At 39.0% G+C, this 144179-nt stretch overlaps 1 protein-coding gene and 2 pseudogenes across 1 annotated transcript; 2 read left to right on the top strand and 1 right to left on the bottom strand.

Moving 5' to 3' along the window:
- Positions 1-4587: 4587 nt before the first annotated feature.
- LOC100602739 lies at positions 4588-6059 on the bottom strand (annotated as a pseudogene).
- A 19762-nt stretch (positions 6060-25821) lies between these two features.
- On the top strand, positions 25822-90869 carry LOC100602409 (importin subunit alpha-8-like). Its single transcript, XM_012497079.2, is given in 3 exon segments — positions 25822-25978; positions 89328-90439; positions 90441-90869. Coding segments are annotated over 3 exon segments (1698 nt in total).
- Positions 90870-141046: 50177 nt separating this feature from the next.
- LOC100599581 lies at positions 141047-142030 on the top strand (annotated as a pseudogene).
- The last annotated feature ends 2149 nt before the right edge of the window (positions 142031-144179 follow it).

Genomic DNA, 144179 nt, shown 5'->3' with positions numbered 1-144179 from the left:
TGACTGGAGGTCTTTTCATTCTTATCAGAAGTCAAATAAGATCACATAATACCACAGACATTGATGTAAGTAATTCTCTATTGCCTGAAAGATATTTCCATTCCTTAGCCTGACAGTCCAGTTCTTCCATGAGCTAGCTCTATACTACCTGTCTCTCTCTACTCCTTGATAAGACCCCTTTTGCAAGCATGCAAGAGCCCCAGATGCATATTCCTACCCCAAGAATTATATTCATTCTTTTTCTCCTGCTCAGAATGCCCCCTGCCTTGACCAGTTGCTCCTCTTCAAGGCCCACATCAAGCCCTAAGCCTTTCATTAAGCATCTTGACCACATTCCTGGCCTTAAACTACCCATTCCTGGAGCTTCTTGTCTGCATCACTCACTGAGGACCTTGTACACCTTGCCCTCCATGGTTTATCATCAAGTGAGCAATCCTGTCTCTCCAAGTGGACCACAAATCCTATTCTCATGAGTAGGGAGACTGCATGTTCCTTCTGGAAATAGCCACGTCCTTTTTATTTTCACGCTTTCAATAGTCAAGTGCTTAACAAATGTTGAGTTGTTACAGTGACCTGTGTTGCTTCCTCATATCTAACTATATATTAGGCAGTCATACCTCTTTAAGTGCAATGAAGTCTCCCTGAAGTGTAATCCAGGTTTCTGAGAACCAGAAAGCTTAATTAATTCAACAATTACCTTGAACTTTAAAAGGAATTACTAAAAAGTGTTTTAAGGAATCCTACTTACTTCATTGTTTGGCAGCTTCTGCATATCAGGTCCCTTTGCATTTATTGGCATTTATTGCTGTAACATGAAGCAGCATGGTGTCATGATTAGGAGTATGAATTCAGGCACCAAATAGATGTGGGTTAAGAGCATGGGCACGCTGATAGTTGTGACCTCGAGCAAGGGAAATAGCCTCTCTACGCCTCAGTGTGTTCACTGGTGAAATGGTGATATGGTTTGACTGTGTCCCCTCGCAAATCTCATTTTGAATTGTAACTCCCACAATTACCATATGTTGTAAGAGGAACTTGGTGGGAGGTAATTGAATCATGGGGGGATCTTTCCCATGCTGTTTTTGTGATAGTGAATAAGTCTCAAGAAATCTGGCCGGGCGCGGTGGCTCACGCTTGTAATCCCAGCACTTTGGGAGGCCGAGGCGGGCGGATCACGAGGTCAGGAGATCGAGACCACGGTGAAACCCCGTCTCTACTAAAAATACAAAAAAAAATTAGCCGGGCGTGGTGGCGGGCGCCTGTAGTCCCAGCTACTCGGAGAGGCTGAGGCAGGAGAATGGCGTGAACCCGGGAGGCGGAGCTTGCAGTGAGCCGAGATTGCGCCACTGCACTCCAGCCTGGGCGACAGAGCGAGACTCCGTCTCAAAAAAAAAAAAAAAAAAAAAAAAAAAAAAAAAAAAAAAAAAAAGAAATCTGATGGTTTTAAAAAGGGGAGTTTCCCTGCACAAGCTTTTTTCTCTTGTCTGCCACCACATGAGATGTGCCTTTCACCTTCTGCCATGATTGTGAGGTCTCCCCAGCTATGTGGAACTGTAAGTCCATTAAATCTCTTTCTTTTGTAAATTGCCCAGTTTCAGGTATGTCATTATCAGCAGCATGAGAACAGACTAATAAAAATGGGGATCGCATTATCACATCCATAAGTTTGCATGTAAAGCATTTAGCTCAGGCTGTAATAATAGAAACCACTTATTACATGTTGACTATCATTATAAGATAGATTTATATTATAATATGTACCCAAAATTAAATTTAGATTTGGGTATACATTAGCAAAAATTTCAGTTAATTGTACTTTCTTCTATTAAGGAGTACAGCTGGAACTCTCTTAATACACCTCCACTGAACCAATTCACAAAATTAACAACCACTCTCCATTCCCTCTGTAACAAATGCTGACTGACACCTGTGGGAGGCTGAATTTTCCACATCAGGAGGCCATGCTTCTGGACACAACCTAGTACTTCTGTTCCCACCTGTGGAGCTGTATTTTCACTAAAGATTCAGCTGGGTTTGCTCCCAAACCTGGTTATGCTAGTTCTTCATCATGATTATATAATTCGATTGAATACTACTCAACCTGACAAAATATGGGTGTGAAAAAGTAGTAACTATGTTAATAAAAATATAAGTTGAATATTTTGGAAGGAAAAATAAATTTGGTAAATGTTTAAATGAATGAGGTGTGGGGAAGGCAACTATAAAAGAACTCTAGAAGAGTTCTACACTCACATTTTGTTTTTGTTTTTGTTTTTGCAGCAGGCTTTAAATGCTCACTGTACTTTAAAGATGAAACTGGGAATCATAGAGAAAACAATATGGGGTTAGCTTACACATGAAAATGATGCAGAGCCATGATTAGCCAATTCATGCTCAGTGAAAAGACCTTAGACCCACATTGGCAGATGGGTGAATAAATGTACATGTATAGGTTTCAAGTTAAAATATAATGTTTAAGGTGTGTGGTTTTTTTTAACAATTCTCATTTATGACCTATTTGATTACTGACTAGCTATGATCTTTATCACAATAAAAATATTTCTTCCCTACTTTGCATTTCAGTACAAAGGCTGAAATATAGCTTAGCCTCACTTGTAGGCTAAAAGCCCTGTACAAGTAATCTAGCTTTTTGAGAAGAATCCAGGATCTTTTGCAAATGTTCACCTTAGGGGCTTCATTTTGACAGCTCCATTTCTGAAACAGGGCCAAGAGATGGTTCACCAGTCCTGGTCTCCCCAGTTACTTTTCAACAAAACCAACCTGTACTCTGGGAGCCAAGAAGCCTCCAGAACATTCAGTAGGAGCATCCCTATCCCAAGATGTGGTCTGGAATTAGTCTTGTCATCTTATACACAATATACATGTGGTGAATTTGGACCTCTACATACTTTCAGAAATACAGCCCCCCTCCATTCCAAAACTGTCGACGTCTACCTAATCCCTAACCCGTTCAAGGCTTTCTAATTATTTCCCCACTTTCCAGCACCTGGACTTAAACCCTCTATGAGCTCACCTGCCTGGGATCCTGAGGCTCAACTTGCTCTTATTTATACCATGCTGTGTGAGCTGGACCTTTCCCCTAGACGCAATGGCATATTCAGAAGCATGATACAGTTATCTTCCTGATTTCAAGTGTGGTCCACGTCTGGAGACTCCTAATTTATATCCTACTCGCTGGATCAGATCCTGGGGACCTCCGTACTGGCCAAACCCACTTTCACCCTGCTGGTTAGGATACTATCCCTTGGAAAGCCCTGCTGGTTAGGACACTATCATTTGGAAAGCACTATCATTTGGACTAGATTCCTAGGCTGGGTCCAAGCCTCTGACTCCTTATCCCTCACTGGCCTATTCCTGTGGCATGGTTTACCTCATGGGAAACCTAGTATGGATTGACTATGCCATGAATGAGGGCCCTTCTTGGATTCTTGCCTTCATGGCTTTCACCATATTTTAAATCAAATGCACTCTCCTGCCATTTGGGAAAACAAAGAGTTTAGCCTATTCTAGGTTTATTCCAACTCACTTGGCTTGATCATCTTCTTGGGCAATGTAATTTTAGGATATAGACCAAAATCTGTTAAGCAAAAATACCTTACTTTGGATTTATCCTGAAATAATTCTGCAGAAATTTTCTGTGGAAGACTTTAAAACAATCACCTGTTTTGGTTTGTTTCCTCTCCTCTACTTCATGAGCTGTTACCTAAGAATAAGAAGAAACATAATAGGGCTTTCCAGAGTTTTCATGTAAGGGCCCCCCACCCTAATACCAAGTAAAGTTTAGAGAAATGGTATGAGGTCAGAGCAAGAATAGGGTCATGTCTGATCCTATCCTACATACTAGTTATACTTGCTCCAATAGTTGCATATTTTTTGACATTTTTTACAGTCAAGAGTTGTGGGGGGTTTCTATTTCAATAAGGAGAAAAAACTGTTTTATTTTCTTTTGTTTTTTGAGACAGGGTCTTACGCTGTTGCGCAGGCTAGAGCACAACGCTCCACCCCACTGCAGCCTTGACGTCCCAGGCTCAAGTGATCCTCCCGCCTCAGTCCCCAAGTAGCTGGAACTACAGGTGCCTGCCACCACACCCACTGAATTTTTGTATTTTTTTTTGTCAGAGTCAGACTTTATTTAGCAATCTGAAAATGTGTTCTTCTGGCTTTAAGTCTTGCAAAACGGGTTGTAAGTCAAAGACAGATTTGTTCACTATCTCTGAGTATGTGTGATTATGTTTCTGTATAGACAAGTGTCTATCTATAGATGCTTTTGCTTTTTATAGTGATTATAGTTCCACTTTAATGTATAAAGTCTTATTCTAATAATGCTAAAACCTGAATTATATATTCCTTGAGTCTAATGTTCTCTTCTCTTCAGCCTGCCTCCCTCCATCTCTCCCATAAGGCTTCTACTCTGCCTCCATTAATGTCAGGTCTTTAGAGAGCACCAGCATTCCTACTGAGAACCCAGGGATGGTTGCTGGCTCTTATATCCCTCTGACCTATACCCTCTGGTTGAAAAGCTTCTTTAGGGAGGTGTGGGGTGAGAGGAGTCTTGGCAGTTTCTCTTCAGAGTTGTGCATTTTCATTTGTAGATACCTCTTCTTGAGGTTCAGGTGCTGTGAGGTTGCTCTTGTCTGGTACCGTGGAGACTTAAAGCTGGTCTTGGCCCTCCGAGGGGTCAGCTAAGACAAGCTTATTATCCTCTTCCTTGTCTTCCATCTTCTTTGCCTCTCCAGGCTCTGAAGCAATCTGAGATATCATTAAGGTGGGAAAAGTGCAAAGTTCTTCGGGGTTCTGATTGTGGATGTTTTCATTTTTTTTACCTCAGGAGTTCTTACTAGCTTCTCTGGTAGTTCTGGATTAGGAGAGACCTCTAGGGAGGTCCTAGGACTTGGCGTCTCAGTCCCCAAGGAGACCATAGGGCTGGTGGGTGAACCCCCTCCAGAGGCTGGAGGGCTGGAGGGTATGTTCCCTGAGGAGAGCCTGGGGCTTGGAGTGGCTCTGGGTGGAGGAGGCCTACTAGGAGGTGCTGAGGTCCTCTGGATAGAGGCTCTCTTCTTTGGTTGTTCAGATCCTTCACTTGCGGTGCAGGTTCGGAGGACTACTTCTGTGGCAGATGATGAAGGCCGCCCTGAAGGGCTCAGGGTTCTGCCTGGTGATGGAGCTGGGGAGCTAGGGAGAACTTCCTCCTGGGACTTGCCACTCCCAATGGTAGGAGAGGGCTGGGCCTGGGCAGGGCCATTGCAGGCTGGTAGAGGCTCTTCTTCCTCAGAGGAGCTTGCTTCAGATCCTTCCTTCTCTATTTCCTCATCTTCTAAGGGCTCCTTGATCTCAGAATTATCTTCCCCCTGGGCTGCATCAGGCGCCAGATCTTCAGTTGTTGCGACAGATTCACTCTCACTCTTCAAGGAAAGTGTAGGGGGACTAGTAGGTGAGGTAAGAGGACTGGAGGCCATAGATGTCTGAACTGGGGGATAAATGACTAAAGAGAGCCTGCTGCTGCTTGATAGTCCCTTCACCACAAAGACTTTATTGGAATGTTGCTTCTCCAGTTTGCTCATCACCTCATAGAGATTGTGGTTCAGCTTGCTCATTTCCCTGTAGAAGACATCCCTCAAGTTGGAAATGTTTTGGAAGATGGTCACATAGCAGCCAACATGACTATTATAAAGAATAGGCAGCTGGTCTAGTAGTTCTTGGTTCAGATCTTCAAACACAGTCTGGGCTTTGTTGAACTCTTCCTCTGCCTTGGCAGTCTTGGCCTCATCTTTCTTCTTGGCATTCTGCACTGCGTCCAGGTGATGTTGGGCACTGTCATAATCCACGAGTTTTCAACCCCGCTTGTCAATTCTCTCCTTAATCTCACTGAACTGGGCGAAGTACTAAACCAAAGGTGAACAATTTGAACAAAGTGCTGAAAACTTCTGCCAACAACAGGCAGAAGACCACAAGCTATACAAGGACCTCAAGAACTTCCTTAGTGCCACTAAAGTGATGCATGAAAATTCAAAAAGAGTATCAGAAACCCTGCAGGACATCTACAGCAGCGAGTGGGATAGTCATGAGGAGCTGAAGGCCATCATAGGGAATAATGATCTCCTTTGGGAAGACTACGAGGAGCAACTGGCTGACCAGGGTGTGAGGACCATGGAAAACTAATTTTTTTATTTTTTGTAGAGATGAGGTTTCGCCACATTACCCAGGCTGGCCTCGAACTCATGCAATCCACCTGCTTCAGCCATCCAAAGTGCTGGGATTACAGACTTGAACCACTGCGCCTGGTGACAAAACTATTTTAAACTGGAGAGAAGTGGATGGAATCAATCAAATGTTTGTTGAGCCTACTATGTGCACTGATTCACTCATCCCACAAGTATTTATGGAGTGTCTGCTCTGTGAAATCCCCATGCTGGGTGGGCCCTGCCTGAGGATGCAGAAACTAACAATAGGGCATAATCCTATTGACATGGAGTTTACTAGGCAGGACAAACTTATATCAAACACCGGCTATTATTGTGTCTGTGGATGGATCATCCTGACATCTTGGTATTTCAGTTGCTGAGTGGTGATTGTATAATTTTTGTGATTTTTATGTCTTTTGTGAGGAGGATGGGAAAATAGGTACAATTTTACCATGTATTATTTTGGAAGTTGGGAGGATAAATGAAAGAGATGAACGTTAGGTTAATTGGTTTGCATATTTAACGGTAGCTTACAGGAAAAAGGAGTTACAATGAAAGGTCAAAATGAGAATTAAAGAGAAATGTGTATTGATGCTATGCATGCTCTCCTGGTTTTCCAACAGCAGTTTAATGGAAAATCAGAAACAATTTTACCACTTTACAATAGTCAAACAAAGAAAACACTACCAAGAACAAAACCCTCCCTCTGCTACCCTGAGCCCACTTGTCTCCCCTCTTGCTGGTGTCTCTCTCTCCCACAGACAACACTTTCCAGTCCTGGCACTCCTACAGTACGTCAACAGAAATAAGAGCGTGTGCCCAGCAGCTACAATTAGCTAGTCACTGAGATTGTAAAAACCCATTCAACAACCTCGTTTAGACTAAGTGGCATTTTAAATATATCTGTGGTACTAGAGGAAAAGCAGGCAGGAACAAAGATGCCAGTACTGTCTCCAAATAAGAACAAGGCTTCAGTGTCCCTCCACTGGGATAGCAAAAGGATTCAGGACCCTGACACACATGCACAGGTGTTTTCTTTTGCAGACCAATTTGGCCACATTTTGCTGTGGTTTGCATGGCACCGTGGAAATCAGTGTGGTCCCTTAGGAAAGAGGAATGGAGGATCTGCCAGGAAACCTGGATTCTGGAGCCAATGCTGTGGCTTCCTCGACGCTTCTAAGTCTCAACTTTTCTGCCAAGTGAGGACAGTAGTGTTCAACTTATTACCTCTCAGCACAGAAATGAAAATTAAATGGGTTAATATGTCAAAGTGATTTTTCAAATCGTACGGAATGATGCCTATAGGAATCATTAACACTGAATGACATTGTTGAATATCAAAGGTTTTTCAATGCAAAATAAGGCAACTACATAGGAGTTTATTATACACGATTATGCTGCAAATCTCTACACTGCTACAGAGGTTATCTAGCACTTGAAGAGGTACTGTTTGAGGCTGGTGGAGCCAAAACCACTGACAATGATAAATCTACAGTGTCAGAGGAAAGGACAACACAGGAACTAATGATATTGCAAAAGGTGCTGAGTGGTCAGCATAACCAAATCCAGATGTCCATGGAAGAAGGGCAGGGGGCATTTCTGACAATTGAAATTTACAAACAAGCCCTGAGCCACCATCAAGTGAAAGACGTCTCTCCCCTGCCTACCATATGGCCAGAGTGGCTTACAGGTAGCTCAACCATGGGACAGATTTGGCCTTATTGCTTCCCTTGCTCACCTGGCTCATAAAACTAATAAAAATCATTGCTGGAAACAACCCAAATGTCCCTGACTGATGAATGGACGAGTAAAATGTGGTACATCTCTATAATGGAATATTATTCATCCATAAAAATGAATGACATACTGATATATACTACATTGTGGATGGATCTCGAAAATACATGCTAAGTGAAAGAAGTCAGATACTATGTGACTGGTAAGACACATAATATGTGACACAAAAGGCAACATATTATGTGACTCCATCTGTATGATATGTCCAGAACAGGCAAATCCTAGAGACAGAAAGCAGATTGGTGTCTCCTAATGCTGGGGAGTTGGGGGAAAACAAGAGTGACTGCCAATAGCGGGTGTTAAAAATTATCTAAAAATTGATTGTGATGATTGTTGCACATATCTGTGAATATACTAAAAACCATTGAATTGTGTACTTTAAATGGGAAACTTGCAATTTTTTTTTTAAGTCACGTTCCCTCTCTGACCTGTTCCTAACTAACATTGGCATTCTCTGGCCAAGGCCAACAGCATCACACAGTTAAATCCACTCTCTCCCATTAGTGCTCCTATGAAGAGATGGCTGTGTGTGCAGGGACAGGGCTCTGAAACCTTATCGCAGACCCATGCTGCAGTTCTTAGGTGAGGCTTCCTCAGGGCACTTTTAATAGTCTGTCTTCCTTCAAGCCTCTATTAAATTAGAACAATTTAGGTATTTTGCTTTCTCTGTTTTCTTTCATGGTCTTCTCAGAATCAGATTAGAGAGACAAAAATAAACAAACTCTCTGCTTTTCAAAACCAATGACTATTTAAAATGGATCTGTCTAGGTGAGGGACAGATAGCCTTGGTCCCAACCAGTAGCTACTAGCTGACATTTCTGCACAAACCCACAGTTATCACCTTTGCTCTTACCTATGCCTTATGATGTTTCCCATTTACCCAAAATAGGTCATTCTTATTACTCTCTCTCATGGGCTCTTCTCTTTCTTAGCAGTTTTGTGTGGGTGTTTGCTTATATCCCCATATCCCCCCTCCCCCTCCCCCCACCGCACTGCTCTGTAGCCTGCAAGGGTTACCACAGTGTAGCAGCTCTGACAGTGAAGTTCACATTCCTGGCCCCAGAACCTGGCACAGACAAGACCTCCAATAAACATTTACTGAAGACACAATAAAGCCCTCCGAGTGCTGCTTTGGGGCTGAGCCATGATCAAGATTGCCTCATTTCCTTTAAGTAATAAGTAATATTTAGTCAAAAGAGTCTGAGCTCCTCCATCTGTCCTTAAACCAATTTGTAGTGAGCACACATTTTCTCCCAAGTGTTCTTCCCTTTGGAGCCCACCCATCACCTATGGAGTCTTGAGGGGTTAGTCGTTTGGCCCCACACCTGGTCAGTGATATGGCCAGTGGTTGTTATTCTGGCCACTTTGATTGGCTAAAGGTTGGGCACATGACCAAAACTTGGCAGATTGGAGTCCTCTTGAAACATCTCCACCAGCACTTTCAGGAAAGATGTTCTAAGACAGAGTTTCTCAATATCGGCCCTCTTGACATTGTGTTCTGGATAATTGTCTGTTATGGGAGCTATCTTGTACATTCTAGGATATTCAGTAGCATTTCCAATAGATGCCAGTAACAAGCCCCAGTTGTGACAACCAAAAATATTTCTAGACATTGACAAATTTCCATGGGGGTGGGGTGCAAAATTAACCCTAGTTAGGAACCACTGCTGTAAGATGTGCCAGTGAGGACAAAATAAACTGGACTTGCCTGCATCTGTGCTCCTTGTGGCTCCCTGGAAGGAAGCTTCCATGGAGAAGCCATCAGCAACAAGAGAAGTTGAAGTCGGCAGAAAAAGAGAAAGAAAGCTGAGATGTGGAGAAACGAACCTAATGATATCTGTTAAATTTCACTTGAATTTGATTTTGGGGGGTTACTTGCAACTAAAGTAGACTCGACATATATAATCCATCCATCACCTTAATCCATAACAACCCAGTTTTTCTTCTAGAAACCTATTTGCCTATTCTAACCGAATAAGATGAGCTGGTCAAAAATGTCCATGATTAGGAAAAAAAAAAAAAAATAGCAGACATAAAAACCTCCTGCCCATCCTTGGATACATTTTGATCAACTTTTGTATTCTTCATACCTGTTTTAGGATAGTGTGGGACACAAAGTAACTATCATCCAAAAGAGGTAAGAAAATTTCCTGGCACTGCCGTAACAAATTATCACCAATCGAGGAGCAGGAATTCATTCTCTCACAGTTCTGGAGGCCAGAAATCTGAAATCAAGGTGTCAGCAGGATTGTTTTTCTCTGGAGACTCTGAGAGAAGCCTTTTCTGGTTGTCACAACTGAGGCTTGTTACTGTCATCTACTGGGAATGCCTCTGCTCCATGCCTTTCCTAGCTTCTGGTAGTTGCCAGCAGTCCTTGGTGTTCTTTAGCTTGTAGCTGTGCTGTTCCATCTCTGCTCTCATCATCACACGACGTTCTTTCCTGTGCACCTCTGTGTATGAGAGTCCTCTCCTCTTATGAGAACGTCAGACACTGGACTTAGGACCCACCCTATCTAGTATGACTTCATCTTAACTAATTATTAAATACACAGAGACCCTATTTCTGAATAAGGTCACATTCTGAAGTTCCAAGTGAATGTGAGTTTGGGAGGATGCTATTAAACCCTATGCAGATGGCAGAACAATACCTTATATTTGCAGAAAACTTTACAGTTTCTAAAGCATTTTTAAGAAAAGAAATAGAGCAGACAGTTATGCAACTCCCATTTTTTCAGGGAGGCCCTGATGATGAGTGAAGAACACTGAGCTCCATAGAGTGAGCTAGAGAACCACTTGACACCACCAGCTGGGAGACTGGAAATGAGCTGGACAGCCCAACTGCAGACCACTATCCCTCTCTTCTATGCTCTGCCTCAATTTTATCTGCAGCCTCAGCTCAGGGATCTAAATGCTCACTATCTTGTTTTAAGAGCCATCTGAATTTCCATTTGGAATTCTATCCAAAGCAATACACCACCAAAGCCAGCCAAAGAAGCTGCTATTTATTTTTCCAGTTTATTTTGCAACATGGGCATGCATCTTTTAATGCATATATTAATCAAACTGCTTTCTAGATGCTTTGACCCAGAAGCTAAGTTCAAAAACTCCAGCAAGGCACTGGCAATGGCAGCCAGAATCTTGGCATTTGACGGTTATTACATATCAAGGGTCTTTGTTCTCATATGATCACTAGCAGTAGTTCCTGGATGGAAGAAAATGAAAAAAATAGAGGTAACTTTGCCTTGCTTCATGGACAAATCCTGGAGTAACAAAATTCAACATCACTAGAGAATCTTGGAACATTCAAGAGTTCTTTAAAATAAAATAACTCATTACTTCATGATCATAATATAATACGGCAGGACTAAAATCTAAACTGAAGCTGAAAGTAGAACTCTGGGAACACATTTTGAAGCACGGTCATTTTTACCTCCAGTTATCAATGATAATCATTTGAAGTGTTGGATTATCTCCAATCATTCTTGCTTTCCAGTAAGAAACAGGACATGAATTTCATTTGTCAGAAGGGACTCTGTTTTCTCTCTACTTAACTGTCAGTATCTAGCCAACTGAAGAATTTGACAGTGTTAATTCTCCCTAAGATAGACTGTCCTTAGGTAGCAGTTATTAATCAAAGCAAGACTACAAACAGCACTTTAAGTGAGGATTTACTAAAATCAGTTTTTGCATTGTAGACATTAGTGCTGCCTATGTCTATGTTTACCTAGAGTTAGGATGACAGATGGGAACCATGTTTTCCCTAGGATCCAGTCCCAGAAGTTATGGTGTAAGCTTGGGGGGAAGACATGAAGGCAAGCTCATTGAATTGTGCAGACGGATGAATCATTTGTTGGGATTCAGGGATCCATTTTACATTTACTCCTCACATGGACAGATAACTTTGTTCTTGACACTCTGGACAGGGGCAGCCCGTCCTCACAGCTCTGATCAATTTTCACCAAGAAGGTGAGAAGTCACAAGACACTCAGAGTTGCTGGGCTATTTCACTGTCCACCGACAGCCTCTCTCTCTCTCTCTCTCTCTCTCTCCTCTCTCTCTCTCTGTCTCTCTCTCTCTCTCTCTCTGGGTTTTGTTTTGTTTTGTTTTTTTGAGGACTGTGGCTTCTGAGACCCCTGATTCCAAGTAATCCAGATCAGAAATATCTTAAGAGCTCCCAGTCAGTGAGCTGGTTCTTTTGCCTTCCAAAGACCTGTTGTCAGCAAACAAAATACCCTAGCCAAAATAAATGATATTTTTATAGGCAGGACTTTAATAACCTGAATCAGGAAAAAAAAGTTCACCTCTCCCTAACCTAAAAACCACCAAACTAAACCAAAACTACCAGACATCCATTACTGAGATGTGAAGATCACATATTTGGTCTTGAACTATAATGTGTAATTCAAGCTTTAAACACATGTGTGCTTATCTAAAACTCTATAACTGCCCCCCAGAAGATTTTATGCCATGAGTACACCTTTCACAACACTGTTAATTCATAACTTTTATTTTTTTCTTTGAATAAAAGAGGAATACAAGTAGAAAACTGAGTTGTAAACAAAATTTTAAATCTCAAAACAGAATTCTGAAGATAAAGTTGATAATTCTGCCATGACAATAATATGTAATTGTCAAGAATTTGGGTGATGAGGAAATGTAGAAACTTCCACATAAGAAGAGAATATGAGTCAACAATTTACAAAGTTGAAGTCTAAAAGAAATGCTGTGTCAAAATTTGTAACACCCTGAAGTAAATGGAGAAGGTTGACATGAGCTCATTTACCATAATCTGAGCTGTGATAACAAGGGTCTCATCATCTTCATCGTTGGTGGTTCTCAAACACATGGAATATTTTAACAAGAATGTGCAGGCTGAAATTCTAAACAGATTTAATACAGTTAGGCTTCAGGTTAATATGCAGGGTGCTGGTGGAGCCAAGATGGCCGAAGAGGAACAGCTCTGGTCTACGGCTCCCAGCGTGAGCGGCACAGAAGATGGGTGATTTCTGCATTTCCATTTGAGGTACCGGGTTCATCTTACTAGGGAGTGCCAAACAGTGGGTGCAGGACAGTTGGTGCAGTGCACTGTGCGTGAGCCAAAGCAGGGCGAGGCATTGCCTCACTCGGGAAGCACAAGGGGTCAGGGAATTCCCTTTCCTAGTCAAAGAAAGGGGTGACAGACGGCACCTGGAAAATCGGGTCAGTCCCACACTAATACTGCGCTTTTCCAACGAGCTTGGAAAATGGCACACCGGGAGATTGTGTCGCACACCAGGAGATTGTGTCCCACACCTGGCTCGGAGGGTCCTATGCCCATGGAATCTCGCTGATTGCTAGCACAGCAGCCTGAGATCAAACTGCAAGGTGGCAGCGAGGCTGGGGGAGGGGCACCCGCCATTGCCCAGGCTTGCTTAGGTAAACAAAGCAGCCAGGAAGTTCGAACTGGTTGGAGCCCACCACAGCTCAAGGAGGCCTGCCTGCCTCTGTAGGCTCCACCTCTGGGGGCAGGGCACAGACAAACAAAAATTCAGCAGGAACCTCTGCAGACTTAAATATCCCTGACAGCTTTGAAGAGAGTAGTGGTTCTCTCAGCACGCAGCTGGATATCTGAGAACGGACAGACTGCCTCCTAAAGTGGGTCCCTGACCCCCAAGCAGCCTAACTGGGAGGCACCCCCTAGTAGGGACAGACTGACACCTCACTCAGCCGGGTACTCCTCTGAGACAAAACTTCCAGAGGAACTATCAGACAGCTGAATTTGTGGTCTCATGAAAATCCACTGTTCTGCAGCCACCGCTGCTGACACTCAGCCAAACAGGGTCTGGAGTGGACCTCTAGAAAACTCCAACAGACCTGCAGCTGAGGGTCCTGTCTGGTAGAAGGAAAACTAACAAACAGAAAGGACATCCACACCAAAAACCCATCTGTACAACACCATCATCAAAGACCCAAAGTAGATAAAACCACAAAGATGGGGAAAAAACAGAGCAGAAAAACTGGAAATTCTAAAAAGCAGAGCACCTCTCCTCCTCCAAAGGAACGCAGTTCCTCACCAGCAACGGAACAAAGCTGGATGGAGAATGACTTCGACGAGTTGAGAGAAGAAGGCTTCAAACGATCGAACTACTCCGAGCTACGGGAGGAAATTCAAAACAATCGCAAAGAAGTTAAAAACTTTGAAAAAAAATTAGACGAATGGATAACTAGAATAACCAATGGAGAGAAGGGCTTAAAGGAGCTGATGGAACTGAAAGCCAAGTTTTGAGAACTACGCGAAGATTGCAGAAGCCTCGGGAGCCGATGCGATCAACTGGAAGAAAGGGTATCAGTGATGGAAGATGAAATGAATGAAATGAAGTAAGAAGGGAAGTTTAGAGAAAAAAGAATAAAAAGAAATGAACAAAGCCTCCAAGAAAATCGGGACTATGTGAAAAGACCAAATCTACGTCTGACTGGTGTACCTGAAAATGACGGGGAGAATGGAACCAACTTGGAAAACACTCTGCAAGATATTATCCAGGAGAAGTTCCCCAATCTAGCAAGGCAGGCCAACATTTAGATTCAGGAAATACAGAGAACGCCACAAAGATACTCCTCAAGAAGAGCAACTCCAAGACACATAATTGTTAGATTCACCAAAGCTGAAATGAAGGAAAAAATGTTAAGGGTGGCCAGAGAGAAAGGTCAGGCTATCACAAAGGGAAGCCCATCAGACTAACAGCTGATCTCTCAGCAGAAACTCTACAAGCCAGAAGAGAGTGGGGGCTGATATTCAACATTCTTAAAGAAAAGAATTTTCAACCCAGAATTTCATATCCAGCCAAACTAAGCTTCATAAGTGAAGGAGAAATAAAATACTTTATAGACAAGCAAATGCTGAGTGATTTTGTCACCACCAGGCCTGCCCTAAAAGAGCTCCTGAAGGAAGCACTAAACATGGAAAGGAACAACGGACACCAGCCACTGCAAAAACATGCCAAATTGTAAAGACCATCAAGGCTAGGAAGAAACTGCATCAACTAACGAGCAAAATAACCAACTAACATCATAATGACAGGATCAGATTCACACATAACAATATTAACTTTAAATGTAAATGGGCTAAATGCTCCAATTCAAAGACACAGACTGGCAAACTGGATAAGGAGTCAAGACCCATCAGTGTGCTGTATTCAGGAAACCCATCTCCCGTGCAGAGACACACATAGACTCAAAATAAAGGGATGGAGGATGATCTATCAAGCAAATGGAAAATAAAAAAAGGCAGGGGTTGCAATCCTAGTCTCTGATAAAATAGACTTTAAACCAACAAAGACCAAAAGAGACAAAGAAGGCCATTACATAATGGTAAAGGGATCAATTCAACAAGAAGAGATAACTATCCTAAATATATATGCACCCAATACAGGAGCACCCAGATTCATAAAGCAAGTCCTGAGTGACCTACAAAGGGACTTAAACTCCCACACAATAATAATGGGAGATTTTAACACCCCACTGTCAACATTAGACAGATCAACGAGACAGAAAGTTAACAAGGATATCCAGGAATTGAACTCAGCTCTGCACAAAGTGGACCTAATAGACATCTACAGAACTCTCCACCCCAAATCAACAGAATATACATTTTTTCAGGACCACACCACACCTATTCCAAAATTGACCACATAGTTGGAAGTAAAGCACTCCTCAGCAAATGTAAAAGAACAGAAATTATAACAAACTGTCTCTCAGACCACAGTGCAATCAAACTAGAACTCAGGATTAAGAAACTCACTCAAAACCGCTCAACAACATGGAAACTGAACAACCTGCTCCTGAATGACTATTGGGTACATAATGAAATGAAGGCAGAAACAAAGATGTTCTTTGAAACCAACGAGAACAAAGACACAACATACCAGAATCTCTGGGACACGTTCAAAGCAGTGTGTAGAGGGAAATTTATAGCACTAAATGCCCACAACAGAAAGCAGGAACGATCCAAAATTGACACCCTAACATCACAATGAAAAGAACTAGAAAAGCAAGAACAAACACATTCAAAAGCTAGCAGAAGGCTAGAAATAACTAAGATCAGAGCGGAACTGAAGGAAATCGAGACACAAAAAACCCTTCAAAAATTAATGAATCCAGGAGCTGGTTTTTTGAAAAGATCAACAAAATTGATAGACCACTAGCAAGACTAATACGGAAGAAAAGAGAGAAGAATCAAATAGATGCAATAAAAAACGAAAAGGGGGTTATCACCACCGATCCCACAGAAATACAATCTACCATCAGAGAATACTACAAACACCTCTACACAAATAAACTAGAAAATCTAGAAGAAATGGATAAATTCCTTGACAAATACACCCTCCCAAGACTAAATCAGGAAGAAGTTGAATCTCTGAATAGACCAATAACAGGCTCTGAAATTGTGGCAATAATCAATAGCTTACCAACTAAAAAGAGTCCAGGACCTGATGGATTCACAGCCAAATTCTACCAGAGGTACAAGGAGGAACTGGTACCATTCCTTCTGAAACTATTCCAATCGATAGAAAAAGAGGGAATCCTCCCTAACACATTTTATGAGGCCAGCATCGTGCTGATACCAAAGCCTGGCAGAGACATAACCAAAAAAGAGAATTTTAGACCAATATCCTTGATGAACATTGATGCAAAAATCCTCAATAAAACACTGGCAAACCGAATCCAGCAGCACATCAAAAAGCTTATACACTATGATCAAGTGGGCTTCATCCCTGGGATGCAAGGCTGGTTCAACATACGCAAATCAATAAATGTAATCCAGCATATAAACAGAACCAAAGACAAAAACCACATGAGTATCTCAATCGATGCAGAAAAGGCCTTTGACAAAATTCAACAACCTTCATGCTAAAAACTCTCAATAAATTAGGTATTGATGGGACGTATCTCGAAATAATAAGAGCTATCTATGACAAACCCACAGCCAATATCATACTGAATGGGCAAAAACTGGAAGCATTCCCTTTGAAAACTGGCACAAGACAGGGATGCCCTCTCTCACCACTCCTATTCAACATAGTGCTGGAAGTTCTGGCCAGGGAATCAGGCAGGAGAAGGAAATAAAGGGTATTCAGTTAGGAATAGAGGAAGTCAAATTGTTCCTGTTTGCAGATGACATGATTGTATATCTAGAAAACCTCATTGTCTCAGCCCGAAATCTCCTTAAGCTGATTAGCAACTTCAACAAAGTCTCAGGATACAAAATCAATGTACAAAAATCACAAGCATTCTTGTACACCAATCACAGACAAACAGAGAGCCAAATCATGAGTGAACTCCCATTCACAATTGCTTCAAAGAGAATAAAATACCTAGGAATCCAACTTACAAGGGATGTGAAGGACCTCTTCAAGGAGAACTACAAACCGCTGGTCAATGAATAAAAGAGGATACAAACAAATGGAAGAACATTCCATGCTCATGGGTTGGAAGAATCAATATCATGAAAATGGCCATATTGCCCAAGGTGATTGATAGATTCAATGCCATCCCCATCAAGCTACCAATGACTTTCTTCACAGAATTGGAAAAAACTACTTTAAAGTTCATATGGAACCAAAAAAGAGCCTGCATCACCAAGTCAATCCTAAGCCAAAAGAACAAAGCTGGAGGCATCACGCTACCTGACTTCAAACTATACTACAAGGCTACAGTAACCAAAACAGCATGGTACTGGTACCACAACAGAGACATAGATCAATGGAACAGAACAGAGCCCTCAGAAATAATGCCACATATCTACAACTATCTGATCTTTGACAAACCTGACAAAAACAAGGAATGGGGAAAGTATTCCCTATTTAATAAATGGTGCTGGGAAAACTGGCTAGCCATATGTAGAAAGCTGAAACTGGATCCCTTCCTTACACCTTATATAAAAATTAATTCAAGATGGATTAAAGACTTACATGTTAGACCTAAAACCATAAAAACCCTAGAAGAAAGCCTAGGCAATACCATTCAGGACATAGGCGTGGGCAAGGGCTTCATGTCTAAAACACCAAAAGCAATGGCAACAAAAGCCAAAATTGAGAAATGGGATCTAATTAAACTAAAGAGCTTCTGCACAGCAAAAGAAACTACCATCAGAGTGAACAGGCAACCTACAGAATGGGAGAACATTTTTGCAACCTACTCATCTGAAAAAGGGCTAATATCCAGAATCTACAATGAACTCAAACATATTTACAAGAAAAAAACAAACAACCCTATCAAAAAGTGGGTGAAGGACATGAACAGACACTTCTCAAAAGAAGACATTTATGCAGCCAAAAAACACATGCAAAAATGCTCATCATCACTGGCCATCAGAGAAATGCAAATCAAAACCACAATGAGATACCATCTCACACCAGTTAGAATGGTGATCATTAAAAAGTCAGGAAACAACAGGTGCTGGAGAGGATGTGGACAAATAGGAACACTTTTACACTGTTGGTGGGACTGTAAACTAGTTCAACCATCGTGGAAGTCAATGTGGCGATCCCTCAGGGATCTAGAACTAGAAATACCATTTGACCCAGACATCCCACTACTGGGTATATACGCAAAGGATTATAAATCATGCTGCTATAAAGACACATGCACACGTATGTTTGTTGCGGCACTATTCACAATAGCAAAGACTTGGAACCAATCCAAATGTCCAACAATGATAGACTGGATTAAGAAAATGTGGCACATGTACACCGTGGAATACTATGCAGCCATAAAAAATGATGAGCTCATGTCCTTTGTTGGGACATGGATGAAAGTGGAAAACATCATTCTCAGTAATCTATCGCAAGGACAAAACACCAAACACCGCATGTTCTCACTCATAGGTGGGAATTGAACAATGAGAACTCATGGACACAGGAAGGGGAACATCACAGTCCGGGGACTGTTGTGGGTTGGGGGGGGAGGGACAGCATTAGGAGATATACCTAATGCTAAATGACGAGTTAATGGGTGCAGCAAACCAACACGGCACATGGATACATATGTAACAAACCTGCACATTGTGCACATGTACCCTAAAACCTAAAGTATAATAATTTAAAAAAATATATATGCAGGATGCTGAGAGTTCTGCGGTGGAATGAAAGAAAAGTTCGGGATGGCTGGGAGAAAGTGTAGGTCACACTTGTTTTGAGAATTTGGTGTGAAAAGACTGTCATTAGCAAAGACAAAAACCTGTGAAGAATAAACCATAGGTTCAACAGAAAATGATATAACTTTCTTTAAAAAAAAAAAAAACAGCTTTTTGTGGTACTTCTGACTCCCACACACAACACTCAAGTGTCCTATCACCTTTCATAATCTTGGACAAATCAGGTCATCCAGATGGATTTCAGTTCTGCATGTGTACAAAATGAAGGGTTGAATCATCTCTAAGGGCACTTCAAGCCCTGACATTCTATGCTCTTATTCTTTAGCATCATTTTGGAATAGTGGAACAATGATAGACCCTGGAATAAGAGAGACAAGTATTTAAATCCTAGTTCTCTTCCTTAATAGCTGTTCACTTTTGAACAACTACTAAGTTGTTCAAAACTATATAAGTTTATTGAGCTCAAATTTCTTAACTGAAAAATAAAAATAAGAATCCATCTCACAGGATTTTATGAAGATTAGCTCTAACATATAAAACATACTTAGCCCAGTGCCTGGCACCCAATGCACAGTCAACATTAGCCTTTTAGATCATCCTGCTCACCAGTTCCCCTTCCCAGCTTTCTTCACATCTTACTGAATAGACTTGCTTCCAGATACAACAACACACATCCTATATAAATACCTCTTTTCATCATGTTAACTTTGTAATCATTTTGTTGGCCCTATTTTAGTTGACCAACTTTATGCAAATCCCAAAACAAATGCCCAGCAAATTATGAGCCAGTTTCATAATGTTAGAGATCCAAAGGGAAAGGAAGACACAAAAGTCTGCATTAAAAACCATGGATCTTCCATGGCTATGGCAAACTACAGTGAAAACAGATTTCACAGTTTGGAAATTATCAGAGGCAAAATAGACCATTTGAGCTCTGGGAAAAGCATTTCAACCCCAAAGGATAAGAACAAAAGGAAAACAGTAACTACAACAAATGGCCAAATCCAAAGGCTCCTTTTTACCTGGGTGGAAGCACAGAAACCTAGAGCTGAAAGGGATGACAGCTAATCCAGACTCCTTATTCTATAGATGGAGAAATTGCTTGCCCACTCATTTCTTAGCCCCATACAGCACCTTCTGTGAAGGCACAGTAGCCTGAATTTCTTGCACACAGGGACGTAAGATTTCCTGTGTGTTGGTGTGAGTGCCTACCACCTTATTAAGTAAGAAGACCCAGATTACTGTTCAAAAGCAAGTGGTTAAGAACTATCCAATTACCGACAGTTTAGATAATATATGCATACATAAATTATGTATGTGCATTTTGTATGTGTGTATATAGTGCAAATGTATTTAATATATAAATAACATTTCTATCTTTATAAGATAGGTTCAAATAGAAACCCTAAAGATACTACAATAAAAATTAATGTTTTTGTGGAAAATTTCAATTCTGAAGCATTCTCCAGATATTTTTTAATGCAACATTAATCCACATGCTCCGGGAGTTTAGGCAGAGCCCCCAAGCTCAAATAATCCAGAAAAGGCCACCTTCTCTACTCTCACATCACCCTTGACAGGAGTGATCAGGAGGCAACAGAATGCTGCATGCATGTAGCATGAGGCCCACACCTCCAAAAACACAGCCCAGGCCCATGAATTGCTTGGAAACCATGGAGTCTGAGCCCATCATGCCCTTCATCACTTTTCCCACCTGTTACAAAATCTACTAGGTTATCCATCATCCTGACTCTAATCTCTGAATTATTTTGGGCACTGAGGCAATTCCCCACCATCATGCTTCCTCCCTAAAATTTCTATTTGGTTTTTAATTAAACTACTTTATGTCACTTTACTGATACTCTCTATTTGGTGAGAGATCATTCTCATATTTTTCTTTGATTCTTTAGACATAATTTCCTTCAGTTATTTGAACATATTTAAAATAGCTGATGTAAAGTCTTTGCATAGTAAGTCTAATGTCTGAGCTTCCTCAGGGACAATTTCTATTGATTGCTTTTTCTCTTGTGTGTGAGCCATACTTTCTTATTTATTTCAATGATACATAATTTTTTTTGTTGGAAATTGGACATTTTAAATAACATAGCATGGGAACTCTGGAAATCAGATATTTTTCTCTCTCCAGGATTTGTTGTTGTTGCTGCTGTTTGTTTATTCAGTGACTTTTCTGAAGTAATTCTATAAATACTGCATTCATTGTCATGTGTGGCTGCTGAAGTATCTGCTTGGTAAGCATGGTGATCCGCAACTAAGTAGACAGATATTTTCTTTAATGTATGGAATCAATAAGTCTTTGCCAAGAAACTCTGTATGCATCTTGAGAGAGGCCTTCAACACTCCGTCAGTCACTTTACAACTCTGCTTTAGCACTTACCTCTTGCCTGTGCACAGCCTTAAGGTCAGTTAGAGGTGAGAGCACAAGTCCTTCTCAAGTCTCTGCTGGGCATGTGCACAGCGTTACACATGAGCATGGCCTTCTAGATTCCTAGGAATGTGCAGGACCTTTTTAAAATGGCTTTTGGTCATTTCATTTCCCAGATTTTCCTTTTAAGCTTTTTGATTGGGCTATTGTTTGGTCAAACTGTTATCTATCATCTCAGGTTGCTAGGATATTAAACAATTGCCATTGATTGGCTTCGACAAATCCTCCCGGAGAAAGCAGGCAAGCTCTGACTCAGGTTAAATAAAAACAAACATTGTGAGTGGGGCCTTCCATGAAACCACCAGACAGGCCAAATAATGACAATTCTTTGTAAATGGAGCTTTGAAAGGAGCTCCAAACCCACTTTGCTCCCTCCAGAGACTGTCCAGCTGCTGGTTTTCACTGGCATCATGAGCTGTTGTTTTTCAATACTACCACAGAGCTAGAGAGAACAGGATTGGAATAGGGCAAATTAAAATGCCACAAAGTCCATGATTTTATAAATATTTATCCAGTTTTCTTGTAAAAACCACTCTCTGGATTGCTGCAAACTTTTAGTTAATTTACAGAGTTCTGGGGAAGTTGATCCTGACAAGTATGCCAGTATTCTAATTGTTTTTATAAAGAAGAGGATTTTTGAAAGTCCTTACTCTGACATTCTTACTGATATCGCTCTGGGCTAGAGTACTGCCAGAGCCATCTAATTGGTCCTAGTGCCTCCAGTCTGTCTTCTCTCCAATCTGTCTGTATAATGCTGCCAAAGTAATGAACAATTCTAATGATGTCCTCCCTCACTTAAAAACCTACAATGATTTCCCATTCCCTTCACTAAAATTGAGATATTTTACTGTGGAACAAAAATTCTCCATGATCTGGTTCCCACCTACCTTGCTGGCTTCATCTCCCACAATTCACCTTAATTTCCAGTCAACTAGACTGGCTGTCATTCACAGATCAAAATCCATGGCCTCCTTGGTGACATGTCTGATCTTTTCAGCAAGAAGTTCTCTCTTTCCCCACCTTCTTCACTTCAGAGCCTTTCCACTGCTTTCACATGGCAGGGGTAAAGTACATTTGGTGACTCAAAACTCAATGGTTTTTTTCTATAATTTCAACTTCTATTTTAGATTCAGGAGGTACATGTACACATTTGTTACATGGGTATATTATATGATGCGGAGGTTTGGGATACGATTAAACCCATCACCCAGATAGTAAGCATAGTACCCAACAGGTAGTTTTTCAACTCTTGGCCTCCTTCCTACCTCCCCACTCTAGCAGTCTCCAGTGTCTATTGTTGCCATCTTTATGTCCATGAGTACCCAATGTTTATCTCTCACTTATGACAACATGCAGTATTTGGTTTTCTGTTCCTGCATTGATTTGCTTAGGGTAACGGCTTCCAGCTGCTTCCATGTTACTGCAAAGGACATGATTCTGTTCTTTTTTATGGCTGCAAAACCTCAATGTTAGACCCAAAGACCCTTTAGTTAGACCCAAAGAATCTAGAATACTTTACAGCCCTCACGATGGTACATTTGCATATATCCAGAATCTCTAATGATCTTAAAAAAATCAACAAGCAAAAAACAAATAATGCCATTGAAAAGTGGGCAAAGGACATGAATAGACACTTCTCAAAAGAAGACATACAAGTGGCCAACAAATATATCAAAAAATGTTCAACATCACTAATCATCAGAGAAATGTAAATCAAAACAACAATGAGATACCATCTCACACCAATCAGAATGGCTATCACTAAAAAATTAAAAAATAACAGATGTTGGTGAGGCTGCAGAGGAAAGTGGATGCTTATACATGGTTGGTGGGAATGTAAATAAGTTCAGTCACTATAGAAAGCAGTTTGGAGATAGAATTACCAATCATCCCAGCAATCCCATTACTGCGTATATACCCAAAGAAAAATAGACCATTCTACCAAAAAGACACATGCACTCATATGTTCATCACAGCACTATTAACAGTGGCCAAGAAATGGAATCAACCTAGGTGTGCATGAATGGTGGATTGGATAAAGAACATGTGATACATGGAATACTATGCACCCATAAAAAGAATAAAATCATGTCTTTTGCAGAAATACGGATGCAGCTGGAGGCCTTTATCCTAAGTGACTTAACACAGAAACAGAAAACCAAACACTACATATACTCACTTATAGGTGGGAGCTAAACAATGGGCACACATGGACATAAAGCTGAGAATAAGAGACACTGGGGACTACAGAGGGAAGATGAGGAAGGGAGCCAAGTGTTGAAATCCTACCTATTGGGCACTATGCTCACTACCTGGCTGACAGATTCAATCATACCCCAAACCTCAGTGTCATGCAATATACCCATGTAACAAACCTGTACATGTGCTCCTGAATCTAAACTAAAAGTTGAAATTGAAAAAAAAAAAAAGAAGGGATAAGTTCGATGTTTCATAGCAGATAGGATGACTATACTTTAAAAAAATGTGTTGTACTCAGGTGGCAAACACCCTAGATACCCTGACTTGATCACTGCACATCATATACATGTATGTAAAAAATTTCTCATGTGCCTCATAAATTTGCACAAATAAAAAAATAGAATTTTTATTAAAAAAATAGGGTAGTGACTAATGTGACATGAAACACAGCAAGACCCAAACCAGGGGCACATGAAGATACACAATACCAGGGAAGAAATGGATTCCTTTAGCCTCTGAGGTAAGAGCTGGAGTTTCAGTGCAATGCCAAAATCAATTCTGAGGAATTTGAATGAGAGATTACCAAATGCTATGAAAAGCAGTTAAAAAGGTTCTAACTTGGAGATAAAGATCAAAGTTTAGGCACCTGGGAATCAGGGAGTAATAGGAAACAGGTGATCAGATTTTGCTGGGGAGGTCAGGGTATATCTGGCCCTAAGCTGTTTTTAATGGACCAGGGTCCATTGCACGCCCCTCTAGCATCGATAGATCTCTGCAACACGAATGGGTGGTGCTGGCTCACAGACTAGATGAGGCCTTAATACAGACAAAAAGGAAGAAAGAAATTTACTCTACAATTCAATTATGCTAGTCAGTGGCACATTTCTTTCCCAAGTCACAAACACATTTACATAGTCTGAGATTGCAAGGCAGATATCTCAAAAATAAACTTCTCAAATGAAAGAAAATGGATTTTAAATTGCAGAGGTAACATTTCTATTTCATGCCATCTGTTATAACTCAAGTTTTTCCAGCTAATGGATTATTCATCAGAAAAAATGAAAACATTTTTGAGATCAAAAGTATGTTATTGGAAAGAAAGATATTCAAAAATATTAAGATAATTTAAAAGTATTTACTCAATATAGTTTTTCTCTTAAAACTTACGGATATTGATTATGCATCAGTGTACTTGGATAGACCAAAATGATGATATATTAAGCCCTTTCCTCAAATAAACCTAGAAATGTGAGTGAACATGTTATCTATTTTACAAATCTCCTTGCACTATTACTAAAGTGTGGGCAGTTACATGAAGAGAGTTCTACCTTGCAGATTCCCTTCAAACTGACATAATAGACAAAGGTAGCTGACCAAAGATTAGGAGACCCAGTTCCTGGTTATCTCTCTGTCTCCCCTCTGCAGACACAGTTGACCCTAGTGGTCTAATCTGATCAAAGCAAAAGTCTCAAAGTCCCTAGTTTCCATCCCAACCAATACTGACTGCTGATTTGTATCAGAAAACAATTAGGATTTCCTAAATTGGGGCTTGCACAAGTACCTCAGAATCAGAAGGAATCAAGACATTCGGTCAACCAGATGGTGTGGTTATGAACAAGACACAAACAAAAAATAGGACAAGATATCTACCATCAGCCTCCCTACATAATCAACACAGCAACGTTGCTCAGAGGAGGAAATGAGATTTCAGTAATATCTTGACTCTAATATCAACATATGGCCAACCAGAAACAAATGGTAGGGGAAGGCTTTCCCTAACATGATAGTTAGAAGGCAGCCATTGAGTGGTCTGTCCTCATTCACCTCTGCTGACACTAATGTAGAAGCTCTCTCACCCACCTCCACTGCAGGCCTCGCCCCACCCACACAGTGAACAAGTACCAAAGTCAACAAATGACTAATTGTAGCATTCTAGCTTAGGGCAATTCCTATGCTCGCTTCATTAGACATCACAGGGGCCTCGCAATGGGAGACTAAACAAAGAGGTATAGGGACTCTGGAGAGCCCCAATTCACAGAAATGCATAAATGTCCTCCTCTAAGCAGGAGATAGACCTGGTGGCATCTGTCTGCGTGTTGCCATCATGCCTTCAACTTCTGATGTTCTTTTTCCTTTCTTTTGTCAGTGATAAAATGATGGAAATTTATAGAAATAAGGAGTATAGGCATTTGGGATTGTATGCAGGTAAGCACCACCTTTGAAGGCTTCTAGGCTGTTGCCACACTCCAAAGCAATGGCTAGGCTTTGTCCCCACTCTGCCTATCCTAGGAGAAGGTGATTGACACACTATCCTGTAGACTATAACTGTATTCTATGTATAATAAAGATTTACTACAATGCGAGGATGTTTGCTAACACTTGCTGCTTTGCTGAACAAGTGTACCTGCTTTGCAAAACACTGACCTAGGCAAATGAAAGAACAGTGGCACGCTCCTGGAGTGCTGCCTTCACTTTCCTTCGCAGCTTAAAGTCTACATTGTGGGTAATTTTAGCATTCGTTATGAAAATGTGGCTACCTTTAAATATAATGCATTGAAATAGCACAGGAGGCCAGGTGTTTAAGTTGACATACTAAATCTGTAACTCTTTAATTGTATTATCTTAACTCTTTAATTGTATTATCTTGGTCACATCTCTAAAATTCCTTGGCCTTTCTTTCTCCAAAATTAGGGTGACTGAAATGGATTAGTGATGCTTAAGACTGACTATACATTCGAATCACCTGTAAAAGTTATAAAAATCACAAACACCACTGCTCAATCCAAACCACTTACAGTACACATCTCTAGAGTGGGCAACTTGGACAAGCTTCAAGCTTCCTTTCCTTTTCTGTTTTACTATCTTTGAACTCAATGATAATTTTGAAAGCATTTATCCATTCAGTGGAAGTGTATGCAGTGCCTATTATGTGCCAGGGTTTTATGAGGTGAATTGAGCCCTCACCCCTAATTCATACATTGAAGTCCTGAACCCAGTGCCTCAGAATGTGACTGTATTGTATTCGGAGATAATATTTAAAAATTAATTAAGTTAAAATGTGGTCACTAAATCATTCTACTATAAAGACACATGCACACATATGTTTATTGCAGGACTATTTACAATAGCAAAGACTTGGAACCAACCCAAATGCCCATCAATGGTAGACTGGATAAAGAAAATGTGGCACATATACACCATGGAATACAATGCAGCCATAAAAAAGAATGAGTTCATGTCCTTTGCAGGGACATAGATGAAGCTGGAAGCCATCATTCTTAGCAAACTAACACAGGAACAGAAAACCAAGCACCACATGTTCTCACTCATAAGTGGGAGTTGAACAATGAGAACACGAGGACGCAGGGAGGAGAACATCACACACTGGGGCCTATCAGAGGGTGGGGGGCTGGGGGAGGGAGAGCATTAGGAGAAATACCTAATGCATGTGGGGCTTAAAACCTGACGAGTTGATAGGTGCAGCAAACCACCATGCCACATGTATACCTATGTAACAAACCTGCACGTTCTGCACATGTATCCCAGAACTTAAAGTAAAATAAAAAATAAAATAAAATGTGGTCACTAGGGTGGAACTAATATAATATAACTTGTGTCCTCATAAGAAGAGAAGATTACACAAAGGAAGGCCACGTGAAGACATAGGGAGAAGACAGCCAAGGAGAGAGGCCTCAGAAAAAAACAACCCTGCTGACATCCTGATCTCAGACTTCTGGTCTCTAGAACTGTGAGGAAAGAAATTTCTGTTGTTTAAGCCACCCAGTCTGTGATGCTTTGTTAAGGTAGCCCTAGCAAACTAATATAAAGGATAATATGCAAGATTCTAGGTATGGCATAGGGCAAAACACGGAAACAGGCCACCCCCATGGAATTTACAGTTTAGCAAGGGTCAGATAAGAAAAAATTACAAATTATGCTAAGCCACGGGAACATTTAATACAAGGTGCTGTAACAGAATGCCAAGACAGGTAGTAGTTGGCTCATGTTAGGTGAAGTTGGTAGAGAAGTACTCTCTGAAGAAGTGATATGTTAAGTTGAGACCTAAAGGCTGAGAATGAGACAGCCATGTGGCAGCGAAAGGAAAAGGCTTCCACTCATGGAAGCAGCAGAGGCAAAGGCCCAAGGTAAAAAGAAAATGTGTGTATTTGGGGAAGTGAAATGCCTCTGTGGCCAAAATAGAGTGGGTGATGAAGGGAGTGACATGAAATGAGGTTGGGTAATTGGGAAAGGGGCCAGTCTGTTGAAATCCATGGTAAAGAGTTGGGATTTTATTTCAAAAACAAATTAAAAAAAAAAAAAGCAAGGAGACTTTAAGCTTGGCTTCAGATAAACCATGTCTAATGGTACCATCTTTTTATTTAAATCACAAGGTTGTAGCCACAGCATCGCCCCCACCTGGTTACAGTGTACTGCACCATCTTTCATTCTTTTGAGAGGTACAAAAGCCCCATTTGTCAGGTTTAAAATTTACACAATGGACTGAGATGAACAGAATGTTACTTTTAAATTTTTCTAAACTTGAACACAAATTATGAGATCCTATTTTTGATATTGATAGAATAAAAATTTACTCTTATTTTTAAAAAAACAATTGAACACTTTCAAGCAGGAAATTGATATTTATGTGTAATGGAAAGTAAAATAAGGTTCTTGCAGTCTCAGCTTTGGCTACAGCATAAAGACAATAGACACCATTTTTTGAAATTAGGCCCATGCTGATATTTCAAAGGGGTATTTTAAAAACCGCTTCGAGGACACCTAAGATCTGCTCCTACACTAAGTATATCGAATCAGGATTTGGAGATTGTAAAAGATAGCTTATTCTTGTTTTTGTTGTTGCTTGTTTTTTTTGGGTTTTTTTGGTTTGTTTTGTTTTTGTTTTTTCAGAATTTTTGGAGAAAGCTGTAGGAATGCTCAAAGTCCCACAATATATACGTATATACATTGTCCAGAGCATCATATGTGTGCACTATATTAATGATATATCAATTTGACCGAATGAGCAAGAAGCAACAAGTCTACTGGAAGCCTTCTTAAGGTACCTGCGTTCCAGAGGATGGAAGATAAACCCTGAGGAAACTCAAGGCCTTACCTCGTCCCGAAGGATTTTAAGGATCCAGTGGTCTGAGGCATGCGAGAACATCTTTAAAGTGGAGGATAAGACAAATACTACAAGATCTCACTTATATGTGGAATCTCAGAAAGTTGAGCTCATAGAGGCAGAGAGTAGAAACTTCGTTACGGGGGGCTGGGGTGGGGGTGCTGGAGAGATACTAGTCAAAGGGTTCAAAATTTCAGTTAAACAGGAGGAATAAGTCCAGGCAATCTATTATATAACATCGTAACCATAGCTAACAAGAATGTATTGTACGCTTGAAAATAGCTAAAAGAGTAGATTTTAAGTGTTCTCAACACAAAAAAATGATAAATCTGTGAGGTAATGCATATGATAATTTAGCTCGATTTAGCCATTTCACAATGTATACGTATAATCAAAACATCATGTTATATATCATAAATATATATAATTGTATTAGTCAATTAAGAAATAAATGTTAAATATTTTAAAAATAAAAAATAAAGTAAAGGACAAATTATTACATCTTGCATCTCCTACCACTAAGAAGGAACTGCAATGCCTAGTAGGCTTAGGATGAACAACGATCCCAGTTTGCCTAGGTCAGGGGAATTTCTGGGACTCAGGATTTCTAGTGCTAAAGCTGGAACAGTTCCAGGAAAACTTGTCTGGTTAGTCATCCCAGAAGACATCTTATTTTTTTAAAGCCACTTACAGTCAAGTATCTCTTTCTTGCAGCTGAAAACATTCTGACTTACACTATTTCAAAGTCTCGAAGAGAACCACACCCCTGCCCCCCACCACCAAGTAATAACTCTGTAAATGTCTGCGGATTTAATTGAGCTCTGAGTTGAATTAGTTGTTACTGAGTTAAAAGAGGGGCATCTCTGTCAGTTATATCCTATGTGTCTCACACAATCCCTAGATCATAGATGGTGTTTGGCAAATATCTGCTTAAAGCCAGAATGGCTTCAGGATCTTAGCAAGCAAAAGGGAAACTTTAGGAGTCCAGATGGAAGGCTGAAAATGAGAAAAACTAGTTCAGTGAAACTGAAGTTCTGGAAGAATCTTTCTGCTCAAATGGACAAGGAGGAAGCTGCCCCAGGCAGGGTCAGAGAAACAGACTCTGAAGAGGACTCTAGCCTCCTCTGGTGGCTCAGAGGGGAAGACAGTGTGCCACTTAGGAGTCTGTGCTAGGGAGGAGATGGGGAAGGGGAATGTAAAAGACAGCCGCAAGAGATTTTCCTTAGCAAAAAGAGACAATATGATTTCTGGTAACTTTCTTAGTAAGAATTAAAGAGCTGAATCAAAGGAAACTAGAGGCTGTCTTATCTGCACTCATAGGAATGATGAGCTCCTAGGAGTGATGGCAAATGACAGCTCTCAGTAGAGTCTCATCTCCTTTGCTTGCCCTCAGCTAAAAGGGGCTGACTCATCCAAGGTCAAGCCCGCATCCTGGAAGAAGCTTGTATTCAAAGATTTGTCCATGCAAACAGTATAGAGGCCCAAGCCCCTCATTTCCACTAGGGGCAGCTCTGAAAGGCCATCCTGGATTCAGAGCTCCCCATGGAACTGAGTTAGGCTTTTGTTTGACTGTACTGAAGTCCAATAGCTTCTTGTCCTGCAGCAACTCTCTTTTACTCTTTGCCACAATGGTGTTGATCCAAGAGCATTTCCCATCGATTTGGGACATGCAAATCTTCTTCTTGGAGTCTGCTTCTTAATGTCAAAAACTGGGAAGAGTCTGAGATGTTTACCCTACTTGTAGGCTAACAAGTTCATAGATGCCAGCAGAAGACACTAGACTCCTGATTCAAGAAAAAAGAACGTTAGCTGGCATGGTGGCACAACCCTGTAGTCCCAGCTACTTGGGAGGGTGAGGTGGGAGGATTTCTCGAGCCTAGGAGTTACAGGCTGTAGTGCACTACAATTTTTGCCTGTGAATACTTTTTTAAAAAGAATGTTATTACTCATAGCATAGTAGTTAGCATGAACTTCTGCTTAAATTGATTTTCCTTGCTTCTGATATCCCACAGGTGATGCAGATTTCACAGTGGGTTTGCATCACAGCTGAGAAACCCTGAGCTTAGGAAATCTCAGTCTTTTAAAGAAGACTGCTAGCAAATCTGCCTATCCTTTGCCCCAGAGGGAGATACGACATTTATTATACTGGTCAGGAAACTGGTCTTGAAGGCAGATACTGTTTCTATTCCCTACACCTCTTTGTCATATAAACATTCTTAAATAGATAGCTCAGTACAGAGGCTAATAAAATATTATGTTATAGTTGAGTAAGCTGACAAAGAAATTGATAAATGTCCCATCAGCACAAAATGTTAGACATCCCTGGACTCTAATTAGGGTTTGGGGATGGGAGGGTGAAAATAGGGGGAGTACTTTCTTGGAAATCTCTAGAATTTCTTTTTGCACAAACAGCCACATTTTAAAACAATCAGCATTAAATTTTCTTGTATGTGTCACAGCTTAAGCTGGTTATGTAATAATTTTCACTTGTTGAGTCGTGAATGCATTACAGATGCTCAAAATAGCCTTTATTCTATTGCTAAGTTTCTTTTGTTTCCTTGAGTGTTATTTAGCATCTTAAATGTTGCAAAGGTTTATTTTATCATTATTAATTATACTCTGAAGATTCATTATTTTTGCACACTAGAATGAACTACATTGTTGCTAAGTTCTGTACAATATGGTTTTTTCTTTTTCTATTTTAATTTTTCATTATTTTTATTTATAATTGACACATAATAGTTGTACATACTTATGGGGTATAGCGTTATGTTTCAGTGCATGTATACATTGTATGAGGATCAAATCAGGGTAATTATAATATCCATCACTTTAAACATTTATTAGTTATGTATGGTGATAACACTCAAAACCTCCTCTTCTTGTACAATATGTTTTTTAAGTTCATCATTTAGGTAAGTTTGCAGAACAGTCAAGAAGCATGTATCAACCCAGTTTTACATTGTAAAATAAAAATGACCAAGTCCATCAACACTATGAACAATACCCAATAGTTAGAAAAGGCAAGTCTTCTTTTAATGGACATATTGAGCCATTATCCTATGACGTAATGATGTTGCTTCTGTAGGATATTATTTAGCTATGTAAAAACAAAGTATGTTATTTGTTATTGGAGTTAAAATAGTCTCTAATTATGCACAGTTTGATATCAATGACATAAAAGCAATCATGGCACAATCAAGCAAAATGGCATTGTTGGCAGGTTCCACTTAATATTCCTAAATTACCACATTGACAAAAGTCAAGCATTTATGAGTGTTACTGCAAAGCCAATCAAATAGTCCATTTGCATGGTCCCCTTTGGTGTTTCTCAAAAGTTGATGCTCATGCCCAGGGAGCATGGTTAATTCACAGGGTTATTTTTCAGTTTACCCTCTTGAAGAAAATCTCCCAAGACTAGGGTTTATCTTCCCAAAGTTCAATAGCATCCAAAATCACTTTTGCTGATCCCCAGTCTTTATTAATTTTTATTAATCAGAATTTGCAATTTCTTGCATAACCTTCAATTATGAGACTAATAAATGATACCATTGTGAAAATTCCGTTAGAGTGCTCAGACAATTGTCTGCTCCAGTTAGTTCTACTTCCCAGTTAACAGGATAAACCAGAAATATACCTGAAAGAAATGTCTGTTAAAAAACCTTTATAAACATATAATGTACTTTAAAGATTTAATAAGTATCCTAGTAAAAATAATAGCTAACACTATGGATTACTTGCCAGGGGCCAGTCACTGTCTTTATATATGTTAACGTATTTAATCTTCACAGCAAACCAAGGAGGTAGCTACTATTTTTCTCTTCATTTTACTGACAAAATTATTAATTTCCTCAGATTAATTGAGGACTTAGGTGAAATGAATGGTGATATGGTTTGGATATCTGTCCACTCCAAATCTCATGTTGAAACATAATCCCCAGTATTGGACATGGGGCCTGGTAGGTGGTGATTGGATCATGGGGGCAGATTCCTTATGAATGGCTTAGCACCATCCCCTTGGTGATGAGAGTACTTGCTCTGAGTTCACATGGATCTGGTTGTTTAAAAGTGTGTGGCACCTCTCCACTCACTCTTTTGCTCCTCCTCTCACCATGTGAGATCTGCTCCCCCTTCACCTTCTGCCATGAATTTAAGCTTCCTGAGATCTTCACCAGAAGCAGATGCTGGAGCCATGCTTGTACATCTTGCAGAACCATGAGCCAACTAAATCTCTGTTCTTTATAAATTACCCAGCCTCAGGTATTTCTTTATAGCAATGCAAAAATGGCCTAATATGGAAAATTGGTACTGAGAAGTGGGGCACTGATATAAAGATACCTGAATATGTGGAAGCAACTTTTGAACTGGATAATGGGCACAGGTTGGAAGAGTTTGGAGGACTCAGAAGAAGAAAAGAAGATGAGGGAAAGTTTGGAACTTCTTAGAGACTGGTTAAATGGTTTTGACCAAAATGCTGATAGTGATATGGACAGTGAAGTTCAGGCTGATGAGGTTTCAGATGGAAATGAGGAACTTATTGGGAACTGGAGCAAAGGTCATCCTTGTTATGCCATAGCAAAGAACTTGGCTGCATTGTGTTCATGTTTTAGGGATCTGGAAATTTAAACTTAATAGTGATGGTTTAGGGAATCTGGTGAAGAAATTTCTAAGCAGCAAAGCATTCAAGATGGGACCTGGCTTCTTCTAAAAACCTATGCTTAGATGTGGGAGCAAAGAAATGACTTAAAGTTGGAACTCATATTTAAAAAGGAAGCAGAGTGTGAAAGTTTGGAAGATTTGCAGTCTAGCCAAGTGCTATAAAAGAAAAGCCTATTTTCAGGAAAGAATCCAAATGGATCTTGGTAGAGTTATTTGCATGTCTAAAAGGGAGTCAGGTGCTAATAGCCAAGAAAATGAAAAAAAAAAAAAAGGCATTGAAGGCATTTTTCAGAAATCTCTGAGGCAGCCCCTCCCATAACAGGCCCAGAGGCCTAAGGGGAAAGAATGGTTTCATGGGCTAGGCCCTGAGGGCCAAAGCCCTGTGCCACCCCAGAACACTGCTCCCATACCCTTGCTACTTCAGCTCCAGCCACGGCTCAAAGGGCCCTAGATACAGCTCAGGTTGCCACTTTGGAGAATGCAAGCCATAAGCCTTGGTAGCTTCCATGTGGTGTCAAACCTGCAGGCACACTCAATGCAAGAGTGATGGAGACTTGGTGAGTTCCACCTAGATTTCAGAGGGTGTATCAAAAAGCCTGGGTGCCCAGGCAGAAGCCAGCCACAGAGGCAGAACCTTAATAGAGAAACTCTACTAGGGCAATGTGGAGGAGAAATGTGGAATTGAAGTCCCTACACAGAGTCCCCTCTGGGGCATTGCCTAATGGAGCTATGGGAAGAGGGCTTCTGCCCTCCAGAACCCAGAATGATAGATCCACTGGCAGATTGCATCCTGAGCCTGGAAAAGCTGAAGGCACTCAGCTGCAATCTGTGAGAGCAGACATGTGATTGGCATCCTTCAAAGCCACAAAGGCAAAGCTGCCCAAGGCCTTGGGAGCCCACCTCTTGCACCAGTGTGCCCTAAATATGGAACATGGAATCAATGGAGATTATTTTGGAGCTTTAAGATTTAATGACTACCCTTCTGGGTTTCAGACTTGCAATGGGGCCTGCAGCTCTTTTCTTTTGGCCACTCTTTCTCTTTTGGAACAAGTATGTTTACCCAATGCCTGTATCCCATTGTATCTTGGAAATAACTTGTTTTGATTTTAAAGGTTCATAGGCGGAAGGAGATGAGTATCAGATGAGACAGAACTTTGGACTTGATGTTGGAATGAGTTGAGACTTTAGGGGACAGTTGGGAAGAGATTATTGCATTTTGCAATGTGAGAACGTGAGATTTTGGGGTGGGCCTGGGGCAGAATGATATGGTTTGAATATTTGTCCACTCCAAATCTCATGTTGAAATGTAATTCCCAGTGTTGAAGTTGGGGTCTGGTAGGAGGTGTTTGAATCATTCATCCCTCATGAATGTCTTAGCGCCATACCCTTGGTGATGAGAGAACTCATTCTGAGTTCACATGAGATCTGGTTGTTTAAAAGTGACACCTCCACCGTCACTCTTTCTTGCTCCCATTCTCACCATGTGAGATGCTGCCTTCTCTTCCTTCACTTTCTGCCATGATTGTAAGCTTTCTGAGGCCCTCACCAGAAGCAGATGCTGGAGCCATGCTTGTACAGCTTTCAGAAACATGAGCCAAATAAACCTCTTTTTTTAATATAAATTATCCAGCCCCAGATATGTTTTATAGCAATGCAAAAATTGCCTATTACAAATGGTAAATTCAAATGAGGATTGGAACTCAGCACTCTGGCACTGCTCATGTAATCACTGTGGTATGTGGTATGGCCAGAGTAAGGTATGTATTTATGTGTAATAGCTCCTTAATGATTAAATATCTTATATCAGGACCACCACTATAGACATGAATTTCCATTGAATAACAGTATAAATAAAACAGCTGTGACAGATTAGGTAAAGGGTATGAGCTGGGGTGGGGGAAAATTAATTTAGGGCTTGAACTTAGTTTATTTTGGGGTTTTAATAAAAGTATGGAGAAGAAAGAATAAAAATTGCCAATTATTCCTACCATTAGTAACATTTTAACAGATGTTTTGTCAGTCTTTTACTACACAATGTAGATGCATTAAAAAATTAAAGGCAGTTTATAATAAAATAGGTGAGCAGATTCTGAAAAAGAAACAGACCTTTAAACCTAAGAGCTCCAGACTTCAACTTCCTCAACTGCAAAATGGATATAGGACTAGAACTTACACTCACTGAAGCAAAGGAAGATATTTCATATACTAAATATGATGCTTGGCACATAGGAAGCACTCTACAAAAGTTAGATATTGGTATTCGTATCAACTATACATAGCATTTTCAACTTCCTTTCCTACCCGTCTAGATTGTGAGCATTTTCTCACTTCATTAAATATTCTTTAAAAACAATTCTTAAACTTTTAATAGCTTTATTGAAGTATAATTTGCATGTCATACAATTCACCCTTTTCAAGTGTACCATTCAGTGGTTTTTGTTATATTTACAGATGTGTTCCAGCATCGCCACAGTCAATTTTAGAACATTTTCATCACTTCAAAGAGAAACTTGTTTTTTTTCTATCGCTCCCTACCTTCAATAAGTTTTGGTATGTTGTGTCTTCATTTTCATGCATCTCAAATTATTTTATTATTCTCCTTTTGATTAAAAAGTCAAAAAATAACAGACGCTGATGAGGTTTCAGAGAAAAGGAAACACTTGTACCCTTCAACACTGGGAATTACATTTCAACATGAGATTTGGAATGGACAAATATTCAAACCATATCATTCGGCCCCAGACCCACCCCATGTCTTATTCTCCTTTTGAATGCATTTATCTTGGATGCATTGGATATTTAGAAGTGTGTTGTTTAATTTCCACCTATTTGTGAGTTTTCCAATTTGTTTTTTTTTTTGCTATTGATTTCAAATTTCATTTCACTGTGATCAGATAATATACTTTGTATTATTTCTTTTAAATTTACTAAGTTTTTAAAAAAATCATCCAACATATGGCATATCCTGGAGAATGATTTGTATAGAGAGAAGATTGTCATATTCTGTTGTTGCATGGAGTGTTGTAGGTCTAGTTGGTTTATAATGTTCTTCAGGTCTTCTATTTTCTTCTATTTTTATGCTGATCTTCTATCTTGTTCTGTCTACTACTGAAAATGGATATTGAAGTTTCCAATTATTGTTGTTGAATTATTTATTTCTCTCTTTATTTGCTTCATACATTTTGGTGCTCTATTACTAGGTGCATACATGTTTATAATTATCATATATTGCTGATGGATGACCTTTATTACTATAAAATCTCCCTATTTATCTGGTAATATTTTTGGTTTTAAAAGTCTATTTTGTCTGATATCAGTATAGCCACTCCAGCTTTCTTGTGGTTGCTTTTCGATAATATGTCTTTTTACATCCTTTTGCTTTCAATCTACTGTATCTTTCAATCTAAAGTGTGTCTTCTGTAGACAGCATAGAGTTGGATGATGTTTTTAATCCAGCGTGACAATCTCTGCCATTTGATTGGGTGATTTAATCCATTCACATTTAATGTTGTTATTGATATAGATTTATGTCACTATTTACTTTTTGTTTGCTATATGTTTCATGTCATTTTTTCCTCCTCCACTTCTCTTTCATATCTTTCTTTTTCCTTAGGTAACTATTTTCAAATGTAGTATTTTATGCCTAATAATATTAACCACTTTTAGGTGGTTGCTCTAGGATTTGCCATACACATCTTAAGTTATCAGAATCCACTTCAAATTTACTGGCTTAATTTCAGTGATACATAGACACATTACTCCTATATAGCTCTGTTCCATTTCTCCCTCTTTATGACGTTATTGTTATGCATATTACACCTATCAATTTACAAACCCAACTATACCCTGTTGTTATTATTACTTTATCATCTCTAGTAATTTCCTTTTTTAACTTTTATTTTAGGTTTGAGGGTACACGTGAAGGTTTGCTACATAGGTAAACACATATCACAGGAATTTATTATACATATTATTTCATCATCCAGGTATTAACCCCAGTACCCAATAGTTATCTTTTCTGCTCCTCTCTCTCTTCCCACCCTACCCCCTCAAGTAGAACCCAGTGTCTGTTGTTTCCTTCTTTGTGTTCATTAGTTCTTATCGTTTAGCTCCCACCTGTAAGAGAGAACATGCAGTAGTTGGTTTTCTGTTCCTGCATTAGTTTGCTAAGGATAATAGCCTCCAGTTCCATCCATGTTCCCAAAAAAGACATGATCTCATTATTTTTATGGCTGCATAGTATTCCATGATGTATATGTACCAGGTTTTCTTTATGCAATCTGTCATTGAAGGTCATTTAGGTTGATTCCATGTCTTTGCTATTGTGAATAGCATTGCAGTGAATATTCACATGCATGTGTCTTTATGGTAGAATGATTTATATTCTTTCGGGTCTATACCCAGTAATTGGATTGCTGGGTTGGATGGTAGTTCTGTTTTTAGCTCTTTGAGGAGTTGCCATTCTGCTTTCCACATAGTTAATTTACACTCCCACCAACAGTGTATAAGTGTTCCCTTTTCTCTGCAACCTCATCAGCATCTGTTATTTTTTGACTTTTTAATAATAGTTATTCTGACTGGTGTGCAATGGTATCTCACTGTGGGTTTTATTTGCATTTGAGCTTTTTTATATATGCTTGTTGGCCACATGTGTATCTTCTTTTGAGAGGTGTCTGTTCATGTCCCTTGCCCACTTTTTAATGGGGTTGTCTGTTTTTCTTGTAAATTTGTTTAAGCTCATTATAGATGCTAAATATTAGACTTTCGTCAGATGCATAGTTTGAAAAATTCTCTCATTCTGTAGGCTGTTTACCCTGTTGATAGTTTCTTTTCCTATGCAGAAGCTCAAGTTTAATTAGATCCCACTTGACAATTTTTGCTTTTGTTGCAATTGCTTTTGGTATCTTTTCATGAAATATTTGCCTGTGCCTATGTCCTGAATAATATTGCCTAGGTTGTCTTCCAAAGTTTTTATAGTTTTGGGTTTTATATTTAAGTCTTTAATTCATCTTGAGTTGATTTTTGTGTACAGTGTAAGAAAGGGGTCCAGCTTCAATCTTCTGCATATGGCTAGCCTGTTATCCCAGCACCACTTATTGAGTTGGTAGTCTTTTCCCCATTGCTTGTTTTTGTCAGCTTTGTTGAGGATCAGATGGTCATAGATATGTGGCTTTATTTCTGGGCTCACTATTCTGTTCTATTGGTCTATGTGCCTTTTTTTGTACCAGTACTGTGCTGTTTTGATTACTGTTAGCTTGTAGTATAGTTTGAAATCAGTTAATGTGATGGCTCCAGCTATGTTCTTTTTGCGTAGGATTGCCTTGGCTATTCAGGCTCCTTTTGGGTTCCATATGAATTTTAAAATAGTTTTGTTGTTGCTGTTGTTGTTTTTGGTTTGTTATTTGAAGAATGTCATTGGTAGTTTAATAGGAATAGCACTGAATCTGTAAATTGCTTTGGGCAGTATAGCCATTTTAACAATATTTTCTTTTTTTGTTGTATCTCTGCCAGGTTTTGGTATCAGGATGATGCTGACCTCATAGAATGAATTAGGAAGGAGTCCCTGCTCCTCAACTTTTTGGAACAGTTTCAATAGGAATGGTACCAGCCCTTCTTTGTATGTCTGGCAGAATTTGGCTGTGAATCCATCAGGTCTCGGGCTTTGTTTGGTTGGTAGGCTATTTATTACTTATTCATTTTCAGAGCTTGATATTGGTCTCTTCAGGGAATCATTTTCTTCCTGGCTTAGTCTCAAGAGGGTGTGTGTGTCCAGGAATTTGTCCGACTCTTTCTTCTAGTTTATGTGCATACAGGTGCTTGTAGTAGTTTCTGATTCTTTTTTTAATTTCTGTGGGGTCAATGGTAACATTTACTTCATCATTTCTAGTTGCACAAAAACAATTTTTGAAGTGTATAAGAGACTTAATGTTTCCTGAAATTTTTTTAAATTTTAAGTATGCTAAAATGAATGTTCTCATAAATAAATGATTTTGTAGTCTTCTGATATTTTTCTCCTTAGGATAAAATTCCAAAAGCAAAATGGCTTGTTCAAATAATGTAAATATTTTGAGACTTTTAATGTAAATTTCCAAATTGATGTCCAGAAAGAATACGCTACTTACATTAGTATCTGAGATATGAGAACGTGTAAATCTGTAGAATTAAATTATTATAATTATTTCTAAACTTTGCCAATTAGTGAAAAAATGGTGACTCATATTTATTAGATGTGTTTTATTGTAATGAAATTGAATTTTTGTATGTATGTTGAAAATTTGTATCTCTTTTGTGAATTCCCTATTCATGTCCTTTGTCTACATTTTCACTGGGGCTTAAATGTCTTTATCATTGTTTCATAACAGTCCTTTTAATTTCACCAATTGATTCATGTATTCATAAATTCATTGTATTAAACAAATACCTATTATTAACACATACTTTACTACATAGATTGCCAACATATCTCTTTTTCATTTGCATTTATATTTTGTACATGATGATTTTGATGTACAGATATTTTTAATTTTATGTATATAATCTATCAATGCTCTTCTTTAGTTTCTGGCTTTGGTACTAGGCTTTAAAAGGCCTTACCTAGAGATGTTATGTATGTCTACATATTTATGTTTTCCTACTTTTTAAATGACTATTATTTTTCATATTTAAATACGTTTAAATATTCAAACTATCTGGAATTTCTTTCATGATAAATTATAAAATAGGACCCTAATATGATCATTTTTCTTTCAAAACAGCCAGTTATTTACATTTCTCTAATAAGTACATTTTCTCTAATAAGCATGCTTTTCCAATACTTGTATAAAACATGATATTCTTCTATTCACTAGAATCTTTTTCTAGTTTGTCAATTCCCCTCTGTTAATCTCTCTATACCTTCTTGAGCCAATATCTTACTGTTTTAAATACTGTATCTTAAAATTGTATTCTTTCCCCACTATGTTGTTTCTGCTGTTTTCCCCAAAAAATACCATTCCAGGGAATTTCAGAATCATTTTGCCTGGTGTAAGAAGAACCAAATTGGAGTTGAAATTGGAATTAATTTCAAGAAGGTATAAATTAATTTGGGAAGAATTTTTATAATTTTTATTTCTCTCAGTACTAAACACTGGTAAATCTTTTTATTTATTCAGGGCCTTTTTTCATATTACCTAATAAATTTGGCAATTTTTCTTATATTGGCCCTATATATTTCTTGCTAAGATTTTTCCAAGTTATGTGGTGTTTTTGTCCTGTCATTGATGACATTTTTCCATTGTAATTTCTGATTGCTTCTTGCAATCTATCATATATATATTCATATATATACATATATACTATCATATATATACATATATGTATATATAAATATATGATAGTTTTGTTATATATTATTATATAAAATATATAATATATATTTTGTTATATACATTTGTTAAATATACGTGTGTGTGTGTATATATATATATTTGAGACAGAGTCTCACTCTGTCACCAGGCTGGAGTGCAGTGGCACGATCTCAGCTCACTGCAACCTCCGACTCCCTGGTTCAAGCAATTCTCCTACCTCAGCCTCCCTAATAGTTGGGATCACAGGCACATGCCACCACACGCACCTAATTTTTGTATTTTTAGTAGAGACAGGGTTTCACCATGTTTCCCAGGATGGTCTCGGTCTCCTGACCTTGTGACCCGCCTGCCTTTGCCTCCCAAAGTGCTGGGATTATAGGCATGAGCCACTGCTCCTGGCCTGTATTTATTTTTTAACTGGCAAACTTAAATAGTTTTTTAAATAGTTTTTCCTTACTTTTGGGGGTTTTCTACATAAACAGTCTTATCACTTGCAAATGAAAATAATTTTTATTTTTGTTTTCCAGTATTTATACTTCTCAATTCTTTTTCCCATCTAAATATAGTAACAAATATTTCCCAAAATCATCAGTGGTTATACGTCTTGTTCTCATTGATTGCAGTCCTTTCATTGCTTAACTATTGGGCACAATGTTCGCTTTGGGTGTTTTGATTTTGAGAAAAGCCTCATTTCATTTCTACTTCAATTAAAAACATTTTTAAACCAGAAATAGGCATTGAATTATATGAAATGTCTTTTTTGCATCTATCTAGATGATCATATACCTTTTTTCCCTTTGGCATCTACTGGCATGTTATATAAATAGATTTCCTAATATTAAACCATTCTTTCAATTCTGAAATAAACCTCATCTAATCTTGGCATATTGTCCTCATATTATGCTACTGAAACAATTTACTGAATATTTTACTCAGATTTCTAAATCTCTATTTATGTGAAGTTACTCTGTCATTTCTTTTGTTGCTTCCATCAGATTTTGGCATTAGGCTCACACTAACCTTGTTTAAATAGATGGAAAATATTTCTTCAGCAGTTTAAATATGTCATGCCACTCTCTCCTGGCCTGTAAGGTTTCCACTGAAAAGACTGCTGCCAAATATATTGGAGCTTCATTGTATGTTGTTTCTGTTCTCTTTATGCTTTTAAGATCCTTACTTTATCCTTGACCATTTTGGAGTTTGATTATTAAATGCCTTGAGACAGTTTTCTCTGAGCTAAAACTGCTTAGTGTTTATTAACCTTCTTGTACTTGGATATTGATATTTTTCTCTATGTTTGGGAAGTTCTCCATTATTATCCCTTTGAATAAACTTCTTACCCCTATTTCTTTTTCTACTGCCTCTTTAAGGCCAATAACTCTTAGGTTTGCACTTTTGAGATTATTTTCTAGATCCTGTAGGCATGCTTCATTTTTTTAAATTTTTTTTACTTTTGCCTCCTCTGACTGTGTATTTTCAAATAGCCTGTCTTCAGTCTCATAAATTCTTTCTTCTGCTTGATCAATTCTTCTATTAAAAGACTCCGATGCATTGTTTAGCATGTCAAATGCATTTCACAGCTCCAGATTTCTGCTTGATTCTTTTTAATTATTTCAATATTTTTGTTAAATTTATCTGGTAGAATTCTGAATTCCTTCTCTGTGTTATGATGAATTTGCTCTTGAGTTTCCGAAAGCAGCTATTTTGAATTCTCCGTCTGAAAAGTCACATATCTTTGTTTCTCTAGAATTGATCCCTTGTGCCTTATTTAGTTCATTTGGTGATGTCATGTTTTCCTGGATGGTGCTGATACTCGTGGATGTTCATCTGTGTCTGGGCATGGAAGAGTTACGTATTCATTGGAGTCTTCACAGCCTGGGCTTGTTCGTACCTGTCCTTCTTGGAAAAGCTTTCCAGGTATTTGAAAGGACTTGAGTGTTGTAATATAGGCTGTATCTGCATTTAGAAGGCACATGAAGCCCAGAAATGCTGTGGTTTTGCAGACTAGATGTACCACCTTGATGGTCTTGGACAAGATCTGGCATAATTCTCTGGATTACCAGGCAGAGGCTCTTGCTCTCTCCCCTTATGTTCTCCGAAACAAACTGAGTCCCCCTCTCTGTTCTGAGCTGCCTGAACCTGGGCTGGAGTGGCACAAGCACCCCTGTGGCCACCAGTGCTAGCACTGTGGCAGGTCAAATCTGAAGCCAGTCCAGCACTCAGTCTCACCCAAGGCCTACTGTAACCAATCTCCGGCTACCACCTATGTTTACTCAAGGCCCTGAGAATCTACCATCACCAGGTGACAAAGCCATCCAGGCCTTTGTCCTTCTCTTCAGGGTGATGAGTCCTCCCAGGGCCAGAGCTGGTCCAGAGGTGCCATCCAGGAGCCAGGCACTATAGTCAAAGACCTTAGGGGTCTACCTGGTGTTCTATTTTACTGAAGCTGTGCTGGCATTTAAACTACAAGATGCAGTCCTTCTCACTCTTCTCTCCCCTTTCCAAAGGCAGATGAGCCTGACCCTGTGGCCGTTACCACCACAGGCCCACCTTGAATACTGCCAGACTACCACTGATGTTCCCTTAAGGCCCAAGGGCTCTTCAGTTAACTTATGGTGAATGCTGCCTTACCTTGGTCTCACTCTTCAGGGGAGTGGGCTCCCTCTGGCATAGGGTAGGCCCAGAAATGCCATTCAAGAGCCAGTCGGGACCCCAAGAGCCCACTTGCTGCTGTATCCCCTCTGTGGCCAAGCGGGTACCTAAAGTACAAGACAAAGTCCCCTTTATTTACTTCATCTGCTTTTCTCAAGCAGAAGGAGTTTCTCCCTACAGACACCCTGCACCACATTTGGGAATGTGCTGCATCTCAGCTGAAGCCAGCAAATCTCAGAGTCTCACCCAAGGTCCACAACGTACTACCTGGGTATCATTGCTGGTTATTCAGGGCTCAAAGGATTTTCAGTTAGCAGGTGATAAATTCTTCCAGGATCGAGTTCTCCCTTCAAGGCAGTGAGTTCCCTTCTAGCCCAGGGTGTGTATAGAAATGTCATCTGGGAGCTAGGGCCTCAAAAAGGGGTCTCATGACTCTGACTGGTGCCCTATCCTGCTGTGGCTGAGCTGGCATTCAAGACAAGACAAGGTCCTCCTTACTCTTCCCCTTCCTCTCCTCAAGCCAAAGGAAGTGTCTCTTTTGGAGCCACAAGTTGTGCAGCCTGAGGTTAGGGGAGGGGTGATGCCAGCTCTCCCTTAGCCACTCTGGCTTGTGTCTCAATAGGTCATGTGCTGCCCAAGCCCCCTGGCTCTGAGCCCAGTTCAGCACCAGGATTCACCTAGGAGTTTCAGTCTTTGTGGCCTAAACTGCCTTTCAAGTTTTTTAAGGGTCCCAGAGCACTTTAGTCCATGATGACAAGGCTCACAGGAACTCAAGTTCCAACCACCGTGATGGGCAATTCCCCTTTGACTAGGGCTGGGCTACATGCTTTCTCCATGCTTGGGTATCAGCTGAGTTCATTTCTGTCTTGTTTTCTGCTATAACAGGGCAGCACTGAGTTTAATGCAATGTCACAATTGCTGCATCCTCGCTCTCCCAAGCACTCAGATGCTCTCTTCATACCACACCACTCTGCAGAGAGGGGGCAGGAGGGGTGGCATCTGTTTCAAGACTGTTTTTCCTACATTTTCAGTGCCTCTTTCAGCTATATGAAGTTAAAACCAGGTACTGTGGGTGCTCACCTGATTTTTGGTTCTTATGAAGGTGATTTTTGTGTGTGTAGAATATAGTTGCTAAATTGGTGTCCTTGTAGGGCGGGCAATCAGTGAAGCCTTTATTCTGCCATCTTGCTCTGCCTCTAATTTAGGTTTTAAATATGGTAATCAATTGTTTTTCTTTTACTTTTTATTTTCTGACCTCAGGTTGTTCTTCATGACCACTTTGTTTATTTCTGGAGACTTGATAACCTTTTCTTTATATTGTTAAGATCACAAATTTTAAAACAAACATTTGAAATAGGTTTTTAATGGTAGCTATAGTTCATAAGAAGGCATTTGTTCTGATTCTTCATCATGACCCCTTCTTTTTAAACAGCAATATCTTTCCACATGTCTAATGGATTTTGTCAGTTTGCTCATCCTTAAAGAGGCATCTATACTTGTTCAGGTCTGGGATTCTGACAAAGAGTATTTGGATCTTTGTCCAAATCTTTTAAACCAGGCTAAAAAGTGAAGTGAAAGGCTTGGATCTGGTGTAATTTCCCATTCAAAGTGCAATCAGCCCTCTGTATCCATGCCTTCCACATCCACAGATGCAACCAACTACAGGTAGAAAATATCCAGGAAAAAAAATAATAAAGAAAACCAACACGACAATAAAAAATAATACAAGTAAAAAATATACAGTATGTATAACAACTATTTACATAGGCTTTACATTGTATTAGCTATCATAAGTAATTTAGAGATGATTTAAAGTATACAGGAGGCTATGTGTAGGTTATATGCAAATACTGCGCCATTATATATCAGGGACTTGAGCATCTATGGATTTTAATATCTGTGGGGGTCCTGGAACCAATCTTTCACAGATACCAAGGGATGACTGAACAGCCCAGGTCTCTAAGCCAGAGCTAAAGCCAGAGTGGTGACCACAAAAACAATGGTCCTCAGGCTGGAGCTGAGCTCTTGTGTTTCTCGAACAGTAGTCAGAAATTAGCTGCAGCAACGCCCCAATTCTTTGTTTGGCATTTTCATTCTCATGAGGAGCCAGATGAGGCTCTGTCTGCAACGGATGTCTGTGTTTAGGGTAAGCCATGAATAAAATCATCTTTTGCCCCATCAAGTATGGGATGTCCTGGGGCACATGCTCTTCACCTTGTCATCCTTTGCCAGGCCATCACACCAATAAACCCCCAAATGGCGAATGAAGAGGTAGTTCTACCAATAATTCTGCTCCACAATTTCTCAGTCTTCAGGTGGAGTCTTGATTCATATTAGTCTATGCAATTCAGTCCCTTCTGCATCATAACTAAGTTTCTGAAAATATGGGTGCCACCCTTTTATATTTTCTCTTCTTAGTTTCTGTAATTTCTTTTGACTATTTTACAGTCATTAAATGAAAATCTAGGGAAGTGGTGGATTTCTTGTATTTCATTGGTTACTCCAGGAATTTCTTAATTCCTTTCTAACCTGTGCTTAGGGCAATGCTATTTTCCATTACTAATGAGATGGAGAGAAAGCCACTTCAATCTTCTTTCAGAACATGAAAGAAGGCTGGGCACAGTTGCTCACAACTGTAATCCCAGCACTTTGGGAGGCCGAGGTGGGTGGATTACTTGAGTCCAGGAGTTCAAGACCAGCCTGGGCAACATGGTGAGACCTCATCTCTACAAAAGATACAAAAATTATCCAGGCATGGTAGTGAGCACCTGTAGTCCTAACTACCTGGGAGGCTGAGGTAGGAGGATCACTTGAGCCCAGGGAAGTTGAGGCTGCAGTCAGCCATGATCGCACCACTGCACTCCAGCATGGGCAACAGAGTGATACCCTGTCTCTATTTAAAAAAAAAAAAAAAAAAAGAAGAAGAACATAAAGGAAAGGAAAGCTACCTGCAGAATTTTTCCACTGTTGGTATGGAAATCTTCATAAGCTATTTTTTTTCTTTCTTTTTCTTGACTGGGATAAATAAAGCAGAGAGACTCAGATAAAGGCTATAGTGGGAACTGCACAGACCTTTTTAACTTACTGGAGTTGCTGAAGATCAAACTTTAGTCCATTTCTTCAGCCTAAGCAGGTAAAGCATATTTCCTCTGACTTGAGGCAAAAGGTTGCCACCAGGTATTAAAAGTACACACACAGCCTTTGATTTTTGACCCATTGATAGAATTCCAAGTGAATTATGAAGAAACAATATGAAATTAGTTCAAGGATAAGATTATTAAGGAAATATGGAGTCTTAAGAGAAATATAACCAAATGTATTTTAGCTAAAACTTGCAAGAAAACAATTATGTATGTTATTGTTTACTCTTTCTTAGGTTTCATTGTTTAAAAATTGTTTCTGGTAAATAAAGAAGGAAAAACTCATGCTTATGATGTTAATCTCTTAAGCAAAGCCTATGCCCTGCAATTCATGTCAGGAAACCAGGGAAGGCTTCTTGGTAGAGTGCTGGTCAGAGGCCATATTTACAGAGACATGTTGGGAAGGAAGAATTGTGGGCAGGGGACTCTGGAGTGGCAGGATGGGGTTTGGCTCTGAGTCTGACTTCCCTCTAACTCCACTGACACCCAGCCCTGGTACTCTGCCCCCAACTCCAATTCCCTTCTCAATTCTCAGCATTGTATGTCACCACCCTCAGCTTATGACCTAATAGCTTTGGATTGGTGGATACAGTAAAGTGAAGGTTTTATTTTGTTTTGGGGTTTTCTTAGTTAGTTTACTATTGGAAGCACTTGCTGTCTTCCAGGAGCAAGTACTTCCTAAAGCAAGCAGCCAAGATTTTTAGGTTTTGTTTTTGTTTGTTTGTTTGGTCTGGTCCCAGTATTGTTTACCAGAGGGACCCTTTCCCCCTAGTCTCACTCTCCTCCAACCCATCCACACATAGTAGCCCAAGTGCTCATTTAAGAGGACAAATCTGTTTGCATTACTCTTCCAAAGTTTTGTTTGGTTTTGTTTGTTAAATACCCTTCATAAATGGTCAGGGGGAAAGAAGCCATTCACTAAAGAGTTTTGTATACGTGGGTGTTATGATTTGGCCTCAATCTTTCTCCAATCTTATCACTCTCCTTTCTATACCTTAAGTTCCAAATATACCAAAATATTTGGTCCTTCTTTGTTTCTCTTGAATTTCTATGCCTTTGCAAATGTTTATATTTCCTTTCCTAGTCCCTTAAGAGCAGTCCAGTTATTCTTCTAAATTCAGTTCAAATGTCACTTCTGAGCTTTCCTTGATGTCCTGGCCCTTCATAAATGTTCCTCACATATCTGGTGCTTATTTCTGTCATAACTCTCATCCCTCTTCATTGTAACTATCTGTTTCCTCATCTTTCTCTCTCCCAACAGACTATGCACTCCCTTGAGAGTAGGGACTGTGTAGTTTATGCCTTCATCATCAGTACTTAGCATGTGCCTGGCACATAGTAGGCACTCAGCTAAAGTTTTCTGAATAAATGAATCTCAGATCTCACCCTCAGCACACAGCTTTTACTGAGAGAGGTAAAAACAGGACCTTGAAAGGGAAAGATCTCCCAAGATGAGAAGTTGTTAAGAGTGAGAAGAGACAATGAAGGGAAAGACAGGAAATCTTCACCACCAACAGGAAGGAAACATTCTGAAGATCTATGTTCTATGGAAATTCTTCTTATGTAAGAAACATCCAGGAATCAAATATAACAGATGTATGCTTTACAATCACAAAACTCAGTATAAAAAATGTAACTTTATTTCTATTATGCATTTTTATCTCTGACCTAATGGCAGACAATTTAATCAAAACAATTCTATAGCTTTCCTCAGTCCAGTCCAGGAATTTTTAGCACTTTTCAAGATTCTTCTCCTTCTCCTTTCCTTCTCTCATTTGCTCTCAGGGTGGTCTAAGTTCTCCCAGCATATTGTCCTGGCTTTGGAGAAGGAGCTTGTGGTCCGCCTACTGTCCTCTGTCCCAGCCAGCCCTTTCCAAGGAGGCTTGATCCATCTTGTGTTGGGTATTGGCTCTGACCCCTGTTGCATCTGCTATTGAAGAACACACATCCCACCATGCCCTCTGGTTGATAGGTCCGTGTGTTCTAAATCTTCCTCTGCCAAACTATCCATGATCTGCCAAACATCAGGTGGCTTTCCTACTCTTAGCCAATCCTTAGTCTCCTCTCAAAGAGACTTAAGAAACTTGGAAACTTCCTCAAGGCACAGGAGCCTGGGGGTGTGGAGAAGCTATCTTAGGTTCTCTGTCTGCCTATATCTACCTTGCTACCATGTTTTTCCCACTGTGGCTGCCCTGCATTGACACAGAGAAATCAGCAAGACTTTCTTCTCTCAGCATTCCAGCAAGAAAGATGAAAACACATTTTCTCAGCTGCCAGATACTTAAATCCACCCAGGAGGCCCTGTCATTTCCTCCACTGCACCCTAAGAGGGGACAGGTAGAAAGCCCCTTTCTCAGGGACTCTCGCTAATGACTCACTGTCTTATTTTCCTCTCCAAGTTCTCTCTAAGCCCCTCCTCAGCCTAGAAACTAACCTAACTTTTCTCTCTATCTTGGAGACTTACTGTTTATGGTATAAATTCTAGGCTCTGGATTTGTACCATAACCTCTTCAAGAAAAATCTTTTCTCTCTCAAAGTTATTCACCTGCCATCAGGTGACCTGGTTTGGATTCTGGAGATATGAATTTGAGGCTTCATTTCATACTGGATTCTTAGGTGTTTTGTCTTCACTAGGAAAATAAGCTTCAGCCTTGGCCAATGATAATGCTAGAAAGTTGGCAGGGTAGACCCAAATTTCAGTTCTATCACTTCTAACTCTGTGATTCTGGAAATATTCACTATCTTCTTTGAGCTTCAGTTTCCTCGTTGATCAAATAGGGGATAGTTGTGCCTCAGCCATAGGTTTATTGTGAATATTTATTAAAAGTAATAGCTTTGCCACATCGGTGCAGTGCCCAGAACACTGTAAGTACCCAATGCGTAGGAATCCCTTACAACTACACCAGTATCAGATTGTGTAACAGTTAATTTTTAAGAATAATAAAACTACATAATACTGACTACCTGTTTAGCATAAGAAAAGATCAAATTGAGTCTTCTAAAATGAAAAAAAATGCATTGGAGATGAACTGATGCATGTGGACATGGCATTTGAAGTAAGCGTGTTATGAAAAATAGGTAAAAGACTGATCTTCTCTGTCTTTCTTTCATTCTCACCTTCACTGAATCCCCCTTAAGTGGCAGCCAGGGAAGTGTGTGGCTCAGAACTCCCTCCAGGAGAGAACTTACTGCAGGGGATGCATTTTTGATAGTTTCTAGATGCAGGAAACTCCTCCCAATGGCAGGAGTTACAACAGGTTTTGTCAGTGGGAGTCCAACCTGCGGGGCACATGTGTAGGCTCCATCTCTGTCTCCAAGGCCACTCCATTCATGCACCCATCGTGCTAGTTCCAGAGTGGCTGGTGACAAAGGTTGGCTAACCCAAGTTATTTGTCTACTTGGTTAACCAGGGCCTCTTCCATAGAGGATGCTTTCTACGGGGCATTACTGTGCTACAGAAATCTTCATACTTTGACTGACTCCCATGTGTTAGTCCACATGCTTCTCCCCAGACATGCTTGTCTCTGATCTTCCAATCCTTTTCCTCCTAGGCTCCTGAACAGCTGGCAAGGCTATTGGCCACTGCCTAGAAATCTGAATGTATTCTCACATCAGGCCACTTCTCCTTCCATGTAGATAACCAGATGTACTGCTCACAGCTCTTCCATGGAGAAGATTCTTCTACACGATCTTTCAAGGCCACTTCTGGATGGGCTCTAATGCAACTGATGCCCTTTTCCACCCTATTCCCACATACCAAGGTAGCCCATCTATAAACCAATCATGGGTTTTTTCCTTCTTCTGCTGGTCACATGGGACCCGTTATATGACAATTAACATGAGTGACACTGACGTACCCATGGAGGACCACATGGGGATCTGGACTGATCTGCTCATTAACTTTCCTACTGCCTCCAGCCCTATGCAGACATAATCCCAGATGGACTGTTCCATCTTTTGAATGCTGTCAGCCCTTCTAACTTTATTCCTCAGGTGCTCTGATAGACCCAGGTTATAATAGGCAATTCCAGGTATGTGGTCACTCAGTGTCCCATGCTCAATTGTTCCTTTTCTACAGGAGCCCAGTAACATGCCAGGAGCTGTTTCCCAGAAAGTGTGTAAGTCTCTGCTGCAGATGGCACAGCCTTGCTCCAGAACCCCAGGGGCCAGTGCTGTGATTCTCCCTCTGGAGCTTTCTGTAAACTTTACAATGAATCTTTTCCCACCACCAACACCTCCAACACTTCAGTGGTAGGGTTGCTTGCATAGCAGTTTGGACATGCTGCAGAGCCCTTTCTGCTCTACTCCCACTCAAAGCCGGTAGCTTTCCATGTCACCCATCACATTTGCTGGAGAATTTTTTCTTGGTGTGAAATCTGTTGCCTCAGAACCCAAAAGGCTATCTGCCAATCTGCCTACTTCTTTGTAGTAGTGATGTGGAATGCAGCAAAGTTACTTTTACTTTGAAGGAATTATTCTGGCACACCTCTAAATACTTGCTCCCATGCTGGGAGGGACCCCCACAGCATCTCCATGCAACCCCCACAGCATCTCCATGCATAGGGAAGTAGCAGCTCTCAACAGGGTCATGGATGGAGCCCCTGCAGATTTCAGGCTTCATGGTACACCACAGAGCCAGATTCTGCAGAGACATCTACCCAGACGTCCTTGTCCTTGTTTCAGGGACCCAGGTTGCCCATTCAGGAAAAAGGAGTGTAACAGATGTAACAAGTCTACCTCGGCAGAAAATTTCTGTCTCTGGGGATCTGTGATTCTTTTTTTTTTTTTTAATATTTCTTTTTTTATTATTATTATACTTTAGGTTTTAGGGTACATGTGCACAATGTGCAGGTTTGTTACATATGTATCCATGTGCCATGTTGTTTTGCTGCACCCATTAACTCGTCATTTAGCATTAGGTATATCTCCTAATGCTGGGGGATCTGTGATTCTGTCAAGCTCTGTGTCTGCCCCTTGGCTATGTCAGCTTTTCACTGCAGGAGATAGGGGCCTGGTACATATTAGGTACTATTTATTAAATGGATGGATGGGTGGATGGATGGATGGATGGATGGAGTGGCACTGGACAAGCAGTGGTTTGGAAAAGCATAGGACTTATTTTAAAATCTTAGTTTTACATTATTTCTGAACAAGGCAGGAAATATAGACGAGAAGATAAGAGAAAATCAGGCTCAGTTTTTCTATAAGAAAAGAAACTTTTTACCCTTTACTGTGTCTCTTTATCCAATAAATCATAACCATGAATTAGTCAATGAAGTATTTATGTTGTTTCTCATGTCTTTTATAAAACAAGAAACTATAACCATGAGGTATAGAATATTACACTAAAATTATTTTGCATAAAATAAAATAATGGAGAGATTCAAAGTTACAGGGCTAGTTATAAGCTGCTTCCTTTATATAATAAGCAGAAAGTTGAGTATGCCTCACATTTATAGTTGTCATTTATTGAAAATTGAAAGCTTGATATACCTTAAAGATACCTTAGTAAACAAACTTATTCAGCAGAATAAATCAACAGAAAAATATAGGTTGGGGCTATGGAAAACAGCAGGAAAGAGTGACATTTAATCTTCTCAAAATGATATTTAGACACAAAATCTTGTTTGGTAAATGTTTCACTATCAGAACATCAGTCTTTAAAAATATCTCAGGCAATTAATGTCACAAACTGAGTCAGAACCAAATAGTTAAGTTAAACAACAAAATCTGAAGCCAAGCCACTGCATACAAACCCTTCTGAACCAGAGCAGCTGAATGTAAAAAGGCCATGTGGAAAAGCCACAAGGGAGGAAAAACTGCCAAAGAAACCTCTTAATTGTTCCACATGGATAATCAGATTATTTGCAAGTAACAAGATATTTACCTCTACATTTCCAATATTAAAAGCAAAGGTAATAAATTCTCAAAACTCATCACTTTCTAATTTTACGGCAATTTTCTATTATCTCTGTGGTCTTTAGATTGTATTTGCTGTCTTTGTATGGTAGAAATGTTATATGATATTTGGTAAAATGGATCTTCTTTAGTTTTTTTTATTTCAACAGTTTTTGGGGAACAGGTGGTTTTTTGTTACATGGATAAGTTCTTTAGTGGTAATTTCTGAGATTTTGGTGCACCCATCACCTCAGCAGGGTACAGCATACCTTTTCCCAAGCCCAAGTTCAGGGACATCACCTTGGTAGCTTGAAATCAGCCATACTGGGAGAAGTTGGCAAATGCTATACCTCAAGGCCTTTTCTTTGTTCAAAGACCTTGTCATTAAACATTTACCAGTTTCCCCTGGCAACTCTCTTTCTGGCTGTAAAATTTGAGAAAGGTGTTGGTCCTCCCTGACTAAGGACTGAAATAGTAAATATTTTGGAATCCACACCAGGTAACAGATGATGCCTGAGTTCACACCAATAGTGTTAGATATGTTCCCCATTCCATGATTCCTGAAGCCAAGCACTGCACTGTACCACCATTGCACAGCATGGAAATTGTTCTGATCAAAAAGAACCAGTTTTGTGTCACACCCTACTCCTATTATCACGTCTTCTCTTTCTGTATCTACTGAGATTTCGATGTCACCATGCAACACAAGAAGAAGCAGAGGGATGGATAAAGATGTCTTTCATCTTGGGAAGATTAGTCACCAAGAAAGGGCAGAGAAAGGATGAGTATAGGATGCCTCAGCCACAGTTCCTCCTTCTCCAGCAGTAAGTAGCTAGGCCTGAAAATACCCAAAGGCAAGAATTTGCCACAGCAAGAGATTTTTTTTCCTCATGAAGTCCAGCTGGTTCAGACTGCATGAAAAATGCCCTGGTTTGTGGAAGGCTCATTTTATTTTACTATTTGCCAAATAATCTCCCTGCCTTAATAGGCTAAAGGACATTCAGCTCTTTCCTGATCTGTATTTTAGACGTATTTTTTCTGATTCCAAAATTCCCCACACTAAATCATTATTTTTTTCTAAAGTTACCTGGGCTTCCATGTAGGTTCTAGGCAAATGGCATCAGGTCCACATAGTTTCTATCTAAACCCAAGCTGCCTCCCCAATACAACTGATGACTAGTTCAGTTCTTCCCACCAGCAAGACAGGCCTGTAGCCTCATGTTAAATTAACAATGGTGGTTAAGGGAATGGCTGGGGCAGAGAAAGGAGAGCAGAAGTATATAAAGTGCACTAAGTTCCTTGTCAGAGGAAGGAGTCTGAAATTAGTAATTTATTCTTGATGCTAATTTTAGATGTAAGTAGGTTCTTTCAGATATCACAAACTGGGAAATGATAGAGAAAAGATTTTTCTTGAAGAGGTTATGGTACAAATCCAGAGCCTAGAATAACTTTGAGAGAGAAAAGGTTTTTCTTGAAGAGGTTATGGTACAAATCCAGAGCCTAGAATTTATACCATAAACAGTAAGGCTCCAAGATAGAGAGGAAAGTTAGGTTAGTTTCTAGGCTGAGGAGGGGCTTAGAGAGAACTTGGAGAGGAAAATAAGACAGTGAGTCATTAGTGAGAGTCCCTGAGAAATGATCATGTTGCTTCAAGTAATGGGAACTTATTTATGATGTAACAGGCAAAATGTACACAAGTTCTATGAGAGATGGAAGTAAATAAAAATTATTCAATCCCACTTTCTTTTTAAAATTAATTTCAACTTTCATTTTAGGTTCAGAAGATACATGTACAGGTTTGTTACATAGGTATATTGCATGATGCTGAAGTTTGGGGTGTGATTGAACTCATCAATAGGTAGTTTTTCTAAACTTGCCCTCCTCTCTCTCTTCCCCTTCTAGTAGTCCTCAGTGTCTATTGTTCCCAACTTTATGTCCGTGAGTACCCAGCGTTTAGCTCCCACTTATAAGTGAGAACATGCAGTATTTGGTTTTCTGTTCCTGCATTAATTCACTTAGGATAATGGCATCCAGCTGCATCCATGTTGCTGCAAAGGACATAATTTCATTCTTTTTATAGCTGTGTGGTATTCCACGGTGTGTATGTACCATGTTTTTTTTTTTTTATCCAGTCCACCGCTGATGAGCACCTAGGTTGATTCCATGTATTTGCTATTGTGGATAGTGCTGTGCTGAACATATGAGTGCATGTGTCTTTTTGGTAGAATTATTTATTTTCCTTTGGATATATACCCAGTAATGGGATTGCTGAGTTGAATGGTAGTTCTGTTTTAAGTTCTTTGAGAAATCTCCAAACTGCTTTCCACAGTGGCTGAACTAATTTACATTCCCATCAACAGTGTATCAGCATTTCCTTTTCTCCACAGCCTCACTGGCATCTGTTGTTTTTTGACTTTTTAATAATAGCTATACTGATTGGTGGGATATAGTATATTATAGTGTTCTTATTTGAATGTCTCTGATGATGTTGATCATTTTTTCATGTTTGTTAGACACTTATATGTCTTCTTTTCAAAAGTCCCTGTTCATGTTCATATTTCTTGCCCGCTTTTTAATGGGGTTGTTTTTGCTTGTTAATTTGTTTATGTTCCTTACAGATTCTGGACATTATACCTTTGTCAGATGCATAGTTTGTGAATATTTTCTCCCATTCTCTAGGTTGTCTGCTCTTTGCCAAGGCCAATGTTCAGAATGGTGTTTCCTAAGTTTTCTTCTAAGATTCTTATAGTTTGAAGTCTTATATTTAAATCTTTAATCCGTCTTCAGTTAATTTTTGTGTATAGTGAAAGGTAGGGGTTCAGTTTCAGTCTTCTGCATATGGCTAGCCAGCTATCCCAGCACCATTTATTGAATAGGGAGTCCTTTCCCCATTGCTTATTTCTGTCAGCTTTGTCAAAGAAAAGATGGCTGTAGGTGTGTGGTTTTATTTCTGCATTCTCTATTCTGTTCCAGTAGTCTATGTGTTTTTGTACTAGTACCACATTGTTTTGGTTACTGTAGCCTTATAATATAGTTTGAAGTTAGGCAATGTGATCCCTCCAGCTTTGTTCTTTTTGCTTAGGATTGCTTTGGTTATTTAGGCTCTTTTATGGTTCCATATGAATTTTAGAATAGCTTTTTTCTACTTCTGTGAAAAATGTCATTGGTAGTTGAATCGGAATAGCATTGAATCTATAGATTGTTTTGGGCACTATGGCCGCTTTAATGATATTGATTCTTCCCGTCTGTGATCATAAAATGTTTTTCCATTTGTTTGTGTCATTTATGATAATTTTTGCAGTATTCTGTAGTTCTCATTGCAGCAATCTTTCACCTTTGTTAGATACATTCCTATTACTTTGGTGCAAAAGTAATTCCGGTTTTTGCCATTACTTTAAAAATGGCAAAAACCACAATTACTTTTGCACCAACCTAACAGGTATTTTGTGTGTGTGGCTATTGTAAATGGGATTGTGTTCTTCATTTGATTCTCAGCTTGAATATTACTGGTGTATAGAACTGCAGCTGATTTTCGTACGTTGATTTTGTATCCCAAAACTTTCCTGAACTCATTTGTCAGTTCCAGGGGCCTTTTGACAGAGTCCTTAGGATTTTCTAGGTATAGAATAATATCATCAACTGTTAAGAAAACCAGCCCCCCACCACCTGGTGGGTACCCCGAGTCTAGCGGAGACAAAGGAGTCAGAAAGAGACAGAATAAGAGTTTAAAAGACGGTCCAGGGGACCGGAGCGTCGGAGGCTTGCTCAGGGCCCAGAGTTCTTCGGCTCTGCCTAATTTATTGGTTTACAAGCTCTTTGTTCTTAGGGCAAATGGGAGGGGTAGGGAGGGATGAGGAAGAGGATTAATCAGTGAAGGAGAACTAGTGAGTCATTCAATAAGATGTATAGCAGTGGCGGTTTCTGTGAATTTCCTGTGAGCAAAGGCATGTTTTAAATTACTTAAGATCTTTAACTTATCAGGACTGAAATCGGTGGGAGCAGTTTTCAAGAGGAGCCAAGATGTTTGATTATACTCCACTGCTTCAAGGGAGTGTTATTTTCCCGAGCAACCTGTGGACTGCTGTGGAGTGGTTATGCTCTAGGGACATAAAGACATGAAAGCAATAAGGAGATTTTTCTCCTCAGAGGCCACCCATGGCTCCCCATGGGTGTCTCACACAGAGGTGACCAACTCATCTGGCGCTCCAGAAACTCTCTTTCCCACATCAACAAAGAGAGATAGTTAAACTTCTTATTTTTCTATTTGGTTTCTATTTATTTCTTTCTCTTGCCTGATTGTTCTGGCTAGGACTTCCCAGAGCCCACTTTAAAAGAATTTATGAGTACCTTCAGATTATTCTGAAGAGAATGTTTTGGTTTTTCTCCCAGAGACTTTAAACTTTCAGAATGTAAATGCCCTCATGTGTGAAGAGGCAAGAGACAGAGGTTGAGAGATATCAAGATCCTCATTATTTAATCTGGATTCATTCAAATGATAGATAATGACTTCATCAATGCAATATAAGTGAATCTTATATCCTTAGTTTTATGGGCTCAGTCAATAAATTGCTATTTTGCCTTTAGCGAACATAGGAAAAAGTCAGATCAAGAGCAAACCAAAACCAAAATTAGTAGAAAAAAATTATAAAAATCAGGGAAGAAATAAAATTGAAACAAAATAATGATACAAAAGATCAATGAAAAGAAAAACTGGTTCTTTGGAAAGATAAACAAAATTGACAAACCTTTAGCCAGACTAAAAAAAAAAAGAGAGAAAACCCAAATAAATAAAATCAGGGATGAAAAAGAAGATGTTACAAGTGATACCTCAGAAATTCAATGGATCATTAGAGACTACTATGAGCAACTGCATGCCAAAAATTGGGAATAGAAAAAATAAATTCCTAGACACATACAACCTACCAAGAGTGAACCATGAAGAAATCCAAAACCTGAAAGACCAATAACAAGCAACAAGATTGAAGCCATAATAAAAGGTCTCCCCACAAAGAAAAGTTGGGACCCAATGGTTTCACTTCTGAATTCTACCAAATATTTAAAGAAGAACTAATACCAATTCTACTCAAACCATCTCAAAAATTAGAGGAGGAGAAAATACTTCCAAACTCATTCAATGAGTTGAGTATTACCTTGATATCAAAACCAAAGACACATAAGAAAAAAAGACAATTACAGCTCAATGTCCCTGAAGAACTTTGATGCAAAGATCCTCAACAGCAAACTAGCAAAGCAAATTCAACAACACATTAAAAACGTCATTCATCATGACCAAGTGGGATTTATCCCTGGGATGCAAGGATGGTTCAACATACACAAATCAACCAAAGTCATCATTAATATCAACAGAATGAAGGACAAAAACCATATGATTATTTCAATCAATGCTGAACAGCCATTTGATAAAATTCAACATCTTCTCCTGATGAAAACCCTCAAAAAACTGGGTATAGAAGGAACAAACCTCAACACAAAAAAGCCATATACAACAGACCCACAACTAGCATCATGCTGAATGGGAGAAACCAAAAGCTTTTCTAGTAAGACCTGGAATAAGACAAGGATGCCCACTTCCGCCACTGTTATTCACTGTAGGACTGGGAATCCTAGCTAGAGCAATCAGGCAAAGAGAAAGAAATAAAGGGTATCCACGTTAGACGGGAAGTAGTCAAATTATCCTTGTTTGCAGATGATTCAATCTTATATTTGGAAAAACCTAAAGAATCCACCAAAGAACTATTAGAACTAATTAAAAATCAGTAAAGCTGCAGGATACAAAATCAACATACAAAAATGAGTAGCATTTCTACATGCCAACAGTGAACAATTAGGAAAAGAAATCAAGAAAACAATCACATTTGTAATAGCTGCAAATAAAATAAGATGCCCAGGAATTAACTAAGGCAAATAAGTGAAAGATTTCTACAATAAAAATTATAAAACCCAGATGCAAGAAATTGAAGAGGACACAAAGAATGGAAAGCTATTTCATGCTAATGGATTAGAAGAATCAATATTGTCAAAATGTTCATACTACCCAAAGCAATCTACAGACTCCGTGCAATCCCCACCAAAATACCAATGACATCCTTCACAGAAACAGGAAAAATAATTCTAAAATTTAGGAAACACAAAAGACCCAGAATAACAAAAGCCATCCTGTGCAAAAGGAACAAAACTGGAAGAATCATGTTACCTGACTTCAAATAATAATACAGAGCTATAGTAACCAAAACAACATGGTACTGGCATATAAACAGACACATAGACCAATGGAACAGAATGGAGAACCCAGAAATAAAACCAAACATTTACAGTGAACTCATTTTTGACAAAAATGCCAAGAACAAACAATGGGGAGAGGAATATCTCTTCAATAAATGGTGCAGGGAAAACTGGATATCCATATGCAGAAGAAAGACACTAGGCCCCTATCCCTCACCTTAAAAAAATCAAATCAAAATGGATTAAAGATGGCCGGGCACAGTGGCTCACACCTGTAATCCCAGCACTTTGGGAGGCTAAGGCAAGCAGATCACAATGTCAGGAGATCGAGACCATCCTGGCTAACACGGTGAAACCCCATCTCTACTAAAAATACAAAAAATTAGCCGGGCATGGTGGCGGGCACCTGTAGTCCCAGCTACTCGGGAGGCTGAGGCAGGAGAATCGGCTTGAATCTGGGAGGCGGAGGTTGCAGTAGAACCAAGATCGCGCCATTACACTCCAGCCTGTGTGACAGAGCGAGACTCCGTCTCAAAAAAAAAAAAAAAAAAAAAAAAATGGATTAAAGACACTTAAGTCAAAGACCTCAAACTAAGAAACTGCTACAAGAAAACATTGGGAAAACTTCTCCAGGACATAGCTCTGGGAAAATATTTTTTGAGTTGTGTTCCACACGCACAGGCAACAAAAGCAAAAATTGATAAATGGGATCATATCCAGTTAAAAAGCTTCTGCACAGCAAAGGAAACAATCAACAAAATGAAGAGACAACCCACAGAACGGGAGGAAATGTTTGCAAACTGTCCATTTGACAAGGGATTAATACCTAGAATATGTAAGGCGCTCAAACAACTCTCTAGGAAAAAAATGTAATAATCTGGTTTTAAAATAAACTAACGATCTGAATAGACATTTTTCAAAAGAAGACATACAAATGGCAAACAGGCATATGAAAAGCTGCTCAGCATCATGGATCATCAAAGAAATGCAAATCAAAACTACAAGGAGATGTTATCTCACCCCAGTTAAAATGGCTTATATCCAAAAGACAGCATTATATAACAAATGCCGGTGAAAATGTGGAGAACAGGAAATCCTCGTACACTGTTAGTGGGAATGTAAATTACTATAACCACTGTGAAAAAGAGTTTGGAGCTTCCTCAAAAAACTAAAAATTGAGTTACCATATGATCCAGCAATCCTACTCCTGAGTATATACTGAAAAGAAAGGAAAACAGTATATGGAGGAGATCTCTGCACTCCTATGTCTATTGCAGCACTGTTTACACTAGCTAAGATTTGGAAGCAACCCAAGTTCCATCAACAGATGAAAGGATAAGGAAAATGTGATACATATACACAATAGATTACTACTATTCAGCCCAAAAAAGAATGAGTTCCTGTTATTTGCAACCACATGGATGGAACTGGAGGTCATTATGTTAAGTAAAATAAACTAACCACAGGAAGATAAACTTACACGTTCACACTCATTTGTGGGAGCTAAAAATTAAAGCAATTGAACTCATGGAGATAGAGAGTACAATGATCTGGGGCTAGGAAGGGTAGTGGGGAGGGGGAGAAATGGGGATGGTTAATGGGAACAAAAACATACTTAGAATGCATAAGACCTACTCTTTAATAGCACAGCAGAGTGACAATAGTGAATAATAATTTAATTGCCCATTTTACAATAACTAAAAGAGTATAACTGGATCATTTGTAATTCAAAGGATAAATGCTTGAGGGGATGGATATCCCATTTTATATGATGTGATTATTATGCACTGCATGCCTGTATCAAAATATCTCATGTACCCCATAAATACATACACCTACTATGTACCCACAAAAATTAAAGTTAAAAATTTTAAAAGATCACTGATCACAGATCATATCAGATATAATAATAATAAAGTTTGAAACATCGTGAGAATTACCAAGATGTGACACAGAGGCACTAAGTGAGCACATGCTGTTGGAAAAAATGGTGTCAATGCACTTGTTTAATGCAGGGTTGCCACAAACCTTCAGTTAGTAAAAGAAAAAAAAATTATCTGCAAAGCATAAATGAGGTATACCTGAATGTAGAAAATCCTTAAGAATCTACCACAAAAGTCAGTAGAACTAATTTGTTAACTCAGCAAGATCACAGGATAATAGTCACTGTGTAACAATGAATTGTATTTCTCTCTTCTAGCAATTAAAAATTGGAAATTGAAATTAAAAATCCAATGTCATTATAATAGGAAAAAAACATTAAGTGTTTAGGGATTAATCTATCAAAATGTGTGTAAGATCAATAAATGCCCAAATCACATCTACCTATAGATTCAATGCAATTCAAAATTCCAGCAGGAATTTTTCTAGAATTTGAGGTGAGCCCTAAAATTATTTAAAAATGCAAAAGATATAGAATAGTCCATTTTTTAAAAGAAAAACAAAGTTAAAGGATTTAGGCACCTAATTTCAAAACTTACTATAAATCTACAAGAATAAAGATAGAGTAGAGCTGGTTTAAGCATATACATATAGATCAGTGGAATGGAATAAAGAAATGGTTCTGGAACAACTTGCAATCCAACTGGGGGCTGGGGAAGAACTTCAATCCTTACTTCTCATCATAATAAAAAAGTAATTGGTAATAAATGATAGTCCTAAACACAAAAGCTAAAACTATAAAATATCTATAAGAGAGCATAGGAAAAACATCCTTGCCGCTTTGAGTAACCAAAGCCTTCTTAGGATGCAATAGGCACAAACAATAAGAGAAGGAAATAACACACAGAATTTCGTCAGAAGAAAAAACTCTTCAAAAGATACCATTATGAAAATGTTAAAAAACAAAGCAAAACCTGAAACATGAGCACCACATATATATCTGACAGAGGACTTATATGCAGAATATATAAAAACTCTCAGAACTCAAAAGTTAGAAGGGATATAAATCAAGGAAAGATGGGCAAAATATTTAAAGAGGCACATCACAAAATAAGATACTTGAATGACCAATATGAAAAGATGTCATAAGGGAAATGCAAGTTTAAAGAAATACACAATGAAATAGTTTGATGGTTTTTATACAAAAATATACATTTATCATACAACTCAGACATTTCACTCCTAGGTATTTTACCTTTAAAAAATGAAAACATTTGTCCACAAAATGACTTGTACATGAATGTTCTTTGCAGCTTCATCCACAAGATGAAACAACCCAAATATCCATCAATAGGTGAATTGATATAAATAAGTGGTATCTTCATGTCATAGAATGCTACTCAGCAATAAAAAGAAATGAAGTACATATATGTGTAAAAATGTCTATGAATCTCAAAACATTGTGCTGAATGAAAGAACTCAGAAAAAAAAAGAGTAAATACACCATTCTTTGGTTTATATGAAATTTTTAAAAGGAGAATCAAACCTATTGTGAAAGAACACAGATCTACAGTTGCAAGGTTGGGTAGGGACTGACTCCAAAGGAACAAGAGGAGGTTTTTTTTTTTTTTTTTGGTGATAGATGCATTCTATAGTTTAATGTGGTAGTACATATATATATATATATATATATATCTGTCAAAGCTAATCAAACTGTACATTTAAAACATGCAATTTTAAGAGTTTACTTTTATTTTATTTACATTTTACCTGAATAAAGTAGAGTTTAAAAAATTTTTTTAAAGACTGACAAACCGTCTCAAAGACTCAGTCTTTACAAAATTTAGGAAAAGAACTTACTATAAATTAATTTGCTGACACACTTCTAAAATACTTTTGCCCTACATTTTCAGCTACTTGATCATTGACTGCCTCTTCATTTGACAATTAATTTGTAATATTTTTAAAAAATAGAAAAATAACTTTTTCTTTAGTAGATGTATCAATTTTTAAATTCTTGATAGTTTAGGTAGGAATGTTTATTTCATATTCAAATATTTTCTAGTATTCAGTATTAGGCCCTTTTTTGACTTTTTGCCTATACCTCTTTGGTTTATTTTTTATTATACTTTAAGTTTTAGGATACATGTGCACAATGTGCAGGTTTGTTACATATGTATACATGTGCCATGTTGGTGTGCTGCACCTGGTAACTCGTCATTTAACATTAGCTATATCTCCAAATGCTGTCCCTCCCCCCTCCCCCCACCCCACAACAGGCCCCAGTGTGCGATGTTCCTCTTCCTATATCCATGAGTTCTCATTGTTCAATTCCTACCTATGAGTGAGAACATGTGGTGTTTGGTTTTTTTGTCCTTGCAATACTTTGCTGAGAATGATGGTTTCCAACTTCATCCATGTCCCTATAAAGGACACGAACTCATCATTTTTTTTTATTATAAGTTTTAGGGTACATGTGCACAACGTTCAGCTTTGTTACATATGTATACATGTGCCATGTTGGTGTGCTGCACCCATTAACTCGTCATTTAGCATTAGGTATATCTCCTAATGCTATCCCTCCCCCCTCCCCCCACCCCACAACAGTCCCTGGTGTGTGATGTTCCCCTTCCTGTGTCCATATGTTCTCATTGTTCAATTCCCACCTATGAGTGAGAACATGCAGTGCTTGGTTTTTTAGCCTTGTGATAGTTTGCTGAGAATGATGTTTTCCAGCTTCATCCATGTCCCTGCAAAGGACATGAACTCATCATTTTTTATGGCTGCATAGTATTTCATGGTGTATATGTGCCACATTTTCTTTATCCAGTCTATCATTGTTGGACATTTAGGTTGGTTCCAAGTCTTTGCTATTGTGAATAGTGCTGCAATAAACATATGCGTGCATGTGTCTTTATAGCAGCATGATTTATAATCCTTTGGGTATATACCCAGTAATGGGATGGCTGGGTCAAATGGTATTTCTAGTTCTAGATCCCTGAGGGATCGCCACACTGACTTCCACAATGGTTGAACTAGTTTACAGTCCCACCAACAGTGTAAAAGTGTTCCTATTTCTCCACATCCTCTCCAGCACCTGTTGTTTCCTGACTTTTTAATGATCGCCATTTTAACTGGTGTGAGATGGTATCTCATTGTGGTTTTGATTTGCATTTCTCTGATGGCCAGTGATGATGAGCATTTCTTCATGTGTCTTTTGGCTGCATGAATGTCTTCTTTTGAGAAGTGTCTGTTCATATCCTTTGCCCACTTTTTGATGGGGTTGTTTTTTTCTTGTAAATTTGTCATAATTTAGATTCCAACAAATCCATTGTAGATTCCATTCCAACAAATATCCATTGTAGATTCTGGATATTAGCGCTTTGTCAGATGAGTAGATGAGTAGATTGCAAAAATTTTCTCCCATTCTGTAGGTTGCCTGTTCACTCTGATGGTAGTTTCTTTTGCTGTGCAGAAGCTCTTTAGTTTAATTAGATCCCATTTCTCAATTTTGGCTTTTGTTGCTGTTGCTTTTGGTGTTTCAGACATGAAGTCCTTGCCCATGCCTATGTCCTGAATGGTATTGCCTAGGTTTTCTTCTAGGGTTTTTATGGTTTTAGGTCTAAAATTTAAGTCTTTAATCCATCTTGAATTGATTTTTGTATAAGGTGTAAGGAAGGGATCCAGTTTCAGCTTTCTACATATGGCTGGCCAGTTTTCCCAGCACCATTTATTAAATAGGGAATCCTTTCCCCATTGCTTGTCTTTGTCAGGTTTGTCAAAGATCAGATAGGCGTAGATATGTGGCATTAATTCTGAGGGCTCTGTTCTGTTCCATTGGTCTATATCTCTGTTTTGGTACCAGTACCATGTTGTTTTGATTACTGTAGCCTTGTAGTATAGTTTGAAGTCAGGTAGCATGATGCCTCCAGCTTTGTTCTTTTGGCTTAGGATTGACGTGGCAATGTGGGCTCTTTTTTGGTTCCATATGAACTTTAAAGTAGTTTTTTCCAATTCTGTGAGTCATTGGTAGCTTGATGGGGATGGCATTGAATCTATCAATTACCTTGGGCAGTATGGCCATTTTCACAATATTGATTCTTCCTACCCATGAGCATGGAATGTTCTTCCATTTGTTTGTATCCTCTTTTATTTCATTGAGCAGTGGTTTGTAGTTCTCCTTGAAGAGGTCCTTCACATCCCTCGTAAGTTGGATTCCTAGGTATTTTATTCTCTTTGAAGCAATTGTGATTGGGAGTTCACTCATGATTTGGCTCTCTGTTTGTCTGTGATTGGTGTATAAGAATGCTTGTGATTTTTGCACACTGATTTTGTATCCTGAGACTTTGCTGAAGTTGCCTATCAGCTTAAGGAGATTTTGGGCAGAGACAATGGGGTTTTCTAGATATACAATCATGTCATCTGCAAACAGAGATGATTTGACTTCCTCTTTTCCTAATTGAATACCCTTTATTTCCTTCTCCTGCCTGATTGCCCTGGCCAGAACTTCCAACACTATGTTGAATAGGAGTGGTGAGAGAGGGCATCCCTGTCTTGTGCCAGTTTTCAAAGGGAATTCTTCCAGTTTTTGCCCATTCAGTATGATAATGGCTGTGGGTTTGTCATAGATAGCTCTTATTATTTTGAGATACATCCCATCAATACCTAATTTATTGAGAGTTTTTGGCATGAAGCTTTGTTCAATTTTGTCAAAGGCCTTTTCTGCATCTATTGAGATAATCATGTGGTTTTTGTCATTGGTTCTGTTTATATGCTGGATTATGTTTAGTGATTTGCATATGTTGAACCAGTCTTGCATCCCAGGAATGAAGCCCACTTGATCATGGTGGATAAGCCTTTTGACGTGCTGCTGGATTCAGTTTGCCAGTATTTTATTGAGGATTTTTGCACCAATGTTCATCAGGGATATTGGTCTAAAATTCTCTTTTTCTGTTGTGTCTCTATCAGGCTTTGGTATCAGGATGATGCTAGCCTCATAAAATGAGTTAGGGAGGATTCCCTCTTTTTCTATTGATTGGAATAGTTACAGAAGGAATGGTGCCAGCTCCTCCTTGTACCTCTGGTAGAATTCGGCTGTGAATCCATCTGGTCCTGGACTTGTTTTGGTTGGGAAGTTATTAATTATTGCCACAATTTCAGAGCCTGTTATTGGTCTATTCAGAGATTCAACTTCTTCCTGGTTTAGTCTTGGGAGGGTGCATGTGTCGAGGAATTTATCCATTTCTTCTAGATTTTCTAGTTTATTTGCATAGAGGTGTTTACAGTATTCTCTGATGGTAGTTTGTATTTCTGTGGGATTGGTGGTGATATCCCCTTTATCATTTTTTATTGCATCTATTTGATTGTTCTCTCTTTTCTTCTTCATTAGTCTTGCTAGTGGTCTATCAATTTTGTTGATCTTTTCAAAAAACCAGCTCCTGGATTCATTAATTTTTTGAAGGGTTTTTTGTGACTCTTATCTCCTTCAGTTCTGCTCTGAGCTTAGTTATTTCTTGCCTTCTGCTAGCTTTTGAATGTGTTTGCTCTTGCTTCTCTAGTTCTTTTAATTGTGATGTTAGGTTGTCAATTTTAGATCTTTCCTGCTTTCTCTTGTGGGTGTTTAGTGCTATAAATTTCCCTCTACACACTGCTTTAAATGTGTCCCAGAGATTTTGGTATGTTTTGTCTTTGTTCTCGCTGGTTTCAAAGAACATCTTTATTTCTGCCTTCATTTCATTATGTACCCAGTACTCATTCAGGAGCAGGTTGTTCAGTTTCCATGTAGTTGAGTGGTTTTGAGTGAGTTTCTTAATCTTGAGTTCTAGTTTGATTGCTGATATATATAACAAACTGAGAGACAGTTTGTTATAATTACTGTTCTTTTACATTTGCTGAGGAGTGCTTTACTTCCAACTATGTGGTCAATTTTGGAATAAGTGCAGTGTGGTGCTGAGAAGAATGTATATTCTGTTGATTTGGGGTGGAGAGTTCTGTAGATGTCTATTAGGTCTGCTTTGTGCAGAGCTGAGTTCAATTCCTGGATATCCTTGTTAATTTTCTCTCTTGTTGATCTGTCTAATGTTGACAGTGGGGTCTTAAAGTCTCCCATTATTATTGCCTGGGAGTGTAAGTCTCTTTCTAGGTCTCTAAGGACTTGCTTTATGGATCTCCGTGCTCCAGTATTGGCTGCATATATATTTATGATAGTTAGCTCTTCTTGTTGAATTGATCCCTTTACCATTATGTAATGGCCTTCTTTGTCTCTTTTGATCTTTGTTGATTTAAAGTCTATTTTATCAGAGACTAGAATTGCAGCCCCTGCCTTTTTTTGTTTTTCATTTGCTTGGTAGATCTTCCTCCATCCCTTTATTTTGAGCCTATGCGTGTCTCTGCACATGAGATGGGTTTCCTGAATACAGCACACTGATGGATCTTGACTCTTTACCCAATTTGCCAGTCTGTGTCTTTTAATTGGAGCATTTAGCCCATTTACATTTAAGGTTAATATTGTTATGTATGAATTTGACCCTGTCATTATGATGTTAGCTGGTTATTTTGCTCGTTACTTCATGCAGTTTCTTCCTAGCCTTGATGGTCTTTACAATTTGGTATGTTTTTGCAGTGGCTGGTACCAGTTGCTCCTTTCCATGTTTAGTGCTTCCTTCAGGGGCTCTTTTAGGGCAGGCCTGGTGGTGACAAAATCTCTCAGCATTTGCTTGTCTATAAAGTATTTTATTTCTCCTTCACTTATGAAGCTTAGTTTGGCTGGATATGAAATTCTGGGTTGAAAATTCTTTTCTTTAAGAATGTTGAATATCACCCCCACTCTCTTCTGGCTTGCAGAGTTTCTGCCGACAGATCAGCTGTTAGTCTGATGGGTTTCCCTTTGTGGGTAACCCAACCTTTCTCTCTGGCTGCCCTTAACACTTTTTCCTTCATTTCAACTTTGGTGAATCTGACAATTATGTGTCTTGGAGTTGCTCTTCTCGAGGAGTATCTTTGTGGAGTTCTCTGTATTTCCTGAATTTGAATGTTGGCCTGCCTTGCTAGATTGGGGAAGTTCTCCTGGATAATATCCTGCAGAGTGTTTTCCAACTTGGTTCCATTCTCCCCATCACTTTCAGGTACACCAATCAGATATAGATTTGGTCTTTTCACATAGTCCCATATTTCTTGGAGGTTTTGTTCATTTCTTTTTATTCTTTTTTCTCTAAACTTCTCTTCTTGCTTCATTTCATTCATTTGATCTTCCATCACTGCCATGACTGATACTCTTTCTTCCAGTTGCTCGAATTGGCTACTGAGGCTTGTGCATTCGTCACGTAGTTCTCATGCCGTGGTTGTCGGTTCCATCAGGTCCTTTAAGGACTTCTCTGCATTGGTTATTCTAGTTACCCATTCATCTAATTTTTTTTCAAGGTTTTCAACTTCTTTGCCATGGGTTCAAACTTCCTCCTTTAGCTCAGAGTAGTTTGATCGTCTGAAGCCTTCTTCTCTCAACTCGTCAAAGTCATTCTCCATCCAGCTTTGTTCCATTGCTGGTGAGGAGCTGTGCTCCTTTGGAGGAGGAGAAGCACTGTGATTTTTAGAGTTTCCAGTTTTTCTGCTCTGTTTTTTCCCCATCTTTGTGGTTTTATCTACCTTTGGTCTTTGATGATGGTGACGTACAGATGGGGTTTTGGTGTGGATGTCCTTTCTGTTTGTTAGTTTTCATTCTAACAGTCAGGACCCTCAGCTGCATGTCTGTTGGAGTTTGCTGGAGGTCCACTCCAGACCCTGTTTGTCTGGGTATCAGTAGCGGAGGCTGCAGAACAGTGGATATTGGTGAACAACAAATGTTGCTGCCTGATCGTTCCTCTGGAAGTTTTGTCTCAGAGGAGTACCCGGCCATGTGAGGTGTCAGTATGCCCCTACTGGGGGGTGCCTTCCAGTTAGGCTACTTGGGGGTCAGGGACCCACTTGAGGAGGCAGTCTGTCCGTTCTCAGATCTCCAGCTGCATGCTGGGAGAACCACTACTCTCTTCAAAGCTGTCAGACAGGGACATAGAAGTCTGCAGAGGATTCTGCTGCCTTTTGTTTGGCTGTGCCCTGCCCCCAGAGGTGGCGTCTAGAGAGGCAGGCAGGCCTCCTTGAGCTGTGGTGGGCTCCACCCAGTTCAAGCTTCCTGGCTGCTTTGTTTACCTACTCAAGCCTTGGCAATGGTGGGCGCCCCTCCCCCAGCCTCACTGCCGCCTTGTAGTTTGATCTCAGACTGCTGTGCTAGCAATGAGCGAGGCTCCATGGGCAGAGGACCCTCTGAGCCAGGCGCAGGATATAATCTCCTGGTGTGCCATTTGCTAAGACCATTGGAAAAGTGCAGTATTAGGGTGGGAGTGGCCTGATTTTCCAGGTGCCATCTGTCACCCCTCTCTTTGACTATGAAAGGGAATTCCCTGACCCCTTGTGCTTCCCGGATGAGGCAATGCCTCGCCCTGCTTTGGCTCACACTCGGTGCACTGCACCCACTGTCCTGCACCCACTTTCTGACACTCCCCAGTGAGATGAACCTGGTACCTCAGTTGGAAATGCAGAAATCACCTGTCTTCTGCATCGCTCACGCTGGGAGCTGTAGACTGGAGCTGTTCCTGTTTGGCCATCTTGGCTCCACCCCCCTCTTTAGTTTATTTCCAGTTGTTGCTGTATGCATCCTTAACTTATCACAGTTTTCATGGAATTAATATTATATCTCTTCACATATAGCATTAAGAACTTGGGACAGTATGTATATTTCTATTTATCACTTCCTCTCTTTTTGATATATTTATTATGTGTTAATTCTAATTTTGTCTAAGTCAAATGTCTTTCAAAAACTAAGGTAAGTTTTTAAATTGTTGTATATTTATTACTTATTTTATTTTTATGGCACTCCTCACTCATTATTGTAGATCCAGGCTTTCTACTGATACCAGTACTCTTCAACTGAAAACTTGCCTAAGGCAGTTCTTATAGTGAAGCTCTATAGGTGAAATATTCTCTCAGCTTTCATTTTTCTGAAAATGTCTTCATTTTCCCTTTATGTTTGAAGAATATTTTTATTACATATGAAATTATAGATTGAAAAGTGTTTTTTGTAGTGTTTTAAATATGTCATTCCATTATCTTTTTACCTTGCATTGTTTCTTATGTTAAGTCAGTCGTAATTCTCGTCTGCATGTGTTACATCTTTTTTCCCCCTTCTGGTAGCCTTAAGGACTTTTAATTTATCTTTGTTCTTATCAGTTTATAATTTTTTGTGTATTTATTTAACTTGGGGTAAATTGACTTTTTAAATTATTATTATACATTAAGTTCTAGGATACATGTGCAGAACGTGCAGGTTACACAGGTACACATGTGCCATGGTGGTTTGCTGCACCCATCAACTCGTCATCTATATTAGGTATTTTTCCTAATGCTGTCCCTCCCCTAGGACCCCACCACCCAACAGGCCCTGGTGTGTGATTTTCCCCTCCCTGTGTCCATGTGTTCTCATTGATCAGCTCCCACTTATGAGTGAGAACATATGGTGGTAAATTGACTTTTACCTGTCCCCTCCTTCACCAGTGCTTCTGTTGGAATCAGTCAGGTCTCTTGGGTTTTGACACTTTCTCCTCCTCCTGCCTGTATTAAGATCCAATGTTTTGGCCGGGTGCAGTGGCTCACGCCTATAATCCCAGCACTTTGGGAGGCCAGGGCGGGTGGATCACGAGGTCAGGAGATCGAGACCATCCTGGCTAAGACAGTGAAACCCTGTCTCTACTAAAAATACAAAAAATAAATAAATAAATAAAAATTAGCTGGGCATGGTGGCATGCGCCTGTAGTCCCAGCTGCTGGGGAGGCTGAGGAAGCAGAATGGCGTGAACCCAGGAGGCGGAGCTTGCAGTGAGCCGAGATCGCACCACTGCACTCCAGCCTGGGTGACAGAGCAAAACTCCGTCTCAAAAAAAAAAAAAAAAAAAAAAAAATCCAACGTTTCCACCCAGAAGTTGCCACAGCATACTGCTCACTTATGAAGGACTTTCCTTTCTTGTAATCACTTTGTAAAGGCTTACCTACATCCAACACTCTTCAAAAATCTCATAGGTACATGTGAATTGTGTGTTGTCTTGGTTTTTCATGGTGTTACCATGGGCGAAAAAGCCATCCACATCTTTTCACATCCTAGCCTGAAGTGGAACTGCCTACACCAGCTATTTCCCAAAGGGGTCTTATGAAGAGAATATGGCCTTTTGGATTTAGACATACATAAACTCAGAAATTGGACTCTGTATTTACTAGCAGAACACAGCTCACCTATGCACGTAGCAGAACAGTTCTGCTAGTGGCTAATATTGAAAATATCATCTAGCTGATGAAAATCTTTTAAGAGATTCCACTAAAAAAGAATGAGCTACTGTTAGATGATAATTTCTGCTGACTTTTGCTGGGTCATCCCGTGTAGCTGAAGCTGGAGCCAATGACTCCATCAAAACTGAATACCAATTTGTGTGCCATCCTGGGATTTAACGATTAAATTCTGACAAGTGTTAGGTGTGGAGTCCTATTTAGGGAAAAGGAGTTAGGCTGGTGGGAGCAGGGGAAAGCAAAAGGAGAAAGCAGATAAGCTATGAGTCTGCCTTTCTTCATGATACAGGACACATAGCCCTCCTGCGCAAATAACTCACAATCTTCCTGTGCCCGACTTATCACCAGCCCCTTGGCTGATAGAAAAATCCAAGTTAGCTCACTGCAACACTGGCATTATTAGTACAAAGCCCTGTTCAGCACACAGCACAGCACCATTCTATAAAATCCCCAGCAAGCCTTTGTCTCCTTGCAGTCAGCTCCTTTCGTGCTGACCTGTTTGTTGCACCGTTACAATGTATTTTCATACTTTCTCTAATAAATCTGCCTTTCCTAACCTAAAATTGTCTTGGTAAATTCTTTTATTTATATATATATATATATTTTTTTTTATTATACTTTAAGTTCTAGGGTACATGTGCACAACATGCAGGTTTGTTACATACGTACCCACACAGCCGACCTAGATAGTCACTACCTACCTTTGACATTAGGTAGTCATAGTAACAAATTGGTGATTTTGTTCTTAAAAATGAAAAGCAATAGTCTACTCACAAATCTAATTTCATGTTGTTGATTAGAAAAAAATAAGAAGCTATAGTTTCAAAGCTTAAAATCCTAATAAAAACATAAGTATTTTGTGATTTTTTTGCAAATATATAACAAATTGATAGAAAATTAACTTGCCTCAGAAGTGAAAAACACGATCACACCAGTCACAGGAACGGTGTGTGTATACATTTTAATTCAGGGCATCTGTGATTTAGTAAATCATTCTGCACAGAAAGAAGTCCTTAGTAGTCATTTGTTGGTCTAACACCTAATTTTTATCTGCTAAATCTGCTTATGAACAGCTTGATGAGAATGTCATAATATTAGGGAAGATTATTTTGTATGTAGGACATTCCTTATATACCTAAAACTATGAAATCGAATGAAGATTTTCAAGGAAAACAGAATTAAAAAGCATCATTTACCATGTCAAAGATATTAAATCTCTTCAAAAATTAAAAATACAAAATTCTTCCTACAGAAAATCATTAGCCATCATTCTAAGAAGTTACGATAAAAATAACAAAAACTATAAACACGAGATTTTAAAGGTTTCTTATTTAAAAAAAAGAAAAGAAAAGAGGAAAGGCATACTATATCCTAATCCCATTACCATTTAAGAGTTTGCTCTTATTCCAAGGTCAAGTCTGTTAGTCATTTTATAAACAAGCCAGGTCTAAGGGTTAATTGTATTCTAAAAACCTACAGTCATCTTGAAATTTCAAATTCAAATCTTTTAACACTTTCTTCATCTTTACAAGCTCTCAAAGAATCATAAAGCATTAATACTGACCTTGTGTTGTAGTTAAATTCTATTTACATTTTTAATAGAGAAAAACTCAGTTTGCATAAGATAGATGATAGAAAGATTGATCAAAAAGCTCAGGTAAGATTGAAAAATCTAGGCCAAGTGTTTTATACACATTCAGAAATACACACTAACATACACACGGGCACTTCCCCACGAATGTATACCACACTGTTGGGAAACACAAACAGTGGTCTATACAGTGGTCTTTTTTTAAATATAAAGGTATTCCTTTATAGCGCAGGATTTTTTGTGTATACAGACCATAGATTTCTGTTCCTTTTCTATTGTAAATAGGTGTACGTGTAATTGTGTTCTGTTTATCTCACTCTGATCAAAACCTACTTTCCTGAAGCTTAGCATTTGTAACCACCTGCTCTTCCATTCACTCCACTAAGCTTTATCCTTCCATTTGGGACTTATCTCACATGTGGAACCTGCTTTAATACTCCCAGCTGTCTTCCTAGAGTTCTACCCCAACTTATTCACTCAACAACTATTTATTGGGAACCTACTATGTGCCAGACACTATGAAAACAGAAGTGAATAACATAAAGTTCTATCCACTCAGAGACTTCTTTCATGCATACAGGGAGGTAGAAGGGGCTGGTGGGGGTGGGGAGAAGGGAAGAGCACTGGAGGCCCAGGATATGATACATTGTCATTATATTCTAGGCACTATGTGCCAAATATTTAATGCATATTATCTGAAAACCTCACAACAACCATATGGAGTTGAATATTATCATATTTCTGCAGATGAGTAAAGTCAGATTCAGCAGATTGAATAATTTGCCTCAAAACACAAAACTGGCAATTGATAGAGCCGGGATTCAAACCACAGCTGCTTGTGTCCAGGTAGCCTGTTCTTGATCCTATCACCAGACTGTCCCATATAGCATATATATTCCAATACACTCAGACTTACCACTTCCTCTGTCCCTTCCTATACACATCCCCCAACCCCTCCTGTCTTGAGACACAACCAGGCTGACCCACACAGGTATGAATTAAACAGTGCAAACATGTTCAGTTGCTTTATTCATATAACTTAAAGTGTTTCTGTGGACTTTCTAATGGCAGACGACTTAAAACAAGCACTTTTGAGATTTCTCAGTCCAGCAGTGATTCTCATCTCAATCAATCTTGACTTGTTATCAAGTCACTTACCAGGTTAAATTTTAGTGAGCTGAATGTTCTGTCTTCCTTCATCCTTCTCCCCAGGGCAGTTTCTGAGTCCTAGGGAAGCCTTTGGGAGCATTGTGGCCTTGGTAGAATATATGTAACTACTCTAAGGCTCTAAGGTCCTGTCTCTGCTAGTGTCTACTACAGATATAACTTGCCTGCCCTCTTGGTTCAAGTGGTATACAATGTGACCTTGAGCAGGGCTCAGAGCTCTTGACCACAGTCTCTTCTTTGCCTTCTGGTGCTGCCAGTCCTCTGGATTCAGTTCCACACTCCATCTGTACCATGGCTGGAAGTGCATGCAGCATGCAGCATTCTTTCAGTGAAGACCTTCTCAGACCAATAGGTGACCTCCTGGGAGGCTTTCCAGTTCCTACTCTTAGACAACTTCTGTGTCCCCATACTGGATCCCTAGGAAAAACTGGATTCCAGATCCATGGGAAAAGTTGAGGAGAGGGTGTTGTCTCTGGTTCACTTTTTTTCATAAATACCATCTCCCATTTTGGTAAGCTGGCATGGAGCAGGGCTTTTTTCTCCATCTTGCTGTTGTTCTAGATCGTACCTGAGACTTTCCTCTCTAGGATCCTGAGACTTAAGGAAGATTTTATAGGGTGGAGACAGGCGAATAGGTGGAGTTCAGAGAGTGCAATCATTACACTGCTTCTCATTTCCTTTTTTCCTTTCTCTAAAATCTCCTCTCCTCTAGCTTGGAGGTCATTTACTAAGTCTGGAGGTTGGGAACAGAAATACAAACATGCTTTTCAGTCCCTCAAACCTATTTCTGGTCTCTTCTATCTTACATCCACCTCAAACTTAGAATCAAAGAGGAAGTCAACTTTGTTATCAGCTGTGAACTATTCCTACATCAACAGAACTTTCTGCCAAATGAGAAAATGTGGGCAGCTACACAAGTTGGACTTGAAATGGCAAAGCAATTAATGATTTGAAACACCAACAATAGATATTCCGCCGAAGTCTACCTTTTAACCCTTTGCCCCTGCAAGTCAGTGTACATGGGTGGACACAACCATAAAAAGAGAAGTTATGGGCAAGATGTCCTCATGCAGTTCACATTTTCTTAAGAGCAATATAGATGCTTGATTAACAGAAAGAGGTGAAATCAGAGACAGAAGCCAAGAGAACATTCACATGATGCAAATTTTGATACACAGGTTTAAACAAACCCCAGACTGGTGGTGTTTGAAAGCATTTAGAATTATTCAGAGAGAAATTGGGGATTTTCATGATTTTTTGCAAGTTTCTAAAAAAGCAATAAGAACAGAGATACAGAAAAACAGTAGGGAATACAACAATGTACAGATAATCATTTGGAAGTCTCACTTTGTTCAAAGAGAAATAATGATCATAACAAAGGTGGCTTACCTTAACAGAATCTAAAAGGCAAATAATTTGAAATAAAAAGCACAGGGATATTTAATGTGTTGAGTTGCTTAAGTGGTTCAATGCAAATTTGTTGAATCAGTGTTTCCCTGGCAGAGAGGCAATTACATTTAAGAAAGTTTTAAAAGGTGGTTACTAAGCAACTACACTCAGCCTACACACATTGTTCATAATCTCTGGTAAATTATAGAAAATGACAGCCTGCCATTAGAGAACAGAGACATACAAAATTAAAGCATTATTATTCTATGTTCCTCCTACAGGAGAAAGATCCATTATATCTTTGGTACGGTTATTAGGTTAAATAACTACAATAGGTATTAAATGTTAGTGTGTTACAGTATTAAAGAGTAAAAACCTAGGTGTTTTTCAAAGAATGACCCTTGTAAGTAGGTACAACCTTCGCCTGACTTGACTTCACATTGTATCCTCTCTGTCATAGCAAGAGCAGCTCAAAACACTACTTTATTGGCAGAATTTTAAGTGAGTCTTTGGTAAAGGGAAAAAAAAAGAAGAAGAGAAGGAAGGAATGAAGGAAGGAAGGAAAGTGCGAGCGCTGTAAGACAAATATACATATCAGTATTATTCGCAACCCAGAATTCTCTCTTCTAATAAAATAATGATATCTCTGGCGTCAACACCTTTTTGACAGTGGTACTTTAATGACTGCCTACTATTTCTTTAGAAGAGAAAATCAGTATATAGCAGTAGATAAAATCAAAATGCCCCATTTAAGATATCAGGAAAACAGCTAGTTTCTTTCTTTTTTCTTCCTTTCTTCCTTGGTTCCTTTTTTTTTTTTTTTCCTTTGAGTCAGGTCTCACTCTGTCACCCAGGCTGGAGTCCAGTGCTGCAATCACAGCTTACTACAGTCTCAACCTCCTGTGCTCAAGCAATCCTTCTGCCTGGGCCTCCCAAAGTGCTAGGATTATGAGCATAAGCCACCATGCTCGGCCCTAGTTTCTTGGGTAACAAATATTTCTGTTAAAAGAGTATGCCACTATGCATGCCTGTAGTCCCAGCTACTCAAGAGGCCAAGGCTGGATAATCGCTTGAACCCGGGAGGCAGTGGGTGCAGTGAGCCAAGATCGCACCACTGCACTCCACCTGGGTGACGGAGCGAGACTCTGTCTCTCTCTCTCTCTCTCTCTCTCTCACACACACACACACACACACACAAGTATGCCACTAAATTTAGTAATCATGTGGCTAATGTCTACCAGATAAGGGTTCTCAAATTTCAGGGAAAACCTACTGGCCAAATGTATTTTGAGATTTTGTTCATTCTCTTATTTATCAAAATAATCCCTACAGTTGGATAAAACCATATATATACTGTTATCCATTTCCATTTCAATGTGCATTATAAAACAGTACATATTTGGAAATAGTGAAGTATCTTCTCTTCTTGCTCCCACTTCCTATACCTCTTCCCAGCCTGTAATAAAGTGCAGAAGCAGTAATAAGCACACAGCGGCTCTTTCTTGCTACTCAGCAGCAACTGCTTTACACAGTTATTTCTCTTTCTCTCTAATGTGGCTCTCACCATGTCAGTAAAAATTCTGAGGACTGAAGAAACCTGCTGCCTAGCCCTGCTCATTTCAGCATGTCCTATTGCCATGTAGGGCATTGTTATTGACTGTGACCTAGAAAAATGGGTAAGAAAAGTAAGATCAGTGTCAAAAACAACAGATGAATGAGAACTGAATAGGAACTGTCAGAAAGAGTTGGGCATTCTAGAGGTTCCCTGCCTTGTCATGATCTCTCTCCAGGACTATATGAATTTTCTTTTATTCCATTTCTCCTTTTCTCTTCATTTTATTTCTACTCTGTAGATGTTTTGCTTTCTCATAGTTCCTGACTCTCTATAACCTGGACTTACCATGGCCTTGTCTTGACTTCATGGTATTTTTCCACCTCTACCCACCACTTCTAACTAAAGTGTTCCTTTGTATTCCTTAGTTCAAATTTTTGAAAAGAGAAAATAATTAACCCAGTTCATCTTTTTGAGCCAGACCATGTTATAGATCACTGCCTAGCCTATGGGATGTGTGAAAGTTTTTAAAAGGTACACAAAAATCTTTGACACTTCTCCCATCCAGAGACAGGGTTCATGTCTCCTCCCCTGGAATCTGGACTATGTGAATACAACAGAAGTGGCAGCGTGCAGATTTCCAGGATTAGGCCTTAAGACACCAGCAGCTTGCTCTTGGAATCCAACCACCGGCTGTGAAGAAGCCCAGGCCACACAAAGAGGTCAGGTAGGGGCTGTGGCTGACTGTTCCAGCGGAGGTCCCAGAAAACAGCCAGCATCAACCACCAGACATGTGTGAGTAAAGCTATCTGCAGAGGACAACAGTCCCCAGTCGATCACTCCCAGCCTTTGAGTCTTTCCAGCGGATGCATCAGATATCGTGGAGCAGCGACAAGCCATGTTATTGTGCCTGTCTGAATGCTTGATATACAGCATGCGTGGGCACAATAAAATGCATGCTTTATACCCTAAGTTCTGGGATAGTTTGTTACATGGTAGTAGACAATTGGAAAATATTCTGGTACCCTAAGTCAATTACCTATAGCTGTGTCACAAAACTACACACTTCAGTAGTTTAAAACAATGATCATTTTTTTTTTTTTTCCTGTTTCTGGGAGTCAAGGATTTGAGAAGCATGCAGCCAGGTAGTTCTGGTCCAGAGTCTGCCACATAGCTGTAGTCAAAGGCTGGAGCTGGAAGACTATAACTGCTGAAGCAGCTGGGGGCTGGCTAGGCACCTCTCTTTCCTCTGAGGTTTCAAGGGCTCACTGCAGGGTCTCTGCATGTACACTACTTTGGGCTTCATCTCAGGGTGATGGCCTCAGATGACAGAAATTCTTACACGGTGGCTCAAGGTTCCAATGTGACTGTTCCAGTGAGCCAAGTGAAAGATGCATTGCCTTTTTTGACGTAGTCTTGTAAGTCACGTGGCATCATTTCCACCATACTCTTACCAGTCAGCTGCTCATAAACTCAGCTTAGATTCAAGGTTGGGGGAGATAGATCCACTTTTCAAAGAGAGGAGTGTCAAAGAAATTTGTCAAAGTTTAGTTCTGGGCCAAAGCTCATACCTATTCTAATCAACTATGCCAAAGGCTGGTGGGATCATAGGTGCACCTATGGCCTCTCTTCTGTTAGGGACTGGAAGCAGGGATAGCTCCCTTAGAAGGAACTACATTGGCCAGTTTAGAGCACTATATCCTTTGCCTGCCCAGAACCCAGGGTCCTTCTTCCTCTTCTTTATGTCCTACGCACATCTGCATCCTGTTGATCCCATCTATTGAACATCTCTTGAACTCTCCACTGGCAGTTAATAGATGATTTTTATAGAAAATTTGGAGAACACAAAAAACTACAAGGAGAAAAAAATACCCTTCCTCCCACATACACAGTTCCAGAGATGCCCACTCCCAACATGGCCTGTCTGCCATTTACAACTACAAATATGCTCATCTTCTGCTAATAGAAAGACATTCCAAAGTCATGACCAGTTATAGCGCCAGGAAAACTGTCAAGGACCACTTCAAAAGCTGCTTGCCTATCTCGGAGTCCAGAGTTTTCTGTGGTGTCTAGCCTATTTCTTTGTTCTCCTTTTTCCATGTTCCCATTCAGAGCTATTTCTTACCATTTTATGGGCCCAAAATGACCACTGGTAAACATCAAAGCACTGTGAATATGACAAATGAAAAGTAAAGAATATTTATAGTAACTATTTTTATTGGCGTACAAAGGGAACATAAAATCTATCTTTTCATCCTGAAACTCAAGATTTACATATGTGTGATCAAGCAGTATTTACAAATTTGTAGTCTGCATTTTTCCCTTGTATTATAATTTTTGTTGTCATTATAATCTTTAAAATCATGAAAAGAAAATGTAAAGTGAAATATCTAATAGCTAAAGCAATATGTTAATTTTTCCTCATCACTTTACTATTAATAAAAAAATTATTTTTTAAGTTGAATTACCCAGCAAATAAATTAACCCAATTATAACTTTACTAATCACTTCTTTTATTTTGATTTTTCTCAATTAAAATGAATTATTAATTAAAATAAATTTATGGATATACCTAATGCTAAATGACGAGTTAATGGGTGCAGCACACCAACATGGCACATGTATACATATGTAACAAACCTGCACATTGTGCACAGGTACCCTAAAACTTAAAGTATAATAATAATAAAATTAAAAAAAAATAGTTGAAGACCCTCTAGCAAAAAAAAAATAATAAAGGAAGAAATTTATGGGTAAGCTTGGTGGACTGAGTATAATTGTTTTTTCCTTGTTACCTGCTGAAATCCCACTAAAATAAAAGGAAAAGGAATTTAAAACTATAAATCCACAAAAAAGAGAAATAATGACAGCATATGAGAGATATCAACAAAATCTAGAAACTGAAGAGCAATAAATGAGAAGCAGCCTCATAGACCAAAGAGAGATGAAGCTTGAGTCTATAATAGGATATCTAATAGGAAGTAAGCTAATTATATGCCAAACAGTTAAGAAGTTACAGAACCTTGAAAATTCTCAAGATTCCTGGGCAAAGATAAAAATTTTTTTATGGTTTGTCAAATTCTTTGAACTGATGATCACTCTTGAGATTGAAAGCACCCCTTTCTTCTGAATGATGTTTTCCTTGTATTTTGTTTCATATTGTGTCTCTATAAGTAGTATATTCAATTTCTTGCTTGTTTTCCAATTAAATGCAAAAGTTTATCAGAATTGACTTGCTATAAAATCATGTAAAAACAGTCTAAGTCTGCCTACGTGCTTATATTTTTTGCTTTTTTTCCCCCTAAGACCGTAAAATAAGCTACATTTTCTTAAAATGCCAAATGATTAACAGAGGCCCTTATAGTTTGGATGTGTTTTTACTGAAACAGTGTCGTTTAGTACTGTATGACTGACTTCCAATGTGAGTTAAGCTCCCATCCAGAAGGAACTTCAGGAACTCTTAGTGAAGGCTGTGAAGACAGGCTTATGGAAGTATAAGCTTAGATCATAGCTTATACAAGAATGTTGCTTTAGAAAGGTGAACTGAAGTTCCTACCCAACTACAGGAAGTTCTGAGCTGGCAAGGGGAAGTTGGAAAGGTCTATGGATGCAGAACTACAGCTCTTGCTAGGGATAATTATTTTAGTTTGTTGCTGTGTTTTTCCTGAAATTTATTGCTGAGAAACAGAATTCCCCTGAGTCAAATCATGTGTTTTACCCTGATAAAATTGAGAATTGAATATTTAAACTCTTCCTTAGTATTTTCTACTCTGTGTAGCCATATCATGTGTTGGGCTTGGGGACTTGGTGTTTTTAGTATCATTGGTATATGAGGTGGTGTCAGTGCTTGAAGTGTAGGACAGCCCAAGGCTTCTCTATTTTGAGAAGGCCTAATAACAACCCTGATTTAAAAAAAAAAAAAGAATTGAATAAACCAGATATCACTGAGTCCAATAGTTTAAGTTGGTCTGAAAGCAAGAGGATTGTCCGACAATCTTTATAAGGAATAGATAGGACTCCAGTGAACTCCACTAGCCCATTCAGTCAGAGCATGAAGAAGAACAGGTACTTGAATACAGATGAATCTGGAGGGCGTGATGCTAAATCAGGCACAGAATGACAAATACCACATGATTTCACTTACAGGAATCTAAAAAGTTGAGCTTATAGAAGCAGAGTAGAATAGTAGTTACGAGGGGCTGGGAGTGTGGAGAGATAAGGGTTTAGAGAGATGTTGGTCAAAGAATATAAAATTTCAGTTAGGAAGCATGAGTTCAAGAGCTCTATTGTACAACATTGTGACTATAATGAATAACAATATATTGTACACTTGATTACTAATTTTAAGCAGATTTTAAGTGCCCTCATTGCACACAAAAATGCATGTGAGAAATGCACATGTTAATTATCTAAATTTAGCCATTCCTTAGTGTACATATATTTCAAAACATATTGTAGACATAAATATATATAATTTTGTTAATTAAAAATTAATAATAATAATAAAAATATTGTATTAGCAGGCCTAGTCAGTAAAAATATAAGAAAAATAAATTTAAGGCATTAGACTGGGGGCAAAAATCAGTGAGATAATAAAGCATTACCTTCATAAAAACAGAAGTCAATTTAAAAAGGGACATTTCAAGAAAAGAAGCTTTTTAAAATTAAAGTACAGATATATAATTTTTAAATTAAATCCCACAATTAGAAGATAAAGTTAAGGAAATCTCCTAGAAAGTAAAAGCAAAAAAGACAAAGAGATAGAAAACAGTGGTAGGAAAAAAAGAAAGTTAGAGGAAGTTCAGCATCCGATTTAATTATTAAGAGTTCCAGAAAAAGAAAACAGAAGAAATGGGCAAGAGAATATCTTCAAAAAATAACACGCATGTAAAAACATCCCAGACCTGAAGGACATGAGCGCCAGTTTGAAAAGGTCCACACGGTACACAGCAAAATGAACAAAAATGACTCTCACCAAGGCACATTATGGTAATACTTCAGCACGCAGGGGAGAAAGAAAAGACCTAAAATTTTCAGATAGAAGAAAATGGTTCGCATCAGTGTATCATTAGACATCTCAAAGTTACACCGTGTAGCATACTATAAGAACCATCATTCTCAGCAAGCTATGGCAAGGACAAAAAACCAAACACCGCATGTTCTCACTCATAGGTGGGAATTGAACAATGAGAACACATGGACATAGAAGGGGAATATCACACACCGGGGCCTGTTGTGGGGTGGGCGGAGGGGGAAGGGATTGCATTAGGAGATATACCTAATGTTAAATGACTAGTTAATGGGTGCAGCACATGTATACATGGCACATGTATACATATGTAACAAACCTGCACGTTGTGCACATGTACCCTAAAACTTTAATTAAAAAAAGACATATTGTTGCTATAAGATTAATGATGGCCAAAAGGCCCTCTCAAATACCTCACAGGGTCTACACTATATGTTCACTTAGCAGTATGGTGCAACCTGGCCTAAGATTTCCAACCACGGCCTGGGAATTACTGGGTCTGTATGACAATGAGACCTAAAAATGCTGGTTGCCCTAGGGACAAGACCACTCAACATAGATGCAACCTTAAAACAATGTTTACCCTCACAAGAATAGCTAATACTTCCTTTATAAAAGAAACACCTGGCAACTGACCTGGACTGAATACAGTTATGAAAAAGGAGAAAGAATCCCCCAAACTCTGAAAATGGTCCCCAGATGGAGACTCTCCCAGTCATCTGACTCCTGACTCTATCTGGCCCATGCCACCAGCCTGCTCCCGCTACCTGTCTTGTAAGAGCACTTCCAGAGTAAACTGCCCAAACATCAGACAATGTCTAAGACTTATCTTTGGAAGCTAGAAGAGACTGATGTCTTCAAAATATTGAGGGAAAGGTATTTTCAACCTGAAATTCTGTGCCCGACCAAACTACCCATCATGAATAATAAAGTTACTATAAATTATGCTCTATCAAAATCAAGAATAAGATAGGGGATAGAGGAAACAGGAGATGCAAATAGGTGACAGGCAAAAAGAATTCTCTGGAAGCTGCTAAAATGAAGTCCCAGCATAATAGCTGAGGTCTCAGCCTTCAGAGCAATCAGTTCTGCCTAGAGAATAGAGGGCATCAGAGGCAAAGTCACCAGGGGAAAAAATTAATTGATAGATTACCTGATGTGTTTGATTGTTTTGATAAGTAATTTATTGATCTGTTGGAGTATCTAGGGATTAAAAATTGGTGATAGGTACATAGAAAATCAAGCAAACAATTTTAAACTTCAGAGTAAAAAAAAATTGTCTTTAAAAAATTGGAATGTGTATTTAGTAAAATTCAGTACCCTTTAAGGATGAAAAAAAAATCACTCAACAAAGCAAGAATAGAAGAAAACTACCTCAACACAATAAAGGCCACATAGGAAAAGTCCACAGCTATCATAGTCAAGGTGAAAGACTGAAAGCTTTCCTGCAAGATCAGGAACTAGACAAGAATGCTCACTTTCAACACTTCTGTTCAACATAGTACTAGAAGTCTTAGCCAGAGCAATTAGTCAAGAAAAAGAAATAAAAGGCATCCAAAAAGAAGAATTAAAATTATCTCTATTCATAAACAACAGAATATTGTATGTAGAATATCTTAAGGATTCCACAAAAAAACCTGTTAGAAATAATAAACAAATTCAACAAAGTTACAGGATTCAAAATCAAAACACGAAAAAAATTAGCTATATTTCTACACACTAACAATGAATAATCTGAAAAGGAAATTAAGAAAGTAATCCCATTTATGATAGAATCAAAAAGAATAAAATATTCAGAATAACCAAAAGACTTGCACACTGAAAATTACAAAATGTCACTGAAAGAAATTAAGGCAGACACAAGTAAATGGAAAGATATCCTGTGTTTATGGATTGGAAGCCTTAATATAATAAGATGTCAATACTCTACAAAGCGATCTACAGATTCAACGCAATTCCTATCAAAATCCCAATGATGTTTTTTTGCAGAAATAGAAAAGCCCAGCAAAGGAATTGAATAGATATTTCTCCAAATAAGATATACAAATGGCCAATAAGCATATGAAAAGATGCTCAATGTCATTAATAATTTTGGAAATGAAAATCAAAGCCACAGTGTGTTGCCTCCCACTCATTAGAATGGCTGCTATTGAAAAAAAAAAAGAAAATAGATATTGGTGAGGATGTGGAGACATTTGAACTCTTGTGAACTTTTGGTGGTAAAATGGTACAGCTGCTATGAAAAACAGTATGATAGTTCCTCAAAAAATTAAAAATAGAAATACCATATAAATCAGAAACTCTACTTCTGGATATTTAGCAAAAAGATTTGAAATTAGGGTCTCAGAGATATTTATACACCCATGTTCATAACAGCCTTATTCATGATAACCAAAAAGTAAAAGCAATCCAAACATCCATTTATGGATGAATGAACAAAATATGGTATGTAATACAACGAAATATTATTAAGCCTTAGAAAGGAAGGAAATTCTGACACGTGCTACAACATGGATGAATCTTGAGGACATTAATTAAGTGAAATAAGCCAGTCACAAAAAGGCAAAAACCATATGACTCAACTTATATGAGATATCTGTAGGGAAGTCAAACTCAAAAAAATAGAAAGTAGAATGCTGGTTCCCATGGGCTCAGGGGAGGGGAAAACGGGAAGTCGTTTAATAGGTATGAAAAAATTCTGGAAATTTGTTGGACAACAAACTGAATATACTTAACCTACTGAAGTGTACACTTAAAAATGATTAAGATGGTAAGTTTTATATTATGTGCATTTTACCACATTAAAGCAACTTCTATTTTGAGGCACAGTCTCACTCTGTCATCCAGGCTGAAGTACAAGTGGCATGATCACAGCTCACTGCAGCCTTGACCTCCCAGGCTCATGTGATCCTCCCACATCAACCTCTCAAGTAGCTGGGACCACAGGCACATGTCATCATGCCTGGCTAATTTTTTTATTATTATTATTTTTTGTAGAAATGGGATCTCACTGTGTTGCCCAGGCTAGCCTCAAACTTTTGGGCACAAGCAGTCCTCCTGCCTTGGCCTCCCAAAATACTGGGATTACAGGCATGAGCCACTGCACCTAGCTAAAACAATATTTTAATATACTATATTATATTATTCAGCTGTGGACAACATCTACATACGTACTTATAATAATTTAGCATTCGTTATTTTTAGACAGAAATTTGCAACATAAATAATATTTGCAAGATAGAGGAAGTTTAGAGTTGATAAGAGAGAAGTAGCGGAAGAGAACCGAATTTTCTATGTCAGGAAGTCAATAATAGATAATGTCTAAAATTGGAAAATCAATATGGGGAAACATAAACACATTATTCAGAAATACAGGATAAACACCTGTGCTAGTCTTAGTGTGACTGGCCACAGCTCTATGTTTTATCTTTTTCCTGCTCTCTTCTAATAAGGGTGTTATCTGTTGTCTGCATGCTATATTCTCCAAGTTGCCACGTCTGTTGGAGATAGCTTGTTTGACTAATGGGAAACACTGTCAGGAAACTGAATGTGAAGAGGAAAAGACAGGATATTTTCCTCCTTCCTTCTATGCCTCGGGTGACATATTAAGTAATGTCTATGTTTCTTCCATGGCTCCAGCTCCTGACAGACAAGCTTCTATGGTCCTAGGTTCTGCAAGATTAACCTAGCTACTGGGCTCACCAGTATCTCTTCTCTTTTTCCCTCCAGCCTAATCTATCTAATGTTGCTAGTCTCTGAGTTGCTCACCAACCCCTGTTTGGCTTCTCAGCTTTTCCACAACTAATGCCTGAATAAAAGCTTATTGCAAGAGTTTTGTTTCTGCCTAGTATTTAGCTGGGAACGTATCATTCCTGCCCCAAGTATAAGAAAAACGTATGAACTACAGAATCAGAATATTTCTTCATCTCATTAGAGAGCTGATATAAAGAGCAACCAAATAGACTGAAAGCCAAGGAAAGACAGGAGCCTCCAAGATGAGACAAGCATTGGCTTAATTGTGGCAGAGTATTGTCGGAAGAGACACTGAGCATCATCAAAGTGGGTAAGATGAATTCAGGTAAAAATTTTAAGTTGCTAGGCCTCGTTTGGGCTAGTGGGACATCATAGAGCCCCTGGGAGTTTCAGACATGAGGGAAGTTTATGTCCACTTGCAGTTCTTCTCCACATACCTCCAATGGGGGTGTGTGGAGAAGAATTACAAGTGGACATGAGAAATATTTGGGGCAGGGTGGGAGAAGAGGGCCTCCGTCAGTAGGGTGAAAAAGGCACAAAACCCATCTGGCTCCTCTTCTGTGGAAAAAAGGCCTTAAGTCACTGGGGGAAAGGTAGCAAACCCTGTCACCCACAGTAGAAGTTGATAAGCAAAGGGTGCACATTCAAGAATCAAAAATAACCTTTAAAAACACAAAAGCAAAAACCTAAGTATAACTAATAAGTAATGGTGGAGATAAACAGAAGTATTATAAAATGCCCAACTGACCCCCACCCCCAAACAAAAATAAGAGGAAAAAAAAGGAACAAAGAACAGATGGGGCAAATAAAAAACAGGTATCAAAGTAGTAGTTTTAAATTCAACCATAGCAATTATCACATTAAATGCAAATGGTCTGAACTTTCTAATTAAAAGGCAGAGATTACCAGAGTGGACTACAACAAGTGGATTACAGATAAAAGGACAAAATAAGATATACTCTGCAAAAATTCATTGTAAAAAAAAAACTGGAATGGATAACGTCAGACAAAGTATAGTTCGGAATAAGGAATATTACCAGGAATAGGAGGTAAATTTCATAATGATAAAGGGGTAAATTTATCAAAAAGATATAACAGTCCTAAATGTGTATGCATCCTGTAACAGGGATTCAAAATATCCAAGGAAAAAGCTGACAGAACTGAAAGGACAAATAAATCCACAAATACAATTGGGAGCTTCAACAGTGTTTTTTCATTAATTAATAAAACAAGAACACAAAAAAATCAGTACAGACATAGAAGACTTGAAAAATACAACCAACTGGACCCAATTGATAAATGTATAGAATATACCATTCAAAAAAAGAATAAACATCCTTTTCAAGTGCATTCACAATAGTCACCAAAATAGACCATTTTCTGGGCCACAGGGAAATTTAATTGGATTGAAATTATATACAGTATGTTCTGTTACAAGATAATTAAATTGGAAATCAATAACAGGAAGATATAAGGAAAATTCCCAAACATTTAGAAATTAAACAATATACCTCTTAATAATGCATGGGTCAAAGAAAACATCAGAAAGAAAATCAGAAAATATTTTAAATGGAATGGTAATGGTAACATCAAAATATGTGGGATAAGACTAACGCAGAGCTTAGAACATAATGTATAGCCTTAAGTACTTATATTAGAGAAGACCTAAACAAGCAAAAATTACAAAATTTCCAGGAGAAAACATGGAAGAAAATCTCTACACTCTTGATATAGCAAAAATTCATGGTGGGAAAGAAGAAGCATGAACCATTTAAACAATTAACAAATTAGACTTCATCAAAGTTTTAAAATTCTGCTTTCTTTAATTTTATTTAATTTTAAGTTCCAGGATACCTGTACAGGACGCGCAGGTTTGCTACATAGGTAAACATGTGCTGTGGTGGTTTGCTGCACCTATCAACCCGTCACCTAAATATTAAGCCCTGCATTCACTAGCTATTTATCCTGATGCTCTCCCTCCCCTCGCTCCCCTACAGACCCCAGTGTGTGTTGTTCCCCTCGCTGTGAGCATGTGTTCTCATTTCTCAGCTCCCACTTATAAGTGAAAACATGAGGTGTCTGGTTTTCTGTTCCTGTGTTAGTTTGCTGAGGATAATGGCTTCCAGCTCCATCCACATCCATGCAAAGGACATGATCTCATTCCTTTGTATGGCTGCATAGTATTCCATGGTGTATATGTCCCACATTTCCTTCATCCAGTCTATCACTGATGGGCATTTGGGTTGATTCCATGTCTTTGCTATTGTGAATAGCATTGCAATGAACATACACATGCATGTATCTTTATAATAGAATTATTTATATTCCTTTGGGTAGATAACCAGTAATGGGATTACTGGGTCAAATGGTATTTCTAGTTCTAGGTCTTTGAGGAATCATCACATTGTCTTCCACAATGGTTGAACTAATTTACATTCCCATCAACAGTGTAAAAGTGTTCCTGTTTCTCCACAGCCTTGCCAGCATCTGTTGTTTCTTGACTTTTTAATAATTGCCATTCTGAATAGTGTGAGGTGGTATCTCATTGTGGCTTTGATTTGCATTTCTCTAATGATCAGTGATGTTGAGCTTTTTTTCGTATGTTTGTTGGCTGCATAAATGTCTTCTTGGAGAAGTGTCTTTTCATATCCTTTCCAGTTTTTGATGGGGTTGTTTTTTCTCACAGATTTGTTTGAGTTCCTTGTAGATTCTGGATATTAGACTTTTGTCAAATGGATAGATTGCAAAAATTTTCTCCCATTCCATAGGTTGTCTATTCACTCTGATGATAGTTTCTTCTGCTGTGCAGAAGCTCTTTAGTTTAATTAGATCCCATTTGTCAATTTTCACTTTTGTTGCAATTGCTTTTGATGTTTTTGTCATAAAATCTTTGCCCATGCCTATGTCCTGAATGGTATTGCCTAGATTTTCTCCTAGGGTTTTTATAGTTTTGGTTTTACATTTAAGTCTTTAATCCATCTTGAGTTAATTTTTGTATAAGGTGTAAGGAAGGAGTCCAGTTTCAATTTTCTGCATATGGATAACCAATTTTCCTTAGCACCATTTATTAAATAGGGAATCCCTTTCCCATTGCTTGTTTTTGTCAGGTTTGTCAAAGATCAGATGGATGTACATGTGTGGTCTTATTTCTGAGATCTCTATTCTGTTCCATTGGTCTATTTGTCTGACCCCACAGAAATACAAACAACCATCGGAGAATACTATAAACACTTCTACACAAATAAACTAGAAAATCTGAAGAAATGGAGAAATTCCTGGACCCATGCACCCTCCCAAGACTAAACCTGGAAGAAGTCGAATCCCTGAATAAACCAATAACAAGCTCTGAAACTGTGGCGGTAGTTAACAGCCTACCAACCAAAACAAGCCCAGGACCAGATGGATTCACAGCTGAATTCTAACTGAGGTACAAAAAGGAGCTGCTACCATTCCTTCTGAAACTATTCCATGTCATTGAAAAGGATGCACTTCTCCCTAACTCATTTTATAAGGCCAGCATCGTCCTGATACCAAAACCTGGCAGAGATACAACTAAAAAAGGAAACTTAAGGCCAATATTCCTGAGGAACACTGATGCAAAAATCTTCAATAAAATACTGGCAAACCAAATCCAGCAGCACATCAAAAAGCTTATGCACCACAATCCAGTCGACTTCATCCCTAGGATGCAAGGCTGGTTCAACATACACCAATCAATAAACGTAATTTATCACCTAAACAGAACCAATGATAAAAAGTGACCTTAAGACGCTCCAGAAAACAGGCTAAGAAAATTTAATTACCGAGGCAAAGATGCATCTCTGAGGCAACAGCAGAGGATAGCGGTCAGCCTGGAGCTCCGAAAAGCCAAGAAAGATGAACAGATCTTAAAGAGAAGGAATATCACCAGCTTCTGCCCTGACACAGCTTCCGAAAAACCAGCCAAAGGGGTGGCAGTCAGCCTCACTCTGGGTGAAATAATCAAAGGTGTGAATAGCTCAGATTCATTCCTATGTTTCCAGGCCACCCAGACAGCCAGGAAAATTCTATCCCAGGAAAAGAACCCCCTTCTGAAACTGATCATTGAAGCGGGCCTCATTCCCAGGATGGTGGAGTTCCTGAAGTCATCACTTTACCCCTGCTTGCAGTTTGAGGCCACCTGGGCCCTGATCAACATTGCTTCAGGGAATTCCAAGCAGATTTGAGCCGTCATAGAAGGGGGACCCATCCAGCCCTTGATCAAGCTCCTGTCTTCCCACAACGTGGCTGTGTGTGAACAGGCAATGTGGGCTCTTGGTAATATACCCGGTGACGGCCTGGAGTTCAGAGATAATGTCATCTCAAGCAATGCCATCCCACATCTGCTGACCTTGATTTCACCCACCCTACTAATCACATTTCTGTGGAACATCACGTGGACCTTGTCGAACCTATGCCTAAAAAAGACCCCGTACCCTTGCGAAACTGCAGTGAAGCAGATGCTGCCGGCCCTGTCACTCCTGCAGCACCACGACAGCGAGGTTCTCTCAGAAGCCTGCTGGTCACTGTCCTACCTCACAGACGGCTGCAAAGAGCACATCGGCCAAGTGGTTGACACAGGGGTCCTGCCCAGGCTGGTAGCGCTCATGACCAGCTCAGAACTCAATGTCTGGACCCCTTCTCTCTGTACCGTGGGGAACATTATCACAGGCACAGATGAGCAGAAGCAGATGGCCATTGACGTGGGCATGCTGAACGTGCTGCCCCAGCTCCTGCAGCACAACAAGCCCTCCATCCAGAAGGAGGCGGCCTGGGCCCTGAGCAACGTGGTGGCAGGGCCTTCTTACCACACCCAGCAGCTGCTTGCCTACAACGTCTTGCCTCCCTTGGTGGCTCTGCTAAAAAAATGGAGAATTTGAAGTCCAGAAAGAGGCTGTCTGGACGGTGGCTAACTTTGCAATGTGGGTCACCGTGGATCAGTTGATCTTCCATTCTGGGGTCCTGGAGCCACTGGCAAATCTGCTCATTGCCCCAGATGTTAAAATTGTTCTCATCATCCTCGATGTAATCTCTTGCATCCTCCAGGCAGCAGAGAAACGGTCTGAGAAGGAAATCCTATGTTTTCTGATAGAAGAACTCGGTGGGATCGATAGAATTGAGGCTTTACAACTGCATGAGAACTGTCAGATTGGCCAGTCTGCTTTGAGCATCATTGAGAAGCATTTTGGTGAGGAAGAAGATGAGAGCCTAACTTTACTGAGCCAAGTCCTAGACCAAGATTGTGAATTTACAGATTGTGAATGCTTAGCAAAAAATAGCCAAGCTCCATAACTCCTAAACCAACAACCCAATGCTAAAGGATAACTTCTTTAAGCAGCAGTAGTCCTATATCTTAGTGTATCCCAAATGTGAAGCTTTCAAAACTTAACATTAATAAAATGTTCAATATTTCCAAAAAAATTATCTCAATAGATGCAGAAAAGACCTTCAATAAAATTCAATTCATGCTAAAAACTCTCAATAAACTAGGTATTGATGGAACATATTTCAAAATAATAAGAGCCATTTATGACGGACCCACAGCCAACATCATACTGAATGGGCAAAAGCTGGAAGCATTCCCTTTGAAAACTGGCACAAGACAAGGATGCCCTCTCTCACCACTCCTATTCAGCATAGTATTGGAAGTTCTGGCCAGGGCAATCAGGCAAGAGAAAGACATAAACTGTATTCAAATAGGAAGAGAGGAGGTCAAATTGCTTCTGTTTGCAGATAACAGGATTGTATATCTAGAAATCCCCATCATCTTAGCCCAAAAGCTCCTTAAGCTGATAAGCAACTTCAGCAAAGTCTCAGGATACAAAATCAATGTGCAAAAATCACAAGCATTCCTATATACCAACAACAGACAAGCAGAGAGCCAAGTCATGAGTGAACTCCCATTCACAATTGTTACAAAGACAATAAAATACCAAGGAATACAGCTCACAAGGGATGTGGAGGACCTCTTCAAGGAGAACTACAAACCACTGTTCAAGAAAATCAGAGAGGACACAAACAAACGGAAGAACATTCCATGCTTGTGGATTGGAAGAGTGAAATGGCTATACTGCCCAAAGTAATTTATGGATTCAATGCTATTCCCATCAAACTGCCATTTACATTCTTCACAGAAATAGAAAAAAACTAGTTTAAAATCCATATGGAACAAAAAAGAGCCTATATAGCCAAGACCATCCTAAGCATTAAAAAAAAAAAAAAAAAAAAAAAAAAAAAAGCTGGAGGCATCACACTACCCGACTTCAAAATTCTGCTTTTCTAAAGACGCCATTAAGAAAACAAAGTGGTAAACCATGGACTGGAAGAAAAAATTCACAATACGTACATCTGACAGAGCATTTCAGAATATATAAAGAACTCTTAAACTCAATTACAAGAAGACAACTCAAGTCAAAATTCGGCAAAATGTTTGAAAAGATTCTTCACAATAGAAGATATACAAATGGTCAATAAGCACATGAAAATATGCTCAACATTACTAGTCATCAGATAAATGCAAATTAGAACTACACTGAGATTTGCTATACTCTCACAAAACAGTTAAGAGTAAAAATATTGACATTACCAAACACTGGAGAATATGTGGAACAACTAAAATTCCATTCATTGCTGGTGGAAATGCAAAATTGTATGATGACTTTGGGAAACAGTGTAACAATTTCTTCTAAGATTAAACCTACTCTTATCATAAGACCTAGAATTTCACTCCTAGGTATTTACTCAATTCTTTGTCCACACAAAGAATTGTACAAGAACGTTCATAGAAGCTCCATTCATAATAGCTGAAAACTGGAAACAATCCAAATGTCTATCAAATGAGAATGGATAAACAAGTTGATCTAGTCCTGCACCAGTGCCATCAGGTCTTAATAACTACACTTTATATTACGTGTTAATACCTTGTCTGGCCAGTCTGCAATGCTTTCTACTTTTTCAGAATTGTTTTTGTGAATTCCTGCATTTCAAAGTAACTTTTGAATAATTGTTTCAATCTCCTAAAACTCTTGTAAGTATTAAAGAGAATACATCTTATACAAGATCGAATTTACCTATACAGAGATAAGGCATTATCTCCGTTTATTAAGGTATACCACAGAAAATAGAATTGCTTTTACTGGCTATCTGCTAATCTATACCACAACATCACTCCCATATCCCACCCAGGGCACTTTAATTTTTCTACTAACAGATTTTTATTCCAGAATTTGGGGCTTTGGTGATTGCAAGATTTGCAGTATTCATACGAGCACTCATAGCATGTGCTCAGTGCTAGTTCTTCACAGTCACGCTCAGAATTAGAAAGCAGGTGTTTGTTACCTTGATTGAATTCAGTTCACCTTAATTTGAGAATCATATACTGTACACCTACGATGTGTCAGCCAAGGTGCTAATTTCTATGAGGAGTCAAAGATGAAGAAGTCACAGCTCCATTCTCATGAATTTTTTCATTCTATGGCAATGGCAACCATATAAAGCAAAAGTTTCATGGAAGACAGAACGTCCTGAGGACACAGAGAGTCTGTGTGGGCACAGAGGAAAGAGTTCCTATTTAGGTAAGAAAAAGAACAACACGAGAAAGACAAAACTTTAACATTCTGTATCAAAATGTTGATTTAACTTCTGTATCTTCTTTCTAACAAACCCTGAGGCCTAGAAATTTGCTGAACTTGGTGCTTTGTGTCTGAGTCTAATTTGCTTCAGCGCTCTTGAACAGCAAGGTTTAGAGCATCCTGAGCTTGTAATTTTGGTATTTCTCATGTTACCTGCTTAGGTGGTAATAGAACCTGACAAAGAAATTTTACGGAAATTAATGCAGGAATGAATGGTGGGGCAACTCTCCATTCAACATTTTATTGTTAATTATAAATTTGCTGCATAACTTCAGTTCCTAAAGAAGCTTAAATTGGCCGGGCATGGTGGGTCATGCCTGTAATCCTAGCACTTTGGAAAGCCAAGGCAGGCAGATCACCTGAGGTCAGGAGTTCAAGACCAGAGTAGCCAACATGGCGAAACTCCATCTCTACTAAAAATACAAAAATTAGCCAGGCATTGTGGCAGGCACCTGTAATCCCAGGTACTCGGGAGGTTGAGGCAGGAGAATTGCTTGAACCCAGGAGGCAGAGGTTGCAGTGAGCCGAGATCGCACCACTAACTCCAGCCTGGGTGACAGAGCAAGACTCCATCTCAAAAAAAAAGCTTAAATTTTTTTTCTAATTATGAGACAAGTGGTGTGATTAGAAGCAGCTGCTCCAGAGAGTTTTTGCCAACAGTCATTTCCAAATTACACACACACAAAGGCATTCAGCATTGTTTCTTTCCACTTCAACCTTGATACGGGTAGGTTTGTAATTCTTTCACATACAATGTAAAGAAAAATCAGTTAATATCTCAAGATTTATTGTGTCTATTCTCTCAATCCTATGAATAGCTGTGCAGAATAACCAAGCTAAAGTCACTTTTTAAAATATGAAGATAGAGGGAGAGAGGGAAGAGAAAAGATGGGCGAAAGCAAATAAGGAAAGGATAGAAGAGATGAATGGAAAAAGGTGCAGACAAAACGCGCAGACGGCAGACTACTGGAAGAGTACAGAATGAGGAGAAAAATACAACTCCAGGCTCTGTTTCTTCATTTTAAGGATACATGTTGGCCTAACAGTGAAGTGTAAGCTAACAAGTTACAGCCAGAGAATTAACAGCATGAATTTTGGAGTTAGTTTGCTCCAGGATCATTCCTGACTTCCAGTCTCCTACTAACTGTGAGGCCTTGGACAAATTATTTCCTCCACCTTAGAGTCCTCATTTGTAAAATGGGCTTAATAAGAATACCCTCCACCTAAAGTGGACATCAGAGAGAAGAAAATAAGAACTACAGTGTGGTGCCATGTCACAACCATCATATAGGCAAAAATGTTTAAAAATTTAATAACAACTGTTGCTGGGGAAGTCAAGAAATACAGTTCTCATACGATGTTAACAGCAATATAAAGTGGAAATTAATTTTAAAATCAAACAAGTAAAAATGCACACACTCCGATTCAGTATTCTTCTCCTAGGTAAACATTTCCCTGAGAAAAACTCCTGCATGTGTAAACAGAGAGACACAGAATGTTTACTGCTCTAATATTTATAATTGTCAACAATAGAAAAATTCAAATACCCTCCAACAGAAATATGGGTAAATCATAGACTATTCATACAGTAGCAAAAAGGGATGATTTTGAGTTACATGTGTTAGTATAGATGACTCTCCAGTACACTGTTTTTTAATCAAGTTTCAGATTTCAGAATATCAAGGCAGAATCACAATGAAACTAGAAGAAGGCTGGACTTCACCCCAAGAGCCTGAACTTGAAGCTAGATACAATAGGTAAAGTATTCTTGGTTGTGCATAAGATAAATTTATTTATATTAGAATGAGGCATTTAAAAATCTAAATGCATGAAAATTCATATGTGATGTAGGAGGAGGGTAAGTGAGACTCAAAGTGGTGGAATGTGGATCTATTCTTTTTGCCTGCCAGGCATCCCTATCCTTTATATTTTTTAATCAAACCTTTTGTTTCTGTCTATCATAATCCCCTTAAACCTCCATTCCTGATCAGTGGTTGGGCACAGAATTCAATCTCTATTTCCTGGGAATTTAATAAATCTTGGGTACAATCACAAAAATATGAAAACTGATGCCAGTATCCCCAAAGAGCCCAAGACGGACCTAGTAGCAGATTAATTACATTGGATCCCCTCTGTCGTGAAAGGAGTAGCAATTTAAAATCACTATAATTGATTCTTATTCCGGATCTTCTGATCTAGGTTTGCTGTCCCTGCCTGCTATGCTTCTGCCAGCAAAACTATCCCTGGTCTTATTGAATGGCTCATTCACCATTATGGTTGCCCATAAAATATTGTTTCTGGTCATGGGCTCCATTTACAAGGAGGGAGAGGCAATGGGACTCAGTATCTCATATAATGTGTTAATGGTGGTTAACTTCACATTATTGAATATAAATTGTGGAATATGAATGTGAGTTGTGAAGAGCTAGATGGAGCTGGATTTGAAAATGTGGTAACTGGTGAAACTTGGCCTGTCTACCTCTCTGAAAGGAGACAAGTGTACTTTCAGATGTATGGAGAAATAATTGCATGGTGTAAGGAAGGCAGTTTTTTCTTTTTTTTTTCATTTTTTCAGGACCTGAGCATGTGAAGTAAGGTGGGCTTTGATGTCAGGTAGCCAAATATTATGGACTATAGTAGGAATGCATTGGGATTTGGAGCTGTCTAACTTTCTGTATCTCCTTCCTGATGAGTCTTAGTGGTAGGTACATGACCTAGGGCATTTGACCCAGGAGAATGTAATCAGATATAGAAACTAAAATTTTAGATGTATAGCTAGGGATACAAAGAAATAGGGCAGGGATAAAATTTTTCTAATGTCAGTCACGATAACACATTCTAATATCCAGGGCCAGCAAAAGTTGGAAAGAAACACTAATCTAATTCTGTTGTAGATCCTGTTGTGAAGCCTCCAAATAATCTTGCCTAGAATTAATATATGTTACTTCCCAAAAGTAGGCACCTAAGGTTTACATCAGAGAGAGAAAAATAAGAACCATGATGTGGTGCCCTATCACATCCATCGGAGAAGCAGAAATATTAAAACCAGACTACCTCTGGTTTAAAAAAAAAAAAAAGCACTTGATTGAAGACTAGTAATTCAGCAACATAGAACCAACTTTCCCTGTAAGTTAAATCACACTTTTTATACTGCAAAGAAAGTACTCGATTAGTAATATAAGCTGGGCCCAGAATTTAAGCTCTAAGCCCTAGAAGTCTCTCACATTCCTCCTGGAATAATTTTTGGCTTCAGCCTAGCTCCTCTGAATCCCACTCCCTCAGTTCTGCCTCTAAATAAGCAGTTATGCAATCTTTATGTAGTTCCATATTTTTTTATGTATGGAATCTGCTGCATGGAACATTCTTATGGAAACTGTTCACAGCCACACTGTATGGCTTCTTTAGCACCATAGCTTCTGGAAGAGTCAATAAGGAAAGAGTGCTCTTACAAGGATGGAACTAAAGGCCCACCATTTATCTTATTAGGAAAAAAGATAATGTTTCTCCACTCCTAGCCTGTCCCCTAGGTTCGAATTTGCCTGTAACTCAGGGTTAGGGTGTAAGGTGTCTACTCTGTACGACACTACGTAATAAGAGGCAAAAATTTAACATTTAGACTCAGCTATTTGGGTCTTTTTTTGTTTGGCTGGTTGGTTTTTTTTTAATAATTTCAACTTTTATTTTAGATGTAGGGGGTATATGTGCAGGTATGTAACATGCATGTATTGCGTGATGCTGAGCTTTGGGGTACAAATGATCCCATCACCCAGCTAGTGAGCCTAGTATCCAACAGTTTGTTTTTCAACCCATTCCCTCCTCTTTCCCCCTACTCTAGTAGTCCCCAGTGTCTATTGCTCTCATCTTTGTCCATGGGTACCCAGTGTTGACTTCTCACTTACAAGTAAGAACATGTGGTATTTGGTTTTCTGTTCCTGCATTAAGTCACTTAGGATAATGGCCTCAAACTGGATTCATGTTACTGCAGAGGGCATGATTTTTTTTTATGGCAGTAGTATTCTATGGTGTATATGTATCACATTTTCTTTACCCAATACACCACTGATGGGCACCTAGGTCAATTCCATGTCTTTTCTATTATGAGTAGTGCTGCGATGAACATACAAATGCATGTGTCATTTTGGTAGAATAACTTTTCCTTTGGGTATATACCCAGTAATAGGATTGCTTGATTGAATGGTAGTTCTGTTTTTTAAGTTCTTTGAGAAATCTCCAAAGTACTTTCTACAGAGGCTGAACTAATTTACATTCCCATGAACAGTATATAAGCATTCTCTTCTCTACAGTCTTGTCAATATCTGTTGTTTTTTTGACTTTAATAATAGCCTTTCTGACTGGTGTGAGATGGTTTCTCATTGTGGTTTTGATTTGCATTTCTCTGATAATTAGTGATTTTTTCATATATTTGTAGGCTGCCTGTGTTAGACTCAGTCATTTTTATTCTATGCTTCCAAACAGCTGCATTGTTATGGCATCATCAAATGTCTCCCATGTCAGAACAGCCTAACCAAACCCAAAAGTCAAAATACTTCTCTGTCTTTATGGCTACAGTGGCTGCGTGAATGCTGTGGGCCACGTTTCTGTGAGACGTAGCTCCTTGGATTTGCTCTCTGCATTGAAGTGGTTCCCCTGACCAGGAATGCCTGGAATTGTCCTCCAGAGAGAGCTGTGTCCAAGACATTGGCCTTTCTCTTCCCCTCACTGGGCTGTCGCCTGCAGGTAGAGATGGTCCTTGCTGTATAGTAACCCACAGTAGGGATGTCACTGCAGCCACCTGTTGACAGCTAAGGGTGTGATGGAATGAGAATCCGGTGCCTCATGCTTCTTACTCCTTACTCCCACACAGGTGAAGAGACCTTGAAGATGGGCCTCAGCTCAGGATGGGGATGAGGGTATTAGGGGAGTGTCTCATTGGACACTTCCTCTTTCCTAATTCTCCCCCTTCCTCCTCCTCCTCCCACAACCCTCTTCCTTTAACTCTTTTCTCTTCTGGTATCCCTGTTCCACAAGCTTCTCCCCTGGGGTTTACCACTACTCCCCATAAGAAATAGTCTTATCTCAATCACGATCATTTCCCTCCAAGTCTTGCAGATTCCACAACCCTGGGTGTTTTTTAATGCCAGAGAGTTTCTATTGCATCCATTCACCACCGCTCCGCAGAGGGCAAGGGTGAGCTCTGTTAGTTCTGAGCTGAGGGGGCTCCACTGAAAGACAGAAGGAAACTTCTACTCTGGGCTTTAGCTCCTTCTCTCTTAAAGGATCAAAACTATTGAACATATTTCATCACCACAGGATTAATTTTCACCCTCATTTCCACATGATAAATTGACAGCATAACTTTGATCTTATTTTACACTAACAATCAAATATTATAATGATAATATTTGATCCTTCTTGTCCTGGATTACATAACAAAGCATTCTATATTAACTGACAATAAATTATGCCGTGCTCAAATTCTAATCACTTGATTTCCTCCCTGACTATGGGGGGTAGGGGCCGAGTGTAATTTGCCCCCAGAATATGTTACAGCAATCTGACTGGCCATAAATTTTTTTTTCTTGAGATGGAGTCTTGCTTTGTCACACAGGCTGGAGTGCAGTGGCACGATCTTGGCTCACTGCAACCTCCACATCCTGGGTTCAAGCGATTCCCCTGCCTCAGCCTCCCAAGTAGCTGGGATTACAGGCGGCACCCGCCACCATACCTGGCTAATTTTTGTATTTTTAGTAGAGATGGGTTTTCACCATGTTGGCCAGGCTGGTCTCGAACTCCTGATCTCAACTGAGCCACCCACCTCGGTGTCCCAAAGTGCTGGAATTACTGGCATAAGCCACTGTACCTGGCCATGAATTTTTGTTGAAACACTATACATGTCAAATTTGGCAAAGTAATAAAAGATGCTACTGGAAAACATCCATGCCCATGATTAACATGCACACTATTTATCATGGCTTATCATTTAATAAATTGCTTAAATGGGTTGCCATCTCACCTCCAGTATTTTCACATTTTCCAGCAGGATTTGGTGTTCTCTGCCATATATATAAAATATTATATATATTTATACAAAATATATAATATATAATAAATATATAATATATATTTATAATATATATAAAAATATATATCATATATAATATATATTATATATACCATATATAAATGTATTATTTATATATATGCCATATGTATATTTTTATATATATATATATTTATGTATATACATACTTTAAATTCTGGGATACATGTGCAGAACATGCAGGTTTGTTACATAGATATACACGTGCCATGGTGGTTTGCTGCGTCCATCAACCTGTCATCTACATTAGGTATTTCTCCTAATGCTATCCCTCTCCTAGCCCCCCACCCCTCAACAGGCCCTGATGTGTGATGTTCCCCTCCCTGTGTCCATGTGTTCTCATTGATCAACTCCCACTTATGAGTGAGAACATGTGGTGTTTGGTTTTCTGTTCCTATGTTAGTTTGCTGAGAATGATGGTTTCCAGCTTCATCCATGTCCCTGCAAAGGACATGAACTCATCGTTTTTTTATGGCTGCATAGTATTCCACGGTTTATATGTGCCACATTTTCTTTATCCAGTCTATCATTGATGGGCATTTGGGTTGGTTTCAAATATTTGCTATTGTGAACAGTGCCCCAATAAACATACAGGTACATGTGCCTTTATAGTAGAATGATTTATAATCCTTTGTGTATATACCCAGTAATGGGATTGTTGGGTCAAATGGTATTTCTAGTTCTAGGTCCTTGAGGAATCACCCCACTGTCTTCCACAATGGTTGAACTAATCTACACTCCCACCAACAGTGTAAAAGTGTTCCTATTTCTCCACATCCTCTCCAGCATCCATTGTTTCCTGACTTTTTAATGATCGCCCTTCTAACTAGTGTGAGATGGTATCTCATTGTGGTTTTGATTTGTATTTCTCTAATGACCAGTGATGATGAGCATTTTTTCATATGTTTTTTTGGCCACATAAATGTCTTCTTTTGAGAAGTGCCTGTTCATATCCTTTGCCCACTTTTGGATGGTTTTTTTTTTTCTTGTAAATTTGTTTCATTCCCTCGTAGATTCTAGATATTAGCCCTTTGTCAGATGAATAAATTGGAAAAAATTTTTCCCATTATGTAGGTTGACTGTTCATTCTGACAATAGTTTATTTTTCTGAGCAGAAGCTCTTTAGTTTAATTAGATCCTGTTTGTCAATTTTGGCTTTTCTTGCCATTGCTTTTGGTGTTTTAGTCATAAAATCTTTGCCCATGCCTATATCCTGAATGGTATTGCCTAGGTTTTCTTCTAGGGTTTTTATGGTTTTAAGTCTTACATTTAAGTAAGAATTTAAGTCTTTAATCCATCTTCAATTAATTTTTATATAAGATGTAAGGAAGGGGTCCAGTTTCAGTTTTCTGCATATGGCTAGCCAGTTTTCCCAACACCATTTAGTAAATAAGGAATCCTTTTCCTATTGCTTGTTTTTGTCAGGTTTGTCAAAGATCAGATGGTTGTAGGGGTGTGGTGTGATTTCTGAGGCCTCTGTTCTGTTTCATTTGTCTATATATCTGTTTTGGTACCAGTACCATGCTGTTTTGGTTACTGCAGCCTTATAGTACAGTTTGAAGTCAGTTAGTGTGAGGCCTCCAGCTTTGCTCTTTTTGTTTAGAATTGTCTTGGCTATATGGGCTCTTTTTTGGTTCTGTGTGAAATTTAAAGTAGTTTTTTTTTTTCTAATTCTGTAAGAAAGTCAATGGTAGCTCAATGGGGATAGCATCAAATTTATAAATTACTTTGGGAAGTGTGGCCATTTTCATGATATTGATTCTTTCTATCCATGAGCATCGAATGTTTATCCATTTGTTTGTGTCCTCTCTTATTTCCTTGAGCAGTGTTTTGTAGTTCTCCTTGAAGAGGTTCTTCACATCCATTGTAAGTTGTATTCCTATGTATTTTATTCTCTTTGTAACAATTGTGAATGGGAGTTCACTCATGATTTGGCTCTCTGTTTGTCTATTGTTGGTGTATAGGAATGCTTGTGATTTTTGCACATTGATTTTGTATCCTGAGACTTTGCTGAAGTTGCTTAAGGAGATTTTGTGCTAAGACGATGGGGTTTTCTAAATATACAATCATGTCATCTGCAAACAGAGACAATTTGACTTCCTGTCTTCCTATTTGAATACCTTTATTTCTTTCTCTTGCCTGATTGCCCTGGACAAAACTTCCAATACTGTGTTGAATAGGAGTGGTGAGAGAAGGCATCCTTGTCTTGTGCCAGTTTTCAAAGGGAATGCTTCCACCTTTGCTCATTCAGTATATTAGCTGTGGGTTTGTCATAAATAGCTCTTATTATTTTGAGATACGTTCCATCCATCAATACCTAGTTTATTGAGAGCTTTTAGCATGAAGGGGTGTTGAATTTTATTGAAGGCCTTTTCTGCATCTATTGAGATAATCATGTGGTTTTTGTGATTGGTTCTGTTTATGTGATGGATTACGTTTATTGATTTGTGTGAGTTGAACCAGCCTTGCATCCCAGGGATGAAGCCAACTTGATCGTGGTGGATAAGCTTTTTGTTGTGCTGCTCTATTCAGTTTGCCAGTGTTTTATTGAGGATTTTTCGCAACAATGTTCATCAGGGATATTGGCCTAAAATTTTTTTATGTTGTGTCTCTGCCAGGCTTTAGTATCAGGATAATGCTGGCCTCATAGAATGAGTTAGGGAGAAGTCTCTTTTTTTTCTTTTGTTTGGAATAGTTTCAGAAGGAATGGTACCAGCTCCTCTTTTTATCTCTGGTAGAATTTGGCTGTGAATCCGTCTGGTCCTGGGCTTTTTTTGGTTGGTAGGCTATTAATTACTGCCTCAATTTCAGAACTTGTTATTGGTCTATTCAGGGAATCGACTTCTTGGTTTAGTCTTGGGAGAGTGTATGTGTCCAGGAATTTATCCATTTATTTGTGTAGAGGTGTTTATAGTATTCTCTGATGGTAGTTTGTATTTCTGTGGAATCAGTGGTGATATTCCCTTTATCATTTTTTATTGTATCTATTTGATTCTTCTCTCTTTTCTTGTTTGTTAGTCTGGCTAGCAGTCTGTCTATTTTGTTAATCTTTTCAGAAAGCCAGCTCCTGGATTCACTAATTTTTTGAAGAGTTTTTCATGTCTCTATCTCCTTCAGTTCTTCTCTGATCTTAGTTATTTCTTGTCTTCTGCTAGCTTTTGAATTTGTTTGCTCTTGCTTCTCTAGTTCTTTTAATTATGATGTTAGGGTGTTGATTTTAGATCTTTCCTGCTTTCTCTTGTGAGCATTTAGTGCTATAAATTTCCCTCTAAACAGTGCTTTAGCTTTGTCCCAGAGATTCTGGTATGTTGTGTCTTTGTTCTCATTGGTTTCAAATATGATATCTTTCTTAATGTTCTATTTTTCATTCACCAAGTAGATCTATTAATTTGTATCATGAATCCAACAATTCCAGAGTTATAATCTTTCTCTTCATAAAATGATTGACAGCCCCGAATGATCAAGGAACTATGATGGCAGCTGCTGACAATACCATCATTATATTTTTCACAAGAAATTATGAACAATAGCATTGTCTTAGTCAAGAGGTACTGTAGTCAAAACATATCAAAAAGAATAGGGTGGATTCAGTGAATCATTTTGATGACATAGGCTGTTACTGTAAAGGTTTTCCATACTATCGGCAAGACACTACCATAGCCTGGCTGTCTTATGAGTGTGTAATGTTTTGCATATACAAAATTACCAGTTTAATGGTGTTCTATTATTTCAAACTTTTTAAAGTTTCCAAAATGGACGTTTTGAGACAGTAGTGTAAGTACTGAACCCTCACCACCTTTTATTCTAATGGAGAAATGTAAATCTGATGATGCTGATGAAAAGGAAATCTGTTCAAGTCTCAGTCCTAAACAAACAGGTGCAATTGAGATCTTTCCAAGGCTTATGTTTGGGCATCACAGACTAGCAAGAGAAGCACATAAGTCTCTTTATTGTCTATTTTGACTGTTTCAAAATAGAATAAACCTGTAACTCACACACACAAAAAGGCTGACACAAAACACTTTTTTTTTTTTTTTTGAGATGGAATTTCGCTCTGTCGCCCAGACTGGAGTGCAGTGGCGCGATCTCGGCTCACTGCAAGCTCTGCCTCCCGGGTTCACGCCATTCTCCTGCCTCAGCCTCTCCGAGTAGCTGGGATTACAGGCGCCTGCCACCGCGCCCGGCTAATTTTTTGTATTTTTAGTAGAGACGGGGTTTCACCGTGTTAGCCAGGATGGTCTCGATCTCCTGACCTCGTGATCCACCCGCCTCGGCCTCCCAAAGTGCTGGGATTACAGGCGTGAGCCACCGCGCCCGGCCCACAAAACACTTTTACCTGTCCCCCAACATACCACTTAGGCTGGAGATTGTATTAGATTATTTACTAGTAGATCATGAGAGTAGACTAATGCTGCTAGTTGTTTCCAGACTTTCCAACTTCAATTAATCTGAAAAGGTGTTTTGTTGGATAACAGATCTTTTTAAAAGTAAACTTTATTTTTTAGAACAGTTTTAGTTTTACAGAAAAATTGGAAAGATAGTACAAGGAGTTCCCATACACCTGGGTGCCCAGTTTCTGCCACAGTGGCTCACGCCTGTAATCCCAGCACTTTGAGAGGCCTAGGAGGGCAGATCACCTGAGGTCAGGAGTTCGAGACCAGCCTGACCAACATGGTGAAACCCCATCTCTACTAAAAATACAAAAATTAGCCCAGCGTGGTTGCAGGCACCTGTAATCCCAGCTACTCAGGAGGCTGAGGCAGGAGAATCACTTGAACCCGGGAGGCTGAGGTTGCAGTGAGCGGAGATCATACCATTGCATTCCACCCTGGGTGACAAGAGCGAAATTCTGTCTCAAAAAAAAAATGCTACATTAATGTGTACATTTGTTACAATCAATGAACATATATGGATACCATATTATTAACTAAAACTCAGTGTTTATTCAGATTTCCTTAGTTTTACTTAATGTCCTCTTTCTGTTCCAGGATCTCATCCAAGATACCACATTATATTCAGTGCTCATGTCTCCTTAGACCCTCTTAGCTATGACAGTTTCTGAGACTTTCCTTGTTTTTGACATCCTTGACAGTTTTGAGGAGTACTGATCAGGTAAATTGCAGGATTTTCCTTTATTTGTCTGATGCTTTTCTCATGAGTAGACTTTTGGGAAGAAAGGTCCCAGAAGTGAAGTGCCATTCTTATCACATCATATCAAGGGTATATAATATCAACATGATTTATGCCCATTGATGTTGACCTTCATCACCTGCCTGAAGTAGTGTCTGTTAGGCTTCTCCACTGTAAAGTTACTCTTTATCCCCACCCCTTTTTGTACTGCATTCTTTGGAAGCAAGTTGCTATGCACAGCCCAAACTTAAGGATTGGGGTGTTATGCTCCCTCCCTCTCTTTTAGGGCACAGTACCTACATAAATTATTTGGAATTTTTCTGCATATGAGATACATAATTGTTAAATTCCATTATACAAGTATAGTAGTAACAAAATTGTTAACCTGTACCTCTCTGAGACACCACTCTATCAACTAGAGTACAGTGTTTATATACAGTTCCATTTGCCTTTAGTCCTATAGCTTCCTCTCACTTCCAGAATTAGGTCTGCACTTTCCCCCAACCCTTACCATTCTAGTAAAGTTATTTTAAGCATTTGTGATACATTTAGATTCTCTTGTCCCAGTCTGCATTCCACGCTGGGTCTCCTTGACCTCCTAAATGTTTTTTTTCAATTTACATAAAGTTTTCTCTTTTTGCCATAAAGTTCTATTTGTTTTGACAAATGTATAACATACACTATTGCAGTATCATACAGTATATTTGTACCATTCTAAAATCTCCTGTACTTGACCTATTTATCCTTCCTCACTCCCCTCAAAACTCTGGCAAACACTGATCTTTTTACTTTTGCCTTTCCAGAGTATCATGTTGGAATCACAAAGCATGTAGCCTTTTCAGATTGACTTCTTTTTGTTTGTTTGTTTTAGACAGAGTTTTGCTCTTGTTGCCCAGGCTGAAGTGCAATGGCACCATCTCGGCTCACTGCAACCTCCACCTCCCAGGTTCAAGCGATTCTCCTACCTCAGCCTCCCAAGTAGCTGGGATTACAGGCATGCACCACCATGCCTGGCTAATTTTTGTATTTTTAGTAGAGATGGGGTTTCACCATGTTGGCCAGACTGGTCTTGAACTCCTGACCTCAGGTGATCTGCCCTCCTCGGCTTCCCAAAGTGCTGGGATTACAGGTGTGAGCCACCGTGCCTGGCCTCAGATTGACTTCTTTCACTTAGCAACAAATATTTAAGTTTCTTCCATGTCTTTTTGTGGCTTGAGAGCTCATTTCTGTTTTTTCACTAGATAATATTCCATTGTATGAATGTACCAGTTTGTTTATGCATTCACCTGTTGAAGAATATCTTAGTTGTGCCAAGGTTTTTAGACATTATGAATAAAGCTGTTATAAACATTCATGTGAAGGGTTTTGTATAGACATAAGTTTTCAACTCATTTGGGTAAATATCTGAGATCATTATTTCTGCATTATATGGTAAGACTATGTTCAGCTTTGTAAGAAACTGCCAAACTATCTTCCAAGGAGGCCATACCATTTTCCCACCAGCAATAAATAAGGGTTCCAATGACATTTTTTTTTAAACTTTGAGAATAGGCAAGCCTTTAATTACACAGAATCTCATTGCTGTAGAACAGCTCCACTGTGAGGATTAGGTGGACATTCAGTTTCTGTGGTTCATGCCTTCTTGGAGATGAACAACAATCTTCTATAATTGTGTGGAGACAGCACTTATCTTTGAGGGAACACAAAAGTGTCATTTTTTTCTCCTCTGCACAGCTAATACACCATAGCAGCATGTACTGACAAGCTGCTAACTGTAAAAGGCTACTGGGAGAATTAAGCAAATAAATCTATACTTAATCCCATATATACCAATATTTTATCAGGGAGGATGAGGATGTACTATTAACATCACCACTTCAGTGGGATGATAGTGGGCAGGAGGCAGGACTAGAATGCAGCTCCCACTCATATAGACAGAGCAGCGTACAGAGTCTCACGTTGTGAACTGTTGCTCCAGAATGATCGCAGGAATACATTAGGAAAGCCAAGAGAACCCACACACCCACTGAAGGAAGCAGATTGCTCCTGTAAGACTCAGGAGACACCCCAAATACTGTGAGTGCCCAAACTGTGGAAGTGGGAAAGGGAAATCATCCACCCCAGGACACACACCCCCACTGGGGAAACTGAAGGTTTAGATTACAGGAGAATATTCTGACCTTACCTGCATCTGAGTCAATTTAGAGAGCCGAATGAAATGCAGGAGTAGAAGAAGCAGCAGGAACAGTCCTGTGGGCTCACTGGGTCCCTAGCAAGCCATTTCTGCCCTGCCTCACAGGGGTCCTTGGTGGGGCAGGGTGGTGAGAGGCACTGGGAAAAGGCCACAGAGAGAAGAAAACCTCCAGTTGAACTTTGTAACAACTCAAACCAATCAAGAAGTCTCCTGGCCAGAACTCAGTGGAGGGCATGAATCCAGTGTGCAGACTCCACAGGTTGGGGAAGAACAAAAGCCCTACTTGCTTTCACAGCTGGGACACCAGTAGCCTGGGGCAAGTTCTCAGCCCTGCTCACCCACTGCCTGAAAACAGTCTCAGTGCTGTTGGTGCAGGGGCACAGTGGGAGTGAGGCCGGCCCTTTGGGTTGCCTGGGAGCTGGGTGATGCCTGTGACTGCTGGCTTTCCCCTACTTCCCTGACAACCTGCATGACACAGTAGAGACAGCCATAATCTTCCTAGGAACATAACTCCATTGACGTGGGAACTTCACCCTCATCCCCCAAAAGAGCTGCAACAAGACCCATCCAAGGGGAGTCTGAGCTCAGACATGCCTAGCCCTGCCCCCACCTAATGCTCCTTCCCAATCCACCCAGGTAACTGAAGACAAAGGGGATATACTCTTGGGAGTTATAGGGCCCCGCCTACCACCTGTTCCTCCTCATACTGCCACAGCTGATGCTCTCTTGAAAGCACCACCTCATGGCAGAAGGCCAACCAGCACAAAAACGGAGCATTAACCCACCAAAGCTAAGAATCCTCACAGAGTCCATTTCACACTCCTGCCACCTCCATCGCAGCAGGTACTGGTACCCATGGCTGAGAGACCCACAGAGGGTTCACATCCCAGGACTCTGTGCCCACAACTCCCAGTACCAGCCCAGAGCCTGTTAGACTTACTGGGTGGCTAGATCCAGAAGACAGATAACAATCACTACAGCTCGGCTCTTAAGAAGCCATATCCCTAGGAAAAGGAGGAGATTACTACATCAAGGGAACACCCCATGGGATGAAAAATCTGAAGAACATCCTTGAATCCTGGACTTTCCCTCTGATGGCACCTACCCAAATGGGAAGGAACCAGAAAACCAACTCTGGTAATATGACAAAACAAGGTTCTTAACACCCCCACAACTACACTAGCTCACCAGCAATAGATCCAAACAAAGAAGAAATTCCTGATTTACCTGAAAAAGATTCAGAATGTTAGTTGTTAAGCTAATCCTGGAGGCAACAGAGGAAGGTGAAGCTCAATCTAATGAAATCAAAAAAATGATACAAGTGAAGGGAGAAATAGTCAATGAAATAGATAGCATAAACAGTCAAAACTTCAGGAAACAATGGACGCACTTACAGAAATGCGAAATGCTCTGGAAAGTCTCAGCAATAGAATCAAACAAACAGAAGAAAAAACCTCAGAGCTCAAAGACAAGATCTTAGAATTAACCCCATCCAACAAAGACAAAAAAGAATAAGAAAACAAAGAAGAAAACTTCCAAGAAGTCTGGGATTGTGTTAGATGACCAAACCTAAGAATAACTGGCATTCCTGAGGAAGAAGAAAAATCTAAAAGTTTGGAAAACATATTTGAGTGAATAATCAAGGAAAACTTTCCTTGCCTTGCTAGAGACCCAGACATCCAAATATAAGAAGCTCAAAGAACACCTGGGAAATTCATCGCACAAAAAGGTCATCGCCTAGGCACATTGACATCAGGTTATCTAAAGTTAAGACAAAGGAAAGAATCTTAAGAGCTGTGAGGCAAAAGCACAAGATAACCTATAAAGGAAAACCTATCAGATTAACAGCAGGTTTTCTCAGCAAAAAACCCTATAAGCTAAAAGGCATTAGGGCCCTATATTCAGCCTCCTCAAACAAAACAATTAACAGCCAAGAATTCTGTATACAGTGAAACTAAGCTTCATAAATGAAGGAAAGATACAGTCTTTTTAGACAAACAATTGCTGAGAGAATTTGCCACTACCAAGCCACCACCACAAGAACTGCTAAAAGGATCTCTAAACCTTGAAACAAATGCTGGAAACACATCAAAACAGAACCTCTTTAAAGCATAAATATCACAGGACGTATAAAACAAAAATACAGTTGAAAAAACAAAAAACCAAGGTATACAGGCAACAAATAGCACAATGAATGCAATGGTACCTCACATCTCAATACTAATGTTGAATGTAAATGGCCTAAATGCTCCACTTAAAAGATGCGGAATTGCAGAATGGATAAGAACTCACCAACCAACTATCTGCTGCCTTCAAAAGACTCACCTAACACATAAGAACTCACATAAACTTAAGGTAAAGGGGTGGAAAAAGACATTCCATGCAAATGGACACCAAAAGCAAGCAGGAGTAGCTATTCTTATATCAGATTAAACAAACTTTAAAGTAACACCAGTTAAAAAAGACAAAGAGGGATATTATATAATGATAAAAGGCCTTGTTCAACAGGAAAATTATCACAATTATATAACAATAAAAGGCCTTGTCCACAGTCCTAAATATATATGCACCTAACACTGGAGCTCCCAAGTGTATAAAACAATTACTAATAGACCTAAGAAGTGAGATAGACAGCAACACAATATTAGTGAGAGACTTCAATACTCCACTGACAGCACTAGACAGGTCATCAGCACAAGACAGAGAGTCAACAAAGAAACAATGGATTTAAACTATACCCCAGCACAAATGGACTTAACAGATATTTACAGAACGTTCTGCCCAACAACCACAGAACATACATTCTCTTCAACAGTGCATGGAACTTTCTCCAAGATAGACCATATGATAGGCCACAAAACGAGCCTCAACAGATTTAAGAAAATTGAAATTATATCAAGCATCCTTTCAGACCACACTGGAATAAAACTGGAAATCCAAAAGGAATCTTCAAAACTATGCAAATACATGGAAATTAAATAACCTGCTCCTGAATGATCACTGGGTCAAAAATGAAATCAAGATGAAAATTTAAAAATTCTTCAAACTGAACAACGATAGTGATACAACCTATAAAATCCTCTGGGATACAGCAAAGGTGATGCTAAAAGGAAAGTTCATAGCCCTAAATGCCTGTATCAAAAAGTCTGAAAGAGCACAAACAGACAATCTAAGGTTACACCTCAAGAAACTAGAGAAACAAGAACAAACCAACACCAAACCCAGCAGAAGAAAGAAAATAACCAAGATCAGAACAGAACTAGATGAAATCGAAACAACAAAAAAATACAAAAGATAAATGAAATTAAAAACTTGTTCTTTGAAAAGATAAAGTTGATATACCATTACCAAGATTAACCAACCAAAGAAGAGAGAAAATCCAAATAAACGCAGTTAGAAACAAAACAGGAGATATTACAACTGACACCACAGAAATACAAAAGATCATTTAAGGCTACTATGAACACCTTTATGCCCATGAACTAGAAAACCTAGGGGAGATGGATAAATTCCTAGAAAGATACAACCCTTCTAGCTTAAATCAGGAAGAATTAGATACCCTGAACAGACAAATAACAAGCAGTGAGACTGAAATGGTAATTCAAAAATTACCAACAAAAAGAAGTCCAGGACCAGATGGATTCACAGCAGAATTCTAACAGATATTCAAAGAAGAATTGGTACCAATCCTATTGACACTATTCCACAAGATAGATAAAGAGGGAATCCTCCTTATATTAGTCTATGAAGCCAATATCACCCTAATACCAAAACCAGGAAAAGACATAACCAAAAAACAAAACTACAGATCAATATCCCTGATGAACATGGATGCCAAAATCCTTAACAAAATACTAGCTAACCAAATCCAACAACATATCAAAAAGATAATCCATCATGATCAAGTGGGTTTCATACCAGGGATGCAGAGATGGTTTAACATCCACAAGTCAATAAATGTGATACACCACATACACAGAATTAAAAACATAAATCACATGATTATCTCATGTGATGAAGAAAAAGCATTGGACAAAATCCAGCATCCCCTTATGACTAAAACCCTCAGCAAAAAAGGGCATACAAGGGACATGCCTCAATGTAATCAAAGCCATCTATGACACACCCATAGCCAACATAATACTGAATGAGGAAAAGTTGAAAGCATTTCCTCTGAGAACTGGAACAAGACAAAGATGCCCACTCTCACCACTCCTCTTCAGCATAGTGCTGGAAGTCCTAGCCAGAACAATCATACAAGAGAAAGAAATTAAAGGCATCCAAATCAGTAAAGAGGAAATCAAACTGTTGCTATTTGATGATGATATGATTGTTTACCTAGAAAACCCTAAAGACTCTTCCAGAAAGCTCCTAGATCTGATAAAAGAATTCAGCAAAGCTTCTGGACACAAAATAAATGTACACAAATCAGTAGCTCTTCTATACACCAAAAGCAACCAAGCTGAGAATCAAATCAAGAACACAACCCATTTATAATAGCTGCAAAAAGAATAACACACTTAGGAATATACCTAACCAAGGAGGGGAAAGACCTCTACAAGGAAAACTACAAAATACTGCTGAAAGAAATCATAGATGACACAAACAAATGGAAACACATCCCATGCTCATGGATGGGTAGAATGAATATTGTGAAAATGACCATACTGCCAAAAGCAATCTACAAATTCAGTGCAATTCCCATCAAAATACCACCATCATTCTTCACAGAATTAGAAAAAACAATTCTAAAATTAATATGGAACCAAAAAAGAGCCCACATAGCCAAAGCAAGACTAAGCAAAAAGAACAAACCTGGAGGCATCACATTACCTAATTTCAAACTATACTGTAAGGCCATAGTCACCAAAACAGCATGGGACTGTATAAAAATAGGCACCAAGACCAATGGAACAGAATGGAGAACCCAGAAATAAACCCAAATACTTATAGGCAACTGATCTTCAGCAAAGCAAACAAAAACATAAAGTGGGAAAAGGACACCCTATTCAACAAATGGTGCTGGGATAATTGGCTAGCCACATGTAGGAGAATTGAAACTGGATCCTCATCTCTCACCTTATACAAAAATCAACTCAAGACGGATCAAGAAATTAAATCTAAGACATGAAACTATAAAAATTCTGGAAGATAACATTGGAAAAACCCTTCTAGACATTGGCTTAGGCTTAGGCGAGGATTTCATGACGAAGAACACAAAAGCAAATGCAATAAAAACAAAGATAAGTAGCTGGGACTTAATTAAACTAAAGAGCTTTTGCACAGCAAAAGGAACAGTCAGCAGAGTAAACACACAACCCACAGAGTGGGAGAAAATCTTTACAATCTATACACCTGACAAAGGACTAATATCCGGAATTTACAATAAACTCAAACAAATTAGCAAAAAACAAAAACAAACAAACAAAACAAAATAAAAAACCTAAACGATCCCATCAAAAAGTGGCCTAACAACATGAAGAGACAGTTCTCAAAAGAAGATATACAAATGAAATGGCCAGCAAACATCTGCAAAAATGCTCAACATTCACACTAATGATCAGGGAAATGCAAATCAAAATCACAGTGCGATACCACCTTACTCCTGCAAGAATGACCAGAATCAAAAAACCAAAAGTAGATATTGGCATAGATGTAGTGAAAAGGGAAAATTTTTACACCGTTTGTGGGAATGTAAACTAGTACAACTGCCATGGAAAACAGTGTGGAGATTCCCTAAAGAACTAAAAGTAGAACTACCATTTGATCCAGCAATCCCGCTACTAGGTATCTACCCAGAGGAAAAGAAGTCATTATACCAAAAAGATACTTCCACACGCATGTTTATAGCAGCACAATTCACAATTGGAAAATCGTGGAACCAACCAAAATGCCCATCAATCAACAAGTGGATAAAGAAACAGTAAGATAATATATATTCATATATATATATATATATACCTTATATATATATGATGGAATATATATATATATCTTATATATATATGATGGAATATATATATATATCTTATATATATGATGGAATATATATATATCTTATATATATGATGGAATTATATATATCTTATATATATGATGGAATATATATATCTTATATATATATCTGATGGAATATATATATCTCATATATATATATATATACATATATGATGGAATACTACTCAGCCATAAAAGGGAATGAATTAATGGCATTCACAGCGACCTGGATGAGACTGGAGACTATTATTCTAAGCGAAGTAACTCGGAATGGAAAACCAAACCAAACATCATATGTTCTCACTCACAAGTGGGAGCTAAGCTATGAGAATGCAAAGGCATAAGAATGACACAATGGACTTTGGGGACTCAGGAGGAAAGGATGGAAAGGGGGTGAGGGATAAAAGACTACAAATAGGGTGCAGCATATACTGCCTGGGCGATGGATGCAACAAAATGTCACACATCACCATTACAGAACTTACTCATGTAACCAAACACCACCTGTTCCCCCAATAACCTATGGAGATAAAAAAAATTTTAATTAAAAAAATTCACCACTTTAGTATACAGAATTTTTTAAACGAAAGTGATTGTCTCCAGGAGACTAAATACAAGTAGAGAAAGGTGTTACAATTTTGGGCCCTTTTCTTGAGCTCTGTATTCAAAATCTGCCTTTGCTACTTACTAGTCATTTGCCACTAGGCAAGTTTCTTAATTTCACTTGGACCTGGCTTCCCAATTGTAAAATAGGAATAACAATAATAATACTCATCCCACAGGGTAGTTGGAACCAACCAGTAAACAATGACTATCAATGCTCAGCTCCCTTGCTTCAACCAGGACAACTCCTGAGCTCCCAGTGGGATTGGCAGATTCCTCTACTGTAATTGCATCTTATTCCAACTTCTTCTTCTGCCCAATCCTGCTTCCCTCATTCCCTTATAAATATTGTTCCCAAGAACTCATCCTCATAAAACCCTGTGTGCAAATCTCCATCTTGGGAAATCTGACCTAAGGCAGCTAGAATTCCCATCATAACCACTATTATTATTGTTGCTGTTTGTTCCAAGGTCCCAGATGTACGCAAGATTCATGGCTGTGTGTGCACTGCAAAAATATACATCCCTCAGTTCTTCATTTGAAGGACCACCCTGCAGACAGACTCATGCTCCCCAAAGTGATGAGCCACTTGAATTGGTCAACCCAATCTAAAGTGTCGATCTTCTTAGCACAGCTGGTGATGGTGGAAGATGATGGGCAATGATGAGTCAAAAGGACAGAAAGGAGACTTTCAACTGATAAAAGTTCCCCAGTGCAGCCTAGGATAAATCAATAGAATAGAATGAAAAGTGAAATTTGGCTGGGCATGGTGGCTTATGCCTGTAATCCCAGGACTTTGGGAAGCTGAAGCAGGCAGATCACTTGAGGTCAGGAGTTCAAGACCAGCCTGGCCAACATGGTGAAACCACATCTCTACTAAAAATACAAAAAAAATTAGCCAGGCGTGATGGTGTGCACCTGTAATCCCAGCTACTCAGGAGGTTGAGGCAGGAGGATCACTTGAACATGGGAGGCAGTGGTCGCGGTGAGCTGAGATCGCACCACTGCACTTCAGCCTGGCTGACAGAGTGAGATTCCATCTCAGAAAAAAAAAAAAAAAAAAAAAAAAAAAGTGAAATTTGAAGGATGTTTAGTTGCAGCAGGCAATGTATCAGAAATAAGCCCATTAGCAGAAAAGCAGATGTGCCCAAAAGCTGGTTATACAAATAGAGATTTCATAATATCCTCCAGAAGAGTGGGATTTCAGAGCTGTGTTGATTTGCACATAGCCAAGACCCACAAAAAAATTTTAGAGTAGGATCCATGCCTTGGAATGGTAGCAATCTGGAGAAGGAAAAGAAATCAACCTAATGGCACTGGGGTCCTACCAGATCATACAGAGAGGAAATTGTGTTGTTAAATGTCAAAGGTCGGCAATTTCTTTTCCTTGCTGAGAAAAGCCAGTTGCTTCCATGTAACATTTTAAGAATATACATACATTCTCTATATGCAAATATACAGAACATGGCATGCTTTCTTTAAAAACACTCAAGGATATTTTTAGTAAATTTATCCATAGCCATCCTGTTTTGTGCATTTCTCCCAAAACTATGTGGGTTCACTCTTCCCATCAAGTTAAAACTTAGATCTTTAAGAACAATAATAAAAGAGGTCTCAACAGTAGCAGTCAACCTGTCAAGAGATTTTTCTCTTTAAAACTGAGATGTCAGCTTTTCCTTTATGCATACAGATTTAATTATCTAATGACTACAGTTTCCAGAATTACTCTAGTTTTCTCTGGAATAGTGGCTATTAGGGTGCAAATAATAGGTACTGAAAAGTTGTCCAAAAGATATGAATGCCATTTTGTGACTTCTAGGATATACCACTTGCAGTCAACCAATTCCAAATGTGGAAAGCATGCTCCCATTTAAAATTTTTGTCTCATAGGTACTTACAAAATACACTTATGTTTAAACTACTTATGTACAAAGGAAATGCATTAAAACATAGAGACAGAAAAGAAATTCAATTAAGCCAGCTCCGCTAACCTTGAATTCACCAAAACGGAAAGCCTAGCTCATAAACTGTGTCTTCCCTTCAAGTGAATCAAACCTATTTTAGTGAAGTTCAAGTTCCTCTGTAGAGATCAAGAAGGCATGGCTACAGGCATCCAGGGACTCCAAAGAGTTCATTTTCTGGGCTCCTGGGGATCTAGTAGAGGTAATGAATGTCCCATGACCTTGAAGGCCAGTGGGGATAGCCACACAACTGGATGAGGAGACGCAGTGCTGAGCTGGAGGCCATCAGAGGCACAGGCAGGACACTGGATACCTTAGGTAGAAACCAAATCAGAATTTGATGTGACTCAAAGTTGAGAGGGAAGGTACTCAACAGAGTAGACAGAGCGGCACACAATAATATTTGATATCCAACATGGAAAAACTAACCAACAAAGAGAATGAATCTTAAATAACTTGTTTGCAACTTTAACGAAAAACAACTAAAAATCTTTATTTCTATAACACCTCTTTCTCTGATGAGTGCAGAACAATTAACACTTACAACACTTACAGCTAATTAGTCCTCACAGTTTGAAGTTTCGTATAATTAAGATTTTCCAGGGATGCTATTCATGAGTCATAGACGAGACACCGAAGGAATCTTTTTTAAAAAGAAAATAACATCTATAAATATAATCATGTCATTTCAGTCCACTGCCTGGTGGAAGGAATGTGGTCTGCCTGGAATTGTCGTGAGTGCTCTCAGCACTGGCAGGCCCTGGAGGTGGGAAGGAAAACCTCCTGATCTTCCCTCATGTGGCAGTAGCCATTGGGAGCTCTGTAGGGAGAGGCATTCGGTGCAAAAGGTCCATCTTAGTAGGGAAAAATACTGTGATCAATTATGACATCTTGAACTGACAGAGAATCAGAACAAATACTTGACAACAAACTTGCCCTAAGAGGTGCTACTAGAGAGGGCTGTCCAGGAATTGACAGTCTGCATGTTGCCAGCCTGCCGACTAGAGCAGATTGGACAGTTACCCATCTCCCTAACCAGGCCGAGAAACGGGGCCAGAACAAGCATTAACATATAGAAGTGAGGCATTGGGTGAGAAGTGTCCAGCCTATGCTGTGGCCTGGTAGGGTTTTTAGTCCCCTTCAGCTGTCTCATTCCTTCCTACATAGTTAGAAGACTTTTAGTAAAATTGATAAGCCAGGAAAATTGATCCTTACTAGCAATAGAAAGGTTTGCTTGTGTTATGGGTGTTCCTATTGCAATGGAGGGCATAGGGAAGCTGCTGACTCCAAGAACCTGTATTGCCCATTCCAGACTTGACGGCTTAAGGCAACACACATGTGTTCTCTTACAGTTTACACTTCTGGAAGTCAGGAGTCCAAAATCAATTTCACTGGGCTGAAAAATCAAGGTGTTAGCAGGGCCACACTCCCTCCAGAGGCTTTAGGAAAGAATCCCTTTCCAGCTTCTAGATTGCATTCCTTGCTTCCCTTAGCTCAAGGCCCCTTTATCCATCTTCGAAGTCACAGAGTAGCATCCTGTTTCAGCCTTCACATTGTCTATTTCTGGTCCAATTTCTCTCTGCCTCCCTCTTCTAAGAATACTTATGATTACATTTAGGGCCCACCTAGAGAATCCAGGATAAACCTCCCCATCTCAATATCCATAATCATAGCTGCAAAATCCATTTTTCCCTATAGAGTTACATTTATAGTTTCCAGGAATTAAGATCTGGATCTCTTTGGGGGCCATTATTTAGCATATCTCAGCCAAAAACAATGACTCCCCCAGCCTTTACCCCACTAGAGAAATAAAAGTGGGCATGTGGAGAAAGGGAGAACATAGGAAAGAAAAGAAGGAAGGGTATCAGGACAGGGAGGGAATCAGCCTGCAATTGGGTCTGAAGGGCTGCAAAGAGCAAACATCAGACACCTTCCTCTGGGCTCCAGATTGTCCTCTTTCTGTAATGTTGTGCACTCACATGCCTTTCTAGATATAACGATGCTCACTGGTGAGGCTTGAATCCATTTTTCTTGTCTAAATTATATGCATTAATTTTTCCTAATTATAATACCAATATTTATTCATGGCAGAAATTTTGGCAACTACAGGAAATAAAAATCACCCGATACCACCACTGTTAATAATGTGGCATATTCCCAAGCTATCTGAGCCCATCTTTCTTGAATTAAGTCCTTGGAACATTTTGGGTTCAACACTGCCAAGAAATCCTTACTCAGAAGGTCAGAGACAGTCTTCACATTGTGCTTTATTGATGAAAAGACCACAATGTAAAAAAGGTGAAGTGCTTCATCCAGCCTCATTCATTAGAACCAAGAGTGAACGGTGAGATTTGGACCTCTTCCTTCTCCTTGTTGTCTTCTGATCACTATCAAAGACCTCTTGGTATTCCATATCCAATTAAATACATCCAGAATTCCTAGTCAGTCTTGATGATTCATTTGTTATTCAACCTGTTTTTGGTGCATCAATGTTTTAACATTTTTAAGTCATAAATCAATAATATCAATATTTTCCCATCAGAAACTATATTGCTGTTATAAATCACATTGGAATATAAAAGTGACCAATTACTTAGCCTGTCAAATATCTGGAGAAGAGTGGGAGAGGAATGGAGATAAGCCGAATGCTATTATTTTGTCGTTGTTATTCAGTATACTTTGAACGGTGAGAAAACTAGCAGACGTTATTCCTCACTGTTGGTCATTTTGAATCTCACTGACAAATAAGTAAAATCCACTTCAGTTATTAGACAACAAATCAATACTCATAGTGCTGGTGCACTTCAGGATGGGTTTCCTTCTTTATTGAGCTGAAGAAGACTCACAAAGGAATGGGAGAATGCTTAATGAGCTTGAAAATGAAGCTGTTCATTTGATCTGAAGAAATCAACACGTTCTCCCCTCACTCCATATTAATTCATTTTCCTGTTATGGAGAAAATGAGAGCTATCAAAACCATAGAGGCCAAAGTGCAAACACTCAGAGCGCAGTATATTCCAGATCTTCAGCACTGCTGCTGAACACTAAACAAATTCTTACTCACTAACTCCTCACTTTTTAGCCTCTTCACCTCGTACTCTGTTAACACAATTTTTCTTCAGACAGATTTCAGTACAGTCAGTCATTAAGCAACTCATGACTGTATTTCAAAATAAAGAGCTATGCTTTAAAAGTTATAGCCTAAGCTTTATTATACTTTGGGAAATTTGGGAGAAGGGCCTGTCCTATTCATGGAATGAAGTAGACAAGAAGTCAAGCATTCAGTACAATTGGCTAACCCAACTACCATTTTATAGAGGCATACATAAATATATATATATATATATATGATGTTGGCTGTGGGTTTGTCATAGATGGCTCTTATTATTTTTGAGGTATGTTCCTTCAATACCTAGTTTATTGAGAGTTTTTAACATGAATGGATGTTGAATTTTGTATTAGCCAGGGTTCCCTAGAGGGACAGAACTAATAGGATATATATATATATATATGTGAGAGTTTATTAAGTATTAACTTATATGATCACAAGGTCCCACAATAGGCTGTCTGCAAGCGTGAGGAGCAAGAAGAGCCAGCCCGACTCTCAAAACTGAAGAACTTGGAGTCCGATGCTTGAGGGCAGGAAGCATCCAACATTGGAGAAAGATGTAGGCTGGGAGACTAGGCCAGTCTTGCTTTTCACGTTTTTCTGCCTGCTTTATATTCACTGGCAGCTGATTGGATTACACCCACCAGATTAAGGGTGAATCTGCCTTCCCCAGCCCACTGACCCAAATGCTAATCTCCTTTGGCAACACCCTCACAGGCACACCCAGTAACAATACTTTGCATCCTTCAATCCAATCAAGTTGACACTCAGTATTAACCATCACCAATTTTATCAAAAACCTTTCTTGCATTTATTGAGATAATCATTAGTTTCTGTTGTTAGTTCTGTTTATGTGATGAATCACATTTATTAATTTGTGTATGTTGAACCAACCTTGCATCCCAGGAATAAAGCGTATGATCATGGTGTATAAGCTTTCTGATGTGTTGCTGGATTCAGTTTGCCAGTATTTTTTTGAGGATTTTTGCCTTGATGTTCATCAAGGATATTTGCCTGAAGTTTTCTTTTTTTTGTTGTATCTCTGTCACGTTTTGGTATCAGGATGATGCTGGCCTCAGAATGACTTAGGGAGGAGTCCCTCCTCCTCAATTTTTTGGAATAGTTTTTGTAGGAATGGTATCAGCTCTTCTTTCTACACCTGGTAGAATTCAGCTGTGAATCTTTCTGGTCCTGCGCTTTTTTTTGGTTGGTATGTTCTAATTTCTACTCATACAATCACTGCAGCCTTTCTGCATCTTACTGAATGGGCAATTACATATTGGGGGCATTGTTTTTAGGCTTCCTAAATTTTGAAACATTACTTTGAATTGGTTGAAAATGTATTTTCATCTCTGTTTTGTTTTCTTTATTTCCTGCTGATTGAAAAACATCTCATTTCAGTGAGCAGGAATGTTACTGTTGTACAATTATTTATTCTCTTACCATTTTCTTATTTAATATCACATGATCTCTATTCTGAAAGACAATATAATTTTTTTTTTGCCAAAATCACAAGTGATTCTTCTAAAGCCTTTTTTATTTTTTTTGGCATGCCTTAAATTGAGCTGTCATCTAGTTCACTGATCCAACAAAAGAGTGATAATACATTTTATATAAATAATTTAGGAGGATGTCTCCTGTTGAAACAAAAAGTGCATTTAAAAGTAAACCAATATTAATAGTAATAATTCATAAAAAATACTACAACAAATCCTAAATTTGAAATAGATTATGTTTAACATTTATCTTATGCCTTATATGTGAAAGCCATATTGCATATTGCCAATAATTAACTATATTTTAATATCAGGCTCTCAATTTACATTATGTAGCAATTGAAGGGACTGAGTGAGAGCATAAATTTTTTTACAGAAAATATGACAAAAAACAATCACCAAACAAGTAGATTAAGAACTTTCCCCAAATGGCTAGCACATGAACAATACAAATTGGAGTCTGGATATTCTGATATTTTATATTAACTCAGAATACTTGACAGCCTTTACTGGTGGTGGACACATTTTTCTGTGAAAGGCCAATAATAAGTATTTCAGACTTCGTGGGACCATTTGGTCTCTTGCAACTACTCATCTCTACTGTTGTAATGCAAAAGCAGCCATAGGCAATAAGTAAACAAATGGGTGAGAATGTGAACTGATAAAACTGTTTACCAAAACAAGGGGGTAGGAGGACTGGAGTCTGCTGACCCTTGTCCTATATGATAGATATGACATATAGGAAGTGGAGCTCCACAATGTCACTGTAAGTCCAAAACTTCATTGTTGGGAAATACAGGAGCATTTGTAAAAACATGTTATAAAAAGTAGGAGGAAACTATACATTGAACATGGTTAAAAACAAACATAGGGAGATAAAGTCTGAAATAGTGTCATAAAAGCTTTTTTTTCCCCAATACATCATGATGTTCAAAATAAAAATTTTTAAAGCTGGAGTGAAAGATATGAGAAGAGAGTAAGATATAACAAAGGAGACTCTCTTCCTTCAAGCCAAGAGGGAAAATGGTTTAGAGGGTTCAGGGTGTGGGCCAGGACTAGGGACTGTTACTCCTGCATAGACTGCAACCTGGTCTTAATGTCAGAATCCCCTTGAGAAGCGACCTTGTTTCCTTGGGTATCTAGGGGAGGAAAGAGCTACTGAGATGGACTTAGCTTGGTGTGTAGTGAGTGGTTTCTACTTGATCTCACTCTGCTCTTCCCACAGTGGCAATCTTAGGGACCAGCAAGGGAACTATGTTACCCAAACGTAACCCAAATTATGGTGGCCCAAGATCCACTGGCTTTATTTATCCTCCTTAAGGAATATCCAGATATGTCAGAGAGGACCTGATGTGCTGCCTCATATGTGGTAAGCCCTACTTCATCACACTGTTACTCTCCAGTGTCCCTGTCACCTCTGCAGTATTGCTTCTCTGACCAATGGCATTCATGGTCTGCATGACACAGCTGTACCTCCACTGGTGAGCCTCACTGCCTCAGGAGAATAGATGTTTTTCTCCTTGTAGAGATGGCATTTGGCTTTAGCTAAACCATTGTGGCTTAAATGGATACAGATTTATTTTTGCTACAAAACAATTTCACACACACACACACACACACACACACACACACAGACACCTTTTTTTCCACAGTTCTTGGCCTGTGGTTTTTATCCTTGTGGTTGAAAAGTGGCTGCTTGGCGGGCAGTTCCAAGATGGCCAAATAGGGACAGCTCCAGCCTACAGCTCCCAGCAAGAGACCAACGCACAAGATGGGTGATTTCTGCATTTCCAACTGAGGTAATGGGGCTCGTTGAACAGTGGGGACAGGACAGTGGGTGCAGCCCACTGAGTGTGAGCTGAAGCAGGGCAAGGCATCACCTCACCTGGGAAGTGCAATGGGTCAGGGAATTCCCTTTCCTAGCTAAGGGAAGGGGTGACAGATGGCACCTGGAAAATCGGATCACTCCCACCCTAATACTGCACTTTTCCAATGGTCTTAGCAAACGACACACCAGGAGATTATATCCCATGCCTGGCTCAGAGGGTCCCATGCCCACAGGGCCTCACTCACTGCTAGCACAGCAGTCTGAGATCGAACTGCAAGGCAGCAGCAAGGCTGGGGGAGGGGCGCCCACCATCGCTGAGGCTTGAGTAGGTAAACAAAGCCTCCAGGAAGCTCAAACTGGGTGGAGCCCACCAAGCTCAAGGAGGCCTGCCTGCCTCTGTAGACTCCACCTCTGGGGGCAGGCATAGCCAAACAAAAGACAGCAGAAACCTCTGCGGACTTAAGTGTCCCTGTCTGGCAGCTTTGAAGAGAGTAGTGGTTCTCCCAGCATGGAGTTTGAGATCTGAGAACAGACAGACTGCCTCCTCAAGTGGGTACCTGACCCCTGAGTAGCCTAACTGGGAGGTACCCCCCAGTAGGGGCAGACTGACACCTCACACGGCCGGGTACTGCTCTGAGACGAAGCTTCCAGAGGAAGAATCAGGCAGCAACATTTGCTGTTCAGAAATATTCGCTGTTCTGCAGCCTCCACTGCTGATACCCAGGCAAACAGCGTCTGGAGTAGACCTCCAGGAAACTCCAACAGACCTGCAGCTGAGGGTCCTGACTGTTAGAAGAAAACTAATGAACAGAACGGACATCTACACCAAAACCCCATCTGTCAGTCACCATCATCAAAGACCAAAGGTAGATAAAACCACAAAGATGGGGAAAAAAACAGAGGAGAAAAGCCGAAAATTCTAAAAATCAGAGCACGTCTCCACCTCCAAAGGAACACAGCTCCTCGCCAGCAATGGAACAAAGCTGGATGGAGAATGACTTTGATGAGTTGAGAGAAGAAGGCTTCAGATGATCAAACTTCTCCAAGCTAAAGGGGGAAGTTGGAACAAAACGCAAAGAAGTTAAAAACCTTGAAAAAAGATTAGACAAATGGTTAACAAGAATAACCAGTGTAGAGAAGTGCTTAAATGAGTTGATTGAGCTGAAAACCATGGCATGAGAACTATATGATGAATGCACAAGCTTCAGTAGCCGATTTGATCAACTGGAAGAAAGGGTATCAGTAATGGAAGATCAAATGAATGAAATGAGGTGAGAACAGAAGTTTAGAGAAAAAAAGAGTAAAAAGAAACAAAGCCTCAAAGAAATATGGGACTATGTGAAAGACCAAATCTACGTCTCATTGGTGTACCTGAAAGTGATGGGGAGAATGGAACCAAGTTGAAAACACTGTGCAGGGAGCCAAGATGGCTGAATAGGAAAAGCTCCAGTCTACAGCTCACAGCATGAGCGACGCAGAAGATGGGAGATTTCTGTATTTCCAACTGAGGTACCGGGTTCATCTCACTGGGGAGTGCCAGAAAGTGGGTGCAGGACAGTGGGTGCAGCGCACTGAGCATGAGCCGAAGCAGGGCGAGGCTTCACCTCCCCCGGGAAGCACAAGGGGTCAGGGACTTCCCTTTCCTAGTCAAAGAAAGGGGTGACAGACAGCATCTGGAAAATCAAGTCACTCCCACCCTAATACTGCGCTTTTCCAACGGGCTTAAAAAACGGCACACCAGGAGATTATATCCCACACCTGGCATGGAGGGTCCCATGCCCACGAAGCCTCACTCATTGCTAGCACAGCAGTCTGAGATCAAACTGCAAGGCAGCAGTGAGGCTGGGGGAGGGGCGAGCCCATTGCCCAGGCTTGAGCAGGTAAACAAAGCGGCTGGGAAGCTCGAACTAGGTGGAGCCCACCACAGCTGAAGGAGGCCTGCCTGCCTCCGTAGGTTCCACCTCTGGGGGCAGGGCACAGACAAACAAAATGTGGCAGTAACCCCTGCAGACTTAAATGTCCCTGGCTGACAGCTTTGAAGAGAGTAGTGGTTCTCCCAGCACGCAGCTTGAGATCTGAGAATGGGCAGACTGCCTCCTCAAGTGGGTCCCTGACCCCCAGGTAGCCTAACTGGGAGACACCCCACAGTAGGGGCGGACTGACACTTCACATGGCCAGGTATTCCTCTGAGACAAAACTTCCAGAGGAACGATCAGGCAGCAGCATTTATGATTCACCAATATCCACTGTTCTGCAGCCACCGCTGCTGATACCCCATCAAACAGGGTCTGGAGTGGACCTCCAGCAAACTCCAACAGACCTGCAGCTGAGGGTCCTGACTGTTAGAAGGAAAACTAACAAACAGAAAGGACATCCACCCCCAAAACCCATCTGTCATCATCATCATGAAAGACCAAAGGTAGATAAAACCACAAAGATAGGGAAAAAACAGAGCAGAAAAACCAGAAACTCTGAACATCAGAGTGCCTCTCCCCCTCCAAAGGAATGCAGCTCCTCACCAGCAACGGAACAAAGCTGGATGGAGAAAGACTTTGACAAGTTGAGAGAACAAGACTTCAGAAGATCAAACTACTCTGAGTGAAAGGAGGAAGTTCAAACCAATGGCAAAAAAGTTAAAAACTTTGAAAAAAAAATAGACAAATGGCTAACTAGAATAACCAATGCAGAGAAGTCATTAAAGGACCTGATGGAGCTGAAAACCACGGCACAAGAACTACGTAACAAATACACAAGCCTCAGTAGCCGATGTGATGAACTGGAAGAAAGGGTATCAGTGACAGAAGACAAAATGAATGAAATGAAGCGAGAAGTTTAGAGAAAAAAGAATAAAAAGAAATGAATAAAGCCTCCAAGAAATATGGGACTATGTGAAAAGACCAAATCTATGTCTGATTGGTTTACCTGAAAATGATGGGGAGAAAGGAACCAAGTTGGAAAACAATCTGGAGGATATTATACAGGAGAAATTCCCCAATCTAGCAATGCAGGCCAACATTCAAATTCAGGAAATACAGAGAACACCACAAAGATACTCCTTGAGAAGAGCAACTCCAAGACACATAATTGTCAGATTCACCAAAGTTGAAATGAAGGAAAAAATGTTAAGGGCAGCCACAGAGAAAGGGTGGGTTACCCACAAAGGGAAGCCCATCAGACTAACAGTGGATCTCTTGGCAGAAACTCTACAAGCCAGAAGAGAATGGGGGCCGATATTCAACATTCTTAAAGAAAAGAATTTTCAACCCAGAATTTCATTTCCAGCGAAACTAAGCTTCATAAGTGAAGGAGAAATAAAATACTTTACAGACAAGCAAATGCTGAGAGATTTTGTCACCACCAGGCCTGCCCTATAAAAGAGCTCCTGAAGGAAGCACTAAACATGGAAAGGAACAACCGGTACCAGCCACTGCAAAAACATGACAAATTGTAAAGACCATCAAGCCTAGGAAGAAACTGCATCAACTAATGAGCAAAATAACTACCTATCATCACAATGACAAGATCAAATTCACACATAACAACATTAACCTTAAATGTAATTGGGCTAAATGCTCCAATTAAAAGACACAGACTGGCAAGTTGGATAAAGTGTCAAGTCCCATCAGTGTGCTGTATTCAGGAAACACATCTCATGTGCAGAGACACACATAGGCTCAAAACAAAGGGATGGAGGAAGATCTACCAAGCAAATGGAAAACAAAAAAAGGCAGAGGTTGCAATCCTAGTCTCTGATAAAACAGACTTTAAATCAACAAAGATGAAAAGAGACGAAAGCCATTACATGATGGTAAAGGGATCAATTCAACAAGAAGAGCTAACTATCCTAAATATGTATGCACCCAATACAGGAGCACCCAGATTCATAAAGCAAGTCCTTAGTGACCTACAAAGAGACTTAGACTCCCAGGCAATAATAATGGGAGACTTTAACACCCCACTGTCAACATCAGACAGATCAACCAGACAGAAAGTTAACAAAGATCTCCAGGAATTGAACTCAGCTCTGCACAAAGCAGACCTAATAGACATCTACAGAACTCTCCACCCCAAATCAACAGAATATACATTCTTTTCAGCACCACACCACACCTATTCCAAAATTGACCACATAGTTGGAAGTAAAGCACTCCTCAGCAAATGTAAAAGAACAGAAATTATAACAAACTGTCTCTCAGACCACAGTGCAATCAAACCAGAACTCAGGATTAAGAAACTCACTCAAAACCGCTCAACTACATGGAAACTGAACAACCTGCTCCTGAATGACTACTGGGTACATAACGAAATGAAGGCAGAAATAAAGATGTTCTTTGAAACCAATGAGAACAAAGACACAACATACCAGAATCTCTGGGACACATTCAAAGCAGTGTGTAGAGGGAAATTTATAGCACTAAATGCCCACAAGAGAAAGCAGGAAAGATCTAAAATTGACACCCTAACATCACAATTAAAAGTACTAGAGAAGCAAGAGCAAACACATTCAAAAGCTAGCAGAAGGCAAGAAATAACTAAGCTCAGAGCAGAACTGAAGGAGATAGAGACACAAAAAACCCTTCAAAAAATCAATGAATCCAGAAGCTTGTTTTTCAAAAAGATCAACAAAATTGATAGACTGTTAGCAAGACTAATAAAGAAGAAAAGAGAGAAGATTCAAGGAGATGCAATAAAAAATAATAAAGGGGATATCACCACCAATCCCACAGAAATACAAACTACCATCAGAGAATACTATAAACACCTATAGGCAAATAAACTAGAAAATGTAGAAGAAATGGATAAATTCCTCGACACATGCACCCTCCCAAGACTAAACCAGGAAGAAGTTGAATATCTGAATAGACCAATAACAGGCTCTGAAATTGTGGCAATAATTAACAGCTTACCAATCAAAAAAAGTCCAGACCCAGATGGATTCACAGCCAAATTCTACCAGAGGTACAAGGAGGAGCTGGTACCATTCCTTGTGAAACGATTCCAATCAACAGAAAAAGAGGGAATCCTCCCTAACTCATTTTATGAGGCCAGCATTATCCTGATACCAAAGCCTGGCAGAGACACAACAAAAAAAGAGAATTTTAGACCAATATCCTTGATGAACATTGATGCAAAAATCCTCAATAAAATACTGGCAAACTGAATCCAGCAGCATATTAAAAAGCTTATCCACCATGATCAAGGGGGCTTCATCCCTGGGATGCATGGCTGGTTCAACATACCAAAATCAATAAACATAATCCAGCATATAAACAGAACCAAAGACAAAAACCACATGATTATCTCAATAGATGCAGAAAAGGCCTTTGACAAAATTCAACAGCCCTTCATGCTAAAAACTCTCAATAAATTAGGTATTGATGGGACGTATCTCAAAATCATAAGAGCTATCTATGAAAAACCCACAGCCAATATCTTACTGAATGGGCAAAAACTAGAAACATTCCCTTTGAAAACTGGCACAAGACAGGGATACCCTCTCTCACCACTCCTATTCAACATAGTGTTGGAAGTTCTGGCCAGGGCAATCAGGCAGGAGAAGGAAATAAAGGGCATTCAATTAGGAAAACAGGAAGTCAAATCGTCCCTGTTTGCAGATGACATGACTGTATATCTAGAAAACCCCATTGTCTCAGCCCAAAATCTCCTTAAGCTGATAAGCAACTTCAGCAAAGTCTCAGGATACAAAATCAATGTACAAAAATCACAAGCATTCTTATACACCAATAACAGACAAACAGAGAGCCAAATCATGAGTGAACTCCCATTCACAATTGCTTCAAAGAGAATAAAATACCTAGGAATCCAACTTACAAGGGACGTGAAGGACCTCTTCAAGGAGAACTACAAACCACTGCTCAATGAAATAAAAGAGGATACAAACAAATGGAAGAACATTCCATGCTCATGGGTAGGAAGAATTAATATCGTGAAAATGGCCACATGGCCCTAGGTAATTTGTAGATTCAATGCCATCCCCATCAAGCTACCAACGACTTTCTTTGCCGAATTGGAAAAAATTACTTTAAAGTTCACATGGAACTGAAAAAGAGCCCACATTTCCAAGTCAATCCTAAGCCAAAAGAACAAAGCTGGAGGCATCACACTACCTGACTTCAAACTATACTACAAGGCTACAGTAACCAAAACAGCATGGTACTGACACCAAAACAGAGATATAGACAAATGCAACAGAACAGAGCCCTCAGAAATAATACCACACATCTACAACCATCTGATCTTTAACAAACCTGACAAAAACAAGCAATGGGGAAAGGATTCTCTATTTAATAAATGGTGCTGGGAAAACTGGCTAGCCATATGTAGAAAGCTGAAACTGGATCCCTTCCTTACACCTTATACAAAAATTAATTCCAGATGGATTAAAGACTTAAATGTTAGACCTAAAACCATAAAAACCCTATTAGAAAACCTAGGCAATACCATTCAGGACATAGGCATGGGCAAGGACTTCATGTCTAAAACACCAAAAGCAGTGGCAACAAAAGCCAAAATTGACAAATGGTATCTAATTAAACTAAGGAGCTTCTGCACAGCAAAAGAAACTACCATCAGAGTGATCAGGCAACCTACAGAATGGGAGAAAATTTTTGCAATCTACCCATCTGACAAAGGGTGAATATCCAGGATCTACAAAGAACTTAAACAAATTTACAAGAAAAAAACAAACAACCCCATCAAAAAGTGGGCAAAGGATATTAACAGACACTTCTCAAAAGAAGACATTTATGCAGCCAACAGACACATGAAAAAATGCTCATCATCACTGGCCATCAGAGAAATGCAAATCAAAACCACAATGAGATACCATCTCATGCCACTTAGAATGGCGATTATTAAAAAGTCAGGAAACAATAGGTGCTGGAGAGGATGTGGAGAAATAGGAACACTTTTACACTGTTGGTGGGACTGTAAACTAGTTCAACCATTGTGGAAGACAGTATAGGGATTCCTCAAGGATCTAGAACTAGAAATACCATTTGACCCAGCAATCCCATTACTGGGTATATACCCAAAGGATTATAAATCATGCTGCTATAAATGCACACGCACACGTATGTTTATTGTGGCACTATTCACAATACCAAAGACTTGGAACCAACCCAAATGTCCAACAATGATAGACTGGATTAAGAAAATGTGGCACATATACACCATGGAATACTATGCAGCCATAAAAAATGAGTTAACGTCCTTTGTAGGGACATGGATGAAGCTGGAAACCATCATTCTCAGCAAACTCTCACAAGGACAAAAAACCAAACACCACATCTTCTCATTCATAGGTGGGAATTGAACAATGAGAACACATGGACACAGAAAGGGGAACATCACACACTGGGAACTGTTGTGGGGTGGGGGAAGAGGGGAGGGAAAGCATTAGGAGATATACCTAATGCTAAATGACGAGTTAATGGGTGCAGCACACCAACATGGCACATGTATACATATGTAACAAACCTGCACATTGTGCACATGTACCCTAGAACTTAAAGTAAAATAATAAATAAATAAATATAAAAAAAGAAAAGTGGCTGCTTATACTTCTAGGTCATGTTCACAGTCCAGGCAGGAAGAAGGCAGAAAGGAAAGAATTTGCACCAGCAGACTTCTACTCATATATTTTTGGCCAGAATGCTGTCAAATGGCCATATTTGGTTTCCATAGAACCTGAGAAATGTGTGTGTGTGTGTGTGTGTGTGTGTGTGTGTGTGTGTGTGTGTATGGCTAACCCAACTACCATTTTCTAGAGGCAGATTCACCCTTAATCTGGTGGGTGTAATCCAATGAGCTGCCAGTGAATATAAAGCAGGCAGAAAAATGTGAAACGCAAGACTGGCCTAGTCTCCCAGCCTACATCTTTCTCCCATGCTGGATGCTTCCTGCCGTCAGGCATCGGACTCCAGGTTCTTCAGTTTTGAGACTCGGACTGGCTCTTCTTGCTCCTCAAGCTCGCAGACAGCCTATTGTGGGACCTTGTGATCATGTAAGTTAATACTTAGTAAACCCTCATATACATATATATATATATATATATGTGTGTGTGTATAGGATATATATATCCTATTAGTTCTGTCCCTCTAGGGAACCCTGGCTAATACAAAATCCAACATCCATTCATGTTAAAAACTCTCAATAAACTAGGTATTGAAGGAACATACCTCAAAAATAATAGCCATCTATGACAAACCCACAGCCAACATCATACTGAATGGGAAAAAGCTGGAAGCATTCCCCTTGAAAACTGGCACAAGACAAAGATGCTGTCTCTCACCACTTCTATTCAACATACTATTGGAAGTCCTGGCTGGGGTAATCAGGCAAGAGAAAGAAATAAAGGCATCCAAATAGGAAGACAGGAAGTCAAACTATCCCTATTTGTAGACAACATGATCCTATATCTAGAAAACCCCATAGTCTCAGCCCAAAATCTTTATGAGCTGATAAACAGCTTCAGCAAAGTCTCAGGATACAAACAACAGTTTAGGTTCTGCAAAATCTCAGGACACCAACAACAGTCAGGCCCAGAGCCAAATCAGGAATGAACTCCCATTCACAACTGCCATAAAAAGAATAAAACATCTAGGAATACAGCTAACTAGGGAGGTAAAAGATCTCTACAAGGAGAACTACAAACCACTGCTCAAAGAAATCAGACACTACACAAACAAATGGAAAAACATTCCATGCTTATGGATAGGAAGAATCAATATCATTAAAATGGTTCTACTGCCCAAAGCAGTTTATAGTTTCAATGCCATGCCTGTTAAACTACCATTCACACTCTTCACAGAACTAGGAAAAATTATTTTAAAATTCATATGGAACCAAAAAGGAGCCCAAATGGCCAAGGCAATCCTGAGCAAAAAGAACAAAGCTTGAGGCATCATGTTACCTGACTTCGAACTATACTACAGGGCTACAGTAATAAAAACAGCATGGTGCTGGTACAAAAATAAACACATAAACTAATGGAACAGAATAGAGATCTCAGAAATAAGATCACACATCTACAAACATCTGATCTTTGACAAACCTGATAAAAACAAGCAATGGGGAAATAATTTTCTATTTAATAAATGGTGCTGGGAAAACTAGATAGCCATATGCAGAAAATTGAAACTGGACCCCTTCCTTATACATTATTCAAAAATTAACTCAAGATGGATTAAAGACTTAAATGTAAAGCCCAAAACTATAGAAACCCTAGAAGACAATATAGGCAATACCATTCAAGACATAGGCACGGGAAAAGATTTCATGACAGAAACATCAAAAGCAATTGCAACAACAGCAAAAATTGACAAATGGGATCTAATTAAACTAAAGAGCTTCTGCACAGCAAAAGAAGCTATCAGAGAAAAGTTTTCCAATCCATCCATCTGACAAAGGTCTAATATCCAGAATCTACAAGAAACTCAAACAAATTGAAAGCGGGCAAAGGACATGAACAGAAACTTGTCAAAAGACATTTATGGGGCCAAAAAACATGAAAAAAAAGCTCAACATCAGTGATCATTAGAGAAATGCAAATCAAACCCACAATGATATACCATCTCATACCAGTCAGAATGGTGATTATTAAAAAGTCAAGAAACAACAGATGCTGGTGAGGCTTTGGAGAAACAGGAACGCTTTTACACTGTTGGTGAGAATATAAATTTGTTCAACCATTGTGGAAGACAGTGTGGTGATTCTTCAAAGACCTAGAACTAGAAATACCATTTGACTCAGCAATCCCATTACTGGCTATATACCCAAAAGAATATAAATTATTCTGTTATAAAGACACATGCATGTGTACGTTCATTGCAGCACTATTCACAATAGCAAAGACATAGAATCAACCCAAATGTCCATCAATGATAGACTGGATAAAGAAAGTGTGGTACATATACACCATGGAATACTACGCAGCCATAAAAAGGAATGAGATCATGTCCTTTGCAGGGGCATAGATGGAGCCGGAAGTCATTATCCTCAGCAAACTAACACAGGAACAGAAAACCAAACACCACATGTTCCCACTTATGTTTTTACATATTCTTACCCATGTGAAATTTAAAAGCAAAAAAAAAAAAAAAAAAAAACAAGCTGAACAATGAGAGCACGTGGACACAGGGAGGGGAACAACACACACTGGGGCCTGTCAGTGGGGCAGGAGGAGGGAAATCATCAGGATAAATAGCTAATGCATGCAGGACTTAATAACTACATTATGGGTTGACAGGTGCAGCAAATCACCGTGGCACATGTTTACCTGTTAACAAACCTGCATGTCCTGCACATTGTCCTGGAACTTAAAATAAAATAAAATCTAAAAAAAATTCTTCAGTATTATTATGATACTTATTATTACATATAGCTACAATATAAATGTATTTTAAATTTTAAACATAAAAAGAAAAAATTAGAAATTATTTTTCTTCATGGGACAGGTGAAGATTTTTAATTTCACTTATGTTTTGGTGGATGAATATTATTTATTGCTATAATGAGACTGGGTTTTGTATCAGTTCTAATGTGTTTGTTTGTAAGCTCTGAGAATCTTTGTTCACAATTAAAAATAGATGTAATTGGGGCAAAATTTTCTATAGAAATGTCATTCAACTCTTTGAACATCTTCCACTTTACATGCCAAAACTACACAGTGGCACATCTTCAAATATTATTTTTGTGATCCATCAGCTGACAACTCAATTAAGTCTTCCTCAATTTTGTTGAAAGCAAAGAAATGGAAATCATCCTGAATTGTGAAGAGATTTGCTACCCATCATTAGAGACATCAATTTCACAATTTCTGGGAAATATATCAAAAAGACTTTTCCAAGATTGATCAAAAGACTATTAATTACACCTCTCAGTCTCTCATTGAGAGACATCCTGTTTAACCTAATATACTCAGAAAAGGTTGGGAAAACTAAAATATTGTTAAGTATATTGAATATTATTAACATGCTTTTAATAAATTGAGTTAAATCTGTAGCTTGAAGTTTTATTAAATGTATTAATGTACATTAAAAATGCCTATTATAGAAATCTAATTAGTAAAGCTATTCATCATTGTCAAACTAAATAACCAATCAGAATTCTGACTTCATTTTTTATTTCAAATAACCCTGTGACAGCAACTCCAGTCTAGTTCTAATTGTAGTTATAGAGGTAATAGGGAATGGAGTCCTGCCTGAGTTTGTCATCTGGATAAGAATGAATCATGGATAGCCTCTGATTCAGGAACAAATATGGCTTTTGGTGTGATCTTTATATTCTGAAAAGCAATTATAATCACTCTACTGTAAAACTTTAAATATTTATTGAAAACTTATAGAAATAGGTAATTGCATAGAACATTTAAATTATTATTAGTGACATTTATTAATATTCAATTAGAATTATTTAATAATTAGGCTGATGGCATAGTTACAGTGCAAGATCAAAGAGAAAGCCTGTTTAGACCCTATTTCCTATGGTGGGAAAGAAAAATGGACAAGAGTAAAGTTCAGCAACTTGGGAAAGAAAAATGGACAATAGTAAACTCCAGTAACTATCAGCTACATGAAAAAGACTGCAGTGGATTCTTGTGTGGTGACCAAGAAAGGGGTATCATTTTTCATCATGCAGTCCACTGTAATTAACCCACAAAACACAGCTGGTATTCACAAAGCAGCATGCCAGAAGTATGTACAAAATAAGCCACAGTCCTGGAAGAACTTATGTTTTTACATGTTCTTACCCATGGGAAATTTAAAAGCAAAAAAAGGTACAGAATTAGTTTGTCCAAAGACAAAAGGGGTAACTTAACTGTTATACTCAGAACAGGCTCCAAAACTCTTGATCGGAACCTTGAAGGGCACCTTAGACAGAAAGACAGCATTGCAGCCAGAGAGAACAGTGTAAGAAAGCCTTAGAAGTACTTTCAGGGTCAGTGAAGAAATCAACCAGGCTGGCACAGTGGCTTTCAATTGGAGAGCAATGTAAGAAAATGTGCAAATTCGGCGGAAGAAACTACCATCAGAGTGAACAGGCAGCCTACAGAATGGGAGAAAATGTTTGCAATCTACCCATCTGACAAAGGGCTAATATCCAGAATCTACAAAGAACTTAAACAAATTTACAAGAAAAAAACAAACAGCCCATCAAAAAGTGGGCAAAGGATATGAACAGACACTTCTCAAAAGAAGACATTTATGCAGCCAACAGACACGTGAAAAAGTGCTCATCATCACTGGTCATTAGAGAAACGCAAATCAAAACCACAATGAGATACCATCTCATGCCACTTAGAATGGCGATCATTAAAAAGTCAGGAAACAACAGATGCTGGAGAGGATGTAGAGAAATAGGAATACTTTTACATTGTTGGTGGGAGTGTAAATTAGTTCAACCACCGTGGAAGACAGTATGGCAATTCCTCAAGTATCTAGAACTAGAAATGCCATTTGACCCAGCGATCCCATTACTGGGTATATACCCAAAGGATTATAAATCATGCTACTATAAAGACACATATGCACATATGTTTATTGCGGCACTATTCACAATAGTAAAGACTTGGAACCATCCAAATGTCCATCAGTGATAGACTGGATTAAGAAAATGTGGCACATATACACTATGGAATACTATGCAGCCCTAAAAAAGGATGAGTTCATGTCCTTTGCAGGGACATGGATGAAGCTGGAAAGCATCATTCTCAGCAAACTATCACAAGGACAGAAAACCAAACACCGCATGTCCTCACTCATAGATGGGAATTGAACAATGAGAAAGCTTGGACACAGGGCAGGGAACATCACACACCGGGGCCTGTCGAGGGGGCTAGGGGAGGGATAGCATTAGGAGAAATACCTAATGTAAATGACGAGTGGATGGTGCAGCAAACCAATATGGCACATGTATACCTATGTATCAAACCTGCATGTTGTGCACATATACCCTAGAACATAAAGTATAATAATAATTTAAAAAAAGAAAACGTGCAAATTATAAAGAACCTGAAATGAACCCGTAAAGACTTGCACTTGATCTCAGAGGCAGTGGAGAGCTCTGGGAGCCTACTGCACAGGGGACAGATACAAAGGATGACGGAGAAGTTTAACAGGAGAGACTAGGGACTACAATAAGCTCTGTCAGGTGGTGTTGATAGTGAGTTTGCCTGATGTAGCCAAAAGAGCACTAAACTTCAGCTTGACTTCTGGGACCAGCTCTGCTAACTGGCTTCATGATCCTGGACAAGTCACTTAATCTCTTTGGACTTTCATTTTCTCCATTCCAAGGATCCCTTGGGGTTAGGGAAAGCATCTTTGGAGACAATAGCAAGGCAGCATGAATGGACCAAATAGGTAAGAGTCTGTGTCCCCCAAGTCTTGCTTCAACCAAATCAAATTTTATCTGTTTTATTTTTATCGTTACTATCAGTTTGGGGACTTCTGTGTAACATTTGGAGAAAAGTTTCTGCTACTTAAAAAGTTTTGAGAAAAACGACTGTAGGAGTCTCCTTCAAAGGCATAAAATTCTGAGATTCTCTAAAGGAGAGCAGTTTTGCAAGAGAAGATACAATAGGACTTGATAACTGATTGGATAGAGAAGGGAAACGTGAAGGATGTCAAGGAAGATTGGATGACTGGAAGACATGAAGCAAAAATGAGCATAAGGAATAGGAGACAGTTCCTGGGAGAAAAGGTTGAGCTTTCCCTAAAATGTGTGTGAAGAACTAGAATGGAAGTGTTTTCCCTTTGTTGTTTTTCTAATACTCTCAAAATCTTTCACTATAAGCTACAACATCCAAAAATAATCTGTTTAGATTTTCCAAACATGATCTAAAATATCATATGTCTTTCATTATTATTTAGAAATTGAATAAATACAATTTCCCAGAATACAATTATTTTTTGTTTTTTATTTTTATTTTTTTACTTTTTTGAGACGGAGTCTGGCTCTGTCACCCGGGCTGGAGTGCAATGGCGTGATCTCAGCTCACTGCAACCTCAGCCTTCCAGGTTCAAGTGATTCTCCTGCCTAAGGCTCCAGGGTAGCTGGGATTACAGGGACACGCCACCACGCCCACCTACTTTTTGTATTTTTAGTAGAGACGGGGGTTTCACCATGCTGACCAGGCTGGTCTCGAACTCCTGACCTCAAGTGATCCACCAGCCTCAGCCTCCCAAAGTGCTGGGATTACAGGCATGAGCCACCGCACCTGGCCAAGAATACAATTTTTAAAGAAGTTTTTAATGTGTTCTTAGGCAAAATGCTTTTACTTTGGTGATACAGATATTTGCAGTAAATCTTTAGGGTTTAAATTATTGGCTTGAATTTTCTATTTCCCACATGTAAACCAAGTCAAAATGCCACATGTAAACTTGGCATTTTTCTCCTAAGGTGTTTCTTTTAACATAAAGAAATATTAATTTGATATGTCCTGTTTTAAAATGTTTCCTTTGTCCTGGATTATTCATACAAGATTTTGGATAGTATATGCAAGAATGCTTTGAACAAATGAAACTATAACCCTTCCATGTGTAAAGTCAGCATGTATTTTAACTTTTCTTTCACAATTACAGTATCACACGCAACTGGGAACAAAAGCTACAGGGAACAGAGTGTAATGGATCGTGATGACTATTTTAGAACAGCTTGAACCTCCTTGTAGCCTACAAGAAGGCTATGTGAGCTGAATTCAAAAGTGCTGAAAATGGATTCTACTGCAAGCTGCAGTTACAGGGGCAAATATGCTTTTTTATAACTTACAGTAGAAGAAATCTCAAATAAAAGGACGCATCTCAATGGGAAAATATGTTATCCCCTATGTCCTTCCATTCTGTGCATTTCTTTTTAATAGGGAGCATGCACATAAATACAGAATGGTTTCTAAATTACTAATATATTTTGTTCCAATTGCTTACCACTAATGCAACAAATTGCATTTATCATTTTATTGATGTTATGGCTTTTGTCTCTTGTGAATGGAATTATTACTACTACAGCAAATCAATTAGATTTAAATGTTTTGAGGCAAAAGAGAGATCAAATCTAAAATGCACCATATTTATGTTTAAAATAATTGTATTAAGCACAGAATAAAAGGAGAAAAGGAGAGAACTGCACCATACTTTCATTCTAGTCCAGCTCTTAATATCTTCAAAGTATATTGCCCTTGTTCTATCACCTTGGCAGTAACTCTCATAGAGTACAGGACCACTTTTGTTCAAATTAAAATTTTCAAGCTATGCTCAGCACCAGTGGATTCTTAATGAACAGAAACCTCCTATATTTTGGAAAATCATGTCCCTTCAGTATGACTGGAATAATAGCTTTCAATTCCTTGCTGACAGATTATAAGCTAATACATTTGGGGAAGATGATGACCAAGGACATCTGACATTTGATAATGCTGTTCTGACACTAAGGTGATTCCACACACCCCTCACCCCTTGCCTGGGAAACTGGCATGCTCAAATGAAATCCTTTATCAGGAGAGAATGCCATTGTTGAGTGGTTCCTTGTTTGCTTGAGAACAATGAAAGACAGAGAGATTTTAGTTGCCCATCAAGCACATTAGTTCACAGAAAAAAAAAAGAACACTTTATTAATCTTATTTCTCCTAGTCTGAATCTTCCCAAGCACAATGCTCATACTCCCTTTTTTTCTGTGCTGTGACTCCTCAAACCATTCCTGATAGAAAGACACAAGCAAGAATTTAATGATGCAGAACAAGCAAGTGAGCCCTCTCCGCAGTGTACCCCATAGCAATGAGAATGTGCTTCCCATGACTCAGAATGAATCAGATGGAGAAGAAAAAATAACAGCACAAAACCGCAGCTTCAAAAATAAATGACAATGTGCGATCTGGAGAAAGGAGACTGCATTGCTGAGCGTGGTCCCCCAGTGCAGCCATCCTGCCTGCTGCATTCTCCAAGGGACAAGTAGAATGGAAAGCAGGCTTTTCTTTTAAAGGAAATCAAAACACTCTGTTGTTTAAACACATTCTCACAAAATAAATCATTTACCTCTGTTCTTCCAAGTGACAAGTTGTATCAAAATCAATGGCATATGTCAAAGCTGCCCTTTATGTGAAAATTTCACACATATATATGAAGGCTCATATAGAATAAGGGCTCAAAATACAAATTTATGTATTTTTCAGAATATTGACAGAACATATATATAAAATTCATGAAATCTACATTTACATATATATTTATATGTATATGAGATCTATATTTACATATATGTGAAATATTAAAAAGGGAAAGTTATTTAAGTTACACCTACTTTTTCCTTTTTTATAATTTCTTATTGAAATCAAAGATGTCTCTCACTAGGAATAGCCAGCAAATTTCCTTATGTGAAATGCTAATAAAGGGCAACATTTATTTTATTTTTCTAATTTTATCAACAGAAGAGCAGCCAGCCTATGCTGACCTAGACCTACTCCCTCCTTCTACTTGCTGCTGGAATTGTCCTTTCTTCTATCCTCCCCTCTCCTCCCACAGTTACCCAGATCCTCCCCAACCTTCTCATTCCCACCATTCCACATTCCATGCTCCACCTTTGACTTCACCCCACAGCTAGTGAGTTGTGAAATTTATAGTAGAGGACAAGCTGTTAAGGAAAGAGAAGAGGAATCAGGGCAAGGAAAACTTCTCTGAATGTTCCTTGCTTTCTATCATACCCCAATGCAATCTGTGAGAGAAAGAGACAAGAAAGAATATCCCAACCTCTGCTGCTCCTCGCTACCCAGCCTCTCCCACCTTTGCTGACTGGTTTAGCAAGAACTGGGAGGAGAGAAATAGAGGGATATGTGAAAGGAGGAGGAGATTGCACAGGATCAGATCCCCACTCTCCCCCCATGCCTTGGCACAATGTAAGTTCTCTGGAAAAAAGAGGGGGAAAACCCTTAATTAACTGAGATTAAGGTCTTACCATCTGGCAGAATAAGACTCAAAATACAAATTTACTTCAGTCACTTTCCTTGAACACCTGAGTTTGCAGCCTGAGAGTCATAGCTGGTACTTTCTCTACATGGTAACAAATACCTACTTTAAGCCAAAAGCCAACACAGTAACTTAGAGTAAAAGGATAGAGGCACTTCTATTAAAATTAAGGATCAAAACAAGAGAATATATCATCACATTCTCCTTTTGAGTTCAATTTCAAAAATTAAGGAATAGAAACAAAAAATAAACACTTTATTAGAAATAAGGACACGAGATCATCTTATATAGCCCATATGAGAATTGAAAATGTCTCAAATTAATTTTTTAGACTTCAGCAATCTGATACAAGATAAATATACATTTTCAGTCTTGCCTAATAGCATCAATGACCAAAGAGAAAATGAGAAAAAACCAAGTTTATATAAAACAACAATATAAAGCATAAAATATTTGTGAATAAACCTAACCAAAAAGTGTGTAATTAATATGAAGAAAACAATTGAATTTTGCTAAGGGAATAAAATATTTATATAAAAGAAGAGAGATGCTGCATAAAAGGATGTAAAGATCAAATACCTCTAATACTAATAAAAGGCAAGTTTTATTTTGTTTTTTATTTTATCAACAGAAGTGTGAGCCAATAGTCAGCATTCACTGAAGGCAATGAATATTGGGAGTTATTATTACCCAGCTATACCAAGGATTGTTCAAGGTATTTTATATATTTACATTTTATTTTATCTTTCCAACAAATCTATCAAATATTACTATTGACATGTTAGAGATAATGCACGTCAGAGCACAAATGCTGATCGTTTATTAAGTTTGACACATTAACTTTGTTAAAATGTCTGGATTTTCACCTCCAAAGCATGTAGTTATAAAAAAACAACTGAATAAATTCCATGGGATTTTTTTTAACATGGTAAAATTAATGTTCTTCTAAAAGGTGTGAAAGGCACGAAAAAAAGTTTAAAGAGCAATTTTACAGAAGAATTAACAAAGAAGTAAAAAGAGAAACAGACACTAGTATACACAAACTTTAAGTATTTGATCAAGGGAGCATCAGAAACCAATGGAAAAAAATATTGATTATATTTTAAATGATGTTGAGAAAATCGGCTATGGGGGGGCGGAAATTGATCCTTTGCTTCACATCACACATCAAATTAAGTTCCAGAAGTTTTAAAGAATTTTAAAAACACATCATCATCATCATCATCATCATAAACTGGAAGAAAACATATAAGGATAGACTGAGAATAATAGCAAAAAAATTTAGAAAGAAAAAGTTCAACAAACTTAACTACATAATAAAATTTCAAACTTCTATATTCTATGAATAAAATGTTAAGTTAAAAATACTGAGGGAAACATTTACAAGGTATATGACAAAGAGTTAATATATTAATATATGAAGAAGTTCCATGAATCAATTTTTTAAAAAACAAACACCCCAGTTGAATACGGACTGAGAATATGAATAGGCGACTTACAAAACGATTGCTCAGATATTCTATTTCTACTCATGTCAGAAATAGGTGTCGGTTTGGTACATTGTTTTTTGCTAGTAATTAAGTTGTGCCATTTTTTGAATTCATTGGAATAAATTTTTATAGTATCCTCATACATAATTTAATACCTATAGGATCTAAAGTGATGTTCCATTCTTAATTCCTGATATTGGCAATTGTAGCTTTTCTTTTTTGTCTTTGTCAAACTTTCTTGCACAGAGATAACTTTTGTTTGGGTTGAACTTTTCTGTTATATTGTGTGTTTGCTCTGTATCTCATTATTTTCTGCTTTCATTTTTATTATTCCTTTTCTTCCCCTTTGTTTGGTTTTAATTTGCTGTTCTTTTTCTAACTACTTGAGATGGATGCTAAGATCATTGATTTTCACCCCTTCTTGTTTCCTAACATATGCATTAGTTATTATAAGCTTCCCTCTAAGCAAGGCTGCATTCCTAAACCTAAAAAGCAATTATCGTGATTTGCCTATTCATTAAGTGAAAGTTAATTAGGTGGATTAATTTTTTAACAGCAATGATAATGGAAAAAATGGTGACAAATGAGATAGAACTTTTGTTTAAAAATAAAATGGTAAGAATAGATACTAATCATAAATGAACAATGATTTCAGGAAAGTAAAAAAATTTTTCCTAAATGTGAATCAGATTTTGTGTTTATCTTCCCCTTAGGGAAAGTAGTCTCACAACAGATGTTCCATCCTCTTTTAATGGATCCAATGTTCATTTTTCCCAAAGCATTGATATTACCATACATGATCCCTAGTGGTAGCAGGGATTGAAAAAACCATTTGTAAAATCATTGAGCCAAGTTCAATAGATGAGGGGAAGTGAGGGGCATTCCTACTGATATTCTGTACATTTTTACCAGAATTGATGAAATACAGAGGAAAAGAGAAAGAAGTCTGCCCAGAGCCCCAGAATCAAAGCTGGTTCCCAGCCCAGTCCCATCTCATAGTTGCCAGCCTCCTCTTTCCTTTCAACATGACAGATGCCACTGTGACCTTCTCCAAGGACTTTCTGGCAGGTGGGGTGGCTGCGGCCATATCCAAGACCACAGCAGTGCCCATCAAGTGGGTCAAGCTGCTGCTGCAAGTGCAGCATGCCAGCAAGCAGATCACTGCAGATAAGCAATGCAAGGGCTTGACAGACTCTGTGGTTCATACACCCAAGGAGCAGGGAGTCCTGTCCTTCTGCCACAGTAACCTGGCCAGTGTCATCAGATACTTACCCACCTAGGCTGTCAACTTTGCCCAACGTAAATAGAAGCAGATCTTCTGAGGTGGGGTGGACAAGAGGCCCCAGTTGTGGTGCTACATTGCAGGCAATCTGGCCCCCCCGTAATGCCACTGTGCCACATCCTTGTGTATGGTGTACCCTCTTGATTTTTGCAGCTGCTTGACTTTGTACCCATCTAGCAGCTACTGTGGGTAAAGCTAGAGCTGAAAGGGAACCCAGAAGCCTCAGTAACTGCCTGGTTAAGATCTACAAAACCGATGGAATTAAGAGACTGCACCAGGGCTTTAATGTGTCAGTGTGGGGTATTATCATCTAACAAGCTTCCTGCTTTGGTATCCGTGACATTGCAAAAGGAATTCTTCCAGATCCCAAGAATGCTAACATCTTCATCAGCTGGATGATCGCACAATCTATCACTGGCATTGCTGGGATAGAAAGTCATTCCTATGCATTTGACACTGTCTGCCACCACAAGATGACACGGTCAGGGTACAAAGGAACTGATATTCTGCACACAGGCATCCTTGACTGCTGGAGGAAAAGTGCTCGTGATGAAGGAGACAAAGCTTTTCTCAAAGGTATGTGGTCCAACATTCTTAGAGGTATGGCTGGTGCTTTTGTGCCTTTCTTATATGATAAAATAAAGAAGTACACATAAGTTATTTCCTGGGCTTTTTCCCCTGTGAACAGGCATGTTATATTATTTAAAATATCTCGAGCCTTGTTGATAGACTCTGGGTTGTGCATTCATTAATGTCAACTATTTACTGTTGAAAATCAGAAGCAATAATATTCATATGACCAGTTCTCACTTAAAGCCGTTTCCATCATGATGATGGTGATAATGATGATTATGATTATGATTATGGGACTCAATTACATTTTTTATTTTAGTCATTCCTGATAAGTAACAAATATGAACAAATAAAAATATCTAAGATACAAAGAAAGAGAAAGAAATCCACAGTAACTGAAAGAGGTTCAAATCTATCAGTAAATCTGATAGATTGGAACAATCGAATTGGAACAGAGCTCTGTCAACACACACACACACACACACACACACACACACTCACACTCACCCTAAAAAGCTTTCACAAAAAGGAAAATGGTAAACATGGAACTATTACCTCCCAAGAGTTCACTCTGTTCTCTCCTGTTGTCTGGTAGTGGAACACCCCAAGGCCAGTCCTTGCTCCTCTTTTCTTTTTGATCTATGTTCCTGTCCTGGATGAGCCTATCCAGTCTCGTGGTTTTAAATATAATCTCCCAAATGCATATTTCATTCAGATTCCCTTCCCAAACTCCAGGCTTGTACATAAGCATTTGTACTGGACATCTGAAATTTAGAACGTCAAAAATTGAACCCCTCATCTCCTCCTATAAAACTTACTCTATGTGCAGTCTTTTTAATCCTGGTTAATGGAAACCCTAGCTTTTTCCTTTTTATTTTGAATTAATTTTAGGCTCATGGATAAGTTGCAAAAATAGTAGAGAGTTCCTGTGAATCCTTCACCCTGATTCCCCCCAAAATAACTTCTTACATAACTACAGTACAAGTATAAAAATCAGGAAATTGGCATTGGTACAATACTGTTGACTAAACTATGGATCTTTTTCGATTTCACCAGTTTTTATATTCACTTTTTTTCTTGATGTATGAAATGTTCTAAGAAATGTTGTTACATGTTGAGATATTTGTAACCAACAGTAGATACAATCAGTATGTAGAATTATTCCTTTACCCCAAACAAGCTCCCTCATGTCGTCTCCCCTCCAACCCTAACCTCTGGCAACCACTGATCCATTCCACATCTCTATAATTGTGTCATATTGAGAATGTCATATAAATTGAATCGTAAGGTAGGTAGCTTTTTGAAATTGACTTTTTTTTCTCTCAGCCTGATACTTTTGACATCCATTCAAGTTGTTACATGCATTCTTTTTATTTTTTGTCTGAGCAGTATTTGCTTATATAGATATACCACAGTTTGTTTATTCATTCACTTGTTGAAGGATATTTGTGTTGTTTCTACTTTTTGCCTATTAGAAATAAAGCTGCTATGAATAATTTGTGTACTGGGTTTTGTTTAACATAAGTTTTCATTTCTCTAGGATAAATATCCAGGGGTGGCATTGCTGGATCATATGGGAAGTATATGTTTAACTTTATAAGAAATTCCAAATTTTATTCCTGACTAGCCATACCACTTTACATTTCTGCCAACAATATCTGAGACCCAGTTGTTCCTCATCCTTTTCATCACTTGGTATTGTATTTTTTACTTTAGGCATTCTGATAGGTATGCTGGAGTATATCATGGTGACTTTAATTGCATTTCCCCAAGGGTTAATAATGTTAAACATCTTTTCATGTGCTTCTCTGCCGTCTTTTGGATATGTATTTGTTCAGATCTTTTTCCCATTTTCAAATGGGATTATTTTCTTGTTGTTGAGTTTAAATTGTGTGTGTGTGCATATTGATAGATAGAGACAGACAGACAGACAGATAGATAGATAGATGGATGAATGGATAGATAGATGAATGGATAGATAGATAAATAGACAGACAGACAGATACTGGATACAAAGCCTTTGTGGGATATGTGATTTGCAAATAATTTTTCCGAGGCTATGACTTTATTTTTCTTTTCTCAACAGAATATTTAAACAGAGCAAAAATTTTTAATTTTGATGAGTCCAATACACTGTTTGTTTTCTTTTATGGATCATGCTTTTGATGTCATGTTTAAGAATTCTTTGCTTATCTATAGGTCATGAAGATCTTCAGTATTTTCTTTTTAAAG

Source organism: Nomascus leucogenys, chromosome 18 (genome assembly GCF_006542625.1).
Source record: "Nomascus leucogenys isolate Asia chromosome 18, Asia_NLE_v1, whole genome shotgun sequence".
Lineage (NCBI taxonomy): Eukaryota > Metazoa > Chordata > Mammalia > Primates > Hylobatidae > Nomascus > Nomascus leucogenys.
This window is presented reverse-complemented; position numbering and strand designations above follow the sequence as displayed.